The 124,511-nt window shown below is 45.6% G+C and overlaps 1 protein-coding gene across 1 annotated transcript; it reads left to right on the top strand.

Annotated features, from left to right (window-relative positions):
• The first annotated feature begins 6,921 nt into the window (after positions 1-6,921).
• On the top strand, positions 6,922-101,607 carry ST8SIA1 (ST8 alpha-N-acetyl-neuraminide alpha-2,8-sialyltransferase 1). Its single transcript, XM_054631814.2, has 5 exons — positions 6,922-7,752; positions 33,130-33,274; positions 61,130-61,239; positions 65,150-65,242; positions 100,178-101,607. The coding sequence occupies exons 1-5, from the start codon at positions 7,508-7,510 to the stop codon at positions 100,656-100,658; spliced, it is 1,074 nt and encodes a 357-aa protein (XP_054487789.2). The 5' UTR covers positions 6,922-7,507; the 3' UTR covers positions 100,659-101,607.
• The last annotated feature ends 22,904 nt before the right edge of the window (positions 101,608-124,511 follow it).

Raw genomic sequence — 124,511 nt, 5'->3', positions numbered from 1 at the left:
TGCCCCTGGTGGGACACAGTGCCAGCTCCAGCCTCCTGTCCCAGAGCCGTGGCACAGCTGGCACCAGAGCCTCCCTCACCCCTGGCACTGCCCAGCCCTGGGGTGTGGGCCCTGAGCTGCCCTCTCCAGGCACTGCCCACACCTGGCAGCAGCAGCTGTGCCCTGACCCAGCCTGGGGATCCACCCGTGATGTCTGCATTTCCACTTCCCCTCTGAGGACAGGCATGGATATCTCTTTCTGGAGCTTTCTTTCCCCTCAATTTGTGATTACAGTGACTAAAGCAATAACTTTTACCACAATTTACAGCTTTCTCATGTCCTGACAGGAAGGGGCTCAGTGGTTTCTTGTAGTTTGGTTGAGTGGCCTACATTCCAAAGCTGTTTCAAAGCACTGCATGGCACCTCACTATGCTTTTCCCCCAGCATTTCTTTTCATGTCTGTTTGAATCTTCAAGTCTGCAAAAGTCACCATGCTATGCAAGTAAGGACTTTATTCTAATAATTGATTTTTGAATGGCACTCAGTAATGTGTTACCTCAATTCAGACTGGTTATTTTACACAGCAATGTATATTTTGATCCCTCCAGTTTAGCAGAAATCATGGTAATGATGGTAGATTACACCAGCTACCAGGTGACTGATTATTTGCACATCAAAGATTTTGTTCTTTGCTCAATTGCTGATACACTGGCAATTTTCTGTCACCCTTTCAGAAGGTTATTCTTTGTGCAACACTGCTAAAATACTGTAATCTTATGATGCCATATTCCCCACAAAGTGACTAGGCAGTTTGAAAAGTGTGCTGAGTCTCCAAATAAAAGGCCTTTGTTGGTATTTATGTTATCTCTCAGGCTCTCTCCCACCAGCTGGCTGAACTAATGACTTGTGAAGCCTCCTGTCCTGCCTGACACGCCTGGCAGTGTGACATTCTGTGAGACAAAGCTATCCATCTCCTGGCTCTCTTCTCAAGAGAGAAAACTGTTATTTCCCTGCCCTTCAAATGGTTTACAGGACTAATCTCAAAACAGAGGCAAAGCACAGCCCCTCAGATCTTTCCAAAGGGACTCACATTTGAGTAAGTACCTTGAGAAAAATAAGAATGACGAAGCTCCACAGCTGAAGATGCCTGTGTGCCTGCAGTCCATGGTGGGATCACAGTATCTGACAGCTGGGAAAGAGCTGCTGTGGTCTGGGATGCAAAGTGTGGCTCAAGTTCAGCAGAGGAATGTGCAGGGGTCCCTGGTCCTGCTTTCCTGGGGTTTTTAGCCGTGGTGTGTGTGTGTGTGCAGCAACTGCAAATCCCTGTGGGAGGCTGCTTTCCCTTGGAAGCCACACTCAGGCCCAGGGTGCTTCCCTCTTCCTTCCCTTGCAGTTTTGTCACCCAGCATGAAAAACAATACTCAGCTGTTTCCAGTTTCATCTCAATTTCATTCAGGTTTCAGTTGTCCTTTGATGGACAATTCCTGTGTCGAGCCTTGCTTCCATCTTAATTATATTTGTGAAGAGACAGAATACATTTTCACTATTGTTTGCCCATTTACCAAACTCTAAATTTTCTGCCTGGGCCCCAATGAAGTGATGCTGCTTAAATTTGGAGGCCATAAAAAAAATCATGATGATCTTGAAGCACTTCACTAAGTGTCAGAACTAATAATCATTTGTGATAAAAGGGAAGATACAGCAACAACATTTAACAAGCTTTTTCCTCTCCTCTGCTTTTCTTCCACCCACTTCATCCTGTTCTAGAGGGATTACTTATTGTGAGACCAAATTTGTAATGTCCCCCTCTACATCAGACACAACCTTCTCACAGAGAGGATGCTTAACCAACACTGAGTGATGAATGATGGCTTCCTGACAGCAACTGCTCAAACTGAAACCTCAGCAAATGCCAGACATGAGGTCAGGATCTGTCTGAGCTCCCAAGGAAAAGGAACTGCACTTACAAGGGAAGAGCCTGTGTGCTCCAGAAATGTGTTTGTATCTCTGGGCCTGTGGGTGTGCATGTTCCATGTGCCTTTTATGTGCATTTTATTGCCTTCACAAATTGTGCATTGCACAGTAGGACCTTCCAGCCACAATCTTTGGCATGTCAGTTCTAATACACAAAGTCATAGAAAAGTTTGGGCTGGCAGAGCCTAAAGGATCATCCAGTTCCACTGTCCCAGGGCGCTCAGAGCCCCATCCAGCCTGGCCTGGAACTCCCAGGGATCCAGAGGCAGCCACAGCTGCTCTGGAACCCTGTGGCAGGGCCTGCCCACCCTCACAGGAAGGATTTCTTCTGTAAATCCAACCTAATTCTCCCCCTGTTTGAGTCTGAACCCATTCCCCCCTTTCCCACCACTACAGTTCCTAATGAAAGTCCCTCTCCACTTCCTCTTCAGCCTTTTCAGATGCAGGAAGGCTGCCATGAGGCCTTCATGCAACCTTCTGTTCTCTAGGCTGAAGAGAACTGAGCTGGTACTACCCCAGCAAGTCCCTTACCCTTCTGAGGAGCTGTTTCTGTGACTGATCTCATTAACTGCAGCACAGCTCACTCTGTTAGCAGTGAGCACAAACCCATGGAGCTGCACAGGCAGGAATTGCACCCAGAATTTCCCTGCACTTGCTTGTCTTCACCTTACTGGTGCTCCTGCCCACCCACATCTTACATGGGCATTTTCACCTGCATTAAAACTCGCTGAAGAGGCATCCTGAAGCCAGAGCTGTAGAACAGAAGGCTGGGGTTTATGCCTTACTTCAATAATGTACAGCAGTGATGGAAAGGTTGTAAAAATTGCCTGTGTAGAAACACATAAAAATCCATTTTCTGAGAAAGCCTTCTTTCCATGCAGAACCAAAAAGCAAAGCACCTGTGGCTAATGCCTTGACACATTCCTTGTCATTACTCCTGCATGTTTTCACTCATTCTTGTTCCACCTTTTAACCAGCCAGCACCACTGTTGGCATAAAAAGATGCTTTGAAAGTCCTTTCAATGCTGCTCGCAGAAGAGGTTCTGAGTCTTAGAGAATGAGCTCTGTCTTTCATCAGTAAGTGTTTTCACTCATTTTGTGCTTCACTCTTGTGCATTCTGGCTCCTGTGTGCAGCTGGAAGGGTGACTGCAGATGTTGTCACAGCAATGGTACTGTCACAGCACGACAGCTGAGGGGAAAACGTGGCAAAACTGGTGATGTTTTCTCAGAGAACTGGTACAACTGGTACAAGCCAGGTAAAAACTGATTAGCTTCTGGACACCAGGACTTGGCAAGAATTAATTTGATATTGTAGTTACAATTCTCCCCTTTGACAGGATTATATAAACTGTCTGTCAGATTAGGGGCTTGAAATGCTTTATCAGTGAGAACATACATTCATGGGTTCTTTCAACAGAGCTGCAGAGTCACTTCTGATAGGGAGAGGCATAGTGGGAATCTGCCAACAGGGCAGCTGTGCATCCCTTCATACAGTTCAGTGTTTGTGCTGTTCTTACAGAGGGAGATTGGGATGCCAGTTTCAGATCTGTGTGAGCAGAAGGAATCCAGAGAAATCAGCCTGTTCACAGGTGACACCACCCCAAAGCTGGCCTACAATGATAGTTCAGGCAGTGATGATTTCTGAACCTTTTTGTGTTGTACATTGGGTCAAAAAGAACCGTACCAGAGGAGCACTGGTTATTTGTGGCAGTGGGGAACAAGGGCTGGGGTTCCACAGAGTGCTTACTTTGCTTTCAGCTTCGTTTTCCCTTGAAAAATAACATCCAATTTTCATAGAGACTCTACTAACACAGCATGAAATACAGAGGGCACAGCAGAGCAAGGAATGTTAGCCAGGTGGTAACTGATGCATTGGGATGGTACTGGATCTGCCAGGAATAGGGCATGGTGACATTTTCGCCACTAAAAGGATGCCATCCCCTGAAAACTGATTGCAGTGCAACTCCTCTGCTAAATTCTGCAGAGCAGAAAGTGTGTGGGATGCTGCAGTGGAGGGAAATTCCCCGTTATTTTGGGAGTGAGGGAGCTGAGAGTGCAAAGACGAGGCTCAGGGGATGCCTGTGGGAGTGCACGGCGCTCGGAATGAAAGCCGGCAAAGCTGCATCTTCTGGAGGATGCGATTCCGAACCTCGCCAGTGCTCTGGGCTGGGAGCGAGGGCAGGAGGGAAAGCTGGGTTCTGCGGCTGGGGAAGGCGTCGGCAGAGCAGAGTGTCAGCTCCACCCGCAGGGCAGCCGAGGAACGCGGCAGGGAACGCAGGGATGCTCCTGCTGGTGCTGCTGCTGCATTTCGGGGGGAAACCGGGAGCACCTCTCTCTCTCTCTCTCTTTCTTTCTTTCTTTCTTTTTTTTCTGTAGTGGACAGACCCTGCCCCAGGATTACCTGGCCCTTCTGGCTGGGATCTTACCTGGAACCAAGTAATGGAGGTGAGTTTAAACTCACCACCAATTCTCACTCAAATTGAGTACAAAAGAGTGGAATCATGCCTGAATATCAACTTTCTGCTTCAGTTTCAAGAGGTGGATTGTTGATCACCACATCTCTGTATCCCCTCAGCAGTTGCCAGGTGTCTCTCAAGCATTTCAGGCTGTTTGCTTGTGAGCAGGGCTCCTTTTTGGCACTCATTCTTCCCGCCCGTTTCCCGCGGGCAGAGCGGAGCGCTGTGCTGCTGCTCAGGGGGCAAGGACAGAGGGACGAGGCTGCACAGAGCTCCAGGCCCGCTCTGGGCTCCCCTGGGGAGGCTGCAGTGCCCAGGCCTGCCCAGCTCCTTCCTGTGGCCCTGCAGGCAGCGCAGGGCGATGGAGCTCCGGGAGCAGCCTCCAGGGCCTCCTGCTGAAACGGGCTCACAAAACAGGGCAGGAAATGCTGAGGAATGTCTCACAGGAGCACCAATAAAAGATACCCCAAAGTCCTGTGTGTATTGGGTGTACTTTAACTTAACTCATTGCAAGCATTTGCACGCTGAAAGAGTAAGTCATTGCTGCTTTCTCTTGGTCTTTTCCACTTTCTCGTTTCCCAAGCAGCACAGAGTCTCCAGTCTGTCTCTTCTCAACCAAAGGTGAGCAAACAGTCAGGACCTAATTTGGGACACAGTTCTGTTCATCTCATTTTCAATCACTTTTTTTGTTTTACTTTTAATGCCTCTAGCTAACTATGTTTTGAATTAGTCTCCAGAGACTGAATGGTTCTGTTTGTTTTTAACAGATGTGACTGAACAGATTCTGGTTTATTCTGCTGTTGGTAAATAATTTCCTCACCAAAATGAAAATATTTACCTGGTTCTAAATATTTTTTTCCTAGAGGTTAACCAAAATGCCTTGCTCGGTTTCTTTTCCCATTTTTTATCATTAGAAAACACCTATAACACTCCAGACAACTGAAGCATATCAAATATGAATGAAAATAATATTTCTTCTGCAATTACACGTTTCTGGCATTTTGATGTTCATTAGACATCATGAAGTAAGTGTTCTGTTTGTCAGTGTATATTCTACACAGCAACACACTGTGAATGAGAATGTTATTCCTTCTCTCAAGCACCAAAAGTGCTTTGAGATGTCCAGGTTTATTTTTGCACTGAGAACTAAGCATGTTGGGATCTCTAGCTGAAAATACTGTTGAAACACCCAGCCAGTATTTATGGTATTGTATTGCTGCCTTAGGGCCAGGAGATACCAAACGAACTGTATCAAACTTTCTTCCCGATTTCCTTCCTTCACCCCATTACCCCCTAATTCCCTTAATTACTGCTCGGCCCTGAAAGCTGCCCCAGAACAGCCAAGGCTCCGTGTGCTGACAGTCTGGAAGCACTGGCTGCTCGCTCAGGCTCTGGGGCAGTCCGCAGCGTTTCCCAGGGGCTCTGGAAGGTGTGGCTGAGACGGTGAGCACAAATGGATGGGGCGGATCTGCCTTTTGTGCCAGGGACTGGAGAGTGGCTCTGAAGGTGGGATCTGCCCCTGAGACACTGAGAGGAGCTGAGCGTGCCTCCCTTGCTTCAGCCTGATTATCAGAGAGGGGCTTCCTACGGCTGGGGTCGCTCTGCTGGCATGAAACCATGGCACTGGGATTTAGGAGGGCTGAGGGCCGTGCATGGGGCACCCTCACCCTGGTGTGCAGAGGGATTCCCAGAGGGAAGCCCGAGCTGGGCACTGCCGCAGGTGTGCAAGGGTCACGCTGCTGCTCCCTGGTTTGTGGGTGGCTGCTCTCTCCGAGCACTGCAGCAGCAGCCCCAGAGGGCTGGGGCACCATCAGCCCCTCACCGCGCTCCCCTCACAGACCCAACCATCCTAGTGGGCACGGAAAATCAGAGACTATCCTGAAGTGGAAGAAACCCAAAAGGATCACCAAAATCCAACTCCTGCTCCTGCACAGGACAGCCCCAAGTACCCACGGTGAGCCGGAGAGTGCTCTCCAAACGCTTCTTGAGCTGTGCCGGGTTGATCCCATGAGCGCTTCCCCGGGGAGCCTCTGGCAGTGCCCAGCACCATCTGGGTGCTGACACAGACACGGACCCAGCTTCGTGTCCTTCCCTCGGGTCCTTCAGGGGCCACCGCGGGGATGAGAGCGGTGCTTGTCCCTGTGCTTCCCCTCACAGGGAGCTGCGAGGTGTCCCCCAGCCCCTCAGCTCCAGGCTGCAGAGGCCAAGCGCCCTCAGAGCTCCGTGCAGGAGCCGCTGAGGGACGGGCGCTGAGGGACGGGCGCTGAGGGACGGGCTCGCTCTGCCCAAGACTCTGCCGTGCCCCGCTTTGCTCCGTCCTCCCGGAGCCCCTGAACCCGCGGATGTTCCTGTGGGATGTCCTTCGTGCGGGACACGCTCTGACCGGGCGCTGATCGCGGTGATGGCGGCCCGGGGCTCTCAGCTGGGCCCGAGGCCGGGCCGGGGGCTGGGGGGGTCCCGGCGGGGGAGGGAGGCCGGGCCGGGGCGGGCGGGGGTCGGTGCCGCCGGGGCGCCTTGGAGAAGCTGCGGCCTCTGCCGGGGAAGGGAGCCAGGCGCCGGCAGGGAAGGAGAGAGGGGGAGAGCGGCCGGTGGGAGCCGGGCCGAGGCCGGAGCGGAGCTCCCTCCGTGGCCGGGTTCCCCCCTCGCTCGGCGCCCGCGGCGGGGCGAGGCGGGCGTGGCGCCGAGCGGAGCCCGCAGCACCGAGGTCTCCCTCCCTCCCTCCCTCCCTCCCTCCCTCCCTCCCTCCCTCCCTCCCCCGGCGGCTGCGGGCCGGGCAGCGAGGCCGGAGCCCCCCGCGGCCGGGGCGGGGTGGAAATTTACCGGGTCGGTGCTCAGCGAGGGGCTCGGCAGGAGGCGGAGGGAGGGCGGGGAGCGGCGGAGCATCATCTGGCGGGGAACGCGAGGGACCAAATGACTGTGAGCAAGGGCGGCAGCCGCCACCGCCGCCGAGAGAGCAGCGAGCCGCAGCGGCAGCAGCAGCCCCGCTCCCCCGCGGCGATGGCGGCGGGCGGCGGCGGGGCTGAGCGGAGCTGAGCCGGGCCGAGCCGGGCCGGGCCGGGCCGGGCCCCCGCCCGCGGCCCCGCATGGCGCGGGCCTGATGTCGGAGCGCGGCCCGGAGCCGCGGCGGCGCTGCGGGAGCAGGAGGAGGATGGCGGGGCTGGCGTGGAAGTGGCCGCGCACCCGCCTGCCCGTGGGCGCCAGCGCCCTGGGCGTCTTCGTGCTCTGCTGGCTCTACGTGTTCCCCGTGTACCGGCTGCCCGACGAGAAGGAGATCGTGCAGGGCGTGCTGCTGCAGCAGGGCAAGGCGTGGAGGAGGAACCAGACCGCGGTCGCCCGGTTCAGGTACCGCCGTGCGCGGCCCAAGGGCAGCGGGGACGGGCAGCGGGGACCGCCAGCCGCGCCCGCAGCCCGCCCGGCCGCTCCGAGCCCCAAACTTTATTCCTTCTGCCCCGACCCTTTGTTCTGTCACGGTGGGCGGGCAGGGCCCCTTCTGCCCCTCAAAACTTTTTGGGGTGGCTTCGCTGGCTGCGGAGGGGAAGGGGCTCGGAGCGGGGATGGAGGCTCGTCCCGCAGGGATGCGCTGCCAGCGGGGTGAGGGCTCCGAGGCTGCGGCGGCGCCCGCACAATGGGATGCTTCTCGCTTGGCGGATATCAGGCACCGAACAAAGCTCCGGGGCTGCTAACAAAGCCCCGGAGAGAGCCCGGCCCGTGCGGCTCCCGGGATGCGCAGGGATTGCTGTCTGTGCAGAGAACCCGGGATGCTCAGGGATGTCTGTGCAGAGAACCCGGGATGTGCAGGGATGGATGTGCAGAGAACCCGGGATGTGCAGGGATGTCTGTGCAGAGAACCCGGGATGCTCAGGGATGGATGTTTTTGCACAGACCCCGGGATGCTCAGGGAGGGTTTCCGCGGATGTGCACCCGAGCAGCCTCGGGAGGCTCCGCGCTGCTGCTGGGCTCTGTGCGGTTTCTTAGAGAAGCCACGTGAAAAGGCACCTTTTCCCTCTCCTCTCTGCTCCTGCCGTGGCTGGGACATGGCCATGATCCCTGGGGCCCGCTTCGCCTGCCCAGCTGCACGGGAGAGGGGCAAGCTGCAGCCGAGCTACCCCCGCTGCCAGCCGGGGAAACCCAGCGGGTCCCTGCGCTGGGCAGGAATCTTTAATCACTCTCCTTTAAAAGCGTCTGCAGCGGAGACCTGCATCCCCTCCAAAATTCCTCACGTGTTTGGGTGAAATACAGGCAATTGGAAGAGAGGCAGATTTCCCTCCCTTTCTTGGAGGAAAGCTGGATTTTTGTTCCTGTAGCAAGTAGCAAAGTAAAGATCAGAGTGAGTGGTAATCAGAATGCCCCCAGAAACACCCTCTTTAGTAAAATGAATCAGATCCAAAATTCAAGGGACTTATTTTCCTTTTTAAAAATATTTTTTGTTTGTTTTTAAGCGGCATACAGGTTTATTTTAAGCTCTTCAGTATTCTCTGAATGTATTTGCCTTTCTCATGAACTGGAGCTGATGTTAATATCAAGCTTTGACAACATCAACAGAATCCTTACAGTTCTTGAAACGCACATTTGTTGGGTAGCCCCCAGAGCCTGGAGGAAGTCTGAGCAGTGATGGGTGATGAGCAGGAATGTGCTGATTCTCTCTCATTAGGCAGGCCTGGAAAAAGCCCTGTCTTTAATACAGAACAGGCTATAAGTTCCAATAAGATGCAGGATCCCTCTCCTAAAGCACTTAACTAACCCTAGAAGCTACGTTAATCTTCTTGACTATTAGTTAATCTTGATCCTGTGCACCAAATTCCCCCATTTTTGGGGGCACATGAATCCAGCTTTTCAAAAAATTGCCCCATAGGTTATGTAGGAAAGAGTTTGGTCTATCAGTTGTCATGTTAGTAAACCAAATGTTTGAAGAGTGATAGTGCTGCTGCAGCTCCAGTTTACAAAACAGTTTCAGACCATTTCCACCACATGGTTTAGTAACAAACTCTGTGTGGCTTATCAGCTATTCCACTTGCCCACATGTTTTTCTACTCTCTAAGCACAGTGATTATCTCAGAGATGCTATTGAAGGGAGTCTCATGCAATAAAAGGAGCTGTTGTTTCTTGTCTGAGCCTCTTGATGAGTTCTTACAGCACTAAATACAATGAGCTTTAAATCAACCTGCTTTAAGAGTAGTTTTTAAGAGAAATTGTGTGCTGGAGATATGTAGTGAGTGGAGTAAACTGTATTATTCCAACACTTGTGAAGTAGAACTCTATTTTTGCTGCTTTAATTTGCTTCTCTTCATGATGGAAGATTTTGAAGTTGAAGCCCGTGTCAGGCAAGCTGCTGTGTATTTGAGGTTAACAGAAACTCTTTGCTCTGCTGCTGATGTCCCTAAGCAAGCCAGCTGTAAAAACTCCAAATTTAACTTTCTGCTGGAAAATTCCAGAGAAGGTCAGTCTCTGTTGGAATGGGAAAGGAGGGATAGAGCTTCACAGAAAACCTGCATGTGAACTTTCAAGTAATGGCTTTCCATAATAGTCTAATGTAAAGTATTCTTTATTATTAATCAAATATTGCTGAAGAGCACTGTTAATTGCTGTTCTCCCTAGCCCTCCTGCCACGTTCTGGTTAACAGGCAATTTTGGTTTCACTCCATTTGAAGCATAAGTTGGAATTAATCTGGGCTGAAAATCCAGTTCTGCTTTGTGTAATAGAGTGGCACTTGGGGGATTGCATAGCCAGGCTCTTGCTACCCAGAGCAAGCACCTGCTGGGTTTGGGGCTTTCTGCTCCCATGGACTCACTGGACTCCTATTGCTGAACTGGATCTTGGGTGATTAATTCAATGAAATAACATTTTCCAAACCTCAGAAAGACTATTCCCCTTTGCCTTCTGTACAAAGGAGAACTTCACTAAGTGACTTGGCAAGTTCAGGGAAACCATTGGGGCAATTTGGGGTAGTTTGGGTTGAACCCTGGCAGCCAAGTGGTGGTGGCCCCTCAGTCTCCACTGCTGCTTCCTTCTCCTCTCTGCACAGCCAGAAACCTTCAGGAAAGATCTGGCCCCTTTTGCAGGAACCCAGAGTGGCCTGGTTCTCGTGGAATGATTCAGTGGGGGTTTTGTGCTTGAATGCACTTCCAGAAAATACCTGCATAATTAGCCATGGATGCCTTTAAATTTCAAGAGACTAGAGGTTGAGGGTAGTCATACAGTGAAAGCATCTCCTGTCTGACAAATGTTGAATATTCTGTCAGTCAGATGGTAAAACTGCTCAATTTTGAGCTGCAAAGTGGTCAAAATAGGAGCAAGACCATCATTAGAGCCACTAATAGCTAATGTGTCTAATCTGCCTGCAGTATAATGGCTTGTCATCCTCTGAGGTGGTTAATGTTATTGAGCCCTAATTGTTTTTACAGATTGCTTAGGGGGTTTTTTAGGGCCTCGTGCTGCTGAGATTATTTAGGCAAAAATGGTTTTACTTGTTGTCTGCTATTTGCTGAAGTAAATTGCATACAGTAATACCTTTAGGATGATTCTGTTTAAAATACTGCAATTCATTAAAGGCAGAACTGGATCTTTTTATCTGCCTGACAAGCTCCATAGAGCCACATAGAATCCCAAGCACTGCGTGTTTATGTGACTCTGCCATTCATTTGTGGGGGATGGAGCTCCTCTGGGGAGTGGGAGCGCTGTGGGGCCAGTGGGTTTGGGCTGCCAGCAGCCCCCTGGAGGGGCTGCATGATGGGGAGAGCCTCAGAGGCTCTTCAGGAAGAGCTGGGGCAGTCCCTGCCAGACACCAGCAAGGCTTCTCTGGGATTCAGCCGTGTTCTTGCTTCTGCTGCTTCACTTTTGTGTGATGCTGAAAGGTCACCGGGGATTGTTCTGGGGGTGACTTGGCCAAACGGGTGGCAGATGTCCCCTGTGAACTCACTGCTCATGACCTGACTGCAGCCAGAGCATCTGCTACAGCTTGTCTGTGTGTCTTTGTGTCCTTGTGTCTTTGTGTCTTTGTGTCCTTGCTCCCCAGTGATGGCTCTGGCACTGCCAAACTGGCCCTGCTCCCCTTGGCTGGGGTGAGCTGCTCCTTCCCAGCAGATTTGTCCATTTGCCATGGCCATCACCCAGGGCACAGAATTCCCAGGCCCTGGTTTTGGCAGTGGGGATGTGCCCAGGCTGTGCAGCCTCCCCTGCTGCTGCCCTGCAGGAGCCCTGCTCTGCTCCCAGGTGCCAGAGGGGCTTTCCCCCCTGGAATGCCCCCTGCCAGCTGCTCCTGCCTGCACGGAGTGCAGCACAGCAAGGGTTTCCTTATTCACATGGGGTTTTTCCTTCTCTTTTTATGGCAGCACTGCAAATTACGTGAGTCTGGGGATCCTCACTGGGCTATTTCAAGGCAAATCTGAGATTAAGCTTTGCATTGCTCGGGTTGGCTTTAGATAAGACTTTGGCCCTTCTTAAACAGGTTCATCAGATACAGAGTTATCCCTGCTTTCCCTGGATGCATATGAAGGACAGAGCTAGGAATAGGTCTGGGAGATGCTGGATTAGGTTAGTTCTGCCTCTATGCCCTGAGAAGCCCTGCCCTGAAACTCATGGATATGCCCACGTGTTGAGCCAAATCCAGTTCATTTTTCTGTCCTTAGTGCTACTGCCTGGCTGTGTTTCCATCAACATTTTACTTGATTTTGTTGTTGTTGCTGTTGTATTTGCTTCATTGGTGGTAAATGGAGTATTTGCAATTTGTGGTTTCCAGCTGGGATGAGAAGTAGTTTTGGTGAAGAGGTACAGTTTTGAGGAGCAGGTTAAAGGTGAAAGAAATGTTCTAATTGCATGTTGTTATTTGGAGGCTGTGATGAAGAAAGCAAGCTGTAGAGAGGCTTGGCTCCATATCTTCAAGGAGGATACCTGAATGACATGGAAACAAGGAGAAATAGTTATCTGAGTTAGCTCTCAGTGCCTTTGCAGATGAGAGCTGTGCTGGCAGGATAGGAATTGATTTAAATTCCTGAGTTCCAGCTTCTGCTCTCTCCTTCCTTGACCCTAGCAGCATTTTCTTGCAGACTCTGGTTGGCAGTGCTGGTGAAACAGACTGCTGCGATCCCTGGTATCCTGCTCCGTGTTGGATTGCTGCTCTCCTCTGGATTTGTACAAGCCCCAGTCTGCCAGTGGATATGGGAGGATGTGGCCAGCTCCCTGAGGCTCCTTCCCTGTTAGCTGGGAGCAGCCAAGGGCCCACAGCCAGGCTCTGGGGACTCTGCTGCAATTCAGGTTACCCAGCTGGGGCCCCCAAAGTCTGCCAGGCACACACCAGGCACTGCTGCATGTATGGATGTTCCCATTTGGATTTTTAATTGTCTTTCACCCTTTAGAATTTGTCTTTGCCCAGTGTGGATCAACCTCCCTGAAATGAGGAAGCTGTTTGGACTGCAGCCTTCTGTTGTTCCAGTTTTCTGAGCACCAAAAAAATACTTAAATTTTAAGTCCCTGGGTATATGTTAATCTTTTTCTGTATGCTGCATGGGGTTCTCAGAATGCAAGGAAATTGCTCCTGATGCTAAAGCATTTTAACACAGCTGCACACAGTTAAATTCAGACTGAAGCACATTCATCCAAGCTCAGTAGTGTTTGTAAACCTCAGTGTGGATTCAGCTGTTGTCATGTCACAGTTTTTACATGCAGAAGACCGGAGGTTCTTCTCCCCGGTCTTGGAATTTAACCTGATTAGATAAACAGCAGATGGGGTGGGACAAGGCACTGGTAAGTCCCTGGACCCTGGCAAAGCATTTTTTTCTGTGAAGTGTTTGCTGCAGAAGCTCTGAGCTTCCTGAAGGTGTGCCCGCTGCCTTGACCTTAGTGGTATTTGAAATCTTTAACAAGGTGAATTATATTGTGGAGAATTAAATCCCAGCTTTCAGCAGGATTCTGGAGGTCACTTTCCCACTGCTCCATTCGGGATAAAGGTGACAGTTATGAAATTAGATTGTTATACAATATTTTATGGCTAGCAGAATGGTGTGGGCTTTTTGTTGTTATTGCATTACATCAACAGACTTTTATTTTGACTTTTTGTTCCGTTTGCTGGAAAATGCACTCCTTAATTTCTTGGTTTAGAGATGCTTTTTTCAAATGGAGATGTGGCTACAGTGGGGCTTTTAAAGCTGCTGGGAACAGCTGAATAGAAATGGTTAACACTTCTAATGTCTTTCATGTTTGCTGAAAGCATCGTGAACATTTCCTGAACAACTATTGTGTTGATATTTTCCCTCTATTTTCCCCTGCGCTTGTTCTTCAGTCTATTCCCATTCTCAAGCTGCTTGAGGCCCTCCTCAGCCTCAAGGGGAGCCCAGACTATTGGAGTGGCACCTTCTATAATTGTCCAATTAATGTTCACAGCAGTGATACAGAGAACTGGTGTGAAATTATTTACTCCTCTCTCTCCTTCCCCATCTGAGCTAGCAGTACCCTTGTCCAGAGTCCTGCAGCTCCCACTGATGATCAGGGCATCTGTTGTTTTGCATCCTTGATGCTCCAGCACTTCCAGGTCAATTGCAGACTGCCTTCACCTATTACAAGATAAAGCTTTACTTATCAGCTTGCCTCTGCTCCAAGGAAGCACCACCAGCTTTCATTTAACAGCTGCTATACAGATCCCCTGTACTTTAAGGACTGCTAGGAAAACAGATCATCAGCTATTTTCCTTGCTTTCTTGTGGGAAAAACTTGCTCTGCATATTTCTGGAATGCCAGGAGTGGCTGTTGCTGTAATAGAGAAACAACAGCTTTGTATTTCCTGTCAGAGATGGAGGACAAACAAACAAGACATTTTATTTTCTCCAATGAAAAGATTTTAATATTTTTCTATGTGGTCCATCTTGGCCAAATGTCAGTTCTGGGAATTCTGTTCCATCTGCCTCAGTGTTTGGAGGTTCCCTTGTTCTGCTGGTGCTGTGGTGGTGTCCCAGGGCAGGGTGATGAGGGATCCTCTGCTCTGGGCAGTGCTCAGAAATGCCAGGAGAGCTGAGGAAACCAGTCCAAAAGGCTGAAATGTGCAGTGAGTGGTGATGCTGAACCCCAAGCTCTCTGCCTTTCTCAGTGAGTCAGTCAGATTTAGGCCCAATGGCAAAATCTGGGATGAGGACTATTGGGGTTGCTCATCTGGGCTTCAGTGCTCCTGCTTTGAACTGCAGGGGACACTTTGGCTCCCCAGGGACTCCTGTACAGCAAAGGAAGCAGAGCTATAAAGGGAATTAGGAAACTCTGTACATGGCATGGTTATCTCTTGGAAGTGAACTTCAGGTCTAGGTCGCCGCTAGTGCTGGTTGGGAATGCTGTGAATAATCATCCTTGTCCAGAAATTATTATTTTTACAGTGCCATAAGCTTGCAGAGAGACATTCTGTGCTCAGAAGGATTTTCCTTCCAGGAATGTGTGTAGTGAGATCCTGGCTGTGCAGATGATGCATTGTGATGAATGGGGTGGGTTTCCCACGTGTTAGTGCAGTTTTTGATGGGAAGGAGCATTGCAGGCACAGAGTCAGGGGTGGCTGGGGTGGGGCTGTGCCCAATCAATCATCTCTCACTGGCCCCAGCCGTGCAGCACAGGTGAGCAGCATTGAGGGGCACTGCCCAGCCCCAGAGGGCACCCAGGGGCACAAAAGGCTGGGCTGGGGGACACTGCAGACCCTTGGAGCCTCCCTGGATGTTGGTTGTGGCTGCACTGCCGTGCCAAGGAGGGATTTCCCTGGTAAGTGCCAGGCTGTGTGGCTGTTCTGCAGGGTGCCCCAATAGCTGAGCTCAGGGTTTGGTCCCTGCTGCCACAACCTGCAGGGCTACCAGCTTGTGATGTGGGAAATGCATTTGTTTCAGTGTTTTTCTTCTTCCCATGACTTCTATTGAAGCATTTATCTACTTCAGAGCGAATAGAAGAGCTCTTTATTCCATGTGTAGCATTCACCAGGGATATGAATCCCTGTTCCTGGACAGTAGCTCACAGTTACTTACAGTATAAAGAATGAGTTGCCAGCTACTGGTGAATTTCAGATTTGCTGCTGCAGCTGTGAGTTCTGTCACAACTGAGCCAGCAGTAGTGAATGCTGCAGCAGACATTCCTAATTGGAATGCAGTCTGTAGATTATCCCTGCTCCTTGTGGGTCATTTACTGCCATCCACTCAGGCAATGTTACCTTCCTATTTGTCTGAGTGAGGTTCAGACCCTGCAGTCTCCTGAGTTGTGCTATTGAGTCCCTAATGGCAATGGAAAAAGCATGAGAATTAATTTCTCTAGGGTGTGGCTGTAACATGGGATAGAAAGGAGATGCAATATTCATGAGGCAGGAGCAGAGGAATGCTGTTGGATCAGATGAGAATGGGAATGATGAAGTGAATGCTGTCTTCAGCAAGTTTATATGCCTACCACAATTCCTCAGTTACCTGGGCAGGAGTTTGGGGTTTATCACTGTGGTGGTCAGCATTTAGGGTCATGAGGAGGGCAGCTTTGGCCAAGGACCAGGATCCCAGCTGTTTTCAGGCTCTGGAGCTCCGCAGGCCAGGGGATGCCCCTGCAGAATTTCCTCCCCCGGAGCAAAGCAGCAAAGGATGCTGAAGGGTTTGAGGCTGGGGGTACCCCTGTAACCTGGAGAATGCCCCCTTGCAAAGCTGTGCCAGCAGTCAGGCCCTTGTGACAGTCCTGCTTTCAGGGCATGGAAATGAAACCAAATGTTCAGCCCTCATACCTGCAGGGAAGTGCTGCAGATGTGAATGGTGGCTTGGCCCCCCCAAAGGCAAGTAAAAATCCAGTGTGGGTTGTTGTAATTCAGATGCCTCATTTCTGTGCTTAATCATCATTTTGGGGGCCTGACTCACAGTTTTTAAGTGCTAGGGATTGCTATAGTGAGAATTACATATCAGCCTATAATTAGATGCATTTTTTAATTAAGGAAACTGCAACAGTGAAGGGAATAAGAGAAACAAAACCAATCTGGGCATTCCTTCATAGGTCATATTATTGAACATTTTGTCTTGGCAGCCAGCAAGCATCCAGCACAAACACACTTGCTGAGCCTTATGGACAAATGCTGAACTTCTCCAGGTTTATGTGTGCCCAGCTGGATGAAGCAGTGAAAATGCACATGGGGCTGTTATCCTTCCTATCCTGTTCCAGCCGTTGCCTTTTGTGTATCCAGAAGGGAATGGCAGAGTGCTCTTGGAGCTTTCTGATCCACAAATGGCAACAACAGCAAAGAACTGAACCTATCAATAGAGAAATTGTGTGTTTTGATGGATCTGTTTAGACAACAGAACAAGTGGAAAACATTTATTTAATGTAGTTCAGTAACTGCTGATGGGTCCAGCAGCTGAGAACATGTTTATTTTTGCCTTGGGTCTTTGATGCTTTCTCTCATTTACAAACTGTTTCTCTCACAAACAAACTGTTTTGTGCTTCACTTGTCTAACAGGCCATTGCTACTGAGAGTCTTGTACTAAGAGGGTTGAGTTTGTTGTTGTTCCCCACCTAATCTGTGGGAAAATCTTGAGCTGATTTTACAAATGGAGTACAAATTCATTTTTCTCATGTGCTGCAGAGGAGCAGATCTGCATCAGGGAGAAAAGCCACGTTCCCTCTGCCATGGGGGGATGTGGGCTGCTCTCTGTGGCATGGCCAGGAGAGCATGGGCAGTGTCTGACACCTGAAATCAGGGCTCACCCTCGATGGGTTTGAGCTTCATCAGCTCTTTGCCAGAGAGCTTTCAGCTTCGTGGTTTGGTTTCAGGTGGTGTCCGAGTCTGCCTGGTGCCAATCTTGCTCCTTTCCTTTCAAGAGCAGTAACTTGTTTTGCCTTAGAGCAATTAAAAAGAAACCCCAGAGTCTTGAGAAGTTGTTTCCACTGGTGAATTGCTGCCAGTGTGGAGGTGTTTCACAAAAGCCTGGGTAACTGCTAGGAACAGACCAGCTTTAAGCCAGATTAAGGGAGAAATAGCCAGGCATTGTCACTTCATCGTCACCTCTTTGGGTCTAAAGCGAATGGGCTGAATGTATTGCAGAGGAAGATCTCCCAAAACACACTGGACAAGTGATTGAGCACCTAAACTTGATTTTAAAAGTATTTTAAAAACAACTCTCAGGCAATATGCCTGTCTTAAGCTGCTTCCTTGCAGGACTAAGTAGGTTGGATGATTTATTTAGTGGATTTTTACTTTCATCCTCATACTGAGTAGGTATGTTGGATAAATTTCCTGAAGGATGTTTAGGAATTTTGCTTGCTCTTTTTAGCAGCAGCTTTTAAATGTTAATACAGTAAAAGACCATAAACCTTCAGGAAGTTAACTCCCAGTGGAAAGCACTCTGAGTGCTCTGGGCTTGTGCTGTTCCTGAGCAAGCTGATGCAGCTCCTCTGGAAAGGGGAGAGGGGATTCACCCTTGGGAGGTTTCCCTGCTTTCCCTGGTGCTGCCCGAGGTGCTGGCTGTGCCTGCTGGCCCTTGGGGATGTACAGGTGACACCACAGGCATGCCAGCTCCAGAACAGCTTGTGCCCTGGTGTTCTGGAAAAGGATTGCCTCAATGCTTTGGATCCTTTCCAGAACCACCTCAGCTGTCACCAGCAGCTCTTCCCACTTGAAAGAGTAATATGTTCTATAAATAGTGGTGCAAATTGGGCTCTGTTTGTGTCCCAGATCCCTCAGCTTCTTCCATCCCTGGTGAGAGGCAGCAGGGGCTGGGCAGGGGCACAGGTCTGCCGGCCCTAGCCTTGTCCTTGTCCTGCTCTGCCGGCCCTAGCCTTGTCCTGCTGCTGGCTGCTCTCAGGGCAGGGTGCCTTCCTTCACCCATTCTTATTTAGAAGCTGAACTTTCTCCTGGGAGGAGTGTCAGAGCCCTCCTGTCAGCAGGAAGGAAAGGATTGTGGAAGGGATGCTCCAGAAGGAAGGAGAATGCTCTTGGAGGGCAGGAGGGAAGGTGGTGAGACGGAGAAGCCTTGGGAGGTTGGAAGGGAGGTGGAAGGTTGGCAGAGGGCTTCACACAGTAGAGACAAGGAGTTGGTAGCAGCAGGGGGCCTGAAGAAGAACACAAAGAGCAGAGAATAAAATAAAGAAACATTTATGTGAAGCAGAGTAGCAGAGAAAGAGCCTAGTTTGAAATTTGAGAACAACTGTGTGGCTAAATCAGAGCAGCAATCAAGTAAGGGTAAAACATTCAGTGAAGTGGACAATTTAAGGACTGCTCTGTTGGTTAAGCAAGGTTACCCAAGGAGGTAACAATTAATTAAAACAGCGTGAGGTAAATGATCATTTCAGTGAGGAAGCTGGAGTGTCAGATGGAAGCAGATCACTTGAGTAAATTGAGGGTCCAGCTTCAATGGCCAGAGGTATGAGAGAGGCTATGAAACCATAATAGGAGAGGGCATTTTCATGCCACAAGAGAGGAGAATAATTTTGCTCTAGAGATGACTGTTGAAGTGGTGAGGTTTGGAAGTGGAGTGATGAAATATGTGGAGTACAGCCCACTCACTGCAGCTATCTCTGGTACCTGTCCTACTTAAGAGCTGTGCTAGGGAAAATGTCCATATGGTTAGCAAAAAGACAGGAAAACAACATTCGCTGCTCGGTTTTTTTCATTCTCTGAGTGCATTTTGCCAACTAGACAGCCTTGGCATCCAGTCAACTTGGTTTGCTGAGGGTTAGCTTGTCCTTTGGGGCACCAGCAGCTCAGGCTGAGGGATGATGAGTTACAGCAAGCAATTCCTTGATTTCTGTCTCAAAGTGGGGTTGGTTGCTGTGGTTTTGGGGTGAGACTTGAGAACAAGGCATGCTTTGTTCTGGCTGGGTGCAGACACTGCATTTCTGATGAGGTGACTCCTCACTGTCTGCTCCAGCAGGACCAGGGACGCTGCAGGTATGGCATGGACACAGAATGTGTGTTCAGAAAGCTCCCAGCTTTGTGTTCTGGGGGTTTTCAGCTGCTGCAGAGCTCCTGGGCCATGTGCCCTTGGCCAGATTGGCTTCCAGCCTTTGGGGCACCTCTGGGGAGGTCAGGGCTCTGTGGGGCACATGGGGAGCTGCTGCTGCTGCAGCTCTGTGTGACATGCCAGCCTGTCCCCAGTGTGCCCTGGCTGGGCAGAGCAGGGACAGGGAGCCAGCCTGTCCCCAGAGTGCCCTGGCTGGGCAGAGCAGGGACAGGGAGCCAGCCTGTCCCCAGTGTGCCCTGGCTGGGCAGAGCAGGGACATGCTGGCTCTGGGTGCTGCTGTTCTCTCTCTTCTGCAGCATTTCCATCATGTGGCTCCTGCCCCAAAAGTGCCCACTCCCAATGGTTTGGGAAGCCTGGGGGGATCTGCAGATCTGTGAGAGGCGTGCAGCATAAATCTGCTGGTAGTGGACTTTTATTGCAGTGCCTAAAAACTCAGAAATGTCTTTAGCAGGACTAATTACTACATCAGGCCCTTTAAGTTCAGTTTCCTGTCTCTGTCAAGGCTTGGTACCAATGCTGCAGAAAAGTCCTGCAGTAAATGCAGTGGTAGCATGATGTCCCAAATAAACCAATGTCTCAGGTTCTGAGCATTTTGAGACTTCATTTTGCCTTCACTAACTTAGTTCAAAACCTTGTCCCAAATTACTGTTGTTTCTCACAACAGCCTTCCATGTTCTTGGAGCTTACATAAACAATCAATTCCTTCATTATGCTTAATTAAGGAAGTGCAGGTGTTCTTGGAATGGTTAGTTCTTAAATATATTTGTCTTATTCTTAGATTACTGCTTAATCAATTTAAAAAATGTGTTTCTTCTTTGGCTCATACACCCTTTTTGTACTAATTTGCTTTTTTAGCTGGTTGATTTTTAGATTTTGACATTGTACCAGAAAACAAAATGTCACCATGCTGTTGAAAACTAAATAGCTCATCTCGAACCCTGTAGTAAACAGTTTAATTGCTGTGGAAACTGAATTATTGCTCTCTAAAACTGTTTAGTTGTTGCTTCTGAACTGATCCTTTTTTTTTCCTAAATAATTCACTGCATAAGTTTCTTGAAATGAGTAGCATAGAGCAGCTGGTCATGATGCAGTAGAGCTCTGTAACTTGTCATGCATCCTTGAGCTGCAAGGTGGATGTTCAAGATGAATTTGAGACCTAAAGGGGTGCCAGTTGGACTGCCCAGCTGGAGGATGCTCTCGGATCAGCTGTGTCAGGCCTGGAGCTGAGGCTGGGTCCAAGGGAAAAGCATTTGGGGTTAACTTCTGTGCAGTGCACATCCTGTAGGTGAGAACGTGGGAGTGTGCTCATGCAGGTCAGGAGCTGACATTTATCTTCCTGATAGGGCACATTTTTATCTTTACTTGGCAGCAGGAAGGAAAAGCACAGGCTCAGTCAGTTCATTGTGGAACGAGTCCAGAGCTGCCCCAGGAAGCTGGGGACAAAGGGATCAGAAAGAGAGCGTGTCCTGCGTGGCCATGTCCTGGGGCTGGGGGGGTTCCTGTTCCCAGCACTGTTCCCACAGAGTTCCTGAAGGATTGGGCTTCCTCCAGTGCAAACTGATGAGTTCCAGATCAGTCACTGACCTGGAGAAGCTGCCTCCTCCCTTCCTCACTCCCCTGGGGATCCTGACTGCAGCGTTCCATGGGCCAGTGCTTTCATGGATGGTATCTCCCCAGTCAGGGCTCTCTGCTGGTGAGCAGTGGTTGAGCTGTCAGCTGGCCCATCAATAGCAGCACCAAAACTGATCCCTGGCACAGCCAGAGATCTGCCAGGCTGCTCACATCACTCTGTTAGCTGTAGGGGGATACACTATGGGTGAATGAAGGTGGTGTAGAATGTAATCTTGTCCCCTGAAGAGCTGCAGCTGAACCAATTACCAAAGATCAGGAGCAGGCCTGATGGTAACAGGCCACAGCTGCAGCCAATAAGAGCAGTGGTGTAAAAGAGTGGATTGGTGGGATCAGGAGTCAGAGGAGTTGGGTGGCTGCTGCAAGGATCAGGAACAGGCACAGGCAGTGCCAGAGGAGCTGCCTGCGGGAACCATCGAGGAGGCGCGAAACTCCTCGAGTCCTTGCACCATAATGATGATAGAACTCTCACTGCATAACACAACAGGTAACCTTCCTCAGGCTGCCAGGGAGAGAGATGCAAGTCTCCCAGGGGACCCTGAGTTTGTGATCCAGGGGTTTCCTGGAGTCCTCTGAAGGAGGTTTGTCCCCAGCGCTGTGCCTCATCCTTTGGGAATGGTGGGTGTGGGTTCCTGGGTGAATGCACCAGCCTGGGAGACTGCATGTGTGAGTTTTATGTCTCGTTGGAAAGAGCTGGTTTAGGAATTCCTCCCTCAGATCTTTTCAGAGCCTAGTTCAAGTATTTTTAATATTTAGATTTCTTTGGATTACGGGTAGTCTGTGAAATCTGGAGCATGGCAGCTAATTAAACTTAGGAATTCCAACAGTACTTCAACCCAAAATAGTTTCCTGTGGTATGTGTGGCTGTATATGTCAAACTCTTCAGGCTTGGCTTCAATTTAGAATTTCACAGTGTTTCAGTATATATAACTCTTGCAGGCATTCCAAGGTGGCATGCTTTGCTTTGTTGTAGTGTGCTTGGCAGCTCCCTGAGCAGCAGCACGTCTCCTGTTTACTACCTTTACTCCAATGGATGCTGTAACTGTGTTCTCCCTGAATAAAGAAGTCTGTAAAGGATGGGAAGCTCAGTCACAAAGAGGAGGGGAAGGTGAAACTCCAGACTTGATTTCTGCCAGGAGCATTTCCTGAAGCTGTTTCACTGCCCTTGGAAGCCCAGGGTTCCCCAGACCCTGGGGATCCCCCTGATGCTGGGGATGAGGGGAGATGTGATGGTTCAGCAGGAGAGCTGGATGGAAAACAAAACATCTTGGCAAGGTGGGTGGGAGTCATAGCATGCAGTCATCTCTGTGGTGCAGTTTGACAGGCTTTTAGGAATTCTCATCTCACATGGAGTGTGAGCTTGTTAAGGCCACCAGACGGGGCAGAGGAGGAAGTTGGATCAATTACATTTTCTGCCAGGACTTCAGGCCTATAAGAACTTAGTACATAAATCATGTTTGTCCCCTGAGAAGCTGTTTGATTGCTCTGGGTAATGGGGTTTGTGCATTCCTGGTTTACTCACAGCAAACTGGTCAGATTAGGACAGACCCAAATATGCTTCGTGTCTTGTGCTCACCTCTTCTTTTTCACTGCCAGCTCTCTGCTTTCCACCTCTGCTGCTGCCCCTGTGCCTGCACGGGAAACCTCCCCACGCCAGAACCACTAAAGCTCGTGGTGTGTGGTGACTCACTGCTTGCAGTGGGTGCTGCCAAGTGCCAGTGGCTGAATGACAGTGGCAGTGTGCAATGGCTTGGAAGCTGGGAATGTGTGATGACCTTGATGGCTGGAGCTCTTGGGCTTGTGTAATGTATGACATGTAAGGACTGCCTCCGAGCCTCACAAGCTGCAGTGGTGCCTCTGAACTCCTGGGTGCTTCGCTAGGGTGAGTTTTGGAAACCCTGCTTTCAGCACCACGTGAATGTTTGTAGTGAAAGCCAGGTTTATGCTCCTTGCTTACACTGGGAAATTCTTTCTTGTGGGCTGGGGGAAGTTCTGCCATCTCTTTTTGGGTCTGGAATAGCTCAGATGATAGGCCTCAGCGTGTCTTTGTTGAGTAACAGAAATGTGGATTAATGTTTGGATGCAGCAGGAGTGCTCAGATTCCCACTGCTTCAGTCCAAGCCAGGGAATTCCCAGTGTTGTGCAGCCCTGGAATCCAGGGGGGTGTTGGTGGTGAGCAGGGGCTGAGCTGTGGCTTATCAGGAGACTTGGCTTGGTCTGGGTGGCCAGTGAAGGAGCAGAGAGGCTCAGAAATGAGGGGAATGTGGGAGGAAACTCAGGAAATGTCTCCTGGGCCCTTCCCCACCTCCTGCCAGAGTCTGCTGGGGTTCCTTTGCCATCAGACAGAGAGGGGGTTTGAGGATGCTGTGAGTAATCACAAGAGCTGTTTTATAGTTGTTGGTAAGCTGGCAGCACTGTTGGACCAAATGGCAAAAGATTTCTTCTGCAGCAGGGTTTGTCCTTTCTAATGTGGGGCTAGCAGGAGTAAGGCAGTGTTTGTTACTCAGAAAAACAAATCCCTTTCCTGAGTGCAGAGCGGAGCTGTGACCATCTCAAATCAATTAATGCAGCACACAGCTGTCACTCAGCCCCTGGGAATGGGAGTGGGAGAGTAGCAAAAAGAAACTCTGTGTGACCCAGCATTTGCTTCTGCTTTTGTTTCATCATAACAGAGTCCCTGATGTCATCAATAAACTGGATTTTTGGGTTTCACTGGGCCTACAGGAGAGAAGGGTGTGAAGACAAACAGGGTGCGTGGCTCTTGCTCTTGGGACAGGTGTCAGGAGGGGATTTGTGAAAGCATCTCAGCTGATCTTCCCTGTAAGAACAGACTCCTTTCAACCCAGAGCTGGGGAGATCCCACCTCCTTTCAGTAGGTCTGCAAAGAGGCAAAAGAATCCAGCTATGGGGGAGTTCAATATGAGTGCAAGATGACTGCCATGGAACTTTTTCTGTGGCTTCACCAAAAGAGACTTAAAGGTTTGGAATTGGAGTTGCTGATAAAAAGAGATTCTGGTTTACATCTGTCTTTCCTTTATTTTAACCTACTCAGTGCCTTTAGCAAAGTGTTTGCATTTGTGACTTTATAGCACCCAGTGCTCAGGCAAGTTTAAAACACATTAGGAAAATTTCAAAAATCGATCTTTCAGCTGCAAACAGAGGAACTGCAGGTTCAAGGGGCGTTTGAGATGAAGGGCTCTGTTTTTATCTGATGACTTTACCGCTCTTGTTTGTCTGCTGGGAGCCATCTGCCAGCGCTCAGCAGGAGCCTGAGCTCAGCTCAGCAGAATCCCTGGGTGCCGGGCCAGCTGGGGCTCAGCTGCTGGCAGAGGTGGTGCTGGAGGTGCCAGCAGCCAGGCCTGGAAGTGGAGTCCAGTGTCAGTGCCTGGTGGTGCATTAAATCCTGGCTCTCACCCCAATCAGACCATTGCAGCTTGACTGGTGTGTAATTCTGGGTGCACAGAGGCAACAAAGAGCACACTGTTCTGGCAGTGTCCACCTCAAGGAGGCCAAAGCAAGGCATTATTTGGCATTTATGGATTATTTTTGCCTTTTCAGTCAGTAGGAAATGTGATAAAACTGAAATCTCAAATCATAACCCTGTCACTGTAAGACATTTCTCTCACTGGCAGATTTTATCCAAATTAAATAGAATAATAGAAGTCTTAAGGGTAGTGAGTTCCTACCAGTTTAATGAAAAACTGGATAAAAGAGAGAGGTCAAGCTGAAGGTTTCCTATTTTGTTTGGCTGATCAGCTCATCCTGCTGGCTGCTAGGCATCAGATGGATGCTTCCAACCAGGAAAAGCTCATTCCCCTCCTGAACAATTGAGAGTTATGGGATGTGGGAAGCAGTGTCTGAGAAATGAGAGGAACAAGCTTCCCTTCAGATCTGGGCTTCCTTCAGTCTGTTCCTTCAGATTTATTCATCCATCTTTGATGGGTTAAAACTGTTCTCCAGATGTGCACCTTCATATGCCTTTGAAGATGTATTGTATTTATTGTTTTTTCATGCCTTTTCCTGAGGTATTTGTGCATATTCTTGTCTCTGTCATGTGTGTAGGCAGTGGCTGCTGGGTCACACACAGGCTTTGCATCAAAAGCCACTTGGAGTGACAAGTGCAGGAGTTTTCCTTTCCCCTTCATTTCTGTTGCCTCAGCTTTTAGGAAATCAATGTAATGAAGGAATTTTTGTTTTCTTTCTGTTTTGTTCCCCTTTTTTATCAAGGGGCACGACTGAGCTGATCAGATCAGTGAAAAGCACTCGATGGAGTGTTTTGGCTTGGAGCACAGGGGCACTTTTGCAAGGAGCATTACTTACAGGGCTCTCATCTGGCTTGCAGGAGCAGGTGGGGAACTCACTGTGGTGTGATAATTGACTGCTTGGATCCAGGGGGGACCCATCAGCACTTGAGTGCAAGCTCAAATGTAAGATTAGAGCTGCTCAATTAATTTTTAGTGAATCTCCCTCTCCTGAAAGAAAACAGCCACCCTGTGCCCTTGTTGAGGCCAGATATTTCTTTGTGCTCGAGGTGGCCCAAAGCAAGCAGTGATTTCTTTGGAAGGAAGGGGGGAGAACAGCTGATTTTTGCCTCCTGAGGCAGCAGCTCCTGCAGTGCAACTTTGTGTCTCCATTGATGGTTCTGCTGTTTTGCAAGACAGCTGGTCATTAATTTCACCTCATATCTGTGAGAACTGCTCTCCTCCTGCCAGCTTCATAAGATTAAAAAAAAAAAAGGATAGCACATGTAGCAATTAATCTCCTCCCCTGCCCCGCTCACTTTGCCTCTGAATGCTCTGTGACAAAGTCTCCTGTCAGTGCAGCTGCTCCAGCTCATCTGCTGAGGGCTGTGTGGGCAGAGCTGGAACCCATCAGACGGGGCTGCAGCCCCTCCTCAGAGCTCACCTCTGCTGCAGGAGCCCCCTCTCACTCCCCAGCAGCTGGCCTGGCTCCGTGGGCTGGAATAGAGAGCAAAGCTGGAAGATGGGGGACCTGGGGCACTCCTGCCTTTGTGGCCATCAGAGGGCAGGCTGAGATGGAGCCCACCCTAAGGGTGGCCTTTGTGGCCATCAGAGGGCAGGCTGAGATGGAGCCCACCCTAAAAGCTGTGCTCTCTGTGGGGAGGGTTTGGAATGAGCTCAGTCTGCATTTCCAGTGCTGTGGCACAGCTGGAGCCCTGTGGCTGCTGTGGCACTGCTGTATTTGGGGCCTGCTGGTGCTGGCATCTTCACTATTGCTAGTCTCAATTTTTGGTGGTTTCCTTGTAATACAGCTCTTTGATACATCTGAAATTGAGAGTCTTCGAAAAACTTCATCTGACCAAGCCCTGGAATTCATAATCCAGAATTCATACCTTATAATTTGTATTTCAGAGCTTGCAAGCAGGCTTTGTGCAGAGGAATTTGAGGCGAGTTTGCATGAATCAAACTGTGTTTCTCTGGAAGGAAGTGAACAATTCTGTGTTGCAGTAGCTTTTCAGATCAAAGCTGCTCCATATTTAAGTTAAAGAATTGGCAGGAGGCAAGGTAAGCTGAAAGCTTGTCAGGTGATCTGGTAGGCTTTTATGGACTCAGTTACAGAGTCCTGGAATGGCCTGGGTTGGAGCAAACCTCAAAGATCCTCCCATTCCATCCCCTGCCATGGCAGGGACACCTCCCACTGTCCCAGGCGCTCCCAGCCCCAGTGTCCAGCCTGGCCTTGGGCACTGCCAGGGATCCAGGGGCAGCCACAGCTGCTCTGGGCACCTGTGCCAGGGCCTGCCACCATCACAGGGAGGAATTCCTGCCCAATATCCCATCCCAACCCCCTCTCTGTCAGTGTGAAGCCATTCCCCTTGTCCTTCACTCCAGGCCCTTGGAAATAGCCCCTCTCCATCATTCCTGTAGGCTTTCCACAGGCACCAGAATTAGGTCCCCCCAAAGCCTTCTCTTCTCCAGGTGGAGAAATCTCCATTCTCTCAGCTTTGTGTCCTGGTTTCTTCTAGTTCACAAACATTGGTCAATCAAAGAGGTAGTCCCTGGCAAATTTTAGCCTCATCTGTATTTCTCCAATCTAAATGTGCCTAAATGTACAATCAAAGTCAAGTCCCTCACTTTCTATAACACTTTGAATGTGCCTGGAAGAAAAATGTATCACTTTTATATTAAAAAAAAGTAGAGTTAACACAGTCAGAGATGAGGATGAGGCCCTGCAGTGACTGCCAGCTCAGATTTTGCCTTCTGGAAGGCAGCAGGGCTTGTTTGTTCACGGCCAAGGCAGCAAGGCTTGGTAGGGTAACCATACCCAGGCATGATAGGGGAACCATATCATCCCACAGGATGGAAAAACAGTTTTCTACTTCTTCTGCAGTCTGGGAAGCAGAACTGTGAATTCTACTGCGGGGGTGGCACCAGATCAGTGATTTTAAAATAGGTAATGAGAACCCAAATATTCTGTGGATAAACCAAAGTAGGTAGTGAAAATTATATTCTCAGGTTAAATAAAATACTTTGTTTCCCTTTTGGGCACCTCAAAAAAGCCTGGAAAAATTCTAAAAAGATACCAATGATGGAGAAAAGGTGCAAGTTCTTAATTTCATAGTTTCCTCCCCAACTATTAATTTGGCAATTTATGATTAATTTGTGGTTTAATTTCTTACTTTAAAAAGTCACAGCAGCTCTGTTGCTAAGGTAATGAAGATGTTTTTCATTAATTGTCCTTATTCTGTGGTCTCTGCAGCGCAGCCTCTTTCCTTTCATGCAGGTTGCAGTGCCAGGCATGATTTACTGCCTGCAGCCTTTCCGTTGTCCTGACAACTTTCCTCTCTTGAGGAAGCTGGGGAAATATTGCATGATCCTCGTAAAGTCCAGACTCCAGGAATTGCTGCAGGGGGCATTGGAATAGGCTGCAAGCTTCACACCAAGGAGCAATAGAACAGTAAATGTGAGGAGGAATACGGTCATGACTTCAGTCTTCATAAAATCTTCCCATATTGCAGAGACCTTGGCTGGGAGTAAAGCAGTTTATCTCTGCTCTGTGCTCTCCACTCTTCTCATGTTTCTTTTTTGTTGCATTTAGACCTATTCTCCAAGCGTAGGTAACCGGGTGTTTTCAGAAGTGAACCTCTGCACAGCAATGTATTCTTGATTTAGATGTTGGATTTGGCCAAGCTCTGAGTCTTAGCTGGAGCTCCAACTCTGCCTGTTGTCCCAAAATCCCAGTTTGGTGTGCTTTTGTGGGTATCCAGAGCACTTGCACTGGCCATTCTCTTATCCATTTGGTACTTTCCAACTGATCTTCCTTGGGGGGGGGGGGTTTCAGATCACATTCCCTAGCAGTTGTGCTGGGGATAATTTTCAATTTAATCTTGAGTGGGGTGGCATGCCTGGGGTAGTAAGGTGCTTTAAACACCATGAGAACCTCCAAGTCTCAGTGAATTCTTCAAACTAATCCCCAGTTGCAAGGATTGGGTTGAGCTTTTTAGGAAAAGAGAATTCTAGGAAAGACAAGTTCAGTGTATGTGACCAAACCCAGCAATATTTGCACAGAATCTTCAGAAGCCAAATGTCAGCTGCAGCTCCAAGCTCACTGACTGTAGTAGAACCAATTTTACTGTTATTGGATGGCTTTGTAGAATTTTGGAGTGCCATAAAATTCCCAGACTGCCAGCTTGGAGCAATAAATGGCCAGGAAAATGGTCATTATGTGGTGTTTGAGAGGGCTGTCTTAGAGCTGCAGGCATTGGCTGCTGCCTGCTCTGGGAGATGGGATATGAGCCCAGATTTTTGGTCTGGTGTGGGATGTGTGAGTAATGAGAGGTCAGTTTGTCCCTGGAGTTAGCAGGGGGTAGCTGCCCTAGAAATAATATTTCCAGGCTGTATTTAGAATGAAATATTTAGGGGTGGGTCTTGAAAAAGAGAGAATAGCCACAGGAATTATGGAAAGAGTAAAAAGCTTTGTTCACAGCAAGAAATGCAGCAAACTCCATCCTTTTTGCTCATCAGAGGGGAGGTTGAAATTTGAGCAGCCTCCTTTAAGGAACTCTTAAAGGAGGGAGGAAAAATAATTTATAAATCAGCCAAAAGCTGAATTGCCGAAAAACCAGACTCTGATCAGGGTTTCTAAAGACAAGACATTATTAAGCAGTGGTTTTGGTTTTTCCCCTGCCACCAAAACTTCTTGCAAAAACATGTGGATGTGTTATCCTTGTGGAAACATTACACCAAAGACATAATGAGGAGAATTCCAGGATTAGATTTTGAGGCAGGCTGTTAGAGGTGGTGAAGGCTGACGTGTTTCAGAGCCACTGTTGACTTTAGTCCCTGAAGTATTTCCATAGGGGATGCAGATGCTGGGAAACAGGATTGCAGGAGGGCCTTGGTGGTGTCCCTGCCTCTGCTGGGCTCTGTAGGTGGAGGCAATGATAAATTGCACTGAGAGGGATCTGTGCAACTCTTCCCCAGGTGCCTGCCTGTGCTCTGGACTCCAGCAGCTCCACAGAGCCCTGCTTGTGAGCCAAGGCCTGATGGCTCTGTCTTGGCACCAGACAAAACTCCAAAGCCAGATACTTTTTGGGTTTTTTTTTCCCCCGGGCTTTCATTTGATCCCAAAGCAGAGCAAGGGAAGTTGAGGCAGATGGGAGCTGCCATGTGAAGGGAAGGTTTGTGTCAGGCTGTGCTGCCACATCCTCATCCTGCTCTGTTCTGCAGTCACCAGATCAAGGTTAGCATGATGCCACCCAAATCCAGGCAGCTGAGCAGAGTCTGACTAAAGCAATTCACTTCAGAGATTATTTTTATCTCAGACTTGGATGTGAGCCTCAGTCATTATTTTAACGCTCCATTAAAGCCATACTGTAATGAAATATTAAGTCTCATGTTAACATTTTTGTGCAGTGGTTGAAACAGTGCCCTTGGTCAGTGAGGGCACTGCTGGCATTTGCTGGGACCAGCTTCAAGCTTTAGTCTCTCCTGTCCTCTCCCCATCCCTGTGCTCTGGACCATCCTTGTTTTCTGAACACTTCCAGGGGTGGTGACTCCCCCAGAAGTTCCCTCTGGAATCTGTGTGCAGGTGCCTTCCTTCTGCTGCTGCTGGCTCCCCATCGCTCTGCTCTTTCACATGAATGCAGCACAGCTCACGTGCAGGGATGTAGAAGGGAAAAGCTGAGAGGAGGAGCTTTGCTCCCCCTGCCTTGCACAGAGCTGGGGATGCTTCCATGCTCCGTGCAGGACAGCATCCCAGGGCAGCTGCAGAAATGGTGCCCAGATGGGGAGGCAGGACCCCCCCACTGCAGGGGAGCTGGGACCTCCTGGCTGCAGCCCATGCTGTGGAATTGCCCATTTTTTCTTTCAGCTGCTATATTTGCTGTGTTTGGGATGTTCAAAATAGCTCCTGTGTCATTGTTGACTGGGACTTGAGTCACACCGGGGTGCCATTAAGCATTAACTGTCTGCAGGCTGAAATCAGACTGCAGAGTTTGTTAGCTTAAGGTGGAGAATCAGTAGTTTGGGAGTTTTATGAAAGATTTGTGAGTGAATTCAGGTTTACAAACTCAGTGCTGAGGGTGCCTTTTGCTCAATGACCTGCCTGGTGCCCAATTAGAGCTGAAATCTGAGGGGCTTGAAGTGAGATTCTCCAAGGAACATTTCTCCTGCTTCTCTCACTAGCAGGGATTTGTCCCCCAAGTGCTCTTGAATCTGAGGGCCCTCAGTGCCTTTTCAATGCCAATATTAATTCCTCTCACAGACAGGTCTTCTGTGAACTGGAGAGAACTTTGAACCAGAAGCACATTATGTCCTGTGAGTGGAGGAATGATTGCAGTGTGTTGAGATTGCTGACTGAAAGCTGCTGCAGTTCTGCACATTCTGCAATAACATTTATGCTGTATGTTTTAATCAAGCTCAGCAAGCACCTCAGTCTCCCTGATCCTGCACAGTATCCTGCTATAGGTTTGGATTTGAATCTGTTCTGCTTTTCAATGAATATTTTCCTATGAAGCTTTTCTTGCTTTGTAACTTTGGGATTTACATCAGAAAGAGACTTTTGATAAATTGTTGTGCCCAAGATTGTTGTGCTCATGCACACAGCTTCATTCGTGAAGGAGTGGCCTGCCTGCTTGTGGCCCTTCCAGGAGACCCCTACTGCATTTTGTAATGGGTTTATTTATGAAGCATTCAATGGGCACTGGAAGGACGTGTTTGAGGGATGGGAAGGAGGAGGGATGCCTATCTCACCTAATAAATAGGGTGGGACTTGTACAAAGAGCTGTTCCTTAGCTCTTTAGTCTACCCTGGCTAAGAAAAGATTCATGAGTATAAAACACTCCCTAGATAATTTTCCACTAAGTTATTTGGGGGTTTCTTTGTGCTTTTTGCTCAGACCAGACTTCCAGAGGAGGCGTGAGTTACAGAATTTCACTGGAAAACTGTAATTGTGTTATACAGCCTTGTAACAAATGGTTCCAGCTGATCTTGGATTAATTTACGTTTTTTGAAAGAGTTGCTGTGGGGATAGAAAAATCTGCAGAATTGTTTTCTTTCCGCTTGAGAGGAGAGAGAAATAATTTTCCAAAATCTTCAAACTGGTATGTGGACAGCCAGAAAAATCTCCACTGTCAAATCTTGTGTTTAGAACAGTATTCCATGCCTGTTTTACACTGTCTTGCAAAGGTTATTCAGTGAGAGGTTTCAAATTGGCTGTAATTTGTTTTTCACGGTTCTGTGCTGAAGGCTTTATTGGGCAGCAGCAGGAGGGTGATGTGAAGGCTTTCCTTGGTGGGTGGGGATGAAGCCATGGGTGTTTTGGGATGGGAATTGCTGCTCTGGCTGGCCCAGAGCTGGGTCCTGCTCCCAGGGACAGAACCAGCTCCAGCACCCCACACCTGCTGGGCTGGGAAGGGCCTCAGGTGCTCCCCTGTCCCGGCCTTTGGGGGATCAGAGCCAGATGGGAATGTGCAGCAGCTTGTCCCCTTGTGGATCTGCAGCCTTCTGAGGGATGTTGTTGCTGGGCACTTATCGCTACTTCAGCTGAAGTGTGCCTGAAAAATAATACTCACACATTTGCAGAGAATCATGAACTTATAGCAAAATCAATTTTTGATAGGGGAAAAATAACCTATTTTTTCAAATGCCAATTTTTAGACATGAAAAGTATTGTTAAAACTTTAAACATTTTTTAAATTTAAATTTTTGTGGATGACTTTATTGTTTTGAATAAAATCTCCTCTTTTGCAGAGGAGTACAGCTATATCAAGCTTTTTAGTAGTCACTAATAGAGGTTTTTCTGCTTCCAGCTCCTGTGCAGCCAGTGGAAATGGTTCAGTCTCTTTGGGATTACCTTTTGAATAAATGAGGAATGTAGATGATAACAATATTCCAGTGTAGTGGTGGAATTCTGCAGAGTGTGTTTACATCCATCTCTGAATGTCACCCTGCCTAGGCCATGCAGGCTTTGGAAATACAGGATATTCTGGGCCTTTAGAGCTTTCCATCATTCTGTGGTTTAGGATTTTAATTGCTGAGCTTGCTGTGGTACAGAATTTTCAGGATAGCCTTCAACCCCCTCACCAGCTCTCCAGTTTCTGCTCAGGCTGAGAAGTATTTTTGGGCCATGAGGGAGTGAGAGGCTCTGGGGTTTCACAGGGCACGGGGGAGCACAGCCACTCTCTATAAATATCCATCACACTGGGTGGCTCTGACACTGCAGCACATGCAGAGGGGTGCCAGCACTGCCTTACCTAGCTCTGCAGCTGTGGGCCTTTAGGAGGCCTGCTCTTCATAAATAACCTTTGGTACTGACTATTTATGCACCTTGGATGGAGTTTTTGAAGGAGCTTGTCTGATTTCCGTATGTGCTGGAGACCAGTTTTTACCCATTACAATAGGCTGGGTATGGGATGGAGTTTCTTTTGCTGAATGTTGGTTTTGTTTGTGTGTCGGTTGGAATGAAAATTTAGGTTTATTTTTTTTCCCTGTTTCTAAGATGTTTGTGCAATAAGAGCAGGTTTTGTGGCTCTTGTGTAAGCAAAAAGGAGTGCCATGGTTCATCTGCTGGCTGGGAAGTGTGGCTTGGGAGCACCTGAGGGCAGCAGGAGCAGGGGCGTGGGGGGTGGTGATTAACAGAGGTGTGACAGGCCTCCAATTAATAGCCTTTACTCTTTTGTTCCCTGCTCTAGGAAGCTGCTGGAGGAATGCTGTGACCCTGGGCAGCTCTTTGCTATGACAAAGATGAATTCCCCCATGGGAAAGAACCTCTGGTTTGACGGGGAATTTTTATATTCTGTCACAATTGACAATGCAACTTACTCTCTCTTCCCACAGGTTAGTAACCATCTTTTATTTTCATTTAAAGTGTTAAAATGCTAAATGGTAACATGATTCAAATAATTATAAATATGCTAAGAAATTGTATCTTGATTTCTCAATACCAAACAGCATTTGATTTTTTACTTCCATATTGTGAAAATTTTGGTTATGTTAATGCTTCCCTGGCTGCTTCTTTGGAATGTATACAAGGGATGAAATTGGGTCACCTGTCTTGATTTCTGAAGAGTTTGGTTCTGGCTGTCTCAGGAGGGTGATTTCTGCATTTCAGTCAGGGGTTGCAGCCCCTGTGAGCCTGAGCCCTCCCCTGCAGTGGCTCCAGTTCACAGCTGTGCAGCCAGGAGGGGACAGAGCTTTGTGTGAAGGTGTCCCCAAGTACTCCCAAGCTCATGAAGTTCATTGGTGGCAAACAATGTAAGCCCAACAAGAGCCAGCAGCTGGGCTTTGCTGATTCTTGCTGTGATTTTTGAATGTTGGAAGGGGTTGGTTATTAATGTCTGTCAAAGGTGCTTTGGGTTAAGTGCAGGATTTTTGAGAGCTGGCAATTTGTAATACTGATGTAGGCTGCTTCTTGTATGTTTAATTAACACAGGAACTGATACTAAATAGTGAGTTTGTTATGTTTTGTATGTCGAATACAAATACTTTATGTGGCTACACGCTTAAAGAAAGCGGAACTTGTGGCTGTATGATTGATTTACCTGCTACTGTAACCTGTCCAATGCAAGGTCTAGGGATTTATTCAGCTTCCCGGAGTTGAGTCATTCACACGGGGCTTCTCATTGTTGCCGTTTCAGTTAAATGTGTGGCAGAGTTCTTCCTTGCTAACTTCATCCTGCAAATGAAACAAAGTTTTTGGCGGTTTTTAACAGTACCTTTTAGATCTCAAAGCCGGAGTTATTGCTTGGAATGAGTTTGGTTTGATGCAGGGGAGCGAGGGGAGCTGCAGGGTGGGGCGGGGAGATGATGGCAGCAGCCCCTGTCTGCGTTGACAGGATCCAGAGCAGCTCTGTAGCAGCTGAGCCTGCTCAGGGTGCCAGGGGCTCCCTCTGCTCGCTTGTGCCTGCTGCCCTGGGCTGGGAGAGGGAGCTCTGCGCCCTCAGCCTGCCCAGCTCAGCGGTCAGCAGCTGCTGGAGCCTGCCTGGCCGTGGGTTTGGGACTCCCTGCAGACTTCTGGGGCCCGATGGAGAGTTGATGTGCTGCAGAGCAGTGCCTGTGAGCTCTGTGTGTGATCACCAGTGTGATGTGCTGCTGCTCTGCTGCACTGTGCACTGGAGAGACCAGGGTCCTTGGCAGAGCTCTGCACCACAGGATGCTGGCAGCAGGCTCAGAGTGTGTGTCCTGCCCAAGGCTTCAGGGAAGCCCCACCTGGGCTGGCAGAGGGAGCTGACTGGTTTGTGGCAGATTGGGGAGTTCAGATTTGGGGGTTTTTATTAAATCCAAGCACTCTGGTTGGCCACAGAGGTGTCCTCACAGCACAGAGCAGCTTGCTGGATGGGCTCCTTCACAGAGGTCAGTGAGAAATCGTGGTCTGTGCAGCTCCACTGCTCCCCAGGGCCCTAAGACCTGTCCTAAAGCTTATCAGCAGAGATCAAGAGTGAATATGTGGGAAGTGCTGCAGAGAGAAGCTCCTGGGGGACAGCATGGGCTGAGCAGCTGGGCCTTGGTGTCCTGAGGTGTGTCAGGCTGAGGAGAGGGGCTGGGTGGGTGCTGCTGTGGGGTTGGGGGTGGAAAAGGGGAATTTGCATCATGCTCCCACCCCCAGGAATGCTGTCCCTGTGGTGAGGTGATGGGCAGTCTGTTTCTCCCAAGTGCTGCTCGTCCTTTCCTTGCAAGTACCACTGCCTCCAATTTGATGTGTTATTCCCATGCCCTTTGCCCAGAGGAATTTTGCAGGCCTTTATCAGACTAAATCCTGGTAGGCTTAAAAGCCAAGGGGGATTTATTTGCAGTTAATTTTTAAATGCATTTTTCTGCTTCTCTCTTGGTTTCAAGGGAAGCACTTGCCTGAGTTTTTCAGGCTCCTTCTTTGAAGAGTGGTGTCTATTATTAGCTTGCTTGCAAGCAATTTTCCTGAAGATGAATATTCCTTTCAAAAGTACCCAGAAGCTTAAAACAATTCAAAGATGTGGTTAATACTCTGAAATGCCGTGGGGATGTAGCAGGAATGTAAGGGGCCACAGCTATGTTGATATAATCATAAAATATTTCCTCTGGAATAAATAAAAATTGGTGATTGCAGATTTCTCAGTCCTGAACCAGTGACTAACTTAGAGAATAATGTAACTCAAAATTCAGTAGGGAACTTGCTGTATTTGATCTTATGAAAAAATAAATATGTCCAAAGTTAACATGTAAAATGTCACTTATTTCTAAATGTGAGCAATACAAAACAGCATAATTTTTCTTTTGAGCAGTCTGTAGATGAAGTTCTTACAGCTGGGTCAACATTTTCTGACAGAGTGCTTTTCCACTAGAAATGCTATTTCATGAAAATATAAATTCAGAATCACTTCATTAGGTTTTCAATTTTTCTTTGAAGTGAAAAGGTTGAAAGGTTTTGATGGAGTTAGGACATTTCATTTTAACTTTTTTTTAAATGTAATACTTCAGCTGTTGGAGTTTCTTTTTATCAGCTCTGTTGCTGCCTCCTTTTTCCTCAGACTTTGTGTGATTATATTACTCCTTTTCTTTTCTCGAGTTTTTGAACCACCAAGGGAGAAATTTGCAGAAGAGAAAAGCTTTTATGTGGCAATAGTCATGGAGTGCTGCATTTCAGTTTATGAGGACCAAATAGGACGTGGCAGGGTTTTGCATGAAGCAGCAGATGCTGGAAGCAGCTCCTCTCAGCCTGCCCTCTGTGTGCTTTTAGCCCTGGATGCTGAGAATGAGGTTTGGGGAGCAGGAATGGGCTCTGGCACCGAGTGCCCCATCCCTCCCTGCAGCAGGGAGCAGCCAGGAGCAGCCAGGCTGGCACTGCAGCTCCAGGGTGGCTTGGGAGGGACCTTGTCCCCACTGTGGATAGGGCAGGGCTGGGCTGGGTGCTGCTGAGAGCCCAGGCCTGCAGCCCCTGCTGGCACAGACAGACACACAGACAGACAGACCCTTCCCGCATCCTTGGCTCGCCATGGGCTGGGATGGTGGGAGCAGCCCCAGAGGTTCCTGCAGGGGTTTCCAGCTGCTCTGGGAGCAGGGTGTAACCCCACCATGGGCTGGGATGGTGGGAGCAGCCCCAGAGGCTCCTCTCAGCTGCTCTGGGAGCAGGGTGTAACCCCACCATGGGCTGGATGTAACACAAAACCACGTGAGGGATGTGTGAACCAGCACTCAGCTGCTTTGGGGTTAGAGAATAATGCACCAAGTCCCTGTTTCAAGTGGTTTTTTGAAATAATTTTTCACTCTGTGCTATTTTTGTCCTCCTTAGAGCTTCAAGACCAAATTTCACACTACCTCTAGCATTAGAGAGGAAAAAACTGCTCACCCCAATAGTTAGGTCTTTGTGCAAATATCTGATTTTTGGTGCTTGTTGGCAAAAGCCTATAGCAAGGAAGAACTGAGGTCAATCTCTGAGGTCACTTTTCTCCATCCCCAAGGGGTTAAAAACCCCAGTTAAACCAAATGTAACCTTTCACTCTGTTAGGTATTGTTTTGGAGGGTAGAGGGGTGAATACATTTCAAAAGACATTTCAGACTTTAACTTTTTAATCTGGCAAAATGAAATTATTCATTGAAAAAACTGTTCTGGTTTCATTGTATTTTACTTAAGCAGTTAGACACTTTTGGTACCAGTAAATGATTTTAAATTACTAAATTATGGTTCCTCAGCTGCTCAGATCCCTTGTAAAGTTTTGCTTGCAGAAGCTGTCAGTAACAAGAGTGGCTACTTGCACTGAGATCCTCATGAATAGTCATCACAAATAGTGCTAGAGAAATAAAAAAAAAACCTGCCAGTCACAAAAAAAAAACAACCTGGCAAGTGTGGCATCTGTTTCTGGATATGTTGTGATCAGGAGAAAGATGACATTTTCCAAATCACACATATAATACAAATATTTATTTGAAGTTTAAAATCCCGCCACTAATACAAAAGCAGAGAAAAAGTTGCTCTAATTGTGAATGTAAAATGGAGACATTCTCTGACACTTTCTGAATGGTGTGTTGGGTAGCAGTGACTTACTTGATGATTGGGCTGTGTGATTTGTGTTTTTCATTCAGGGTACCTGTTAAATTTTGGGAGCTTATTTGGTTTTTCCTGGATGCTCACAGCATCTTTTGTTTAGCCAGGGGTTTTGGGTTGTCCTGCTGCTGCTGTTTCCAGGCAAATTCTCTGCTCTTACAGTTACAGCCTGCAGCAGGTAGAACAATTTGTAAATATTTCAGGGGAAAAAAGGTCAGGTGTGGAAAGGGAGTTTGCTGTGGAGTCTGCAGCTTAGTTCCTTTTTGCGTTCTGGGAATACCAGGAAAGCCCAGCAATTGCTGCCCTGCTGTTGGTTTTGGATGTGCTCTGTTCTCAGTAATGCTCTGTAATTGAGAACTGCTTGGAGAAATACAGTGAAATATTGGCTGTCATTTGTGGTACTTTTCCTTGATGCCTTGGATGTGGACATAAATTTTAAGTCTACAGACATTCTTTTAAGCAGCTTTAACTTCTATTTCCATTAATTCTGTTGCCTAAATAGGTACCACCTTGTGTGCCTTTGAGTTGTATTTAGTTAGGATTTGGGGGAATTTCTTTCTGCTTTCCCTTTTGGTCCCTTTTTTTTTTTTCTTCCTTCATTTTTTTTCCTGCTCCCTATGCTTACATTAATATGCAAGCTCTGTTCTTGATTTGGGCTACATGTATTGATTCAAAATGAAAATGTGCTAAACATTAGCTATTGGAAATGTGGAAAATGTTGTATACTAAAAGGTGAAGAGGTATTTAAATATTGTGAAATATCAGTTGTGTTTTGGGAAAGTAACAAATGGATTTTTTTATTATTCAAGCAATTATTTTTTATTATTCTAATAAATAAACAATAAAATCTACTAATAGATTTTTTTCATTATTCAAGCAATTGTATTATACAGTGCTTTTCATAATCTGGGAGATGCAGTACTATCTGTAGAGACCTGACAAATTGTGCTCTTTTGGAGCCTGAGTCCTCCTTCTGGTGCCTTCAGAGGCTCCCTGGAGCAGAGGCTGGGCAGAGGTAAAGGATAAAGCAGGGATTTATTGAAAGGCCTCAAAGGATACACCTTGGGTAGTGCAAGAGCCTGGCCCTGGCTACACCCAGGATGGATGATGGGCCATGAGTTTTCACACTTTTATAAGTTTTGGTCCATTTCCATGTTGGGGTGAATTGTCCAGTTCCAGCTCCAGTTGATGCAGTCCCACCCTGTGTTTGCTCTCCTCCATTCTCTGCTGTTTGCCCTTTTTGGGCTGAAGCTGCAGTGGTGTCCTTGGTTCTGGGGCTGGAGAAGGATTGCTCTGTGTGCCTGAGCTGTGGGGAGAGCTGCTGACACTCCATAGGGAGCTCAGAATGCAGAAGAGAATCTGGATAACATGAAAGCTAAAATGTAAGGCATCACCTTCAGTCCTGGATAATCTTTAGCCATTGGTATCAGGGTGATCCAAACAAAAATGTGGTTTAATGTTTAGTTAAGAGAAACCCCTGCCTTCACTATGATTCCATCCTGACTAATGAAGAGCTGTGTAATTGGACCAGTTAGTGTGGTATGTTAGAAATGCTGTAATGGAGCATCCTCTGCCCTGGCTGCTCAGCTGAGCAAGAGCCAGAGTTTGTGAAACTGCTCCATGGAGACAAGGGGCAGCCACACCTGATGGTGAAAATCCAGTTTGTGCTGGAAAGCTTGAGCTGGAGTGTGTCTAGAGTGGAGTCATTACATGAAGGAAGAGCAGCGTGCCCTTGTGGGGCTGAGCTCAGTGGGAGCCAGGAGCTGCTGCCTGTCCCTGTTGGCTCAGTGGGAGCCAGGAGCTGCTGCCTGTCCCTGTTGGCTCAGTGGGAGCCAGGAGCTGCTGCCTGTCCCTGTTGGCTCAGTGGGAGCCAGGAGCTGCTGCCTGTCCCTGTTGGCTCAGTGGGAGCCAGGAGCTGCTGCCTGTCCCTGTTGGCTCAGTGGGAGCCAGGAGCTGCTGCCTGTCCCTGTTGGCTCAGTGGGAGCCAGGAGCTGCTGCCTGTCCCTGTTGGCTCAGTGGGACCAGGAGCTGCTGCCTGTCCCTGTTGGCTCAGTGGGACCAGAAGCTGCTGCCTGTCCCTGTTGGCTCAGTGGGAGCCAGGAGCTGCTGCCTGTCCCTGTTGGCTCAGTGGGAGCCAGGAGCTGCTGCCTGTCCCTGTTGGCTCAGTGGGACCAGGAGCTGCTGCCTGTCCCTGTTGGCTCAGTGGGAGCCAGGAGCTGCTGCCTGTCCCTGTTGAGGGGGACTTTGGGCAGCCTGGCTGCTGGGTGTCTCCTGGCCAGCAATGCAGGGCCAGGTCAGTGCAGACACACGAATAGATGCTGCTCTTTCCACATGTGGCAGAGACAGGGAGGGGCTGGGCCTGGCTGCAGTGTCACTTTGGCCTGCAGGCAGAGAGGAAGGGCTGCCCTGCCTCAGCCTCTGTGCCTCAGATCCACAGTGACTGAGCATCCATCACGCCCTTTCCTGGGTCACACAGGAGCTCACGTCTCCACCCACTGCCTGCACAACTGAAATGTCCTCCCTGGAGGATCATTTCTCCACTACCTGCTGGGCACAGCCACGGATGTTCTGCTGTGGGGTTGCCAAGCACAGAGCAAAAAGGCTGAGCTCCAAAAGGAAGTGGGAGTGCAAGCAGAGAGGGACAGAGAGGCCCTGGGAATTTTATGGGCTTTTTTGTCAGTGTTCATCTGCTTTATGAGGACATAAACTTGCTGCTTTAGAAGCAGGAGCTGTTGCAAGCAAAAGAATGATTAAAGCAAGTGGGCACAGATGAGAAGCTGCAGGGACACCAGACTTGTGATGGCTATGAGTGACTTCAGGGCATCCGAGCTGCCTGGCTGGGGGTGTAGAAATAGAAATAAGGGAGGGTTTGAGTCTGCCCAAGGGCAACACAGTTCTGTTTGCTTTGTTTGTTTTATTGTAGTTGTATATACCTGGTAAGATACTAAAAGGAGATTGTTCCTCCATGCAGAGGTTTTTCTGGCAGTGAACTTGTCTATATACTGAGACTTCCACCTATAGGTGCAGTGAAACCTTTGCTTCTTGAGAAAGCTTTATCTTTTATACGCTGTTCACCTCTTGGCCTTGATTTTATTTATGAAATTTGTTATTTAAATTCATATTGTTCAGTTTAAAGATCTTTTACTGTATATGTGACTATATATTTGAATTATTCAGTAATCAGCATATTACATTAATTTGCTCTCTGCAGTAGTTGCCTTTTTTGGTAAGATACTTCTTATAATAGGCTTAATACCTGTACTGGCTTATTTGAGGCTTAGGGTTGGGTCCATTTTGTACCCAGCTCTTTCTTACCACCTGGCAGAATTACGAGTATGAATTTATGGAATGCTACATACCTCTACATATAATGGGGTTTTTTTGGTGCTGGTATTTGATTTCTTGGTATGGGTGATGTAAATTTTGCTGGACTATAGCAGGATGCCAGGTTATGTTCAGAAGGTATTTATTGTGTAGCAGAGGTGCAGCCCCCCCTTCTCCCACATATTCCTAAACACAGATGGAAGTGTGGCTTAGTGGAGTCTGCAGGCCTGACAAAGTCAGGGAAGGTTATGCCACTGCTGAAGCTATTGAGAAGGGGTAGCAAAGTTACACACCTTGTAGGAAGGTTGTGTGGTGACTTTCAGGAATTTGTCTTCTTGCTTAGGGGGGAGTGTAAGCCCAGCTGTCCATGCAATGGGAGCTGCTGCATCACAGGTCAGAATGTGATTCAGTGTAGCCAGGCATTATTGATTTAGAGTCCTTATCACCTGATATGACAGGGAGGGCAAGGAAGGTGGTTCTCTCCTGGAGCTGCTTTTATCACCCAAAGGATTCCCATGCAGCAGGCAATGGCTTCCCAGTGGCATTTTGGGCACAGGGAAAATAAGGCAGTTGTGCCTTTCTTCCGTCAGGATGCACTGCATAAATCTTGCTCAGACCAAGAATCCAGCATGCTTTCTCCTTCTAGATCCACAAAGTCAATGCTCTTTTGGAGTCATTTAAGGAGAAATTTGGCAATTAAATCTGTGCTGTGAATTGGCCAGTCACTACCAGCCTGAGGTGGCTTTGGAGTGTGGTGGCCAAAGGGTTGGTCTGCAGTGGCAGGCAAAGGCAAGGAAACTGAAAGTACTGCTATGAACTGAGCCAACATTTGACATTTAATGGCCCAGCCAATTTGGACTTGTGTAATGTAACTGTGAATCCCAAGTGCAGAAAGAAATAGTTATTTTCAGTGCAGAAATGGTGTCTTTTTTCTTCTTCTTCTATAATTTCTTTTTCAAAGCCTGTCCTGGAGATTTCTGCCAGCCGTGGGCATTTGGGGCTGGGGGTGGTTGGCAGTGCCAGTCTGGGTGTGTTGTGGGGGAGAGCAATTTTCATAAAGACATACCTGGCTTTGCAGATGGCTTGAAGCCCAAGACCATGGCTTCAGCTCAGCTCATGAACCCTTCATTAATTTTTTTCTCTCCTTGCCCAGCTGTGGCAGGGGAGGGTGAGTGAATGGCTGCTGTGGGTGCCCGGTTTGGCCAGTGCCAAGCCCCAGGAACGAGGCAGGGATGCACCACAGCACAAGGCAGCTGCAGTTCATGGTGGAGCCTCAGTGGAACCTGTGCCAAGGCAGTGGCTGCAGGGGGTGCTGAGAGAGCTCTGCCAGCCCGTTATGGTTTGGGGTGAAGGGACCTTGACAATCATCTCATGTCCCATGGGCAGGGACACCTCCCACCAGACCTGGCTGCTCAGAGCCCATCCAGCCTGGCCCTGAGCACTGACAGGGACCCAGGGGCAGCCACAGCTGCTCTGGGCAGCCTCTGCCAGGATCCGTTTCTTCCAAGTCTCCCACCTAACCTAAGTCTCCCATCTTTTATGTTTTTCCATGAAGAAGCTGTAAAAATTATTAGATAAATATTTCTAATATTTTTTACAGCTTGTTCACGGAAATTCTACCACCCACCAGGCTGTCCAATCTAGTAGGTTGCTGCCCATATGCACATAATACATTTCCTGACATCTAAATTGAAATTCCCCTTGGCTGTAAGTTAAGAGATGTTTTTTTTCCCTTCTCTTTCCCACATATGACTGCTATCAAGTCTCCCCACAGTCTTTTTCTCTAGGCTGAACAACCACAAGTCTTTTACTCAAATAGCTGGGTTTTTTTTAAACTTCTGAATGTTTTTGTTTTTCTGATGGTCTGTAAGGAAAATATGTGCCAATTAACTGTGTGGTGCCCTCAGAAATATATTCTCGGATTTATCCTTTGGAATGGTACAACACATCAGCGCCAAATACTTCAAAGCAGAGCTTAATGTCACCTTTCTGCTTGAACAAGTGACATTATTAAATTAATGTAATATTTCAGTATTTAGTACTGCTGATTATTCTATGCACAGTGTGGCTTGGTACTGTGGAGCAGTGCTGCAAATTTAGGTGTTGGGACTGGGCTCAATAGGAGACAGTTGAGGTGAAGGAAGACAATAAAAGCAAAGGCTACAGAGATCTGTTCTCTGATTCTGCCAGTCAAAATGAGAGAGCCAAAGAGAAATAATTCTTGTATGAGTATGATGCCTTTGTAGCAATTCCCTCAGGCACCTCGTGGTCATTCCAATTCAGTGCATGGTGTTATTGCATACGTAAATCTATGCCTGAAGACCTCTGGAGAAAATTAAAATAAGGGTTTCTTCAGGTAGAGTCTGTGGGGAAGAAATGTTGCAAAATCCTTTTTTCCCCCCACAGTAAACAAATAGAGATGCTGGACCACTATTCATTTTCCTTCACACAAAGAACAAAAAAAAAAAAAGGAAGATACCTAGAGAGCCCCTGTGATACTCTGGCCAGTATATGAATACAGAAGGAGCTGTGGTGGCAAAATGAGTATTAAAATATGTGGTAAAATAGGGGAAGTGAAGCCTGGTTACTTCTCAGTCATCTGAAGTGTTCCAGCTGACTTCAGCACAGCCAGGACTTAGCCCTGTAACATTTTGCTGAGTGCAGTTCTGCTAAGGACTCATAATTTTGGTATTGTGGCTTCTTGCACAACAAATAATTACCTTCTTTTTCCTTTTCCCCAGTTTCTCAGCCTTGATTAGCCATTGTTTTTATGTAGTGAAGGAGTTCTCTTTGTCTAGTCTGACTGAAGGAGGATTCCTTCATGGCCATGGACCTGTTGGAGTGAGTGCAGAGGAGAAGCACCAGAGGTGATTACAGGGATGAGCAGCTCTGCTGGGAGGACAGCAGGGAGAATTGGGATTGTTCAGCCTTTGGGGTGACCTCCCTGTGGCCTTGCAGTGCCTGAAGGGAGCCTACAACAGAGAGGGGCAGAGAGACATTTTACAGGGAGAGACAGGACAGGGGAATGGCCTCACACTGACAGAGAGTGGGTGTGGATGGCATATTGAGCAAAGCTCCTTACCGTGAGGGAGGTGAGGTACTGAGACAGGGAAGTTCTGCATATCTCATCCCTGGAACTATTTAAAGATGGGGCTCTGAGCAACCTGGTCTAGTGGACAGTGTCCCTGCCCATGGCAGTGGGGTTGGAACTCAATCTTTAAGGTCCTTCCCCCCCAAACTGTTATCTGATTCTGTGTTATTTTCTGCAACATTCTCTTGAGATATGATCAGATACTGCCATGTTCAGGTGTGCATTTACACCAGATTGTTGTCATGGAGCCAAGGTAGTCCCTGTGTTTTGTGAATTTTATGTCAAATATCTGTTTGTTTGAGAACAGACCCTCTGAGAGACGAGGAAGTTGTAGAAAAACCCTATCTAGTGATAATTAGCAATGTTGGTTTCCCTCTCAAGTTTGATATGTGCTCCCACTGAGCACTTGTAAGGCTGAGTACTTTGCTGAAACCTGCTGTTATGTGAAGCCTACAAAATAAATAACGTTTGCAAGTAGACCAGAAACTTGCTTTTCGTGCTTTCAAAGGGTCTTTGTTCATCAGAGGTAAGAAATATAGAGGCAAAGTTAGAAAGTGTTCAGCATGGGTCTACTCTAATGTAAATTAGATCCTTCTTGCTTGCCTCATTATTAGCATTTTGATCCTGCAAGGAGCTCCTCATTCACAGTAATTAGCTATGCAGGCTATGGTACCTGGTTTTATTCTTTCAAACATTAGCTTTTGGCCCTTCTTTCTATTTTTCCTGTGCTCTGAAGTTTGATATGCCAGTTACCTCCATGCAATATTACCCTTGCTAACCATGTAAACTTGATTTTCACACTCATTTGGTTTGTAAGATGCATGTTAATAACTGTGTCCCTGCTATATTTTTTTCTTTCCCCTTCCTGTGAGCACTGCTGGCTCTCTGCTTTATGGAACAGTGCACTTGATTCCCTCTGCCAGCTCTGGTTGAGGGTGATATTTGCCCAGGGTAAGGTGACCTGAAAGGCCACTGGGCCTGGCAGGGACCTCGGTGTGGTGGCTGTGCCCACTCTGCACTGGTGGCTCTGAGGGGAGCTGCAGTGCAGGGCATCTGCTGGAGCAGCTCTGCCAAGCCATGGCAGGCACAGATGTTTACAGAAATGTGAGCTACCAAAAATGCTGCCCTTTTTATTCAGCAGGGATTCTTCTTTCATATCCCACTCTGGTTTTTTTTCCCCACTGATGAGCTATATTTGCATTCCTTCAGAGCATCTCCAGCTGCAGAAAAGCAGTTGGGCTGCAAGTTGCCCTGCTCCTAAGTAGTGTCACCAGCTTAATTGGGTTTTTGTCAGGCATTTGTCAGGGGCTAATGTTCTACATGACTCTGCTACCCTTACTTCTCCATGGAGATGACAGTATAAAAGACAGATCAAAATCAAGCCTGATTTGCCAAGACACCTCACAGAGAGGTCTTGATTACACAAGTTCTCAAAAGAGACACTTTGTCTTTAAGTGTGCAAGAGCAAAACTCTGGCCTGTCAGTTGGGACAGGATCTTTCAGTGCCTGGTATCTGACTGAGAGGGGAAAAAAATTGTAAAAAAGCAGTAAATACACCTTTTGTTGATAGCAACAGGGATTTTGGTAGTATAGAAGCAAGATGAACTAGCATGTATATTCTATTAAAAGTGTATTTGTGGTTAATTCTGTTATAGGTAAGAGGGTGAGAGGAAATCAGTATTTTTTCCAAAACACTCTCATTCCAGTGTACTTTTGTGCTGGCTTTTGTCATTGCTACCCTCAGTATTCCTTTGGATCATTGTCCCCTTCTCTAGTGGGGAATGATGACAGCTCCCAGGTCTGCTGCTTCAGTTCTTTATCCTTCTTTTCTCACCACACTTTTGTCTCTGCGTTCCCTCTTAGGTAGTCCCCTTGTCTCCCCACCTGCTGCTGCTGTTCTTTGGTGTTTATCTGTCTCTCTTTCCAGCTGCCTTTTACTCACGGTTCAGGGACCAGCTGACTCCCAGCAGTGCTTCCTGGGCTGCTGTCACCTGTGTGCAGTGCCTGCAGCTGAGCACACACCCCAGGGGCAGAGGCATTGCAGGGGGTGCAGGCAAGGAGCACAGATCCCATTTTGCTCCTGTTCCCCACACTGTAATGCTTCTGGCACCTCTGCTTTACCCTGCTGTGGGCACAGGAACCCTGCACAGAGACAGACAGCCTCCTTCCATGGGAGCACTGCTCCATTAGTCCAATAGCAGAGCCATCTGCACACCTGGAGTGAAATTCACAGGGTTCTAGAAAAGAACCCATTTTCATGGTCAGTTTCTGAACTGTAAAATCATTTGCTCGTCGTTGGTGTCAGGCAGGAGCTGCAGTTGCTTTGCTGCTGCCTGTTCTTTTGTTGTATAGATGGCTTTTTTCTCTCTGTAGTAACACTGTGAAATAATGTTCTCATGTTATTCTGATAGCTTTGTCATGGCTTTGAAGGTATAGGAACACAGATAAAACAAACATTGTCAGGAGAGGTAATATTTTTGATAAAAGCAAGGTGCTTTTATAAAAAATATATGCTTTTTATATGCTTGGTTCTTGCAGGGCACTCCTCTGCATATCCCATGAGACAGGTTTCACCTCTCTGCTGTGGTTGGGGTAGGTAGTGAGCAGTTACCTGAGGGATGAGCAGAATCTGAGTTTGCTTACTCTGCAGGTTCACTGGTGACACCAAGCTGGGAGGAGATCCCCAGCCCTTCAGAAGGACCCTGACAGGCTGGAGGGATGGACAGGGAACAATTGCCTGAAATTCAACAAAGGCAAATGCAGGTCCTGCACCTGGGGAGGAGCAGCCCCAGCACAGGCTGGGGATGGCCTGCTGGGAGCAGCTCTGCAGGGAAGGACCTGGGGGTCCTGGTGGGCCAAAGGCTGTCCAGGAGCTTGGAGGAGAAGACAGGCAATGGTGTCCTGGGGTGCATTGGAAGAGCAGGGGCAGCAGGTCAGGGAGTGATGCTGCCCCTCTGCTCAGTCCTGGTGAGGGTCACCTGCAGTGTCCAGCTCTGGGCTCCTCTGGACAGGAGCCATGGAGCTTCTGGGGAGCAGCAAAGATGATTTGGGGAGTGGAGCATGTCTCTGGTGGCGAGAGGCTGAGGGAGCTGGGGCTGCCCAGCCTGGGGAGGGGCCCTCAGCCTGTGTGTCCCTGTGTGCAGGGAGGGCAGAGCAGGGCCAGCAATGGGCAGGACCTGATGCCCAGGAATGTGAGAGCTTCTTCGCTGTGCAGTGATCAGGACTGTCCAGAGAGGCTGTGGAGATCCCAGAGCCATTGGGACAGCACCCTGTGCCCTGGGCTCTGGCTTACCCTGCCTGAGCAGGGAGGTGGGACCAGGTGACACTGCAGGGATTCTTATTCAGCCAGGCTGTGACTCTGTAACCTAGAGCAGAACCCCAGCTGGAACTAGGTTATAGGATGGGCATCATTTGTTTGCTTTGCCATAGCTGAAGGAAAAAGTGCACAGTTCTTTGGGGTTTTAAATGCCTGTATGAGGTTCTGGTATGTGCTGTATTTGCCTGATCTAAGCCACAGCTGCTTCTAGTCTTATCCAGTAAAATTCAGTGGTGAGAGGACCTCAGATGATGAGGAGGGTGCTGGAGTCACAGCCCTGGAGGTGTTCAAGAAACAGCTGGATGTGCCACTCAGTGCCCTGGGTTAGTTGACAAGCTGGTGATGGCTCAGAGGTTGCACTTGATGACCTTGGAGGTCTTTTCCATCCTAAAGTATTGTTATTATGTTTTCCTTTGCTCCCTCCATCTGTTTCTTTGTTTTCATCTTTTCTGACCACAGAAATACTCTGGTTCCATTTCTCAATCAGTATGTTGGGATGACATTTGTCTGTGGAGTTTTCAAGTCAATTTGATGTTATTTTAATGTTCTGCAGAGCAGAGTTTTGGAACCCTGGAAATTATTTTGTTAAATATCTCGTTAGCGGGTCAGGTGGGGTTCCTTTTTGAGATCTCCTTAAAACTTGAGTAAATATGGAAAACATAAGTTGTGCAGGATTCCTGACTTGGCAGCAATCCAAGTCACTTCATAGCCCTTTCCCCTGTAAATCTAGCAAGTTTCTCCTGGCAAATATGTTAACACCCTGTTGTGCTTTCAAAGAAGCTAAATGCAGTACACCTTGTAAAAATGTGAAAGATACGCATTTGGCTTTGATGAGTAGCCTTTCCACCAGAATTCATAGTCTTTCAAGAAGCATTTTCTCTGAAATGATGCTTTCAGAGTCTTCTTCCTTTCACTAACATAGGCCTAACTACCACTTAACTTGCAGTGAGTGCACTCCAAATTCCTGTCAGAAAGAGTAAATTTAAAAACCACAGGTTTTATTCCAAATTTGTCTTTTGATTGCCATGTCTTTGTTTTGCCTTCAGTGGATGTCTAGCTACTTATTCGAGGGATAAAAAAGCTGTCTCTGCAAAAATGATGAGCTGAGTGAAAATTATTTTTGTCTTTGCTGGTGTGTTAAGAGCAATTTATGCTGTACTTTAATATTCTTCCCACTCTTTTGGGACTTGCAGTAGTTTCATTTGGATGGAGGAGAGACACTTGGACTTGAGGGAAGGAACAGGAAACAAAGCAGATGCAATCAAGGCTGTGTTGCAGCCTGTGGGTTCTCTGGGGTTTGGAATTCTGTGCTTAGAGTGCCATGGAAAGGTTGCTGGGAGATCAGATCCCAGGCCAAACCCTGGAAAGCTGTGAACAGTCAAAACAGAAACTACTCATACCACACATCCAGATTGCAATCAGAGTCCTGAGAAATGCTAGCCCAAGTTATCCTCAATTTGCAATTCATACGTAGAATATCTCTAATTTAAAATTCACTGTAGAAATTACAGATTTTTATGGCGAAAATAATTTTAATTTCTATCCTCACAGCTGCTTGGGCTGTTAATTGAATGACTGAGCTTTACCCTTGTGCTTTAGGTTCTTTAAGGCACTGCTGTGGCTGTGAAAATGGATATAAATTACAACAGTGTTCAGAGAAAATGAGTTCATGCTTGTCCAATCAGCTGTGCAGGCAATTACCTCATCTGCTGGGTCAGCTCTTCTCATAAATTTGTTATAAAATCATGGCAGTATTTTTTTCATTCATGTTTGGAGTTTGTTGTTTTCTCTGTTTATTGCTTATTCCCAGATGTTATGGTGTCTAATTGCATTTTTGTTGCTGTGGCCTCTCTTTGTAGATCTCTGTGTGTGATACATAGGAAAATACTATTACATCATTCAGCATTTTGGAAGTAACTGAAAATATTCTATCTACCAAGGAATTCTCTGTGTAAAACTCTCCATGTTAGGGGTTGATATTTCTTCATATGAACACATGCTTCATGTTAAGAACTGCAGGGGGGTTTTATCTGACTATGGTGTGAGCTTTTGCCTTAGAGGTCTGTCCTTCAGAGCAACCTGTTCTGCCACAGGCAGCCAGACAAAAACCCCTTTCTTTTGTCTGCCTGCCTGTGTGCCTTCATCCTTGGAATAGGTTGTGTGTGGCAGCTGGGAGAAGGGAGAAACCTTGCGTGCTCCTATGCAATGCTCTTGGAAAGGGGATTTTTTCACCTTTTATACCAAACTGTGAGGAGCTGTTCCCTGGTCCGTGCCCTGGGGTGAGTGGCATTCAGTGTCTGAGGCTGGAGAGGGAAATTGCTGAGGGAATGTTTAATTTGCACCCCTGGCTGACTGACAGAGTGGAGCCCCTGTCTGAAACACGTGGGGTTTGTACTTGTTCTGTGGGGAGTCCTGGTGCTCAGGAATTACTGCAAGTTCACTGGAGCTCTTGCTGAGATTGCTTTGCTGTATTGAGTTTGGATGTCTGAATTTTAAGTAGGAGTGGGAGAAGTGATTTAAACAAAACAGTGTAGCCTGTGACCCACCACTTTGCCAAACGTGCTGTGAAAGACTTGCCCATTTTGAATTCTGATGTAGAATCATTGCTAATTTATCTTTAGCAAAGTGCTGTAAAACAACCTCCTCTTCACTGGAATATTTGGAGTGCAGAGTCTGCCAGTCAGTTGTGTCTACAAGTGTCCTCTTCAGGCTTAATGAAACCTTGAAAATTCTCACTGCTTAAGTGGAGGCTTTGCCACTAAACTATTTCATGAATGAAAAATGCAGGCCATTAATTTATTAATATACATACACTTTTCAGTTGAATCTGGATTTGATTTATGAAAGATTACAAGTTTCACAGGCCTCCAAGATTTTCATACAAAAGCTCAATGAAACCCAGTAGTTCTGGTAAGGTTTCTCTTTGGGATTTAACTGTGACATGAAACACCCAAATGTGCCATTGCTTTGCTGACAAAAAGGAGGAGCTGAATGAAAAAGAAGATAGGTAGGCTCTGGCAGTCCAAGAGTCACATTTGTTTGTGGTGAAAAGAGTACAGATCTATGTTGAAAGGCAGGAAAATGTAAGTAACACTATAAGGGGGATGCTGTTAAAAGGAATCTGTTTATTCTGCATATTCTAGAGTCACTGAAATCTTATTTACTGGGGAAAAAAAGGGCACAATATTGTTGCTAACTTGGTTGTTAGCAGTGGGGTGGTCTAATATCTGCTGTTTCCAGGTGTCATGAATGGCATTGTCAGAGGACCAAGACAAAAATGAAAGGTCTAGGTGGTCCACTTGTGTAGAATATTTACTAGTGATGCAAAACAGAAAGAGCCTAATCTGACTTGCTAGTTACAGGTCATATTATAAGAGATTCTATGCCTAGGGGAGAAACATTTTCCCGAAGTGTGACTTTTTTGGCTGGATGAAATTGAGAAAGAATATATTGTACAGCATTCAGAAAGTCATTTTGCAATCATTTTTGCCTGCCCATTAAAAGCTATCTAGACATGTGTGGAGAGCAGCAACACTTGAATATATCTCTTTAATTGACTTAGAGAACTCTAAAAAAATTATTAGAGATGCTGTGGGAAGATGAAACCAGAGGGAAGAGTTACATGTAGTGACAGGCCAGGAGGGAATGGCTTCCTACTAACAGAGAGTAGGTTTACACTGGATATTAGGAAGAAGGTCTTCACCCTGAGGGTGCTGAGGCCCTGGCAGAGGCTGCCCAGAGAAGCTGTGGATGCCCCATCCCTGGAAGAGTTCAAAGCCAGGTTGGATGGGGCTCTGAGAACCTGGGAGAGTGGAAGGTGTTGAAACAATGACCTTTTAAGGTCTCTTCCAGCCCAGGCCATTCTATGACTTTATACATCCCTTATCAAAAGCCACCAACCAACCTGTGGTGTTTTCCATGAGATCCATCATGTGAATAAAGAAAGCTAAAGGAAAATTCAGAAGCTTAATTTTAAGGAGTATCAAAGTCAAACAACTCAGTTTTCAAAGGGTGAAAGAGGATGACAATTCTTGTGTGACATATCTTGGTAACAGGATGAAACGTAAAGCAGCAGAGTGAGTATAAGAGGCAGAATGGAGTAACTTTCTCAGCCACAGAAATAAGTCTGGCCTAAGGATGTCTTTGGAAATGCTGCAGAGGAGCTGCAGCCGTGGTGTTTGAGTGTTACTGTTAAATGTTAGCAGGTACTGAGAGTGGGTTCAGCATGAGCCTAATTAACAGCCTCCCATCCCTGCTGGGGATCAGGTACTCCTGCTGGTACACTCCAAGCTGTTTGCTCCTTTACCCCATCCTCTTCCAGCTCACAAGGCTCAAATGTTTGCAGATAGGAAGCTGTCCCTCCTCAGCCTGGCCATTAAACTGGGGCTGAAGCAGGCCCCAAAAACAAAGTGGAGGGAAAGGCTCTAGGCTTAGGTAGCTTGCTCTTGGGTAGTGCTTATTACTCAGGGAGTATTCAGTCCATTCCCGTGGTGTTAACAGCTTCCTGCTGCTCTGGATGCTTATTAAATTGCCCTGGATTTGCAGCAGGTTTGGGAATTGCTTTAAGTGAAAAACTGGTTTTAGCTTGATAGGAAGCTCAAAACCTACTTGCTGGGTCTGACAATACCTTAAAAATAACAAAATAATATGGTGTCCTATCAGCTACTGTGATTTCACAGAACCATAGAATCATTAAGGTTGGAAAAGACTTCCAAAGTCATCAAGTCCAACCTTTGACCAATCACCCCCTTGTCAGTTAAAGCTTAGCACTGAGTCATTCCGTAACACCTCCAGGGATGGTGACTCCACCACCTCCCTGGGCAGTCCATGCCAATGCTTAGCCACCTTTCTCTGGAGAAATTCCATCTGGAACTTCATTTCCATGGCTGTTTGTTCAGCTGGCAGGAGGGAGTTGCACTTTATTGAAGCTGTTTGTTGTGTTCTCCAGGTTACAGCCTGGAGCAGAGGGTTTGTTTCAGGCCCTTTGTTCAGGGATGCGGCCCCGCCTGGCTGAGGGCTCTTTGCTGAGGGACGCAGTCACCCCGGCTGAGGGCGGGCCGGGCCCGGCGGATCCCGGCGCTGTCCAGGGTCAGGGCGGGCCGGGCCCGCAGGATCCCAACGCTGTCCAGGGTCCTGCACACACGGGGAGACCCGGCTGTGGCAGGAGGTGCCCCGAGTTCTCTGAATTCTCTGATGCTGAAAGCAAGGGAAACACCGAGTCAGTGAGGAAAGCCCTTTGTCTGAGGTCAGATTTCAGACCCTATGTGCAATTGTGCTGTCTTGGTTTGGGTTGGGCCCCTCAGGCCTGGCCTCTCTGTTTGGCGCACTCTCAGTAGGGGAGTGAGTCCCCAAGTACTTCCACAGAATCACAGGGCCGTTTAGCTTGGACAAGGCCTCCAGGAGCCTTGATTCCAATCTTTGAATGATTTCCACCTTGTCCACTAGACCTGAGTACTGAGGTGTTTCCTGAGCACTCCCCAGGATGGTGATTGCCCCACCTGCCTGGGCAGCCCATTCCATGGAGAATTCCATGAATTTCTCCAGTCCTTCAGTGGAGAAATTCATCCTGACTCCAACCTGAAGCCTCCCTGGCACAGCTTGAGGCCATCTCCTCTTGTGCTGTAGCTCCTCACCTGGGAGCAGAGCCTGACCCCCACCTGGCTGCATCCTGCTTGCTGGTGCTTGTGGAGAGTGAGAAGGTTCCCCCTGAGCCTCCTTTTCTCCACGCTAAGCACCCCCAGCTCCCTCAGCTGCTCCCCACAGGCCTTGTGCTCCAGACCCTTCCCCAGCTCCATTGCTCTTCTCTGGACAAGGCTTCATGTAAGCTTGCAAAAAAATCACACTTTCTGATTATTTTTTAGGGAAGCAATATCCTTAATCCTTCCCCACTTAATCTTATGCTGCTAAGTGCTTTATTATTGATGTAAAAGTGACTGCTGTTCATTCAAATCAGTCATGATAAGCTATTCATTAATTATTCTCATGCCTTTTATGTGATAATACATTTTAAGGAGTTCTGTTTTCATTACCAGAAAGATAAATAGCTAATGGAAACTTCATTGGTTCTGTAATTTCAGTAGTTATTCTCCTTTACCTCCTTGGCCTTCTAAACTTGTTTTCATAACCTTTAGACATGACATTACATGGTACTGCGCTTCCCTCTAATTGCTTCCTTATTTGGTAAACACAGCTTTTTAAGCACGTTGGTAGGCACTCATTATGTGTGAATCCTTTGATGCTGCTGACCTTCTTTCTGGCTTTCCAGCAAGGGCTTTTAACCTTGGCTCTACTTCTCTGCAGAAAGACTGGCTTGAAGAAAGAGTTGTAAATGCAGACCTGCACCACTGCCTGATGTGCAGTCCTTGAAGGTCTCTGTGTTGTTCTCTTGTGTGCTGCTCTTTGCTTTTCAGGCCTTTGTGTCAGCTTTTCGTGTCTGGCCACTTAGATCATCCGGATCATGTGCTTCTGCATGAGGGCTAGAATAAAGGTGTAAGATGCAGGCTGATACATTGTTAAATAACCTCCATATCTGTTGTAAAATTTGGAGTTTTCAAGGTCTGAAATTTGTCTTAAAAGTTAGGTTTTGCCTCCTTATCAATAAGGTAAGTGAAACTTTCTTAAGAGGCTTAAGTTTTCTCATTAATAGAGGAGAAAAAAATGGAAGTGTGCAAGTATTAACATCAGCAGTCTTTCCATGCTGCTGAGAATCTCTGTGTTTAAACTCTGCTTGAATGTCCTGGACAGCTCCATCCTTGCTACTTGTCTTTTTAACCAGTGAATCTCAAAAGATGTCAGTGATTCATCTGAACTGTTCAGAGGTAACAGAAAGGCAAGGGTCACTTGTTGATGAGAGGATCTTTTCCTTGTAGAGGTTCATTGTCTGAGTTTCTGTCAAAATGGAAGTGTGTTGCTACTTTGATACCTCCCATGATATCTAAATCCATATTTTGATGCCTCTGGAAGTTGACTAATTACCTTTGCTGTATCTGCATATTCATATCAGTGGGATCAGGAATTCAGAGATGGATTTCTGTAAGTGTTATTGTCCTTTCTGCAATTAGGATTGGAAATTTTTTATGAGCTGAAACTAGCTTTATTTATTGCAGATACTGTGTCTTGCTGATAAGATTTTGAGGAACATGAGATTGTTGACAAACCCTTAGTAAAACTGGGAAAAGTAAACAGTGCTCCTTCCTGAGCAATAGTTGGTCTTGCAAAATCTGCAGGTATCTTCCTTGCTGGCTGTGTGCTGTCCCACTCTGCCACAGGAGAACAGTTCATTGTTCTTTACTCATTCCTACACCAGACATAAGTAAGCAGATACCCTGCAATTTCCCTGTTCCCTTCTGGTTTCTGCTTGCTGCTCAAACTGTGCACCTTGAAATCACTGGGGGAGAATGTGCAGGCAAGAGTTGGAGGACTTTGTCATTTGGCAGTCACATTATTTGATTTTATCTTCGTTTCTCTGCCTGGAATGTAACAGTTATTTACTTTAACAAAGGCTTTTGTGCATGAGAGTTAGTGTGTGCCTGCAGAGAGAAGCTTCCTCAGCCAGGATATTGTGCACTGGGAGGCAGGAGATTAACTGCCTTGAAGTTTATACTGCATTTTCCCAGACCTGCAGGAAAACTCATTAAACCATCATAAGATAACTACTTGTGTTGTTTAGTAGATGTACATGACATTACAAAAGTAGTTTTCCCAGAAGGGGTGATTTGTGTTCATTCTGGTTTCCATGCAACACACAGCCACAACTTGAAAAGGTTTGGGTGCATTTTTTTGGCTTAGGCTTAGAGCACTTTGTTCATGCAGCCCTGGTGTTTACGGGTTGCTACACAGCTTTTTATCCCCTGCTCAGACTTGGAGCAGATTCAGCAGCAGGGGAGAAAGAGCTGGAATGGCTGCTGTGCCTTTGTGCCACCTGGTGCCAGTGCCAACCTGGGCAGTGCCTGCATCAATCCAAGGAGGCACCCAAGGGTAAGGGAAGCCAGCAGAGGCAGCTGTTTATGGCTTCTGGTCATGCTGTTCCTCGAGGAGTTTGTATGCTGTTTTTGCTTTTTCTGCCATTTACATGGGGCTGGGTGACTCCACAGAACATTTAAATGCAGCTATTTAGGAGGCAACATGAGTTCTTCTTGAGGCTTCCCAATTGTGGAAATGTTGGAAACTGTAACATCTCCTGGAATAAGAGAAACCCTCCCCACCCCCACAGTATCACCAAATGATAATTTCTTTTTATAATTTTTAATTAAATTTTGGGGTCCTAATGCATTGCAGGTTGTAAGGTTTGGATCCAGAAATCTTGCAGATCTTTGGAATTTCTCACCTATTTATTATTTTTGCCTTGTCAGGGAGGATACCCTTGGCATTGCCAGAGCATTCATTATTTAAAATGCTGTCTATGATATGCAGTCAGTAGTCTGTTCCCATCTACAGACGTGCTTTTTTTGGCATATTTTTTCCATAATCCCCACACTGTGCTGTCCTGGCTGTATGGAGGCTGACTCTATTGAATTAAATGTCACATCAGCAATGTGAAACGTTCTTTTAATTCCAAGCAAGTGCTCCCTTGCAGTGACATCATGCTGGGTAGAAAGCTGTTAAAGATCACACCATTTTGAAGTTCCTACTTAAAGTGCAGCTGGAACTCCAAGTGCCTGCCAGCTTAGTCACTGCTGCTCCGTGCTTTCTGTGAATAATGTTGCAAAGTGTTCTCTCTGTCTTTAGCGTGTGGCTGCTCTCAGTTCATGGATCCCTTGGAGTAGCAGAGCCTTTCCTGCAGCAGCATGGCACTGCATTTAGCCTTCCTAGTGCTCCCTGTGTAGATAGCTCCTGAGCTTCTAACCTTGTGAAGAACAGTGCTGCCTAAAGCAGATGTTTGTGGAGAGCACAAAGCTTGCAGAAGCTTGAATGTGGATCCCACCTGAGGGCTGAATAAAGACACTGCTGTCGTGGCTGAGACATGGGCACCTGCAGAGGAGCTTGTCCCACCTGGGCAGCTCCTCCTTGGTGCAAACACCGAGCTTCAGGTTTCAGCACGTACCAGCTGGCAGTGCCAAAATCAGCTGGAGAAGGTAGCTGGAGGTCCATGTGGGATCTCTATCTTCTTTCATGGTCACTGCCACCATTTCTTCTTGTAATAATCACATTTTAGTCAGAGTCCCACCTGTTCCAGTGAGGGAGAGTAGGTGTAGCCTAGATATGTGGAATTTGGGATTTATTCCTGTGAGGGCGGTGAGGCAGGCTGCCCAGGGGAGTTGTGAGTGCCCTGTCCCTGGAAGTGTTTAAGGCCAGGGAGGCTTGGATGGGGCTCTGGACAGCCTGGTCTGCTGGAAGGTGTTCCTGCCCAGAGGAGCTGGAGCACGGTGATCTCAGAGGTCCCTCCAGGCCAAACCAGCCTGTGATTGATGCTGTGCCCGTTCCCTTGCTGTCCCTGGGTCACTCCCTGCTCTGGGCTCCTGCACCTGGCTGGAGGGGAGGAAACGGGAGAGCCAGAGCCCCCGTTTCCCTGCTGGGACACACCTTCCCTGGCACTGACGTGTTCTGTGCCCGAGCTGCCGTGTCCCACAGCTCTGTGGGTGGCATCACCAGCCCAAACGTGACCTGCAGACAATGGAGAAGGAGCCACTGCCACCCTGCAGCTCCTGGCAGCTGCAGAGGCACTGGCACTCTCAGGGTTCAGCTGGCTCCTTAGGGAATTCCCTACAGCCTCACCCTCCTCATCATGGTGCTGCCTGCTCCAAAGGGACAGCAAAATCACAGCATCTTTCCAGTTCAAAAGGCTTATTTAAAAGATAAATTATTCTCATTTATGTCCTCAGCGTTTTCAATGATTTTTGTATCTTCAGCATTAAAGCAGAGGCTGATACTGTAGTTTTTCCTGTTTTTCCAGTAAGAACCTGGTTTCTGATTAAAGTCTTTGGCAGTGAGTGGGCAAAAAATTAGTGCATTGACAACCTAACAATGAAATCCAAGTGATTTAGAGTAGCATTATCTAAAATTATTTTTTGTTAGTATGTGTAATGTTCTTTTAACTGATGACAATGATTTATTTCTGCTTAGATGGATGATGAAACTAATCAGTGCATTGCTTGAGAGATGCTTTGTTAAATTACTCCCATATTCAATTGGGAGTCTTTAATCCATTACTCTTTGTGCTTATTTGTCATTGAATTTGCAGGGGTATGTGCAGGTTCTTCTTTTGTGTACGTGAGTATGAACTAGAATGCCTTCACTGATTGCCAGTAGAGTTTCATTGTTTAAAAAGGGGAAAATGAGACATGGGGCCTTCCTGGCTCTGGTTTTGTTGGTAGACACCTTTTTAAAAAATTCCTCGTGCAATTCATTTAATAAAGTGCTCGACTTATGTTCACAAGGGAACTCCTCCTGCTTGTTTCCAATATGCAAGGGGTTACTATTTAAAAGTATTTGTAAATTCTATGGTAATTATTGTTCAATAATGGGGATAAGTTGATGGGTTTCTGGTGCATTTTTTCTATCATACTAAATAAACTGAGGCTGTTTTTTTCCAGTCCACCCACTAGACTGTGGCCATTCATAAAAATTTTATGAATGAAGCAAAGAACATGTGTTGACAATGAAAATAACAGTTTCAGGAAGCTAATATTAGTGGAGATGCTTTTGTTACAACTCTGCTGCCTAAAGCCTGCATTTGTTAGGCTGGCTTAGAATTTTGAGGAGGAAAACAGCTGAGGTTTTTGTGATCATTTAGCATAAATGGCAGCTGCATCCCTTTATTGTGAGAATTTACACACTGCCACCTATGAACTGATAATTTGCCTAGCAAAGTGTTGTGATGTGGAAGGTAAAGAGGGAAAGCATTGGAAGGTTTTGTGGAGAGAGGAAAAAAAGCCATATATTTTATAGTTGCTTATGGGCAGCACTTAAGTCTAGGACTTGTATCAGTTTTGTGTGAGCAGAGAGTTTTGTGTTTGTTTGGCTAAAGGGCTCCTGGAATGTCTCTGCAGTCTCAGCAATAACACAGATCTGTGAGCTGAATGTCTGAAGCAAAGACAGATGCCAAATGCAGGCTTCTCCCTGGTCATCCTAAGGAATTGCTGTTCTCTGAGCCCAGAGCACCTGAAATGACACCAGGGGCAGAGGCAGCTGAGCCTTTGGGCTTTGCACCCCTGCATGCTGGTAATGGCACTGGAGCCGTGCCTTTGCTTAATGCCTGGAGCAAGATTAAAGGGTGGGCTTGTGGAAAAGAGGCCGCTGATCATTTTAAAGGGGGGTGTGGGGGCTCCAATGTCTGTGCCATGTCCCAGATCTTCAGCTCTGTGCTGGGGGAGGCACAGGTGTCTGTGGGCATGGTGGCTTTCACCAGAGCTGTGTCCAGCCTGCTTTTCCTCCCTGTGCATACAGCAAGTGGATCTTCACAGGTTAGGCAGAGGGACACCCACCATGAGGATACAATCTGCCCTTTGTGCTTTCCTTTGGCTCCTTCACATCACCCTGTCAGCCCTGAGCTGCTTCTTTTGCCTCAGACTTGCTGAAGTGATACCTAGTCCAAGATGTGATCCAAACTTGGGAATTATTTTGTTGTTAATCAGTAGCTATACCTTCGGCAGGTGTGATTGAGTAGTTGCATTGTGAAACTTGTGGGAATTTATAGGCTTGGCCAATCCTTTGTTTTAAGGGAAAGGGAGTGCTGTTCTGAAATGAATAGGCTGCTTGGACAAGAGCCACTAGGAGTGAAGTCAACTGGACTAAGCAGCAGTAAATGAGGGGAAGAAGAATTAGAATGATAAGCAAGAGATATAGATAGTAAATTAGGGTTTGGTTAATGAAAAATGAGTGTAATCTGGAACCAATGTGTGTCGATGCCGTTGTTTGTTAAAATATAGAAATTGTGCCTATTTACACAAAGTTTGGGTTCCCACCAAGCTCCCTACTTTGCACAAACTAAAATAAAAAATAGAACTACCTCACCTTGGTGTGGGAATTTTCTGTACACACCAGGTAGCAAAGCTGTGCTCAGGATAAAAAAAAGAGGACAAGAGTTTCAAAACTTCATCAGCTTCTGGAAACCAAAGTGTGTATGCAAATGAGAACTGGTATTATCATCCCTGAGCAGAACAGGAACTAAGCCTCCCTTGAAGGACAGCAAGTCACCTCAAGCACTATTAAAGGCTGTTAGCAACTCACCGAATTTGGAAGCATTTAACAACTGCTAAATGTCTGTTTGGGGGTCTAAAGGCACAGAATTTTTGTGCCAGCGCCCACTACCCTTAAAAGCAAGAGTTAATGTCTGCTGCCTTTGTGGTTTGGCACAGCCTTTGTGTAACCAGCTGTCTTGAAGGGAGCTTTGATGTATCCTTAGGAAAGGTACTGTTATTTATAGCACACATCTAGTCTGCATTTCCTCTGCTTCCCACCCCCGTGCCTTTACAGAGAATGTGAGCTCTCATTTGATCAGGGTCATCTCAGAGATGAGATGTCTTTGAATCTCAAGATATGCTTCAGTAACTGTTAAGTTAAAAAATCTTCTTGAGAAGGCAGATGCAGGATAAGAAAGCAGCTGCATATCCAGTATTTCTGTGCTGTGCTATCATGACTGGCTCTCAGGACACTAAAATTCTGCTTAAGCATATCTTAAGCCAGAGTTAGTTTTTTCAGTAAAAAGCAAGTTGTTACTTTATGCAAGCTGAACAGAGTCTAGTTTGCAGAGAAAGGTAGATGAAGCAAGTAAATCTAGGAAGAAGAGAGATAAGGCAGCAGGAATAAGTTGTAACCAATGCAGAGTGTGTGCTGTAATCCTGGCCCTGCTTTCTGGACCGTGTTTGCTCTGTGTGTCAGTGCCTGGTGAAGCTGTGAGCACTGGCAGATGCTGCTCTGTCCATGCCAGTGAGGCCACCCAGAGACAGCTGCTCTGTGCTACTGCAGCCTCGCTCTCTGAGGCCTGTGCACGAACTCCTGTCCCTGCTGCACAGTCAGGCTTTGGCAGGTCTGATAAATAAAAACCCCTGCACAATTGTTTTTGCTTGAGGAGAAGATTAACTCTTGTATTGTCGACAAATCACAATCTGTAACTAAATCACACTGCTTTAAATTCACCTGTCTCTTCACCACCTTTTTTTATGTGCTGGGCTGCTCTGAATGCTGTGTGCTGCTTACATGGCTGCCCCAAGCTCACAGGAGGCTTCTGGCAGACAGGAACATGTCCCATCCATAGTCTGAGATCCTCTGGAAGGAGGACGATGCACATCTAATATCTTACTGTGTTTGGTGCACGGGATCCCATGACCATTTGACTTTGCACTGTCATGCCCTGTTCAGCAGCTACAAGAGCTCCTCAGCTAAAATGGTCCCATTCTAATTTTAATTTATGCTGATACTAATTTGTAATGTGTCTGGGCAACTGGCTGTTTGAGAAGCTGCTGTCAAGCTCCAAATATCTTTGCCTAAGGCTCTGGATTGACCTGTCCCAGCAACACAGCCATGGAGAGAGCCAGGGTGACTCCAGATTCCCAGTACACTTCTGTTATCACAGCATTCCCTGTTCCTTCCTTCCTTTCTTCCTCAGAGGTGTCTTTTGTGTATCAGCTCAGGAGGATCACTCTCATGGGTTGTTTGTTGTGTTTTCCTGGTTGTCTTGTTTCCCCTGTGTCCTTGCAGCTTGCCTGGAAGGTTTGTGAGCTGCCTGATTTTGGCCAGCTCTGCCTCAGGACCAGGCAGTTTTGGTTTTGCAGAAAATCATCTTCTGTATCAGGTTTGTTGCATCCTGGCTTGGGGAGTGGGGACCAGACTGGTTCTACGTGTACTTACCAGCTCATTTCTGTGCTTTTTTTTTCTTTCTTCACTCCTAATTCTCCCTTTTTCCTTCTGTCACGTGTAGCCCTAACACCTCCCTGAGCTCTCAGGTGTGGCTGCTACAAAGATGTTTTTCTCCTGTGTAAAACTGGTCCTGTTTTGTGTTGCTAGGCTACTCCCTTCCAGCTGCCACTGAAGAAGTGCTCCGTGGTGGGCAACGGCGGGATCCTGAAGAAGAGCGGCTGCGGCAAACAAATAGATCAAGCAGATTTTGTCATGCGGTAAGACAGACACCTCCATGGCACGTTATCCCCCCTTCCACTGCTCAGCCTCAGCCTTGCCAGAGCTGCGCCCTTGGCACTAACCCCTGGTCACTTGCCTTGGTGCCCTGCCTTTGCAGGATGCTTCACACAAGCAATTCGGGTCAAAGTGTGAGGAGAGGCAAAAAAGGAGTTTGGGCTTGGTTCTGCAGGGGGATGTGGGGTGAGGGGACAGGTGCTGCTCACTGACGTTGTGAGGGCTTGTGCAGGGTCCCAGGGAGGTGCTGAGGAGCTGCTCTGCTCATCATTTATGCACTGGTGGCCAGGCTGCTTCATCCTGCTCTGTGCTCTGAAACTAAATGCCATCTGTGCAACCCAGGGAACTCAGAATGAGTAGGGGCTGGTTTAGGGGGCAGGGCTGGAGCTGCTGCAAGCCAAAATCTTCCTTTGTTTTCCTTCCCTCAAGACTGAACTGTGGCTGTCTGAGGAAAGGCCAAAGTTCTTCCCTTGAGGTTTTTGTGATTCTTCACATTTCCTTTCCCTCCAGCCTTCCTCAATTTACAAGAATCTGTCAGGAGGGATGTTGAACCAGCTCCTGCTTTTGTGATTAAATTTGGCACTTTCTAGGTCTGTGATCCTTAAGGAAGAAAGACAGAAATTAGTTCCTCCCTGATAAACATGAACAAGAGAAATGTTGTGGGGGAGAAACTGGAGGAATGCTCCAAAAGAGATGAGAACTGGAGTTTCTTTGGGTTTCTGATGGATGCATAATGAGCATCCACTAGAACAAGTCTCCTTATTACATCCTGATGGCTTATTATAAAACTATACAAATTTGCTCTAAACCATTCCTGTAATTTCTGGTCTGCAAAGACCAAAAATGTCTTCATTAATAAATGCCTGTTAATGCAAAGAAACAGAACAAATTCAAGGCAAACATACACTTGGAGCACTTAGGGAAGAGAAGATGTAAAGCACAGGGGGATAGCAGCACTCTGAGTGCCATTACTGCAGAACTCCTGAGGTGTTCCATGGACTAAATACCAGAGACTGCAGTGTGTATGCAGTTTCTTGCATTCTGTGTTTTCTAGAAATTAAAATGCTATAGGAGCAACCAGTTACAGAAACAACAGAAGTTTTTTTTTAAAAAAAAGCCAACAAAACAGCAGCTATTTTAGCTTGATCATAAAACCCTCCTTCTCTGCAGGGAGGATAAAGCAACCATTATATGTTTTGATTTAGAAATAAGTGATGGGGAGAATCCTGCTAGAATCCCATTTGCTGCCTGCAGGCTCTGCTGTATGAGTGATATGAAATCATTTTTATGGAAAATTTACTTGATCTTTTCTAAATCTCATTTCTATAATCTGAGAACTGAGAGAGAAAGAGCACAATAGTGACTTCCATAACACTTTTCATTTTTTAAAAGAAATTTGTGTGATGTCTTCAAAGCGTTTCTGCAGTCTGAAATGTCCTGCTAGGTTTTGCCCTTGTTTGTTAATTCATTTCATGTGAATTTTTATTTCACTTATGTATATTTCCATAAGCTTTGGCCTGTGAGAGAAGATGGCTGCACTCATATGTTGTAATTGCTAAGGTTATTTAATGAGTTTAGACTCATCTGGTCGCTGAGCATCTTCTACCAACACAGTTGTTCCAACACAGGGATGAAAAGAACAGCAGTTTTCAGCCCCTCAGGCATAGCAAGCTGCCTATGCAATGAGAGAGGTGCATGTGGTCTCCATGTTTAGGTACTGTGGTTGTAATGGGCTCTTCTTCTGATTTTCAAGTTTCTATTTCTTATTTCTAAGAAAAAAACAGTTTTCCCCCACTCCCTACCTGCTAATGCTTGTTTTGAGAGAAAAGTGTTGGTTAGTAGTCCTAAGCCATGTCTTTAACTCTATTTTTTGTGTACTTACTTCTCAGTAAGTTTATTTCTCTTACTTTTCAGTACCAGATAGAACAGTAAGAGAAATAAAAATAAAATTTCTTAGTATGAGTTTTGTGCTTCAGTGTGTTCCTCACCTGCAGAACACTCAGCACTCTGCTGACCAACCCAAGAAAATAATTGGGAAGGTCAGGTAACAGATTTCCTGCAGTTTCCTGTGGATACTCAGCCCATTGCCTAATGTTTCCTGCACTGTAAGGGGGGAATCAGACTTACAGATGAAGTGTTGGAATAATACTTCTGTGACTGGCTTATGAATGAATTGTCATGATCTAGATGCTGAGATGATAAAAGCTGGGGTGAGCTCTTAGTCCTCCATAGTGCTTTTAAATTGAACCAAAAATGGTTTTTAAAAGCGTGCCCTATGAGCTTGTGTTTATTCAAAGCAAGGAGCATTAAATTGTGATCTGCCAGAGGTATTGTGCCACCTCCCTACCCTAGGCAAATCAGCTATAAATCTTCCTTCACAAATATTTGTTTGACTTTTATTTTACTTTTTCTTGTTAAGATTTTATAGTTTATGTTTGAGAATTAAAATTTCCCTTAGCTTCTGGCCTTTCCCTTTCCCATTCTCCTTCTCATCAATGACTGCAGTTTCTGAAGCCTCTTATTTTGATTGCTTTTTCTGTCTTCTTTTGAATTTCTCTACCTTCTCTTATTTTGTGGTACAGTGAACTAGAAACTGTTTCCTGGCTGAAATCTCAATACATTGTGCACATCTTAACAAGTTGTATATATTTTCATGACTGTAACAAGTCTTACAGGCATGAAAATGAGAACATGTTCCTGGAAATTCTGTGTTTCTCGGTGAATGTGATTTAATTCATTATGTTTCATGTAGTTAGGACATGGCTGTCCCTTTCCTTGGCATTGCTTGATGATGAGAATTGAAGGGTTTGAGAGCTGGCATTTGCATGCAGAGAGAGGCCGATAGAGCACCACTGTGGTTTTGGTTGGGGTTGTTTTGTTGTTGGTTGCCTGGTTTTGGGTTGGTTTGTTGGGTTTCTTCCGACTTAACAAAAACTGCAGAGAGAAAACCCCAACAACACCTAAAACACCTAAAAACATTCCTCTGAAAAAAAATCCAAATTCTGCTTGTCTTTGAGAATCATGATTTCATTTTTGCCTTTTAAGCATTCCAAATACTCTTTATGTCTTTGTTTTAAAGCAGAAATCTGAAATTAACAATGTTTGGAAACCAGTTTTTAGTGCAATTTTTATGTATTGAGTAGATTTCTCCTGACTAATTTTTGGGGCAGTGCACAGGCTTGGATACTGTTTGAATGTATCTTCATTTTTATCTCCTGCATCTTCCTCCTTCTCCTAGGTCTTTACAAAGGAGTTTTTAGGACTGTTCACTGTGTGGATGTTTGCCTCTACTTCTGGTTTATTGAGTCTTGATTCTCTGCCTCCCAAAGTAAATTTGCTCAATTGCTTTGGCTTTATTCCATCATCACCCTGCCCACCAGAACAAGATTGTGAGCAGAGCTGAGATACACGTGTCTAAAAAACCAGCTGATTTTTTAATTCTGTGTTTTCTCAGTAAATTCTATAAGATGATGGTACCCCAGAGTGCAATATTAAAAGTGCCAGTTTTAGATAAGGCCTGCAGTACCACAGAGTGGTAATATCAATCTGAAGCCTGATACTGGTAAACAAGACAAAACAGTGGGAAAAACCAGAACTTTTAAAGAGTTGGGAATTTTAAAAAAAGTTCTTCTATAGGTAGTAACAGGCTCTTCCACAGCCTTTCAGCCTCTCAGAAATGTCAAGTGCATGCATGTTTTCCTTAGCAGCTACACAGATTTCATCTCTGCAAAAGGTTTTATGTCTCTATTTCCTCACAATCTGGTACAAAAATGCTTCTAGGTGTGGTACAGTAGGGAGCAATTGGAGCTTGGTCCAGTAATTCATCGTTTTTGCATTTTCTGAAGCCTATCAGTCCTGAATGTCATCTAAAATCTTGGCTGTCTTTGTGTGCAGGTGCAACCTTCCTCCTCTATCCAGTGAATACAGCAAGGATGTTGGATCCAAAACCCAACTGGTGACTGCAAACCCCAGTATAATTCAAAAAAGGTAGAGAGCAGATTTTTCCTTTTCTGGTTGGGGTAGGCAAAAAGAAAAATGCTTCGTCAGTGTTATAGAAACTAGTGCATCAGAGTTGTGTTCCTAATAATGTGATCCTGGAAGGGGATATGGGAAAGGTGCAGCAGGCAATGGTTTGGTGTCAGGGGAGATAATGAAAGCTGAACCCCTCAGAGGCTTTCAGTGTCAGCAGGGAGCTAAGGCAGGGCTGTGGTGGTGGGTGCCCCACACTGCTCTGCTGGCCAGGCCAGCTCCTGCTGCATCCCACAGTCCATGAGATGCTGGTTTGGGTTGCTCTTGGTTCCAGCACAGATCACCTCTGAGTCTCACTGCCCTTGCATCATTTGTTTGATGCTGACTTACAGAAGGGGTAAGGATGGAGCTGCTTGGCAGGGTATGATCATACAAGCTTTGCTTTCTTGGGAAACTGGGACAAATTTGTGTTGTTTATTAGAGTTGGTTGAAATTTTCCAAATGTCAAGCGCTGATGAGAGTGGGGAAGAGCGAGTGGGGAAAAAAATGTCAGTGCTATCTCTCTGATTTTGTCTTCCTGAATTTTAATTGCCATGTTCTTTGTTTATCCTCTGGAATGAGGTAGGTTGTTCTCAGGCAGAACAAGATCTGGTAGTAACCTGCCATGTTCACTGAAAAACACAAGAGAGAAAATATGAGCCAAGGGGATGAGCAGGAAATGATTAAGCACAAAGAAATGTATAATGTGAGTACTGGCAGGTGAAGGATTGTGAAAGGAAGCAAAGCAGGGCAATTAAATGCATGGTAGAAAGCCAGGTGTTTTAAAAAGAAAGGCACTGGCTTGGAAATGGATGTTTGATGGTATTTGAATGTAATATTTTTCCTGTCTTTCAGGCATTGGAGGGGTCTGTAGTTGAGTGTGTGGAAGAGATGACAGTCTTTGACAGAGTAGAACACAGAGGACAAGCAAGAGGGAGATGGAATAATAATAATAACAATGAGCTTCAAGAGCTGATTGCAGGCAGAGAGTGCTTGAGTAGGGGAAGGCACAGAAATGCTTGTGGGATGAGATCAAAAAACCAAGCAGAACTGGCAGGGGATGGCACCAGGTGCCAGGCAAAACCAGGGAGTTACCCAGGGCAGTGGATCTGAAGACAGGGAATCTGAAAGTGCTGGGGTATGTAGATGGCTAAGTGATTGCAGAAGTGGAATGAAATGGCCAGAACATCCCATCAAGGAAAGATCAGTTTGGCCATGGCATTTGGGATGAAATGAAGAGGAGCAGGGTGAAACACAGCCTTTCAGAGGGCTTTGCAGTTTGCAGGACGGGATTATTTAACTCAGGCGTGTTTGTTTGACACCCTCCCCTCTATCTAGGTCTGGAGTAGGAAGCTGACTGTAGTTACTATTTTTGAACAGAAAAGGGAAGAGTGTTAGTGATGCTTGGAGGAGACTGTGGAGCCACACTGGAGAGACCACAGAGTGCTCCAGCAAGGGGGAAGGATGGAATGAGGAGAGGGTTGAGGAAGCAGATGGAGAGAGTGAGATGCTGCTTTGTGAGGGGTGGATAGCTCAAGGAGGAGTGGAGGGGGGTGGGAAATGGGAAAAAAGAGAGCAAGGAAACAAGATTGTGATTAATGTCAGTTTTCAAAGTGAGTGGACAGTTACTGTGATGCAAGACCCTGGATGAGAGAGCATTGTGGAATGTATGTGCACGTGCATTGATTAGGGGGAGATAGACACCCAGTAACTGAGAATAACACAGAGAACAAATTCAGAGCACTGAAAATTGGCAGGAGCCTCCTTTGAGGCTTTTCTTCCTCTGCCTGGTCAGGAAGAAACATTTTAATTTTTTTAAAATAATTGACTCATGTTTCCTGTGTGCTGCCCAAAGTAATTATTTTATCTCCTGTGTGTTAAGTTAGAGTGGGGAAAGAAAAGTTATATCTTGAAAGTTAAAATGGAAAAAAAAAAACCTACAACTCTGTCATCACTCCTATGGAAAGAAGCTTTTTTAGGAGTTAAGGTTACTTATACTTTTGATGAAATTCAAAGACATTCATATTTGTGACTGATGAATCTGTTTCTAAGCTGAGTGTTATCTCTAGTGTCACATAAGGGGATTATTCATTGCCATTCTTCCCCTCTCCTCTTGTCCTTACTTGAAGTATGTTGATATTGATGAGGCCTGACATCTCCATTATCTCTCAAATGTCTTAGGGCAGGTTTAGTGAATTGGCCCTGCAGCACCATTCATGGCTTCTAAAGGATTTACCCTTACCAGATAATTTATGGTGATGCATGTTGAGTGGGGCAAAGTTTTCATACCAGGGATGTGGAAGCAATTTTCTGTGAGCTTCTAAAACCAGAATTAGTGCCTTTAAAAAATAATTGTTGGCAGCAGTTATTGCAGAGATGGCACCATTTCCCTATTGATTTAGCACCTTAGGATGGAAGAGTCACAATTTTAATTTAGGAGTACCTAACTTTAAAATAAAGTAACTTCTAAACATTGCTTTTTGCAAAACTTAGAGATGAAGTTCTGTGTCTGTTTTCAGCAGGAAATGAGACCCTGCAGGTGTTGTAGGCACAGAGTGTGTGGTGATTGGGCTGGGGCTGTGCCCAATCATCCCCAATTGGCTCCAGCTGTGCAGCACAGGTGAGCAGCATTGAAGGGAACGAGCCATGGAGGGCACAGGGCACACAGGGGCACTGCAGCAGCAGCAGCAGGAGGGCACAAGAGGCTGGGCTGAGGGACAGAACAGAGCTGCTGCTTGGGGCCTTTGGGGTGTTGGTTGTGGCTCCACCGTCCTTCTGAAAGGTAGTACGGTTTCCACTTGTGAAATATTCTGCTCTATTCTCATTTGGGTTTGAGTGTCCTACCCTAACTTCAGTTAGTGTAATACAGGAGAACTGACAACAGATGTACTGTGGCAGAAATTTTCCAGTGTAAGAGGATGCGTGTTCACTGTCCCAGTTTCTTTTTTTGTCTAAAATTTTTCAGTTTTCAGATGTCTCTCTTCAGTTAATACTGGAACTCACAGTCCTTCCCTCCTGTGTGAAACACCTTTTCCCACTTTGCATTCAAAGCATAACCTTTCTGTCAAAGCCTGTGTTAGGGTTGGAGTTGGGACTGAAATGTTGCATAAAGGTGCTCCTGGGGCCAAGGTGACCTCTCCCACCCTCTAGCCCTGAGTGTTGCTGTGGGACTGCAATCCCACATCTTTGATGTTTCTAGTTCATTCCCCTACCATCCTACTCAGCTTGTAGGCAGAGGATTATTTTGTATATTATTTATTTTCTTTCCAAGTCTAGCTGCTCTAAGTCCCTCCTAAGAAAGAGGCAGTGCAGTAGCAGTAGCGGTGATGTGCCTACAGCCATTCTTAAGACTCTGGGAAAATTGGCAAGGTTATGTCACTTAGAGAGGTTGTTTCCATATTCTGAACCCTTGTCTACACCTGTGGAGAGGGATGAGTCAGTGAACATAAAATGTTCAAGAGGCAGTGCTGATTTTTGATCAATGGCATAAGAATTTTAACTAGGAAACACAAAGAGTTCGAGGATGTGGATTGTTATCTGTTTCTAAAGTCACTGGATCTGGGCTGTTTAGGAGAAGCCAATTTTATGAATTTATCTTCAACAGCTCTTGCAAATGTCATACAATAATAATTTCTCTGAGCTCCTAATTAAATCTGCAGTCAGATGCTGTTTGCAGCAGTGTTCCTTTCTAGTGCCTTGTCTGCTTGTCTGCCTAACCTATGCACATTTATATAATCAATTACAGGGATATAGTACTCCAAACAGATGTTTCCCAGCATTCAGAGAGTTTCAGACCAGCTGATGATTTTTAGGGAATATTTTATCTATGAGCTGTGTGTCCATGGCCTCTGTGGAAGTTTGAACTTCCACCACTGAATGGGAGTGCTTTCCTTTCAGTAAATTAATTCACCTTTTTGATCTCTGTGATATTTGACAAGTTTTTGCTGCATCCAGTGTCTTGCATTAAACCATGATGAAGGAATGAGACTAAAGACTAACAAATGCAATGATTCTGCCTCTCAGCTTGGAAATGCCAGTTAAATATCACTGCTGTTTATTAGGTTCCCATGGATTTTGAGTGGGCTTAAATTTGCTTTCCAGTGTCCCCTGCATTTTAGAGGCAGCTAATAATCTTTCCTGGATTCAGTCCTGAAGACATCTCTGAATCCAACTGACTTAGACTATTAGGAATAAAAAGCTGGAATTGAAGCAATAATTTACTTTGCTAAAAGCTTCCTTCATCTTTGATCAAACAAATGTACAGTACTATGCCTGTTGCTTACACTCGTGAAAATGTTTCATGAAAGTTCCTCTTCAGTGTGCCTCCATGTAAAAATGCCATATTCTGTTCCTAGGTAGTTACATTATTTTTTGGTAATTGCAAAAGATCAGAAGAAGAAAGGTAGAAACCACCCATAAAATATGTTCTTGAAGGAAAACCCTTTGTGCTTATCTTGTCCTTTCTATACAAGTCAAGTGATGGGAAGATATTTCTCTGTCAAGTCAATTAGTCACCAGATTTTAAACACTTCATAGAGAGGTCCTTTTTTCATTCCTGGTACCTAAATTTATCTCAGATGGTTGAATTGATGAGAAGTCCAAAGTCATCTACAAGAGTCTCTGAACACCTGTGCCAACAGCAAGGGGATAATATTTCTGGGAAGTACTGCTTAGGAGGCAAGACTGTGATAAACTTCTGGACATGGAGGTTGCTTGAAGCCCTATTTGGTGGTAATCAGTTTTTTCCCTCCTCTAATACAAAGTTTCTTTAAAAATCTTTACATTTATAAATTTTGCCTTATTTTCTCTTTGTGTGGAGCATCTATTTTTGTCCTTGTTTGAACAGAAAAAGAAGCAAAGCTCTGGGGATGGAGGGGACTGGCTCACCAGGACAAAGGCAGAGCCAGGAAAGAAAAATCCCAGAATTTCTGGTTTGTTTTTGTGTTTCTTAGCTGATGAGCAGAAATACCTGGAGTTGGAAAAAAGTCCTGCTGTGATTGGAACAGTTTGTTGCTGTTACAGCCATGCTTTGACCCCACTGAAATCAGGGGCTTTTACTCTCTTAACCTTGAGAAAGAGCAGTGAGCAGGAAGGAGATCCAGGAGCCCTCAGCCTAAGGAAAGGACTGGTGGGTCTAGAGGTGTCTCAAAATGCACCTTTGGCTCCAAAGAGAAAGGTCAGCTGCTGTTGCAATGGGTTAGGGAAACGGGAACTTGGAGGAAAAGTTATTTAGACTGGGAGAGGAAAGACTGAGGAGAGAAGGGAGAGTTTTCCACTTAGGGATGGTACCCCATAGTGAAAGCAAGTGCCAGGTGTTAGGAAGAACCTCCCAGAGAACCCACAGAACTCTCCATCTTACAGTAATTTAAAGGGCAAAGTGATGTGGAGATGAAATGGGAAATTATAAATGCGATCTCATGAAATCATGGTTTGATGCTTTTTCTTGAAAACAAACGTTTTATTAATAGTTGTAGTAAAGTAGAGATAGACGATACCAGGTTTAAAAGAATCCATTTGAATTTGTGATTGAAATGGCCTCAAATTTCAATTCTACTGTGTATTTGTTGTAGGATTGGAGAGGAATAGGAGGCATTACTTTACACATGCATTTGGAAGTTTCTTGTCTGGGATTTTGATGATAATCATCGTTATCTCCATTGTGGATGACATTTTAGTTGCAAAATCTTTGCCTTACCAAAATCACCAGTGCTTGCTCATCTGTGGGGATATTCATTAACACATGGTCTCACACATTTTTATTTTCTTGGCAAGCTGTGGCAGGAAGACTGTTCCTTTCATTCCTCCCCCCTCTCCCACCTCCTGGTGCCTTCTTCAGACCACTGTATCCAAGAGTCTGCCAGCAGTACCAAACAGAGACAGCCAGCTGTCTGATTTTCCAATATTAGCTCTGTGAAATGGGAAAGCTATATATGTCCCTGAGCAAATAATGCTTTTAATAGCGTGAGGTTTTTTTCATCCTTACATTCCTGCAGTAGGACTTGATATGGGAGCTTCTAAATCCTACTACCAACATGTGGAATAGTTAATCAAGGGCCTTGTATTTAAGTATGTGACTAGTATCTCCAAAGCCATTGGAATACTTTGGTGTCTTGTATGGACAACCCAGGTTTGTTCAGAGTAACTTCTCCAAAGATTAAGTGCCTAATCCATGTTTAGGTAACCAGTCTTTCTTTACAGTCTTTAATGTTAACCTAGATTTTTTTAGCATTATTGCCTCTCTTGGATATTTTCAGATACTGATTGGAAAGCAAATGTACATGTTTTCTTTTAAATGGAGATACAAGGCATCCTGCAATCTGAATGAGTGCAGATAATGAGAATACAGAAGATGGCCATTTCCCTGTAATCTGCCGGTTGTGACATTCCCACTTTCTCTTTTGTTCCTGTCTCTGAATAATTCCCACAGTTTGCAGCATCTGCAGCCATGTGATTCCATAAACTTCCAAGAAAACCTGCAAATTCAGGAGATGGGCACAGGAGTGTAGAAGTTATCCCTATGGATAGCAGGCCAAAAGCTTTAGGTTAAAGCATAGATGTCAGAGGGATTAATTAGGGTCTGTTTTCTCATTAAACAGCTGGGGATGGCTGAGAATGAGATAAGCACCTGAGAAGGCTGAATGAATTTTAAGTAGCACTTGGAATAGATGCTGAAGGAAAGGATGAATGGAGAGAGAAACCCTCACGTGGAGTCCTTTAGGGGAATAGACTCTGCAGCATAAATCACTGTAGTGCTTCACAAACTGCAGGGAGTTTTAGGTAAACCAGAAGGCAGATGGATCTTGAGAAATGTTTTTTTAGGAGTATATTTATAAACAGCCAGAGCAATATCAGAACCACTTAGGAAGAATTTTTGGGACTTTTTTCCACATGTTCTTAGGACATGGCAAAAAAAGCAAAGTAGTGCCTTAGGAGAGGCTTAGATTAGATACTAGGGAAGATTTTTTTCGCTGAAAGGGTTTTAAAACATTGGAACAGATAGTCATGGTGAGTCACCATCCCTGAAAGTGTCAAAAATGTGTGGATATGGCACTTGAGGACATGGTTTAATGGTGGAAATGGTGGTGCTTGATGGCTGGATTTGATTATCTGAGAGGTCTTTTCAAACCTTAAGGATTCTGTGATTCTGTCAGGGGGTGGGGGATTCAAGGGCAGAAGAAATTAGTTGATCTGACTTAGTTTGGTCCTCAGAAAGAGAGTGGAAGTGGTTAAATATTGAAGAAATATCTCCAAAGGTCCTTCCCAGGAGGTAACAAAGAAGTTAAATGGCACCATCATTCAGGGACAGGTATTGTCAGGGATTAAAACCTATTTTCAAAGCCAGGGTGTGCAAGATATGAAAGCCAAATTTCCAAGTCTGTCTCAGAAACCTGAGCTGCTGGTCCTGATTGATTTATGTTCCATAAGAATCCTTGTTCTGACCATTCTAGAATGTGCTTTTAAACTTAGAGGCAGGCAAGTGGGAGAAGAAAGTGCTGAGCAGCTCTACCCACAGGCTCATTACTGCTCATTAAGAGGTCTCTGGAGGAAATGTTCTCATTTTATTGTCTGGATGTCTGTTTCACTTGCGTGCAGGCTGGCAGAATGAACAATTAGGTCGCTGCGTAAATGCAGAATGGGTGGAATATTTATGGGAGCCAACGTTTCAAAATGGCACAACAGGGAGAAAAAGACAAACAAGTTTTGGAGGTTTTTTACCCAAAGTCTTTGCTTTTCTCTTCTGAGTTAGTTGAATTTCTGAAGGTGGTCTCTGAGCAGCCAGAACAGAGAGTTGTGATTGCAGAGTGTTGCTCTCATGGTTTCCCTGGGGCTCAGGAGGGATTTTGGAGGCTCTTGGGATTATTTGTAAACAAGGAAGACTCTTATTTCAATTTCTGGTTCTGTTTTCTGACTAAGAATAACCACAAAGCCTTCCCATGAATTCCACACAGGACATTTCAAGGGATGATGTGTTGATTTGAGCTTTACCTCCTGTCAGTTTTGTCACCCCTGTGAGACTGAAAGTTCTCAGTGCATTTACTTGCATTCATTAAGGCCTCAATGTCTGAGGAATAATCATAAAATAAGCTCAGGTTTCCATGGGTTTAAATTTGAAACATTAGAATACAAAGCTAGATCAGAGTGTGTAGACAGCTTGTAATGTTGAAGTGTGTTATTAACAGCTAATAAGAGATGGAGCTGTAAAGTGGGACTAGAAAATATCTCCAATAGAGTAATTTTAACGCTCTCCCTCGGGTGTGTGGAGATAGAGCTGTAAGATTTGGCATTGCTGATTTTGGCAGCTGTCTGTGCACTTGGATCACTTGTGCCCTTCTCACTGAGGCAGGGTGGGTGCTACAACCAGACCATTAAGGCTCTGACTCTCTAAGTCAAATTGCACACTAAAATTAAGGGTCTATGTCACATGAGTTTTGAAGTAAAACACAAGGGATTTCTCAAGTGTCTTGAAATAAGAAATTTTAGCTACTTTAGGAGACTTTTGTACAGGAAATCTTACTATTGTTTTTAACTCTGTTTGTGCCAGCTAGGGGGTATGGATACTTTGTATTTAGAAGGAAAAAAATTCATTTCTCAGACTGGAGTGTTCCACTGTGACTGTCCTACCTTTTTTTTGCTTTTTCTACAAGGATAGCAAACAATGTGCAAAATGTCAGCCTGGTCTAGTGGAAGGATCCCTGCCCATTGCAGTGGGGCTGGAAACAGATGACCTTCAAGGTCCCTTCCAACCCAAACCATTCTATGATTCTCTAAAAATACGTGTATTACTACATTTCTAATTAATTTATTCTGTTATGTTGTGGGAGGGTGTTGATTCTCGTGTGGTAATTATTACTTCTGCTACTATTGGCAGGCCTTCCTTACAAACAGGAGAGTGTTTGCCTGGGTTTATGCCCAGAGCAGCATTCCTAATTAGTAGCCATGCTGAATTTGTACTCAGGATACTCTGAGCTGAATTTTTCAGTGCCCTGCCTGTTTCATACAGCAGGTTGGCACTGAGCAGCACTGATATGAGGCACAGTGGGGAACAGAGAGCTGAGCCTGTCACTGTTTCCATGGCAAAAGTTCATCCTGGGGTTTAAAAGATTGTGGCTCATTAAAACTTCAGTCAAGGTTTCCTTCCTCATTCTGATCTCTTATCAGCTTCAGTCTCTGCTCTCCTGTACTATCCAGTAATGAAGTACTGTAAACCAGTAATGTAGACTTACACCAGATGGTTGTGTTTACTATCCAGCCAAGAAGGACTCATCTAATGTCACCTTTTCCAACCCCATTCCAGGCAGAGACTGGCTAAACACGGTAGGCAGACTTTTAAATCCCCACATCTAAGCACGTAATTTGTAAAATTCATCTTACTCTCTGGAGACTTGATTGCTGAGATGCCTTGCCCAAGTCTTGGCAGTGCTGCAGATACACAATGAAAGCAGCTGCAACCTTGGCAGGTTTGGGTTGAAATATCTTTGAAAAGCTAGGCTTGAGGAGGATTCACAAAATCATGGAATGGCATGAATTGTGGGGGACCCCTGGAGATGAGCCTCTGCTCAAGCAAGGCCACCCAGTCCTGGCAGCCCCTGTACTGCTTCAGCAGTTTTTAGAAAAAACTTGAAATCTGGTCTGTAGGCATATACTCATAGCACTTTTCTATTCACTCCCAATGACAACAGTAAAGACTTTCAAAAAGAATAAAAGACAAAACGGGGTAATTGGATAAAATGATGAAACGTGACTCAGTTATCTTTTCTTTTTGTAAAGGTCTGCTCAGTAACTAAAAGATGTACTTACACTCTGAGGTAAAAGGGTGTGATTCTTAGATTCATCAGGCTAATTAAACTTGCTCCTGACATGGTAGAGAGTTGCTTTTCAGATATTTCTGACCAATCTGTGCGACCTTCCATTTTGGTTATGCCAGACTGGTGTTTGGGCAAGAAGGCAATCCAAGAAGTAGCCAGATGTGTATCCTGACAGTGGCTTGTTGAGCAGTAGCAATGGGAAGCAAGCAATAAGAGTTAAGCTTCATTTTTTAAGAAAGCAACTGACTTACAAAAGAAATCTTTAAAAAGCCCTGCAACCAAACACACCATTCTTTTATAGCAGTTGCAGTGATCAGTTTTGTGAGACCTGGGCTTTGTAACACAAGACACAAACTCACTCAGATATCAGAGGCTGCCAGTTAAATACAGTGAAGACCTGACATCAGTGTTCCTGTTATTTGTGGAAGTTAGGAAGGATGAATAGCCAGGGTGTAAATCTGAGTGCAAGGTGGAGTTTCTGTGCTGGTCAGAATGGGAACGTGCTGCAGGTACAGATCTGAGTGCTCTCAGGCATGTGAAGCACAGCTGTGTGTGCCAGCAGAGCTCATTGGTCTCTGGAGGGCTCATTCCAGCAGAGGGGCAGCTTATCCTCTGCTCAGGCTCTTCCCAGCAGCCCTGCAAGGGCCGGGTGAGCTCAGTTTACTCTGGGGTGCCCAGCTGCAGCTTTAGCAGATGGCTGTCCCAGCTGTGTTCTGTCCTCAGGTCGTCCCTGTGGGATGCAGGCAGGGACCAGCAGGTGCTTGGAAGTAGAACAGCTCTAAATCCAGGTGTTCCTATTGGCACAAAGGGGCCTGGATACTGCTGAGCAAACCAGAGGCACCTCAGAAATGCAGCTCCTCCCCAGCTGTCCACTCCTGTCCTGTGCCAGCCAGCCCCCCAGGGAATGACTGAATCTCACCCTTCTGTGTCAGGCAGGAAGGAATCCTCAGAAAAGCTGTGGAGCTTTGGGGGTGAAGGCATGTGTGACAGCAGGGGCAAGGTTTGAGCTGGCCTTTGGTGCTGGTTCTGTAGTGGAGAGCAGTGAGCAAAAGGTTCATTTGTGGGGCATGATTTAAAGAGCTGATCTCCCACTCTAGAAGGTGCATTTTTGGTAAGTTGTAAATCAAGCTGCTGTTTGCAGGCTGTGCAGAGATGTGTTTAGGAAGGTGGATGAAATATTCCTGTCCCTTGTTTTCAGACAGGATAACAGAAACATGAGGGAGCTGTCACAGTCCAGCAGCGAGCCAGTGAAGCCCAGAGCAGTGTATCCCTGGTTTTTTGCCCAGTCTTTGATCAGAGGTGTTTGCTGAGTTACCTCATGTGAGGGAGACTTCATGTTCTTGGCTTCTCACAGAGTTTCTTTCATGAGTATTAAATCTGCATAAAGAGATTAATGAGACCTGCCAGAAAATCTGTTTCTGTCCACAGAGTTGCTAATTGCTGTTCACACACTGTCAGGATAGTGCAGTGTTTGCCTCTCATCTCTGATGCTTCTTCCTCAGGTGCACATCAAGTGACAAACTTACTGTCCAAGACATTTTCCTCTGGCATGGGGTGGCAGGACCCTGAGCACGCTGCCTTCCTAGGAGCCAGTGATGCCATCAGGGCTGGGTCTCTTTCTGTTGGTTTTCCTCAGTCACCGAGGAGCCACAGCAGAGAAGCACCTCCAACATCCTCCTTTGATGTTTGTCAGTGTTCCTGGATGTTGCTGGGTCAGCTAAGTTCCACAGAACTGTTTGCCCTTCCTCTCATTCTGCCCTTTGCAGCCTTGCATGAAAATAGGCCTCTGTGATGTGAGGCCTTAAATAACCACCATTAGCAACAGTCCTGGGATCCCAAGGAACAAAGAAAGTAAATTAATAGCGATGGTGATTAATTATTTAAAATTATTTACTTGGAATAAAGTGGGTGTGAGATATCAGTGGAGTTTTTTTCCCCCTGTGTGTGCTTAGCAGTTGCAAAGGAAGATTTTGGCCTGTAGAGTGAACTGCCTTTTAAGGGACTGATTCCTTCTTCACACAAAGGGAATTCATGTTTGACAGGTTCCAAATTCTGTTTTGCTGTCTTCAGGTGGCTCTACTGAGGCTCTGCTGGCAATGTTTAGATAACAGAAGTATGAGAGCTGAAGCCCTGAACCATAATTTGCCATATAAATTTTATTTCTCTTGCAGTATTCGTAGAGGCTTCTCATTCCCTGAAGGACAGTCAGTGTTTGTAGTGGCAGCAGCATTCCAGTGGTCAAGAGCAGAAACTGGCAAGCAAGGTTTATGTTGTGTGCTAATGTTCAGATTCAGTGCAGATCTTCTGCTTTAGATCATTTGTTTGAGAAATTGGCCATAATGCTACTGGCAAAGAAGGGGTTGGTTCTTAGAGTAAATATGCAGTTCCTGATGACCTTGGCTAGAACTCAAATTACATCTTCTACTTAGAACTGAAGTGAGACTGGTTTTGCCTTTGTAGACAGGTTCCTAAGTTGAGCTGGAATATTAGGTAATCCTTCTCCCATTTTCTGGTTTATGCTTCATTCAGCTGTTTATTCTGGCTTTCAGTGTAAAGTAACATTGTCTGACTGAGGGTGTGCGTGGGGGCTGAGTCCAGCCTTTGGAACCTTCTGTCCAGTCTCATTCTCCCTGGAGGAGGTGGGGGATAGCTGGTCCCAGAGAGTGAAAATTGCTGCTGCTGGAGCCAGTGGTGTGCACTGGCAGGCACAGACCAGGTGCAGGAAGAGCTGGGGATGGGGCTGCTGGCAGATGAGAAAGATTTAAACCCCATATCTGCTTCTCCTCTTTCTTGCATTGTGTTTTCCCCTTTCCCCACTTAGGATGCAGCACCAGATCTGAGTGGAGGGCAGCCAAACTCTGTCAGTGCTGCAGGATAGCTGGCCAGGATATTGTGTGGGGCTGGGCTGGGGCTGATGTGTGCCCGTAGGAAGGCACCTGCTCCCTCTGTCCTCAGACTGACCATAGACAGGCTCCTGCAGCCCTTGGCAAGGATGGCTGGCAATGGCTCAAAGGTGCTGCCGTGCCTTTTGCTTTGGTGCTCTGTGCCAGGAGTTGTGAGCTGTGCAGTGACACAGGGGCTGCATGCATGGGCTGTGATCAGTAAATGCTGCTCAGGCAGCAGCAGCAGCAGCCTCAGGAAAGAGGACAGGATGGAGGGACAGCTTTCAGAAGGGTGGCTCGCTAACAGAGCCAGGTGTATGTTGTCACTGGTTTGCTGTGCATATCCTTCCACTTGGTGAGAAATGCTGCTTCCAACCTTGATTTTCCCTCCCTTTGTACACTTGCTCACAAGAAATTAGAAGATTTCTTTTAAAAATATTTGCTGTAAGTTTGCCATGAATTTTAAGGTAAATTAAGGAGAAGGGGGAAAAGAGTGGCTGAATAAAGGTCTAAGTGAGTAAGTGGCTGAATAAGAGTAAACTGTTTATAAAGATAGGAATTCACAAACTATCTCCCATCTTGCAGCAGCTGTGGACTTTGAATGAGAACAGCTTGAATGTGGAGTGTTCAGTGCTCAGAACAAACTGCTTTCAAATTGCACAACATGGGTCATTTCAACAATTAAATAATTCCAATGACTTTTTGATGTGCACGTGGATCACTCAGTGGGCTTTGGATCACTTAGTAGCCCTCCTAATAACTCTGATCTTGTTTATTTGCTCTGCCATATTCACTTAGCTCTGAGTTGTGATGCAGAAATTATCTAGGAGTCTCTTGTTGATAAATGATATGATATTAAGCAGCATGCTTCATGCCATGTAAGCCTTGCCTCAGATCTGGCTGGATGAGCCATGCAGGCACAGCTGGAGTTGCAGATAATGGATAACATCCTCAGCTGCTGCATTATGGCCATATCACTGCAGGGAAGCCAAGGGAGCCACGCTGATGCTCAGCATCTGAACAGCACAGTGCCTGCAATTGCTCTCTGTCTCTCAGCTGCCCCAGCTCGGTCTGTGCCTCTGTGCTTGCCCAGCAGAACTCTGTGAAATCCCTGGTGCCCGAGCGGGGCAGAGTGCCCCACAGACAGCAGGCTCTGTGTGTGGGATGATGAGTGAGTGTGCTGTTGGGAGCTGCCCTTGCCCGTCCTCAGAGCTGAGGCGTGTGCAGCGCTTGTGCAGGAGCAGATTCACCTCACTTGGGAGCTGCTTGTACCTTGTACTGCACCCTTCTTTTGTGATGGAGCCAGCACTGAACTGAGGCTGGTGATTTAAACTAGCAGCTCATAAGCCCATTTCATACCAGAGCCCTTAATTAGAGACAGATTCCCCATTTCCTTTAGCATTTAAATTATCTGCACTTGTGTCTGCTTTCCAGCTGTCCACAGTCAAATATAGCCAAATACAAATTATTACAGAAATCTATTGCATAAACAGGCCTGTACTTCTTACAAATGCAGGTCAATAGTTTCTGAGTATTTTCCAGAAAAATGGGTGTCACTGGGAAAATTTTTATTACAAAAATCCTACGCTCCAGCATTATTTGTATTTTTGGCCAAATGTATTAAAAGGAGTAGTTTGAACTGTCTTAGCCCTCCTCCCAAACTAATCCTCTGCAGTCTCTCAAAGACAGGAGAAGCTGTTTTACCTGGTGCACAATGTTTGCAGCTGCTGCATTGCACTTCAGAGAGCATCTTTGCTAACTGTACATGCAGCTCAAGGTTTGGAATGGAAGGGCCCATGAAAAATATTGCCTAATTCCCATCAGTTAAGGTCAGCAAGCAGGAAAACTCTGACTCAAACTCTTAGTAGCCTTTTATTCTCGTTGCAGTGTTCTATCTCCCAAATCAGTTACTCTGGATTTGCAATTATGTAATTAAAGGCAGAAATTGGATTTGTTTTGTAGGAAAACTGGATTTATTAGGAACCAGAAGCTACTGGTTATTACCTGAAATTGTAATTTCTTGTTTTTATTCAATGATGAACTACAGAATGACCAAGGCAGCCCTTCTGGCAGTGATTAACATTGATAGAAACCTTGGTGTTTCCAAAAGCCTCTCACTTGCTGTATATTTTCCAATGCCTATAAATTCATGTGATTTCTTTAGAGAGTGCGATGGGATATTTTTATGGTGGATAGCAGGGAGGGCTGCCTCGTATTTCATAACCTGACATTATGAGACTCCCCATAAAGCAGCAATGTGCTTTTGGCCACCAGAACACCCACATTCCTTCCTTGAGGAATCAGCCAGTCAGTAACGTGCGTGGCAGCACAGTGTATTACAGGAAAAGGACTCTGCTATCCCACTCTTGATTTCCTGCTGCTTCATTCTGCCCTTGCCAGGGGACACTTGGAGCAGTCTGAGTATGGGGAAAAGCTCCTTGACCTTTCCTTGGATGTAAATGTCCAGCATGGGTGCAGTCTCACAGCTTCACTGCTGGTGAGAACAGTTTTACCTGGTCAAAATGCGAGGGGAAATACAAATCTTAGCTGAGCTCTGAGAACTGAAAGCAGCACCTGGCCGCTGTTGCTCAGACAGAGCACAGGTGTGAAGCCCAAGAGCTGGTGGCTGAGCTGGACAGACAGCTCATGGTGGCAGCAGTGCCCACCTCCTCTTTCACCCTGTCCTAGCAGAAGTGAAAGAAGAATTTATATCCTCCCTGCAGGACATTAGGAGATCCTAATCTCCACCAGCTGGTTACTCAGTTCTGCTCTGAAATAAGGAAATACTTTTTCATCTTTATTTACTGTTCTAATGATTTAAAATTGAACTAATAAGTAAAGTTTTACATCTTTAACTTTTGATGTTTAAAAAAATTCTGATTAAAAGATAATCAACTAATTTAGGGGTGATTAATCATTTTCTGAGGAAAAGTATTTTTATACTAGTTGATGAAATCTCTCAGAATGATTATTCTTCAGGCAACCTTTGAATTTCTGGCCCCTTTCCATAGACACACTCATGCCTTATGCCTTACATGTGTATTTACCCAGTGCTGTACAGGGATTGAAGTGCCTCATTGCTAGCTGCTTGCTACTGATTTGAGATAGGATTTGTGGAGTTTGGTGCATGTTCCATAGCTCAATTAATCTCCAGGTGTGGCTTTAGCAAAGTTGCAGAGCTTTGGGTTGAACCAGCCTTCCCAAGTTTCATTTTCCTGGTTTTCCTTGGAGTCTGTAACCCCTAGCATGAGGTGAGAACAAGCACTTGGGAGAGCAGGTCATTACATTTTGAATCATCTTACAATGGCTGTGAGTCAGAGCCTCCAGCCATCCTGAAAATCCCTGCAGCTGTTTCTGTTTGGCTTTCTCCTGTGAACTGCAGCCCCTTTCACAGGGACATCCTTTGGTCTTGTCCTTGCAGTCACACATCAGACCTGGCAGGGTTGTTCTCGTGGAGCTCTGATGTCTGCAGCACCAGAACCCCTGGGTTTTACAAGGAGCCACCCCTGAGGTGCATTTAAAGGTGAAGAGTCAGGGGTGATTTGTGGGACAAAGCCCCAGAGGTGCAGGGAATGGGGAGCTGTCCAGGGAGGGACAGATGGACTGGGCCATGCTGTGACATTTGGAGGGAACATTGCAGCCCACAGCTGTGAATGCTGCTCAGAGAGGAGAAGGCTCTCAGTCAAGTGGCATCAGCCTGTTTGCCTCAGCACTGCAGGAGCTCAGATGATCTTTGGGAGAGTTCCCTGGCGTGGAATGAGAGGGAGAGCTTACAGTAAAGCTTTTTTTAAATCAGCAAAAAGGGGGGAAGCTGATCCCTGAATTACACAACAGCCATGCCAGCTAAAAATGGATCGGAAAAAGCTGTCTTCAATATCGAGAGCTTTCTCTCCAAAAACGTTCTCATTCACAAAACAAGAAAAGGTTATTTTTTTATTGCCCTGATAACTGGGACAAACACCTGGTTCAGTGTGCTCCAGGACTGAAACAAGGCTCAAGATGCTTTTTTATCTCCCTCTCTGTTACAAGCAGCCTTTTCTTCCCCCAGCCCTAGGCCAGAGTAAGAAGTCTGGTACATTTAGCAGAGTCACACAGAAAGGGATGGTGTGCCTGCCTTGCTTCTGGTGCAGATCTACAGCCAGGAAAGAAATATTTTATGTGACATTTCAGTGATGAGGGTGAAGAGCATTAGAACTGCTTGGCCTTTACATGCTGTTGTGCACTCACTGCTCCTTGGTCTCTGTGAGGATTAAATGAAAGAAGGTCAGTAAATGAGTGCTCAAGAGATCTGAGAGTGAAAGCTATGGTTTGAAATCCCAGAGATGCTCGAGGCTTATTTCCTCATGGAGTGTGGACTCTGTTCCAACAGCAAGTTTTAGTTCCTGCCAGGCATGGCTTCCAGGGAAGCAAAGGTAGGAATACCCTTGGCACCACAGGGAATGGGCAGCTCCTTGTTGTTCATTGAGGTCTTGTTTCCAGCCAGGCAGCAAAATCACTTGATGCAAACACTGTGCATGTTGCTGTGCATCATTTTTGTGGTAAAAGCCATCTGTGCATTACTCTGCAGTGGAGGATGTCAAAAAATAAAAAAAGGAAGTCTAGGAAAATGGTCTTGTGGTGACATCTGAGAGTTCATGTGACTGTTGGGAAGGGAGGAGGGAGGGAGGAATGCTGTGCAGTGCAGACTCTTGTGTTGTGGTTTGGCCCTGGCCCAAGGCCAGGCACCCACGGAAGTCGCTTGCTCAGCCTCCCCTGCCACAGCTGGGCAGAGCAGGGGAAGATTTAATGAAGGGTTCATGAGCTGATAAGGACTGGGAGAAAACACTCCAAGGGCAAAACAGGCTCAACTTAGAGATACAAAGGTGAATTTGTTACTAACAAAGTCCGAGGAGGATAATGAGAAGTAAAATAAGCCCCTAAAACCACCTTTTCTTCCCCCAGCTCCTCCCTCCTTCCCAGTGGCAGCACAAGGGACAGGGCTTGGGGGTTTGGCCAGTTCAGCACCCAAATTCCTCTTTGATTGTTCAGGGAGAGGAAGAGGAGTCCTTCCCCTGTGGGGCCATGGGGTCCCTTCCCATGGAGACAGTTCTGCCTGAACTTCTCCAGTGTGGCTCCAATCTCAGGAGCAGCAGTGCTCCCAAAACTGCTGTGCATGGGGTGGATTCCTCACAGGACAGGCTGCTCCAGCCTGGGAGCAGGGCCCCCTCTCTCCCCTGGGACTCCCACTGGATCACAGCCCCCTCCAGGCATCCCCTGCTCTGGCATGGGCACCTCTGAAATGGGCTGTTCATGGATCTCTGCATCCCCCCTGGATCCCCAGGGCTGCAGGGCACAGCTGCCTCACCGTGATCTCACCACAGCTGCAGAGGAATCTCGGCTCTGGCCCCTGGAGCACCTCCTGCCCCTCCTTCTCCACTGGCCTTTGTGTCTCCAGGTTGTTTCCTTCACATGTTCTCACCTCCTCCTCTTCTTTGGTGAGGAAAAAAGGCTGTGCCCCACTTTTTGATGTTCTTCTTCAATCTGTTACCACAGTGGCGTTACCATCATCCCTGGCTGGCCCAGCCTTGGCCAGCAGCAGGTCTGTGCTCAGAACCATAGGGACTGGCTCTGCTGGACGTGCTGGAAGCTCCCAGCAGCTTCTCACAGCAGCCACCTCCGTGGCCCCCCTGCTGCCAAATACCAGGCTCTGCAAAACCAACACAACTTGCTACAAAATAATTTATCAGGAAACATGATGAGATTTTACTTTCTGCTGTAAGTCAATTGACAAGGGTGCTTTGGAGAGGTTTGTGGGGAAGGAAGCACGTTACTGAGCTGCCTCCCTCTAATTACTACTTTGCTAGTGTTCCCATAAGCAAAATAAATGCTCTTGCTGTCATAGTTGCAACTTCCATTTACCACTGAATGAAATGTGAGAAATTAAATCAGTATGCATTTATGTATTTATAAATCTGAGTCTTGCAGAATTAGGCATCTGAGGTAATGGCTAGGCTTGCCTTTTCTTCCCTGGAGCTTTCCTCTGCAATGGATGTTCCAGAATTTTAAACCTCTGCAAGCCCCATCATCTGTTTGAACATGGATGCAGGTGTGAGTTTCAGCACTCTGCAGATTAATCTAAAAGATTTGAAAGGGGAAATGGGAGCAGCCCATCTGTAACCATTAAACCACATTATCACAGCAGGTACTCAAACACATCAGATCCACACCTGGGCTAAAACTGTCCTGCTACACAGCTGACCTGTTGGAGAAGCTCTGGTATAAAAAGCTCTTTGCAAAGTTTCCTAAAAATGTGGTTTTTCACGTGTCTCTGCAGTTGTAGCATTTTAGACGGTTTAGAGTGTAGCCACTCCCTTGGGTTTTGTTTTTGCTGGGTCATAAAAGAGCATAAAAACACCTGAGCTGCCTCATATGCTCTGAGGCTTTAGTTACAGTGTGTGGGGTATGTTTCTTGGATATTATTTGGTGTCTCAACAGTGTTTATCAGTTTGCTTTGTTTTCCTTCCTGAGCTGTAACCTTTCCCTTGCAGAGCCCGTATTGGGGCCATACCATGCCAACCATTTCAAGCACCTTTACTGAGCATGGTAATAGTGATAGAACTGGAAAACAAGGAGTGCCATCATTTGCCATGAACCATTTCATGGAAATACAGGCACCAGAGGATCTTTCCCTTAAGAAAGCTCTCAGCTGAGTGGCCCTGAGCTCCTGGAAACAGGAGGCAGGTGCATGGATGGATGGAGCTGACTGTGCCATGTTGGGTCAGCCCTTGGCTGGCAGGGACAGTGGTGACCTCTGCGGTCTAGATTAATGCTCATGAAGAAAAGAGAGAAAGGATTGTGCTAACAAATGTTAGAAAAGCATGAAAACCCTGTTCCTTTGGGAAGGAATCATGGCCTGGAGAAGGGAATGGAGAGATTTTTGAAAGGTGTTTATATTTCTATATAAACCTGTGTCACTTTAGGTCACCTTTGTCTTTGTCACCCTCTCATAAACTCAACTCAGTCTGTGACTCCCTTGTGGTTTGCACAGTGCTAGCTTTAAACATTTCTTTCCACATAATTGTTTTTAAATGTTTTATTGGGAGTTTTCTCCCTCTGTTTTCAGGCTGCACCTCTCAAAGCATCCTTCTATGGCTTTGACCTCATCCTTTTCCGGGGTGATCTGTGTAGCCTTTGCATCATTTTTGTCTCTGACTTTTGTTTGTCTTGTCTTGCACCGTCAGCTTTGCAAGGAGGGCATGATGAGCAGTGTGAGTGGTTAGCATCTGCTGGCTGATGTGAGGCCATGCAGCCACCTCATTTCTGGGCTTTCTCAAAGTACTCCAAGGTAAGGATGATTTTACACAGTGCAGTTTTCTTGCAGAGTGAGGGAAGTTAAACAGCTCAAGAAATGCGTTAACTATGAAAAGGCCAAAGGCTGGGCCATCTGCTAGGCAAGACATTGCCTTGGGGAGTTAAAAATGGTCAGACACGCTTACTCCTGGTGTTTGGCCATCTGCACTCGTGCTGCACAGGCAGACTTTGAGGCTGTGCTGATGGGGCTTTGTGTTTATCCACAACTGCAGCTGCACTGTTTTCCCTGAACTGCGGGGAAATTGTTTCATCGTTCCATTTTCTTCATGCATGACAGACATCTCCACACATGTCCTTTCATTATTTATTTACAGGCCAGAGCATGTAAAGGCCAAGGAAGGTTTTTGAGTGGTCGTCCTTCAGGGACTGTGGCTGGTTTCTTGCACAGGTTTAGCTGAGGCTGCTGCACTGTTGTTGACTCCAAAAGGCTTGAAAAAAGTCCCTCTTCCTTTCCTTTCCTCCTTCCCCTGCACATTTCCAAATGCTGCTGCTGGGGTAATTGTGCCCTAATTGAGGGAAGTCCTGGAGTGACTCCACTGGAGTCAGACATGACATCAGCAGCGTTGCCCAGGCAGCAGCTCCCATCCTTTGTTCCTGTGCCACACACCCTGCCCCAGCCCCAGATGGGGCTGTAACCACATCCAGTGAGCACCATCCTGCAGCAGGAGGTGCAGCCTCAGCACTGGGGGCACATTTGGATGTGGTCAGTGTTTGCAGTTGCAGAAACAAAGCAGACTTCCTTGTTGTCAATGATTTTGTTGTCCCAGCAGCACGTTCAGTGTAAGATCCTGGCATTAGAGAAGGGATTATTCCTTGCTTGTAAGCAGATTACTTGTCATAACGTGTTCAGGGTGCACTGCTGGTGCCTAACAGACCCATCTGTCATCCCTGAATTTACAAGGATGAATGCCGTGCCTCAGGCTAAGGTGATATATATCATCTCAAAAGTGCATCTGGGATCTGTGTCAGGGTGATACTGAATTCATCTTTGTTAGATTTAGATAGCTTCATCCCAGTGAGTTTCTTGCTATGATAATGATGCAGCTGGGAAAGTGCTCTTTCATCAAATAACAGCTTCCCTTGCAGAAAGTTCATATCCTATTTGATTTGTGCTGTGTGTTGCTGTATGCTGAAGCCAACAGGAGCTTCTTTTGTTGCTGTGTGTGGGATCAGACCGTGTTGTTTGAAAGAAGTCTGTTCTCTTTGGTGGCATCTGTTTCTAGACTACTGTGGCATTTTCCACGTTTCACCATCCCTGAGCTGTTTATGTCTACTTGCATCTTAACAACTGCTTCTGGCTGTTTTCCCTTGCTCCCATGAGAGCTCCTTTGGCTCTCCAGTTGAGCTGATGAGACAGGGAGCTGGTGCAGTGTTGTTTCACTCGGTCTCGCTGCAAATGCAGCTCTGGCTGTGTGTGCCCTGTCAGAGCCAGCACGGGTGGGCCCCATCTGGGCTCAGCAGAGCAGGGGCTACCAGGACTGCTGCGTGCTCATTAACATTCCCTGCTGGTTCACTGATCGTCACAGACGTGCCTGCACTCTGCCCCAGTATTAGTACAGCTGCATCCACTTTTAAAGGTGGTTTCAGTCTTGGGGTACATCTTTCAGAAGAATAATTTATTCATTGAAAAATAAAATTTACAATTTTTCTGTTTTCAAAAGAAGTTCTTCTCAGGATAGTATTTTTTTCAATTGAAAAAGTTAGTTGATTTTTACTTTTTCTAAATGGTCTGCAGTGGTGATAACTGAAAGTCCAGAAGCAAATATAAAATGAGTCCAAGTATAAACACAAAAATAAGTATGTCAGATCCCAGGTCAGCAAGTGATTTTATGTTTTATTGTAGAACATGATAAGAGCCCTCTCTGGGATGTAGTTTTTGGTGAAAAGTCGAATGACTGAAATTAGTTCTGGCTAGTTTATTTGGGTATCAGAGTAAATGGCACAGACCTCTTTCCTGTTAGTTTCAGCCACTCTCTTCTTGAGGAAATTTGTTTTAATCAGTTTTTCATGGCAGGTTTCTGCCATCAGGTCTGGAATATACTACAGGCAAGAATTAGTTAATTAAATCATAAATATGCCACTTTAATACTTAATTTCTATTCCCTGTCTCCTTTTTTGGGGGGGGAGGTTGCCTCTGGCAATGATGCTTTTTCAACTTCTGATTTGAAAGAGTAAGTGGTGCAAGGACAGTGGTTTCCAAGATATGAGGAGCAATTTGGTAGGTTAAAGCTGATCCACTGGAGTTCTTCATTTTGGTGTAATCCTTAGCCCACAATAGCTTGTTTGCTGGGAGAGGAAACAGAAAGCTGCCAAAAGCTGTCATTGTGCTGAAAGAGAACCAAATGGTGCTGCTGAAAGATAAAGCAGGATGGGGCAAACCAAGCTGTCAGGAGTGCAATTCAGCAGGGCAGAGAACAACGTGGCTCTCTTAGCAGAAAAATTGCCCTAGAAAGAATAAAAAGTAGGACCTGAATCTCTGCATCTTCTTTTAGCAGCAATGTAAAAATTATAATTGTTTCAAGGAACTTTGAGAATAGATGAAGATGGAAAAATAGATTGGAGAGGTTTTATTTACTTCTGTAGCCAGTTCCTGGCACGTGGGTCACACAGAGAATTTTCCTAGGAGAAAAGCCCTTAGCAAAATTCTCTCTTTGGCTTTTGTTATTTTTTAGCAAACGTGTACTTCAGTAAGGACAGTCACCAACTTTTCATCAAACATGCAAACAGCAGTAAAGATGCTTACAAGTTCCATGGCACTGAAACAGGAGGATTTGTGGAAGGAAAATGAGGCAGTAACTTCTTCCATTATGGGTGTAATAAGCTATTCTTGCATACTGCATTTCTTGTTAAGCTATGGCTTAGCTGTGAATGCTCAGGGATAATGTTAAAGAAATGTAAATAGGGAACTTTTTATTGTAATTTTTTTTTTAAGTTATTTTGGAACTTTTTTTAAAATATCGCTGTATATTTAGAAATGTTGAACTGGTAACATAATTTTTTTCAATGTGGGTTTGAATATTGTGATCCTAGAATTTTATTCTTTATCATCATTGGTTTTCAAACATGGCAATGATGTTTTTTAATGGGGTGTTTCTGTGGAGGGAATGGGCTGCTAATTATATCTGAAAATATAACGTGCTCTCAAGTGTCAGAATGTTGCAGAAGAAAGTTGAGGGCTTTTTTCCCAATTCAGGACGGTAAATCAGAAGGTGGCTACTTGAATCCTGGAGCTTTCCCAAAGGAAATAAAACCTGGGAGGATGACAAGCAGGATATTTTAAGTGGGAACTTGTACACATGTGGAAGTTGAAAGCATGTGAAAGCCTATAGCGCTGTAGTCAGCATAAATGTAAAAATAAAGTGGAAAACTGTGGGCAGTGCACAGATTGTGCTGTAGAAAGTATTATATGAGTCTGCATTCCCTCCTGCGAGTGTGAGGAGTGCTTGGCTGGGACCCTTCAAGGGGGGCACTGATTGCTGCCCTCCCTGGGCTGACAGCTCAGCCCTGGCTCCTTTCCTGCAGGCAGGATCTGCAATCCAGCTGGAATCCAGCTCTTCTGCTGCCTTCCAGGGCCTTCTGGATGGAAAGGGGACGCTCAGTTTCTCACAGTACCGCAGCACTGTGGCCCCAGCTGTTACACAGGAGGGCTGTACAAAACCATTGTCCTGAAAAGGGGAACCTGCACAAGTTCTTGCTGTTCTCTCAGGAAGAATTTTTAGAACAAGGTTTAGAGTGAAGATGCTGTGGCTGCACTCAGACTCAAGTCTGTACACTTGACTTTGAAAGAAAAATGCTCTCTGCCTCTGGGCTGAGCAAGAAGTTTTTCTCCATGTCAAGAGTGTGATTTATGAGTCTACTCATAGATTTGACAGTATAGTCAGAGACAGCTGCCTATCATCTGTGAGCTTTTTATATAGCAAATATCATCATAGTTCAGAGGCAAGAGACACTGGTGATATCCCTGATTTGTCCCGCTCATTTTGTTTACTTTTTTTTTCAGCATCTGACAGCCTAGCATTTGATTTTTTTATCCCAGATTTTGTGGTACTTACAGGGCATTACAAAGCATTTCAGGACTGCTGGAAGCTCATTAAGAGCCTTCTGAAGTCAGCATCTCCTACAGTGCTGACGCTGCAGGATTTCCAAGGAGCTTTTTGCATCTTCTCTGTCCCTGTTTGGGTTCCCTTGCAGCACCTCAGCTCTGCCAGAGCATCTGGGCCAGCCCTGGCAGAACCCCTAAACCCAGGTGATGCTTTGTTCCCTGGCTGGTGGGGAAATCTGTAGGTGGTGCTACCTGCCAGCGAGCTGTGCTGTTCCCAAGCAATTGGAGTTAGGTTGTGCTGGGAAAGACCCAGCTGCTGGGCTTACCCAGGGCCTTGCCTCGGGTTTGTGCAGCTGCACTGGGTCACCCCTGCCCCTGGCTGCCCGGGAGTGCAGAGGTGGCACTGCCTAGATCCGGCCAGGAATGGGATGGTGTGTGCTGGCTGATGCTGTGGAGCGCTTCTGCAGCCTGGCTTTGGCAAAGGAAATCCCTTAGGCACACCAGCAGGCTCTCCTGCAAATTGTTGTGCTTTTCACTGCCTGCTCCTAGGCCCATTAAGCTCGCAGTGGGACTGGGAATGGCTTCTGGAAGCAGCACACAGGACAGATTTTGCCAGAGATCCTGCTCTGTTTATTTTCCACACTTCATGCTCCAGCACAGTCGCTGCCATCCCTCATTTTCCCCAGTACATTAAACCTGGGTCAGGAATGCAAATGATTGTGCTGGGTGAATCATCTCTGTGGGCTTGTGCATCCAGATGATGTCATTGTCTCTGCTGTGTGTTCACAGGGTGCTTCTGGAATAATGCAGTGTGCTGGTGGTCCCTGAAACTTTCAGTATCTGGCGTGTGGGATCATCAGGACTGAGCTATATCCAAACTTGATGGAAGTTGGTGTAAATCCACTGATATCCACCGGGAGAATGGTGTCAGTTTAAAGACTCCAGGCAGGATCTTCAAGATTGCATTTTTACTCCATGTCAAAGTATATTCCAAGGAAAGGATTTGTCATATTTGACAGCACTTCTTAGGGTGGTCATTTTTAACATAAAAATGAAGATGTGGGAGAAAGGAGAAAAAACTGTCTGATGTTTAGAACAAGTAGGACTAGTTACTACTAGTACCTAGTTAAGACTAGTTACTACTACTGCAGAGTAGTTGGCATTGCAAGCCAAGTGCTGGATTTACTGGAGTGTGTGAGGTACTGCCGAGCCTGGTGAAGCAGAGCAGTGCTGTGCCCTGGGCCTTAATCTGCTGCAGCAGCAGATTAGGGAACGGAATTCTGGCCCTGAGGCAAATTCAGATAAAGATATGTCACTGGTCAAAAACTGTATTTGTTTTCCAAATCATTATCTGGGTAAAGCCTGTGGATATAAACCTCAGCAAGAGCTTCCCAGTGTTGCACATCACCAGACAAATTATTCTGGCCCTGGTGTGTGAAAACATGGGGCTGGATTTCACCACTTGGGCTGTTTGAGTTGCTGTTTTAGGAGTATGTGTGCTGAGCTGCTGGGATATAAAGGTCTGCCAGGCATCATCCTGAATGATCATTCCAGTGTCTGGAAGTCGGCTGGGACTGCTCCATGATTCATGGCCAGGCTCAGGTTCTTTGGAGCTGCTGACAGACAGCTGCTGACATTTATTTACATTCACACCTACAGTTTGGCCTCATCTGAAAAGTATTTGGCATTCTCTAACAGGTGCCCTTAGGGTACTCTCTTTTCCTGTGTCTGAGCTGTGCTGTGGACACCAGGCCAGACCTCCCTCCTCCCTCAAAAGCCTGGCTTTTAGGTCCACATCCACGTTTTTTTAAGGTAACAAGTTACTGCTGCTTCAGGGAGCCAAGGCACTAATGGTAGCTTTTGTTCCTGTTTGACTAGTCAGAAATACTTCAAAATAGTGGCTTAATCTGTGTTTGTATCTTTGGTGTTTATTGTAGTCACATACAGCTTGTGGGACTTATTTAGTATTAATATGATTGTCTGAAGTCCTTTGACCGAATTGCTGCTGTAATTCAGGATTAAATGCCCTGAGCATTAAAGAAAATGAGCTTATTTTTGTGCTGCCTGAATCTGAAAGAAGTGCCAGTCCAGTTCTGACCATTCATTGGGATGACCATTCCCTGAGGTAGAGAGCAAAACGGGGAAAGGTATTTTTGCATGGGATTTCAGACTGGGGGCCACATCTGAGTTATGCACATTATATAAAAAAGAAGAGCTATAGCACCTTTAGATGTGTGACAGGGAAACCACCAACCACAATTATCAATTTGCTCCTAAATAATGTAAACATTTCTGCCCTTGAATATTCATTGGCATTTGGAAACTAAGAGACATGGGGAATTAAATGTTGGGCTCCATTTTCCTCAGGCAATGCATAGAGGGCTCTATGGTACTCAATGGCTTTCAAAAGCATCATTTTGTCCTAGCAAATAGCAGCTCTTTCCTGCTACCTTAGGAAAAAAGTTTGGTCTTTACTTCTTTTACACTGTGTCTCCTTTAAAGGAAGTTAGTGAAGGGTAAAAAGGTATAGGAACTAGAACTTGCACAGATATCAAAATAGTTGAAGATATTAGAAAAAGCTCCAGCATATTTCAGCTGTCTGTACTTTGATTCTGTTCTATTATTTTGGTCAAAATTGTCGTAGCTCCAGCAATTTAAATTGAGTGCAGGCTGCCCTAAGAGTTGAGGGGAAACCTTGGCAGTTTGATCGTGTTGAAAAGAAGTTTAAGTGGCATTCTCAGCCTTAAGCACCAAGGAGCATCTTAGAAAATTCATCTGGATGATCTACCCAAAATAATGGACTCTCCTAAGGGTATCATACAGGACAAAGTTCCAGAAGCATCTGTTAAGCCTTGGGAAAAGGTAACAGGAAGTTACAAAAGACATCACTAAAGGTCAGAGAAAAAGGAGATTAATGGAAACAGAGAAACATCCTACCAAAAGCTGGAGTTGTTTCCAAAGGAAATTGCATCTGTAATAAACTCTGGCTGATTAAATATTTTACCTATGTGGTAGAAAAAGGTAGAAAAAGGTTCCAAGAGCAATCAGAGGGGTGAAAGCCCAGTGCTGCAGCCTCTTTCCAGCACCCACATGAGCCAAAAAGGAGCAGAAAACACCCAGCCCCACCTGCTCTGTGTGTGTGTGGTTAGTTCTTGGCCAGCTATAATAAACAGGTATAAAAGGGAGGCTCTATGAATTATTTGCATCTTTCCTCACTGTGGAAGACACTGAGATCATTCCCTGTGCCCATGGGAGGCCCATCAGGCTGAGACTGAGATAACTGTAAGTGAATTTAAGGTATAATCCAGGGTGGATATGAATCTATAGGCAGGACTGGGCTCAGCCATGCAAGAAGAGCAGTGTGAGTACTTCCTCACCAAAAGCTGCCTTGGTACTCGAAGGCTGGAGGGTGCTAGAAATGGGATCAGAGGTTACAAACAGTCCAAATGAAAAATAGCTCAAGTGTATCTGCAGGCCTGACGTTCTTCCAGCTGGTGTGGTGGAGACTACAGTGAAAGGCAGTATTAGTGAACACCTGGATACATGTACGTGCTCTTGCAAAATTCTGGGAGTTCTTGGAATAGGTGCATGTGGATATCCAGTAGATAGAGTATATTTGAATTTTTAAACAGCTTTGGACAAAGGCATTGAGGCAATCATGGAGTAAAAAAAGTATTGGTAAACTAATTGGTTAGGAGGATGCAGAGGATAACAGATGAGGCAAATATTTGGAAGTAAGATTTACTGGGGTTACTTCATTGACAAACTACAGCAATATCAGGAAATCTGTGCTGAAAATACTTGGATGTGCAGTTGAAAATGTATTGGTTTTGTTTCTAGTCTTCCTTAAGGCTCTGTGTGTGAGTTGCAGAAGGCAAAGAAAGCTCTTTCAAAGATCCAGTGTGCAGCAATCAACGTGCCTTGGACCCTGCTGGAAGCCTGGAGGAGCATCTGATGCTTCCAGCATGACTGAAGAGCCCCAGGATGGCTGGAAATGGGCATCAGATGGCAGGAAAGCCTTTTTGTTCTGCAGGTCTACAGCTGCAGTCCTTGGGCTGGTTTCAATTCCCCTGGCTTGTTGCCAGGAGTTTTACAAATGGCTTGAGCTTTTGTGTGCCAAGGACTGGAAGGAACTTCCTTGTCTGTCTGTTTCTCTCTTTTCTCTATAATTTCAGCCTCATGTTTGGATCCAGAGCAGTTTGTCACCTCCTCTGTTCATACTCAGGTGGCCACCAGTTGATTGCTCAGTTGCAATGCTTGTCCCTTTAGGAGTGCGGGGGAGGGTGCCCAGTGGGAGCAGCTAACAGAAAAAATACAGAGATCTTCTTTTATGTATTTTACAGTTGTGTGAATTTATTTTACCCCATTTCAAGTATTTTAGATTCACCACATATTCCTATGGGCTCTGAACTTCTGATTTTCTCACCAAGCTTCTAGTTGACAGTTTTTAAGAGGGATTTGTGCTGCAGCTGTGGCATGGTCTCAGAGAGCACCAGTGATTCATGTACTAAAGTTTAAAAAGGGTGCTTACATACTCAAAAGAGAGCACATCCTAGTTACAGGTCTTCCATAATCCCTGTTGAAGCATTTACTGTTTTAAATAACTTCCTTCAGTCTGTAATTTTTGTAGCAGAGAGCACCTTTAAGAACAATACTCATTCAAACATTGCTGTTTTCCTCTCTCTTTCCAGTTTGTTTTTTGAGAGAGCTCCAGGAGTTTGAAGAGAGGATGTAGCTGAATGTCACCTTCACTGCTATTTGCAAATTATTAATGTGTGAAGGATGTCATGACGTTCAAGAGAGAACTCCAAGACTCAGCAAAAGTGTTCTCAGCTATGAATAGGTCTTTTGTAACTGCAATCATTTGGTAGGTTTTATGTTTGGGTGACAAAGCACGGGAGGCCAGCACAGTCAGGAAGGTGTGATGCTGTTAGCCTTGTTTCTGCAGTGATCCACAGGGACCTGGGCCTGGAACTGAGTATTTGAGTGAAGGATCCAGGCGATGAATCTGTGTTGGTGCTGTCCCAAAGACACAGCAGTCTTAGGGACACTCTCTTAATGCAAAGCAAATCTCCCAAAGTCTCTGTGTGGCTTAGTTGTGATTCTTTTTCCATTAAAACCTGAAGAAATGTGTGATCTGGTTATGTTTCTGCTCAGTTTTTTCTGGCATGCAGCCAAAGATATCAGACTTAGATTTGTGCTGTTTGGGGTTTTTCCTAGCTGATTTCATTGCTTCTCCTACTTTCCCACCTTCCTGACTTCCAGCTGCAAGAGTTTGGAAGTATTCAGGAGACTTAGAAACACCAGGCAGCAGCAATTTTAACAATACAAGTAATTTGCATCCCCGCTGTTCTGCCTGTCCTTTTTTATTATTTCCACTTGTGTATGACTACAGCAGCCACAATTTTCCAAGTGTCAGACTGAGATGAGCAGTTCCTCTTCTGGAAGCTAAGATCCAAGCTGTCAGATAACAGAAAGGATTGATGTTTACCTCTGCTGGTTTTGGAAAGAGTAGCTATTTAAAGCACATTTTAATTTGAGGTGGCAGAATCAGGATCACACACAGTCCCAAAATACCAGTGAACACTGATTTTAATGTTTCCTTGTTTTGCTGTACAGGATAGCTGGCTCTGTGTTCCATTGGAAAAGTCATCTTTCCCTTGGCACTATATCCAGTATTTCTAGAGCCACAGAGGAGTAGGTGGAGGTTTTTCAAAAGCTCCAATTAATGCTTAATTCAGTCAGAAAAGGAGCCTGCTTCTTCATGAGGATTAAAACATACCTCTGCCATGTCTCACTGGACCTTCTGAATGCATCAAATTATTCTGAAGGTCACATGCTAAGGACAGTGCCTCATAAAGAAACAGATTAGCCCAGAAAGTCACTGGAAAGAGTGTTTTCCCCTGCTTCTGGCCATTTAAAGATGATGGTGGAAGCACCCAGAATCCCTGCACTGGAAAACACCATTCCAAAGGTTTATGAGAAGGAGAATGAGGCGAATTTGTCTTTAATTCTGGGTATCAGAGAGGACAGAGAGGAACAGGCTCCAGGAGGCTGGGAGCCCCTGTCCATGAGAACAGCAGTGTGGGGTCTCAGCAGGAAGGGATGAGCTGCAGTGAGTCTGGGGGTCAGTGAACATAAACATGTTGTTTATGTCCATAAACAGCCAGCAGGGAAGGAGGGCAAAGGGGAAGGAGAATATGGGAACAGCATCACCCCACTCATGCCACGAGCTCTCAGAGTGAGAACAGGGGAGAATCCCTCCTGCTGACGGTGGCTGGAATGAGGTCAGACTGACCACTGGGATCAGAGCTGGTCTTGCCATTGACCTTAGTGGGATTACAATTGATCCTTAAGCCAGGTAGCTATCCTTAAGGTGAGTAAACAGTGGCTTGTGTTGTGGGAAAGCTGGGGTAGAATAAAATGGGGTCCATTTATAGGGCTGGAAGTGCTCAGTTCTGGCTCCCTGTGTGGACAAGTAGGAAGTTTGCCTTGCGCCTATAGCGTGCCACAGGTGGAATGAGCACACAGAAACAATTGGCTAATTGGGACACAGCCTGTGTGTCAGCAAGATTGTCTGCTCCAGCCCCAGAGGGGCAGATGCTCAGGAAGAGCTGGATGTGAGTGGGAGCACAGGGCACGAAGGAGGGCACTGCTGTTGGAATGGCACTCTGAGGAGTGAGTGCAGTACAGCCCCTCTGTCACAGCACAGCAGGCTCACACGTGTGTGCAGGCTGACTTCTGGTGACCCAGCTGTGAGCAGAGTCCAACAGCTGCAGCAGATTGCTAAATCATTCTTGGCTAATGCTGACATCAAATTACCTAAATAGTTTTTGTGGGGTTATTGTTTGTCATAGGGACATAGCAGAAAAGTCTTTATGCCTTCTGCTCTATTCCCTTGAGCTCTCTGTCATAATTTTAAAATGTGCTGTTTCTTTGGCATCTGAGCTGTTCCCCTCGTTACATAATTTTATTTTTCCCCTCTGATAAGTCAACTCCCAGTTACTCCAGAATGCTGAACCTGTGACTTTGCAGATGCCAGCAGAGTCAGTGCCTGGGATATCGTCACAGGCATGAGATAGCGACTCTCTGGGGAGATCAAAAAGAAACCAAGATGCAAGGGAGTGCTGCCATAATTATCTGCAAGAAGGTCAGCTCAATGTCACTGCAGCAAATTCCCTGTGGTTACTGAGAACTGTCTCTCAGTACCAGGGAGCAGCACAGTCCCTGAGTATCTGCTAAAGAACATTAAAAACAGATTAAAAGCAAAACCCAAAGCACTTACTACTCTTAAGTCTTCGGTGGTTCTGTTGTGACAGTGTGCCATGGCAGTTTTCTCTTGGATGAATATTTCTCTCTGGAAAAGTAGAGCAGAGCACTTGAGGGGATTCTCCAGCTGCTAACAAGGAAACCATTTCTCTGATATCTGTGCAGCTCTGCCTCCTCATGCTGCTGGAAGTTGCTGGGTTTGAGTTGATCTCTCCTAGGAAGCTGACAGAAACATGTGGTGCTGATGGTCTGAGCTGTTCACTGTCCCCTGATGAGAGCAGTGGAAATAGAAGTGCCTGCATGGGCTGGAGCTGCTGTGATCTGTTATTGCCAGGGTTCACAGCCACTCGTGCCTCTCTGGGAGCTGCTGCTGGAACGCATCATGGCCAATTCCCAAGCTGCTTGTGGAGTCTCCAGGTGCTGCTCAGGGCTTGGACGATTCCAGCTCCAGTTCTACCCAGATGCTGGCAGCTCACCACAGGTTTGTGTGAGCTTGCCTGCAGAGGGTTGGGGCAGGACCCTGAGAGCAGCTCAGCCATTTCTTGCCCTAAGCTGCACTGGGGAGATAACGGCACCTGAGATGCACTCCTGTGCAGAGCTCTAGATGATTTGATGCATTTCTCTGGAAGCTGTGTGTGTGCTGGAGCTGCACAGCTCGTGGGCTGGGAGCTCAGACGAGGCCAGCAGTACCCAGGAAGCAGCAGCTCCTCGTTCTGGGTGAGGATTGGCACGAGGGAAGGCATTTGTGCCCATGTGGATCCAGGGCTGTGCCAGGACACGTAGGAGACAAACACCTTGGTGCTCCCGTGGGCACCACAAAGCCTCCAGGGAAAAGCCTTCCTGGTCTCTCTGTCAAGTGTGGAGCAGCCTTCTGGCTGGCATGGATGTGCTGTGGTACCTTCAAAGCCTGCAGGATTCCTTGTCTGGACTGGGAGGTAAAGGAAAGCACACCTGAGCTTCCAGCACCTGCTCGAGGAACTTGCTTATGCACAGCATTTGTTCCCAGATTTTTCGGCTTCCATCTGGCCTGTGAAGTGTCAGGATGCTGGAGAGTGCTCCCATTTTTACAAATAGGTAACAGAAATTTTCATTTGTTTCTAATATGTCCCGTCATGAGGTGCTCAAGATGGGCAGCAGCTTTTTGGCTCTCAGACTGTCAGCCCAGCCACAGCCAGCATGTTTTATGTTTCTCCATGGGCTCCTGGCCACCTGGGTGATGCCCACGTGCTGAACTGGCAGGATGCCCATGGCACTGCCATCCAGACTGCTGGAATGAGGCAAGGGTTTGCAGGAGGTGATGATGCTCCTAAAGGACAGTTTAGGGGCAGCAGGGTGACAAATGCTGCTGTCCCTTGTGCATAGACCCTCCCATGCACCGGTCTCATGGCACTGCTGCTTACTTCCTGTTACTTTAAAGCTTTTGGGGGATTTAGCCAGAAGAATTGCAAATGTTGTGGCAGTGATAGCAAATGAATAGTCAGAGACAGTCTCTGGCCCTCTGAGGCTGAGGAGTTTTAATGTGTCCATCCTGAGCTGCGTGGGGCTTTTATAAGAATGGTAAATTTGCTAGAAAATGCAGGTTAGGAATAACCACAGCTATTTGCCCTCTGCAGTAAAATTTGTGGAGTGGTTCTAAGTGGGAAAGGACATGGGGCTTCAGGAGACACAGTGGCCGTGCCTCTGGCCCCTCCTCAGCCAAGGTGTTTGTTCACCACTCCTTACTGTGGAAGAAGTTTGAGCCTGCAATGCCCAGTGACTGAACAGGGACCTTTCCAAAGTGATTAGGAATATTAGGACAGTGTTTGGGTACTGGGAGTCTGACCACTTAGGTGAATATTGGAAGCATTAAGCTTGAAGTTTCTTTTTTGTTTTTAACCCTTTAGTGAGAGTGTCCTGATGGAAACAAAATAAGCTTGGTAGGATGGAGCCAACTCATGCACCCGGTAATCTGCAGGTTGTCCTGCTACTCCTTGGGAAGAGAGGCTGGTAAAGCTGATTTTGGGGAACAGTCATAGGTCTGGTAGTGATGGAGGGAGAGGCCCACGTGGAGAGCAGACAGTGAATTTCTGCCAAGGCACCTTGGTCTTGGCCAGCCTTCTACACTAAGCTGTGTCTTGGCTGGTTCCACAGAAAAGAATGCCAAATTATGCCATATAACTTCTGCAATAAGTTATGAAATTACCGGGGTTTTTTTGTAGGTTGGGGTTGAATTGATGTCTTGCTTGGAAGCCAGTGGCTCTGTCTCCATTAGCAAATAGCACCATGCAGTAGGAGCAGGTCTGCAGAGAAGCAGTGAGAGCCACACAGATTTCAGATTCCAAACCAGCTTCATTCTAATACCATGTGCAGGAAGTTCTGCAAGAACCTTGTAGCAAATCAAGAGACCAAATATTCAATATTAAAAATGTCAACAAAACCTTTCCATTTATCAAGAATATTTCAAGGGGTATTTTTTTGTCAAAACAGACTACAAAAAGACCTGGCATATATTATGAGACATTCCAATGCTGTTGAAGCTGTTTGGGTTTTTTTGTTTCCAGTCATTTCAGCTGAAGTTTTGTTTAATTCTTCTTGAGGTCATCTGGCATTCTATTTAAACCTGTGTCATTGTTATTATAGTTTCAAAGAGGTTTATACATAAAATTTATCTCTTTATAATCATTTAAAAACATATTATTATACCCATTTCTGCCTGCACAAGAGAAAGGAAAAAAAATCCAGTGCTGCTGGCTTAACGTTCTTGTTCTGACTCTTGTGGTGTGTGGCTGGGGAATTAGTCATGACACATCTGCCCTGGCTGCAGGAAACAGGGAGAGGAGGCAGCAACACAGGCATTTGGAGCTGCAGGAAAATGGGATCACATGCAGGGGAGCAGCCTGGCTGCAGTGAAAGGAGCTTGTGAGGCTTGGGCAAAAGGGGTTTTTAGTGTAGTAAGCTTTGCACTCTGAAGGCTTTGGACATTGTCAAGTGATCGAGGTGGGGAGCAAACCCCACCTTTGGGGTATGGCTAGGAAAGTTTATAGTCCATGATAATGGTTGTGGAGCAGTTTGTCAGGAATAAAACATCCATCAGCAAATAGCTATTGACAATTAAACACATTGTAATGTGCTGTTTTGCTATCAAAGAAATAATCTGTACATATACCTTGCTCTCCTAATCTAACTTGGTTTATTTTAGTCTGCCTTTAAGAACAAGAACAGCACAGAATTGAAAATTTCTTTTATAGACTGCCATACTTGAAAAATCAGAATTTTCAGACAGATGAAAAATGCTGCTAAGAAGGATTGAGTCTTACAGAATGTTGTCAGTGTTCATTTGTTTTTTTTAAAGAAGGTGAAATCAGAAATGTTTTGGAGTTAGCAGGATACCAGATAGTTTTCAACTCTCTATTCAGCTGTCTGTTTCCAAAGAGAGGCAGTGTCAGTTTGTCTGGACTTTGTCTGGGCTCGAGAAAGGTGTGCAGTGAATTGTAAATATGGGTATGAGGAGCAGCCCTTAGGCGGATTATGAAGCATCTGGGAAAAGCCATGTGTGACCTGCTGATTCTCCCTTGTGCCGTTCCAGGTTCCAGAACCTGTTGTGGTCCCGGAAAGCCTTTGTGGACAGCGTGAAGGTCTACAACCACAGCTACATCTACATGCCAGCCTTCTCCATGAGGACGGGCACGGGACCCTCCCTGCGCGTCTACTACACGCTGCAGGATTTCGGCGCCCGGCAGTCCGTGCTGTTTGCCAACCCCGCCTTCCTGCGGGACATCGGCCGCTTCTGGAAGGGCAAGGGCATCCACGCCAAGCGCCTCTCCACGGGGCTCTTCCTGGTCAGCGCTGCCCTGGGGCTGTGCGAGGAGGTCACCATCTACGGCTTCTGGCCCTTCTCGGTGGACCTGCGCGGGAGCTTCATCAGCCACCACTACTACGACAACGTGCTGCCCGACTCGGGCTTCCACGCCATGCCCGAGGAGTTCCTGCAGCTCTGGTTCCTGCACAAGAGCGGCGTGCTCAGGATGCAGCTGGAACCTTGTCAGGAACCTCAGCCTTTAGCCTGAGGGTCGCTCTGGGACACCAAGAGTTTTTAATGTCCACGCTCTCCGACAGAGAGCTCTGGTTTATGTTGGTTGTTTCTAAAGGGATCTGCATGGACCATAAAAACGCTTCTTGAAGGCCAAATGGAATATGTCCTTCTTGTTTAGTGCTTTATGGAACTGGGAGAGGATGAATGTATCTCTCCATCAAGTCCATTCAGCAGCCGTGGGAGAAACATGTCAGGAGCAGCACAGCTGAACTTTCCAGGGACGTTTTTAAGTGACAAGTGTACAAAGGGCATTAAGGCTCAGAGAGTCACCGGGCCGCTCATAAGCTTTTGCTGACAGTGCCAAATATGACTATCTCTTCCAAACTCCATTTCATTCCAGATCAGCACCCTGTAGAACTTTCCTTTTTCCTTGCTTTTCCCCTCTGTTTGGGGGGGTGTGTGTGTGTGTAGGACAGCATGTGTGTGTCATTGACTCTTTGTTTCTTTTCCTTTTATTCCTTTTATTTTTGATGTGTCGCTCCCTCCCCCGAGGAAGGAAAAGGAAGGGCTTAAAAGCCCCAGGAGCTGAGCACCATCAGCTCCTCTGAAGACTCTTGGGAGAGTGAAGGTGCTAAGAATCTGGTTAGAATGTCCTAGGAATGCCTTGCTACTGGGGACAGATAGACCTGTGTGTTGTGGGTACTATCAGGATGGTCCAGGTCACTGCATTACAGCTGTGCCAGTGCTGTGCTGTGGGCAAGGGCTGGTTAAGGCAAAGTGCTCTGAAAAGGAAGCATGTTACAAAACCAGCAGGGAAGTGCAGCCTGGCTCCAGTGACCCGCTGTAAGATTTCCGCAGTGACTCTCATAGCAGGGATGGTCCTGACCTGATTTTCTGTCCAGCCTTAGGGATTAATTCTGTATTCATTTGGACTCCAGATGTTCATGGACTGTTGAGGGTATTGGAGGGGTTCAGTGGAATGTAGAATGTAGAATGAGGTCTTCATGTGCTTACAGCAGGAAAATTGCAGAAATGAATGTAAGTGTCATTTAAAATTAGTCGAAGCTTTGAAAATCGTTTCTCTGCGTGTGACTTTTCTTCTGCTTGGATTGTAACGTTAGCCTTAAAGACTTGTACTTCTCACACGAGATTGTCTCTGCTTAAAGAGAGTCTGGGAAATAAAACAGCCTTTGGGAGCAGCGAAAAGCTGCACAGCCAGCAAGAAAAGGTAAAAAAGAGAAGGGCATGCCTGATGCAAGGCGGCCCTGCTGGCAGTGGTGAATCCTGTCAGTGTGCACAGTGCCTGAAGGACTGTTTTATTTTGGGTTGTTGCTTGGGCAGCAGATGGTCCTCTCACTGTGGAAATGAGAAATCCTTTTGTTTGTTTGCTTTGGTTTAGCACTGGAGGACAAGAGGAGAATCCCAGCTCCGTCTGCAGTGCAATTTAAGCTGCAAGATGTTGCCACCATTAACTTGAAAAATCCAGATCAGTGTTCTCTTTCTTAATATCTTATTACTGAAAACCTAGCCAAGGTGTTGGAACAACAGAACTGTCATCAACTTTCCACAACAACTTCCTGTGCTGTTCTAGCCCCAAAGTTCTAGTATTTTGGGGGATGTCTCTTCTCAAGTGTTGATAAGGTCTCTCCTTGTAGACTACCAGCTGCAGGTTATATAGATATAAATAATTTTTCTAAAAAGTGAAATCCATGGCTCCTCTTTAAATATGAATAGTTCAACACTCTGTGTAAGAAAATGGGGAAAAAATAGTCATGTTTTTCTTTTTAAACCTATGTTTCATAATAAAATTTTCTTTTGGAATATGGATATTCCAAGCATGAAGTGGGCACTGAATGTTTTGTAGGATTACAGGGCAATGCTAAAGGGTAATGTGGAGATTTTGGGGTGTTCTAGCTATTGGTCTGATAGAATCTGAATGTACCTCATAGCCCATGATACCTTTGTCCATGCCTTCATTAAAAGTACAGTCAGCACACTGATGGAACACCACCTGATAATTCATTCTGATTCATTAGTGCATTATCCATGATGTGGGGACTCGGTGAGGAAGGATTTGAAAGTAAAATATTTTCCTTTCTGCTTGTTATGGCAGAATTTGACTGAGCTGCCTTTCTTGGAGATGAAGAGGTGCCTGTATGGTTCTTATTGGGTGCATCAGGTTTGCCCTTTTGAGTGCTTTATAGATGGTGTTATCTGTGAAAACAACAGTTGGAATACAATGTGCTACAAATGGCTCATCAGCAGGGTGCCAGCATTTCCTTCAGAGCAGGAGGGAATGGGGAGAGTGAGGGGGAGCTGCCTCTTTGCTGGTCATCTTGTGGTGGTTTTACAGTACTTAGGAATTCACTTCTGAACCTCTCTGACAGCTCTCCAACCCCTTGGTAAGGATTTGTTCTGTGTGTTGGGAAAATAATTGGATCAGAAGAACAAGTGTTTATGCAGCAAAGCTCTGCTGAGTGTTTGGTCATGTCAGGCTGTTGGTGCTCAGACAATGCCCTGGAAATCTGGAAGTGTTGTATTCCCCACCTCTGCAGGGCTGAACCTGAGGCCTCTGTGAGTCCCTACTGGTGTCTGCAATCCTGATGTTTGCTAGGAGATGGCTTCCAAGGACTTGTGGGGGCAGGAGGCACCCGGGCTGTGAGTGATGTGCAGCTGATACTGGAGGCATCTCTGGTTCTGGCTCTGTTCACATCTGCATACAGTGAGTGTGGCTGGCACACACAGCACAAGGCACCCATGTGTGGTGAGCAAGTAAGGGTTCAAGGGTAAACAATTTTCTGTAACTTCCAGGACACTGGCAGTTGAGAAGAGGAGAGAAACAGAATTAAATGCCACTTTTGAGGGGCAAAATCTGGTTCAGCTTGTCAGTCCATGGAAACGCTGGCCAGCAGTCAGCCTTTTGCCCAGCAGGTACAAAGGGATGCAGGAGAGCACTGCAAGTGTTGTGTTGAAAGAGCAGTGCAAAGGGCAAAAGCAGGTAGCTGGGAAGGTAGGAGTGGCTGTGACCTGAGAGAGATGCTGGAGTGAAGGCTCATCCCAGGGGAGTGTGGAGCTTGCCTTGGGGGTGTCCCAGAGGAGGGCAGTCCATGTGTGGGAACACTGATATCGAATATGGCATTGCATGGAAGGGCCTGAGAATTCATCCATCTTCAGGAGGGAGGTCCTTGCTTGTGTTGCTGCATTTTTAGTGAAGTCTTTTCAAATCTTAGTATTTGTTAGTGAAATTCCCTCCTGCAGCACCTCCATTTCCACTGCCAGTCCCTGAGTTTCCCTGATAGTGTAGCTGAAGCTGCACGAATCTGCCAGGTTGAAAGCCACTGCAGTTCATCTTCAATAAAATCTGTTTCAGGCTGGCCAGATGATTTGTTAAGATTCATAGTTATTAACTTTATGATAGAGCTGAGAAGGGGCAGAAGTGCTGGAATATTGCTCTGCCTGCAGAGCAATCATTGTCCCATGTTTGTAAGGAGAATAAATTAAATACCTTTACAAGAAAGGTATGCACTGAAATCCCTCTTGATACAGTCTTTTTGGGGCTGTATATGTTCTTGAGGAAGTCAAGACCTATTTTTGAACTTGTGACAAAACCATGTGTAACTTTCCCTCTTTGTTGATTAGGAAGCCTCTTGGAGCTCTTTCTGGATCAGACAAGCAAAACAGAAACCAGCAAAGCAAAATCCTAGAGAAGGGAGTGGGAGGTGTGCCCATGAGAATAAAACATCTCTAATTTTGGCACAGACTTTGTTACAGTGCTAAGACCTCTTGCTCATGAATGTTGTATTTTTATATATTTGCTGGAATGAAGATAACAAGTTTGGTGTGAGGCAGCTACTAAAATCAAAGGTCTAAGCCTCTGTTACAGCGGAAGTTTTACAGAATATGGAAATATTGGCTGGTTTTTTGACTTGACTACTTTCCTCTTTTTGTTATTTTTCTCAAAATTAATGTTGTTTTCTAGGCAGCTGAGTTAGCACCTCTGTGAAAGCTGAAACTATGCAAAGTATCTGCTTTTTGACACTTAGTGTCCTGAAATGTGTTAGCTATAGCAAACCTCTCCTGGAAACAGCTTCATGAATACTAACCGGGTATCCAGCTCACCCTGGCCTGTGATTAAGGTGCAAGGGAACTTTTTATGGAGAAGTGAGGAAAATTAAGGAGGTGACAGCAATCTCACCATTTGCTGCCTCTCTGACTCTTCTTCAGCTTAATAGATGAGTAAGCATTGGAAGAAGTCCAGGTTATAGGAAGGACAAGCTGTTTTCTCCTGCCACTCCCATCAAACACAGATATAAAATGGACTGACCAGCTGCTGTCCTGAATCCTGGCCTCCTTCAGAAGCTCACATGGTGGAGTTTCCATTAGCTGATTCGTCCAGGTAAGCAAAATTCACCAGGCTTTGCCCAGAAATGCCTGTTCCCCATGTCCATGACCGTTTGAGGAGTATCCTGGGTGCTGCAGCTGTCCTAGGTGCAGTGACCTCCCTTAATGTGGACTCCTGTTTCTGCCCCAAACCATCATCCTGAAGGATCTCTCTTCCCTGTCCTTCCAGATGACCATTCCCTTTGGGGATTGAAGTGTGATTTTAAATTCCTGCCATAAGGCGGCCAATATGTTTCGTAGTTTGAACAAGTTTTTCTTTTAAACTGTTGACAAATCCACCAAGAGCTCAAAATAGCTCCAAATAAAAAATATGGCTTCAGCCAGGTGTTGGTAATTCCCTCACTGGAGAAGAGAAAGAGGATAGGTGATAGAAGGATGGGTTTTTCAACTGTTGTAAAATAATACCTGTTACCTTGAATTCCCATATTTTATCTCTTGGAATCTATCATATGTTTGACTTTTTTGTAGTTTCTGAACAGAATAATTAGTAAAGACTTAGAGTTCTTTTTGTTAAATATTAACAAACTCGTTTCCCTAAGTGGAGTGCAAAGAGCCAACAGGAGGCTTGGCCTATCCTCCCTGGCTAATACTTTTTGGCAGCAGTGAGACCTTAAACAGCTACTCATTCCCCTCTGATTGTTCATTTTCATCAGTTTTTATTGCAGCAGGCTGAGCCCTGGTGTATTCAGCCTCTTCATCTTCCAAGTTAAACTCTTTTTTTTTCCCCTTTTCTCCTGGATTTAACTCCTGTGAGTGACTCCAGAGTGAGTTTAAGAAAGCAGCACCACTAGTACTTGTTCTCTGGGTTTATGAAAAAGATGGTATTCAGTAAAACACTGGAGTACCTTTTGGACAGTTCCTTCTGATTTCTAATTGTATATTCAATGAATTGTTTCAGTCAGATGGGACCCATAGCAGAGATGAGATGCCTTATTTTCTGTTAATTGGAAGGAAACAATTACAGAACTTAATTATCAACAACTTAGGGAATCTTCCTTCTGCGGGAAGCTTTATTATTGGTGATTATCTTGATAGTAAATGAAAATTCTTCACTGAAAATAAAAGCCTGATCTGGAGTACTGAGACACCAATTGGAGTCTCTACTCAGGTATCTCCAACAAAGATTTTGGTGTTCTGCAAAAGTGCCATAATCACAACTTATTTTTTCTTCTGTGCATGTGTTCTTATAGGAAATGCTTGAATTTTTTTTTAATAAGCCCTCCATGTGCTGAAAACAAACACTCCTTCGTGAGGAGCAGGAGTTTCTTTTCAGGTACCCATGGTATGCAGAGTGAAACTGCCAGGAGATGTCCAGTTTTCAGGAAAATGCTGGTTTGGAGTAGTCTGGCAGGACTCCTTGGAGCACGTGAGTTGGCTGCTGCCTCCTGAGCTGTAGAGTTTGGGCAGATGATGCACACTGTGCTGCACTGACAGGAAAAAAAAAAAAACAAAAAACAACAATATTTTAGCCATTTTAGCTCTGCCTGCTTGATGTGTGCCACTGTGGAGTGATGTTTGTTCATTCTGTGGGGCCTTCAAGGACTCTGATCCTACAGATCAGTCGTGTGTTGGCTGTTAAAGGCCTGGGCTTTGTACTGAAAGCTGCAAGCAGCATGGACATGCCTGGGAATTGTGTCCTTTAGTGTGTTATCGTTTGGGCACTGCAGGGTTTGGCCTGTTACAAAACATATACATAAAAATCATTTTGTCTGGGTACCCAAAAGCCATCTTACCTGAGTTATAGATATAGCCCACAGGTAGGAGGAGGTCACTGCAAGGTCACTGCCTGATGCTGCAGTGCAGAAACCACTGTGGTTTTATTTCTGTCAATAATGAAATCCCCACTGAGCTGATATTGGATTAGGTCAGCTTTCCGTGCTCTTGAAACTCCCACTCCATAAGCATTTCCAATAATTGTTCCATGCAAAGGCAGAAACAGGAGATTTTTTACTTGCTCACACATGTCACCTTGCACTGAAAATGGAACAAAAAGTCAGTCAGAACTCTTATCCCTTTCAGAGGGCTGTGAGGACTCCCTAAGTAATAGATAGGCACACAGCTACATAAATATAAACAAAATAGCCTGAAGTCCATAGCTCAGATGCTGGATAGTGTCTTTCTTGAATAATTACTTCCAAATCATTTAGAGGGAAGAAAAATTGCAAAATATTTACATGTGAAAAGTATCCCCCCTTTCTTTTTCCTCCTAAAATGTACTAATAACTGAAGAAACCATGTTAAATGACACAGGAATTTTCCCTGGTTTCCAGCTTAGTCTGCACTTCAAGCTTTGTATTCAAGTCCATACTTCTGTAAAGCTTCCAATTCTAGATTGTCCCATGTGGTGTCCGTAGATTAAAAAAAATATAATTAAAGAAACAAAAAAACCCCTAAGAAACAACAAAAAAGTTATATTCCAAATTAGTCAAAAAAAGAAAAAAGAAAAAAAGCAAGCCCAGGACAAGTTCAGCTCTTCTGAAAGCTCTGACTGTTTATGTGCTGCTATTTAGTAGTGGTGGCCAAAGAAGTAGGCAAAGGTCAGAAAGGAGATGAATGCACAAAAGGACACAATATTTCTGGTAAAGATAAAGGGGTGGAAGTTTAGGTTTAAATGCTTGGAACCCAAAGTTGTTAATTGGTGTTAAGTCTTTATTCTTTTGCTTCTCCTTCTGCTGGTTCTTGTTGTACTGGGGTGAAACTTGCCCTGTTCTCAAGTTCAAAATTTTCTCTGCCCTACACTGAACTTTCCTCTGGCCCTAAACCTAAAAATTACCAGAGAGGCAAAAACCACTTCAGGTTTATCAATATTTGTATGCAGCATTTTACATCTTCCTAGTACTAATGACTCTATTAACTCACCATTAAATGAAGTAGGGGAAACTCCTGCTTATCCCAGAGTTTTGAAGTCTTTCTTCCTGTGGTGATTTCTCTGTTAGGTGAATGGAGATGACTTTTAGCTCAGGTGTAGTGAGAATTAATTAACTCATGCTTGGGAATTCAAGTGAAAAAACCCCAGAAATGTTATTAAGCTTATCTGTTTAGAACAATGCAAACAAGCAAATGAACCACCCTTTTTATCTGAGTGAATTTATGCTTTTGTGTGCAAATCCTCTGCCATTGTTAGGAAGTACAATAGGAACGTTATGTTCAGGGCACCCCTGGATTGCAGGGAGGGAAAAGCTGTGCATTTATGAAGAGAAAAGGTTTAAGGTTTTCTCCTCTCAGCCACACCCTTCAATCTATAAACCAGATTCTCTGCTCTCTTTCATTGTTCTGACTCAATCAAATCAATAGAATTGCCTGGATTTTAACTAGTTGAGTGTTCTCAAACCTGAGGGAATTCATCCTATGAAAGTTTGAAGTTATTTTAAAGCACTGTCAGATTATGATACTTAGTCAAAGTATCATAATTGTGTAATCTGACATTTCTTTTTTCCCCACAAGTTTAGACCGTGAGCAGTGTTTGCTGTTTGTTGGTTGCTTCTGTCAGGCAAACATGTCCCTGCATTTCAGGCTTGGGCCACACGAAGGCATCGCAGGCTGCAATGCAGTCGTGCTCCGTGTCCTTGTCTCAGGGAAGCGATCCATCAGCTGCTCCATTTGTCAGGGGCATTGTTTGAGCCAAGTGAAAATGAAAAAAGGATTTTTCAACTCTGGCAAGCTTCACCATTCACTGGCTGTAACTGTAACCTCAATTTATTATTCTTGATGGATCTGATGTCTGTGTGAGTGTTTCCTCTCAGCAAATAATTTTGTTGGATTTTATTGATGGAATGGGATGATCTTTTCCCCCTGCTTTTTGACTGCAATTCTTCTTTTCTGATAGTGTTTGCAAGGAAGAAATACTTCTTTCTTCTCTCTTGTTTTCTAAAATGACAATTTATATCTAAGGCATTATTCTAATCTCAAATGCTGGTTTTCTTAAAAGAGTTGGTCTCATGCTTTTTTTCCGTGTTGGGCACATTATTTTCTTTTCATAACAGTACTGATGTTTTCAGTGATGAAATCTCAACAAATTATCTTCCTCTTTAAAAACTGGAAGATTTTCTGGCTTTCATAAACCCCAGTTCGTGAAACTGTCACGTGTCTTTGGGTTTTATCCTAATAGTTACATTTTGAATCTTTGGTATATCTTAGTACACTCATATTCAGTCAGGTGTCAATAAAATAGGAATTGATTTCCAGAATAGCTTTCAACTTCACTTAAGAACAAGGAGTTTTCCCCTTAACAAGGGCCTGTAACTGCCATGGTGATACTGATGCCTTAAAGAACCTAGAAAGAAAACAATACAGTTAGGAGATAATAATGTTAGTACAGGTATTATAAAGGCTGGTCTTCACTGGAGCCTCCAGGGGCAGACATGGAAAATGTCCTCAGAATGCCCACACCCCCCCACAGGCTGAATAGAGTTTTGTAAGTTTAGCAAGTTAGCATAATTGACAAAAATCACCCATTAGAGACAGAAGTGGTGAGACAATTTCCCCCTGTTCAACCCTCTCTGAATCCTGCTCCCCTCCCCTTAGATGGGAACTAAGTTTTGATTATAGAAATACATCTCAGAGAGCAGAGATGTCTCAGCCTTGGTTCCTGGGGAGAGCCAAGACAGCATGGGGATCTTGGAATGGGCTTTGTCTTTCTGTCAGGGCAGGGAAATGTACTGGGGAAACTAGAATCCAGTAATAGGCTGCAAACTACAAATAGCTGTGTAAAGAATACAGAGAATTGATATAAAAGGAAAGAGGTAAAAATCAATTTGGCATCATTCCCCTGTTTTTAGAGACTAACAGACCCCTGTACCATACAGCCAGCCATTATTTAAAGAATAACTGCAGATATAAGTAGTATGAACAGTTCCTCTTATCCAGGCCCGGTTCCATAACCATGAGGTAAGAATGTCAAAGATATATTCAAAGTTCAATGGGCCTTTTGAAAGCCACCTGATGTAGAATTTGAGTTTGCTTTCAAATTTCAACCAAATCCTTAATAATTCATTCTCCCTGATGTACATAAGAACAACAACCAGTGTTAATGATTTTGCAGCTAGTACAAAATGTAGAGTCATTCTGTTCTGTTAAACTGTACCAGACAAATCATGGACTTCTTGTGGGGCTGAAACTGCATCTGAAATTTGCTTTTCAATATGTTCAATAGCCCTTACTGTGATCAAAGATTATGTTTGGAATTGCAGCCCCATGGGCAAGGCCCGATCTTTATCTGGGGGTAAAACTTAGCAGACTGAATTTTCACATATTCAGTACCACCCTGGCAAGTTGTTCTTATGAAGAGCTTTTGGATACATTTTGGACTAAAGCTGCATGCGAATTTTGGGACCAAATCTGCACTGTGGTTACCAATTGTGCATATAGCATGCACAGAAGAACCATTCAAATAACACAGGCCTGATTTGTATCAGTCTCTGTTTTCCACTTGTTTCAGGAGAGAGGGCCCTTAACTTTGGAGCAGTGAATCCAGGGTTCCCTGCCAGCAGCCCTGGCTTGAGTGGGAGCAGTCAGGGCTTTGAATGTTCCTCTCCACTTGGTTTGGAGGGTCCTGTCCCACCATTTCACACAGAGCCAGCCTCCAGACTGGAGCAGGGCACATGAGTCCAGTCCTGCTGGACAGGGTAACATGAAAAATCTCTGGACCTTCTCAAAGAGGAACTTACAGCCAACCCTAGCCCCAAATAATAAAAACACTCTGCACCGATACAAGCATTTTTTATTTTCATTTTATGTCTCATGGAAGTTAGAAGGACTTGTAAACTTTTTTGGTTTTACACATACCAGACACTTGGCTTTAACCTGTGTTAATGCTGTTTCCATCTGGCTGTTTCTGAAAGCTCCAGCGAGAAGCAAGCAAACAAAGACACCAAGGAAATGAAAGGTGCCTTGCTGTGATGTTCTCTAGAGCAGTGCATTGCTCTGATAATGAACTGTGAAATGTAGCATGTGGATGATGATGAATGTAAACACTTGCATGTCTTTTTATGTGAATGTTGTCTCCCTGAGATGGGTTGTTAGTATGAGCTCTGTAGTGTAAAAATACTGAAAAGAGAAAGTGGAAAGAAGATAGTTCTAGTGGGTTTTGCAGTGAACCACATCCCCTTTTGGCTGCTTTTCCTTCTCACATGGGGTAACATGGCCCTTACCATTGGGACAGTAATAAACACACTGCTCTGTTCCTGAAGCTAACTCTGCTTCTGTCCGGCCCTGGGAGGGACGATCTGTTTGCATTTCCAGCCCATCTGATCTGTCCCCAGGCGTGGGGCTGCCCTGGCTGGATCAGTCAGGCCCAGTGGTGATGCCACAGCACGTGTGTGCTGCCCTCAGCCCCCATCTGCACCCCCAGCCTGTGCCTGTGCCAGGGTGACCCGCTGGGGTTTGGTACAGTTTGCCCTTATGGCTAGAAGCTGCAGTGCCAAGTAAACCTCTGAGAATTCCCTTCCATTTCATGCAGGCACAGCCACCTGAGAAGGAACCCGGGGCAACTTGGGGAAGTTTTGTGCTCAACCAGAACAGAAATGGGCCGGGCAAAGGTTTGTTGAACCTGTTAATTTAGCATTTACCTCACAGAGGTATTGAGGAGAAGTTAGTGATTTCAGAGGGCACCAGTATGTGTTGGAATTGCAGCCATCCTGAACGTGTGCCCTGCCAGGGGAGCAGGGAATGTCACTGGGTTATCCCAAATCCCTGCTGTTTGACCTTGGGAACAGGCTGTGCTATCTGCAGGCGAGCAGCCCAGGGAGCACTTCTGGAAGCTCCTGCTGGCTCCTCCCCGAGACTGCGAGGTGCTGTCACCTTCCCTGAGCTACAGGGACATCTCAGCCCTGCTGCTCTGAGCTGGCTTGGGCTGTGGGCAGGGGCACTGCTCGGGGATGGCCTGCTTGGATCCATGGTGCCACCAGAACCTCTGTGGGTGCTGGCAAGGAGCTCAGTGTTGGGGCAAAACCAGCTGGTTTGGGGTCACTCTGTGCCCCACAGGAGGCTGCCGTGCAGAGCCCTGGCAGGACAGACTCCAGGTTTCTCCTGGCTCTTTAGGGACAGGACACGGTTGCCATTTTTGCTCTCTCACACAATATTCCCAAAGGAGCCATGTGATGTGGGATGTCAGTGTTAGCTGTTAAATTCTAGTACTTTTATTTGCATTCCTCCTTCTCTTGCCCAGTTTATTGGAAAAATGTGATGGTAAGTGGTAGTTTGATGTCTTGAGGTGATTTTAAAGTAGATAAGCAAACCATGATGCCCCTGAGATTGCATAACGCCATGGATTTGTTTTGCCTCCAGTGCCCAGCACGCAATGTTTATTGTCTCATTTCTGGTGTGTGCAAGCTTTACAGGCTGGATGTCATGTCAAATGGCAGGAGCACTTGGGTGAACATCTCAAACCATTGGTTTTTGGCATGCTCAGGGGCAGAGGTGCTTGTGTGGAGTGTGTTAAACATCCCAAGTGTGGTGTTGTTCTGAGTCTTGTGATTAGGGCTTCGATCTAATTCACTCTCCAATGTAGCAAATGTTTGCTGTCAGCCAACGCCATTCAAGGACTAAGGGAATCTCTTTCTTTGCCCTGCAATAATGTATTTTCTATGATTTTGTCAGTAGAATTTGTTCATTTTTCAAGTACTGTGCAGTGCTTCTTTGAAGAATGTCCCTTTTTCAGGTGGATTCATGGTGACTGTACCCAAAATGTCTAGATGTCTCTTAATTGCAAAAATTGCTTTGTTATTGAATGTATTATTTATTAACAGTATCTTGTCTTTTTCTAGTTGCATTTTACAAAATGTGCCACAAGCATCTTCTGTGATTTTTTATAATGAAAGTCTTATTTATAATGTTTGTGCAAGTGGATGGAAACAAATAATGATTTTATAGTAGCCCATGCCTTTTTTCATAGCTGCAGAGTCTTAATGATCATGATCAGAAGGGACAGGCTCATTGTTTCATTTAATTTTGATGAAGTTTTTCAGAGTTAACTATTATGTTACTCCTTATTTGAAATTCATTATCCTAACAAATAAATATCACCATTTTAAGAAATGAAAAGAGTATTTGCAGGGCTCCTTTTTCTTCTCTGTTCCTCGCTCTCTAACCCCGAGTGTCCAAACAATCAAGGTAATTTCCTGTTCCTCTGGACCTGTTAAACCTCCCCACCTCAGCCCCCTTTAGAAACAATGGGGATCAAGGGGCAGGTGGTGCTGGCCACTGCAGGGACAGCTGGAGCAGGATTCCTCAGCTGCTGGGTACCCAAAAGCAAGCATCTCTCTTTCCATTTATTGGAAGGATTATCCGTAGCAGAGGTGGCCTCTTCTGAGGTACGAGAGGAAGGCAGACACTTTCCTTTAGCTGTGATGGTTCTTTTTCAAAAACCCATGTTTCAAGATGAGGTAGAGTCCATTTAACTTCCAGTTTATTCAGGTGTGGGCAGATATAAATTGCTGAAGCCAGTCAAGGGTAATATCCCAGTGATGATGTTTATGCTAGGAATCCTCAGGTTATGCCTCAGCTTTCCTGGCTCTGTCACATATTCATTTCCTTTCTCTAAATGCATGTTCCTACACAGTGATTAAATGAGGGTTCCTCATTCTCCTCTGTTACTAGTTCTCTTTTTTTAAAATACCATTTCTATCAAGGTGACTCTCTAGATTACTTCCTGTTGCAAGGAGGGTCAAATGGCAGTGAGGGCTCAGGAAATGAGAACTCCCTGCCTCTGCCACCTCCTGCCAGGGGAGCTCTCCATGCTGGAGACTTGTGTGCAGGATCTCTCAGTGGGTGCTTCCTTATGGAGGCAGAATGGCCTTGGAATGTGGGAAACCCAGTAAAATACCCAAGTCCTTGAAGGTATGTTGCACTCGGAGCAGGTCAAGTGCTGCTTGAAAGTGGTGTCTTGCAGTTTTTATTCCTTCTGGACAGGAATCCTTCCTTAGCTGCACCCCTGATCCCAGGTACTTCGTTTAGCTGTGTGCCTCTTTTCCTAACCCTTTACCCTTGGTACACTGATATTTCTTCCTTGTAGGAAAATATGCTGTGAAAAGGCAAAATGCTGTCAGTAGCAGGGCCTTAGAACTCCTTCTGCCTGGCTTAGACAGGAGATGCTTCAATGTCATAGGGAAGGACAAGAGAAGCACATCCAGTGCAGAAAATGCTCCAGGTATCTCACTTCGAATCCTCTCCCACCCACATTTCCAGCACACAGTGACATCCCCAGCTTGGACAGCCTGGTGTGGCTGGTACTTTTTGGCTCCTAAGGATCTGTTTCACTGACGTGCTTCTTTAGTTCATCCCTTCATGGCATTTTAGCAGAAGTGCTGCACATTTCCCATGGTTTGATCTGGCTGTCTGGTAGAAAATGCCAAGGTTCAGCTGCAGTGGTGTTGATGAGGGTGACATCCCCATCTGGTGCAATTTTGCCTAACTCTTGAGAGGCTTTGTGGAGTTGATGCCTCAGGCACACCAGGATCCATATCTGGCATTTTGCTTGGGCCTGTTCAGCCACAGTGAGGTTTCAGCCTCCATCAGGCAGCACCTGCTGTCCTCCACTGAGCACAGAAATCTGTGTTACATGAGTAACAACTTCAAGAAGATTTTCCAGAAAAGACATGTGGGACTTGGGATAAAAGCCTTAATTTGTGATTTTCTGCTGCAGATTTCCTCCTCACCCCCTCAAAATGGTTGACCCATTTATGTCAAGTTGCTGCTGTTTGTCGACAAGGACCCATTCTTTGCAATCTCAAATATTAAGGTAAAATATTCTTAAGGAACTTCAGAAATTGTGGCAGGGAGAGTTGGAGACTGGAAAGAACCAAGCTGCCCTGCCCAAAGTCCCTCCAGGTGAACACTGCTCCCTGGCCACCGTGACACCTTGTGCTGCCACATCTGCTCAGAGAATATTCCCAGTGTGCCACAGCCATGAGGTACTGCCTATGTCCATCTCAATTAACCTGCTACTTCACCAATATCCTCCTGTACTGTCCTGCCAGGTGGGTCATTGACCTTCCCACCATGTAGTGTGGCTTTTCCTCCCTCTGTCAACGCCAAGGCCCTGCATCCCCTCCAGACAGATTCCCCATTTCCTTACTGCTGAGATGAAAGCCATCCAGCAGCTGTGCTTATTTATTGTCCCTGTTGCTCTTCCCTGCACTCATTTCTGGTCCTTCCTCTTTCTTTTTGAGATAAAAGGCTTAGAATTTCATGGAATCTCAATTACAAGGCTCCTTTTCACTGTTTTCAGTGGCTGTCAAATCAGGCCCTTACTCATCTCCAGCTTTTAGCCTCTTTTCCCTGAGAACCTCAAGATCTGCAAATCTGGTGAGCTAAGCAGCTGAAATTAAAATTTAAAAGTAGAACGATTTTGTATTTTCTTTAATCTAATTGTTCTATTTAATTTCTGTATACATATATATGTGTGAGTATATATGTACACGTATATACCCTGGGGCTGGGTGGGAAGGCTTCAGATATCTGAAGTAGACTTCTTACTAAAGAGGGATTTAAATGCAACCCCTTTGGGTATCTGGATATTTTTAAAAAAGAATGTTAGGACTCAATTACTTTCCATTAAAAGGTCTGCATGGGCCCCTTTTGTAAAGAACAAAAAGAACTAATTGAATTCTCAAAAGATAATGGGAGGTGGAATCATTTGCTCTGGTCCACTCTGCTACAGACTCCTTTTATTTTGTAGGCATTTAACAGGGGTAAGATTGTAATGTGGTTTAGACCCTGTCCTTGTCTCAAAAAAAATTTCATCCAGTTCTCAAAAAGATCACTGTAGTATTTTCAGTATTTTTATTTTGGTTCATCCGCTTTGTATTTTTCCTATATTATGTACCCATAACTGGGAAAAAAACAGGGTTTTTTAACCAGTACCAGCAATGCATAGATCCTACAAAATGGTTAAAAAAATCAAGTACCTGTATATACTGCCAAAGAAAAAGCCAATGCAATTAAAAAAAAGAGAGATTCTAGAAAATTTTCAGGCAGGGTTTATGCATCAATTTCTTAGAGCTTTGTATTCAGTCTTTAGGATTACAAGTGGTGATACTTGCAGATCTACCAGTTGAAATTAATCTATACCCATGTTATTATGCAAAAATATTTCATAAGACACAGAGTACTTTCCCAAAAAGGGAATGATTTTTTTACTGTGTTATGCAGGCTTACTACCAAAACTACTATAGATGATGAGGAAAAGCTATTCAGAATCCCTGTTATAAAACTTATCTGCCATGATACTAAAAATAAAATACAACTGTGTATGCTGAATTACCATCAGGCTCTGTGTGGTGTTTAAATTTAAAAAGTATTCTAAAACAAAGTACTTGAAAATCAAGCTAGTGTAAGATTTTCCAGTAAGGACATGAAACTGAGAATATGCATGTGAGAGAGAAGACGAAGTTCAAAATAGTTCAGCTGCATTCTCTCGTAACAACCCTGTGCCATAATGGAATGTTTCTATCTTAATATGTTTTTCAGAGTCCCTTTTAGAAAAGTCTCCCAGAAGTTGTTCCACTCAAGTTATTGAAATGAAGATTTGGTTTGAAGGCTTCAGCAGTTCAGAAAAGCAACGTAACAAACTTGATAACCCATCCATGTGGATCAGGTGCTTTGCCTTTCTCACATGCCCATCTCCAAACCCCTCACTGCCCTTGGGACACCACTGGCTGCTAACAATTGCTAGGTGACACAAACCAGCCTTGGTGGCACAAACCAGCCTTGGTGACACAAACCAGCCTTGGTGGCACACCAGACCCAGCAGGGGATGGGGAAGTGTGACAAAAACGTGACAGCAGAAGGAAACCGCGAGTGACAGCGCTGTGGCCTTAGGTGCATTACATGGCACCACGGCTGGGGCTCAGGCTGCACGGGGCCTGCCAGCTGTGGTTTGGCTCCTGGACCATCAGCTGCTGGGGTGGATAATTGTTGGAGTTACCAGGTGTCCTCAGAGCTCGTGTCTAACAGGGAAATGGCAAGGGCAGCAGTGGTTATGAGGGACAGGAGGGTTTGGGAGGGCAGCAAACCAGGTGTCAAGTCAGTAATACAGACCTGCCATGGCCAGGGACCATGTGGTGTGTCCAGGGAATCTTCCCTATGCAATTGAGTGATGGAATCAGTGTCTGGAATGCTGCATCTTGTAGGCACAGAGTGTGTGGTGGTTGGGCTGGGCTGTGCCAAATCATCCCTCACTGGCTCCAGCTGTGCAGCACAGGTGAGCAGCATTGAAGGGCACAGGGGCACTGCAGCAGCAGCAGGGCACAAGAGGCTGGGCTGGAGCACCATACAGAGCTGCTGCTTGGAGCCTTCTGGGTGTCAGCTGTGCCTCTGCTGTCCACATCTGATGGTGGGGTTGGGCCAAATGGCCTTTAAAGGTCCTTCCCACTGAAATGAAGATTCTCCAAACTGTGAGTACTTCCTTTGATCCCACTGCCCTGCCAGCTTGGCAACAAGTTCCAGGTGAGACTGCTGCTGTTTCCTCACTGGGGCTGTTGAGCAGCCCAAGGGCCTCCCTGCTGGCTTTTCCAGGCACCAGTGTGCTGGGTGACAGGGAAGCAGGCAGGTGAGGGGGTGTGTGTCCCCAGCTGGTGGCACAGTGGGAGGGTGGCTGAAAATGGGAACTGGAGCATCTCCCTGGGTGTTTCTGTGGGACTGGGGCATGGTTAGGGTTAGGGCTGGTTTCCCTCTGCCTCCCAGCTCCCTTCCTGCTCCCACCCACTCTGGCCAAGCCCTCAGAATTACCACCTTCCCCAATTTTTTGAGTACTTTGCATTTCTTCTTTCCCTTCATTTCATCTCCTACCTTTTGCTCCTTTCCTAGTCCCTGGAGTTCTGCTTCCCTTTAGGGCCCTGCTGTTTGTGGTGTTCCCTGCCCACTGCCCCACTCTGAGGGATCCTCTAAGCCCTTGCTCCCACTCAGATCCCAGAGGCATTGCTAACGCTGCTGCTCCACATTAAAGACCTTGGACAGACTGAGGTAGATGCTGTAGGGAGGAATTCCACAAAAGTAGCCTGAGGGAAGCAAATATTTTTTCATCTGTGCATATTTTGATGGTCTGAACTCTAGAAAGCTCATGGCAACCACACTGAATATAAAATGTGTATAAATAACTATTTATTCAGTGTAAAAAGAAGAGATTCCTGTCTGGCAAGAACAAAAAGTTTAAAAGAGGAAAAGGAGTACAGAAAACCAATGCTACTGAAAAAGCACTTTTGAGGATGATGCCAACATCATCCTTCTGACAAATACTGGTCCCCATCCATAACTCAGATGGGTATCACCTACTTCCTGCAATTCTGAGTTCATAGATCCCCATGGCTTATTCTGCCAACCCTGCTGGCACCAGGCAGGGCTCAGAACAGATGGACCCAGAAAATGGAAACAAATATTGTGCAAGCTCTTCCATAAGTACCTGGCACAGGCTGGCCATGTTGAGGGGTCACTGGTAGCAGCACAAACCTGTGGAGCAGGGTGGGATTGCTGATCTAAAATCTCTGGGCACAAGAAGAAGCCTTGTAAATTACAATTACTGTTGTTTGGTATCACAGGTGATGTCTGTGACCTGTCAAAGATCACCTGGTCCAGTCTTTTCTGTAAAGGCACAGCCTAGACAGGATGGCCCAGCCCCTGTCCTGGTGAATCTTACACGTGTTCAGTGTTGGTGAATCCATCACGTCCCTGGGGACGTCACTCCAATGGCTGACTGACCCAACTGTGAAAAGGTTTCCACTTTCTAGTAGGGATCTCCATACATGCAGCTTGTCCTCACTGCCCCTCATCTTTTCCATGTAACCCTTGTAAAAAGGGAGGCTCCACCTTCCTTGTAGCCATCCCTTAAATACCGGAATGTGGTCCTAAGCTCTCCCCCAAGCATTCTTATCTCAAATCCATTTCTCTCAGCCTTTCCTCACACAGCAGCTTCCCAGCCCTTTGGTATCTTTGTGCCCTGCTCTGGACCCATTTCTGTGCAGAGGGAACCAAAACTGGGCATGGTGTTCTAGGCACGGCCTGGCAAACGCCGAGTGGGACGGTGCCTTCTGTATCTCTGCTGCTTGATGCAGCTTAGCATCCTGCTGGCTTTGTTTGCTTGTTTTCCACCAGGCTTCAGTGTACAATTGATAGTGGGATATATTTACTGTGTAGGTAACATTTGACAAGGGATCTGCACTGCAGGGAACTGAGTCAGAGGGGGTGCAAATAGAAAAGAGTTCTGCAAGTCCAGTAGCTAAAGCTGGTTGACTTTTTGGGTCTATTTTTTGTTGGTTTTGGGGTGGGTTTTTTGTTTTGTTTTCAGTTTTTTGTTGTTGTTTTTGGTTTTTGGTTGTCTTTGGTCTCAGCTGGCTGGTTTTGTGGATTATAGAATACTCTGTGTTTGGTTCAAGTTCAAACTAGGTAATAGTTTGTTTTTCAGCTGTTGAATAACTGAGTAACCAGAGATGGGGCTTGCTTGGACAGGTTCCTGTCACTGGTCCATGCCACAGAGCAAGAGCCTTGTCTGGGCATTGCATCAGCACTGCTCGCCAGGAGGGAAACAATTCAGGCAAGATCTTTAGATCCAGGTTTCTTTTTTTCTTTTTGTTTCCTTTTTATCTTTTTTTTTTTCTTTAATATCTTCTCAAAGCTGCCTGCTATATGTGGATGTGCACATCTATTTTTCCTTAATAATGGACTAATGTAGGACTCACTATGTTGGTGGAAATGTTCCTCACATGAAGGAATAGGTTACACTTTTTCCAGTTTGATTACAGAGCAGGGCCTTTACTATTTCACAACTTGCCAGAAAATATTTTCTCTTCCCTTCTGCTTCTCATTAAGAAATGATTGTTGAAGTCTGTCTCAAGATATAATGTGATTACAAGGAATGTGTTCATGTTTTAATCCATTTTCAATAGTTCATAAGTCTTTTGCCAGGCAATTAATGAAACAGAATAGGAACCAGACTTTTCTGATTTCAGATGGATGTGTAAGGGGAAAAGTTCAATTCTGTATTAAAAACTTGTGGGCAGATGATGTGAATTTAAAAGAAGAGTAGCAGGATTTCCGGAACAATTACACAGGATTAATAAAAATGTAAGATGAGTTCAAGCTCAGTTCACTAAAAATCTCAAGAAGAAGGAATTAGAAACTCTATTTCAGTTTGACTTGAGAAGAGCAGAAATCAAACTGCCTTGAAATAAATATTGAACACTCTTGCTAGTGGTATACATTTCTGTTAAAATTGTTGGGAATTATCAACATCCCTACAAGTCCTTAAAATTCCTGTCACACTCAGATCATTGTTCACAAAGGGTTAATATATATTCACCCATGCAAAGGCAGACTTCCAGAGGAAGATTAAATGGTAGTAGAGTTCCACCAGAGCAGAGAGGCACATCTGAAATGGAAATCCTTGGGAGAGTTTAGAGCTGGAAGTTAGTGATACTCTCTAGACATCTCCTTTATCAGATGTGAGAATCTGAATGCTAAATATCTAATCTTGACTTCTTGTTATCACCAAAAGATTGCAGTCTGGAATTTCAAACGCAATTCAGCTAAATTCTGGAAGTCCCCAAATTCAGCCTGTGGCATTTCTGGGTCCTGGCTTTCAGCAGCTGTCTGCTTTACACTTTTTAAGAACAAAGCTGTTCTTGGACAGGCTCTCAGACTTGCAAAAATTGATCCTTGCAAACTTACTAAAAATTACAGCTGGCTCTGGAGATGACCTTTTGTTTTGATTTGCTGAAAGAAGCAAACATCCCTTGCAGAGCTCTCCTGTCGTTCTGCAGGAGATGGGTAAACCAGCAAACACAGGGGCCTAGGAGGGCAAATCCCATGGAAGTGGTTAATGGAACCATCATTCACAGCTCTGGGTCCATGTGGTGAAAGAAGGTCTTGGAAATGGATCATACATGTTGCTTTGCAAATCTCAAGGAACTCGTTGTCACTAGCTATGGTAGACAAAAGTGAACCAAAAGCATCTGCAAAGCTCTCATAGTCCTCTGGATCTGGACTTGGGAACAGGGCCATGTATAAAATGAGGTGAAGTAGTTTTGGGTCTCTGTGGGAGGAATAAGCAATAGATTGGTTGGAGTTTTCTTATTTTTGGTTGGAGTTTTCTTATATTTAGTTTCTAACATCCCCATGATAAGATGTGGAACATGACAATTGTCAGCCATGAGGGCTGACTCAGGATTTGCACAGGTGGAAACCCAGACTCCCAAGCATGAGCTTCTCATGGCTTGTGGACTTTCTCCTTCTCAAAGATGAAGAATATCTCTTTATATCTTCTACCTCAAATCAAAAACCATTGGTACTATGGGTGGGGCCATGAGAAATCTGGCTTTGAGTTGTGATAAAGAGTAGGCTAAAGATAAGGCTGAATAGGCTAAAGCCATTGATGAAAAGAAGAGATGGAGTAAAATGGTTGTATTTTTAATATTAGCAGCTACAGGATTCCAGAGAAGACTACTGTGTGCACTCATTGCTATTCTGAAGCCACCTGAGCCTCATAGGAAGGTCCCTGGATCTCCCTGTGTCTCCCTGCCAGGCTGAAGAAAGCTGTCCTTGCACTTGTATTCCTCCCCACAGGTATCTGTGAGTAGACCTGCGGTCATCGTGCCCTTGCTGCCTCGCTACATTTAAATGTAAGCTCCTCAAGACAGTCTGCAGAGTGTTTGTAATACTTTAACAACTCCTAGATTGCTCTTCTCAGTCTTCTGCTTTTCCACTTTCTTGAAATGTGGGCAGCAAAGCAGCTTGTAATATTCCCAAAGCATTTGTACCAGTATTCATGCAGAATTAGTAGAGTAGGAAAAATCACTGTTTGCATTTTATGCTGACAGAAGGCTAGAATTTAATTACATCAATTCAGGAAGAAGTGGGGTTTTTTTCCTTCTTCATATGGTTTATAATTATTTTTTATATGGTGATAGCCTAATATTCTTACAGATTTCATATGTCAGATCAGCTGTAATGGGTACGTTTGGAGTGCAGCATTTATCACAGATTAAGCCTAGACTTAAACGTTCATCAAGGTACTAAGCAAAAATACAGATCATTGCTCTGGGCAGGTTTATTTTTCACTTTAAATTTAGATTTGTGAGGCCACAGTGGTTGCACATTCCAAAGCAGCACAAGCAGTTCTGTATGCTTTTTTATTGGACATTCTGCCCCAGATTTTCTAGGCTCACACAACAGAGTCAAGGTATATTTGTATAATCAGCGGTGAAACAAAAGGACACATTTTGACTTAGTTCCTTTGATTGTCCCCACGGGGAACACTTGGCTATTACCTTTTGGCTAATCAAGCTCTATTCAATGCTCCCTCTTTTCCAGGCAGTGTGAACCTTCATGGAAAACCCAACATTTATGGAGCAATTAGTCAGCTGGGCAAGACTGACTAGAGGGAAAATTAAAAAGCAGGGAACTTTTTCAGCTGTCAAACCATTGACAGCAATTGTATAAATGGGTAAATTACAATTCTTTTGGTAATTCATGTTAGTTTGGCCTGGAGCAATGCAGATGTTTTGCTGTTGTGCTAAGCAAACACAAAAAAGATGTGAACAGGCACAAATTAATTGTCTTTTCAAGTGGAAAACATTCTTGGGAAACATATCAAACATTTAACTAATCCCACTCAACAAACTTGCAATTCCCCATGCTGGTGTTATTCCCACTGCATATATACTAATTCTAATAAAATGTTGTTTTTCTGAATCTCATTTTCCAAATCAGAAAATGCTTGTGAAAGCTCTCCTTTAGGGAGAGAGTAGCATCAGCATTTGATGAATTCCATGTCAGGGGAAACATACAGGACTGAAGGAAAATAGACCTGTTGGCTCAGAGGATTTCAGCTCAGCTGATTCAGGAGACAACCTCCAGCCAATCTGTCTCTGTTTTCATGGACAGATATAAATTCATCAAGAATTAACCACTGGTGATTTTGCTATTGCAAACAAAACTGAAGGTCTGGTGATCGGGGGGAAACGGCAGGTGACTGCCGTCAGAAGTCTGCCCATCTCTGGTAGCTGAATGTTTTGGGCAGATGAAATGTGCACCTGCTGCAGTGCTGTTAGACACAGGTGTGCCAGAGTGGGCTGGCATGGACCACGAGGAATCCAGAACACTTCAGTGGCAAATAACAGGCGACCTGAGCCAGGGGATAGAAATATAAACTTCTGACATGGTTTTCAGTGTAAAAAATTAGGAAAAAACCCTGTCTATGACCACTTCCCCATTGCTTTTTCTCTTTTCTGTGCATGGTGAGATCTTGCACCACCTCTTTATATTTCCCTCCAAAAACCTTGTGAAGGAGTTCCCTCACACACCTTCCCCTTCAAAGACACATTTGATGCTCTTTGGTATCGCTTCTCCTGAGTTTTTGTGCTCCTAAAAGACAATTTCAGCCCAGCAGTGCTTCTTCCTGTTCATGTTACTCAGCTTGTATGGAGCCCTGCTCTCCTGGGGATGGCAGAACCCCTGCCTGCCCATGGGAAGTAGTGAGTGAATTCCTTGGTTTGTTTTCCTTCTGTGCACAGCTTTTGCTTCACCCATTAAACTGCCTTTATCTCAGCCCCTATGTTTTCTCACTTTTACTCTTCCAACTCTGTCCCTGACCCCACCGATGGGGGAATGAGCACGCAGCTCTGTGGGGTGTAGTTGCCACTTGGGATGAAACCTAAACCATGGCACAAGAGCTGAGATAATTTCCTCTTTCTTTAGGAACTGGGAATTTACTGTTATAAAAATATGACTGATGGGGTTTTTTTTCGCCCTCATCTCCTGTTCCTGTCTATATGGACCTCATTTAGAGCCCCAGCAAGCTTTTGTGGTGGAACAGTTCACTGTTCATTTGGCCACAGCTGAAACCAAGCTGTGGTAGGACCGGCGTGCCAAATTCATTTTTACTGGGAGACCTGGTGCATTTTCAGTGCTGCTGGGGCCTCTTGGTGCCCAAAGGACAAGGACCAGGTGAGGTGACACGTGATGAAGTACAGATGAAATAGCAGGAGGTGGGGTCCGTGTGTTGCTGATGTGTCCTCGGTGTAGAGGCAGAGCTGCAGTGGGATATGGAATTAGCAAGTAAAAATAACCCCCTGGATAGACACTGTGCCACCCTTGTGATCAGTGTGTTCCTTTGCAAGAACTGGCTTTTGCTGAAATAGAAGGAATGATTCAATTACTCTGACACCAAAATATGAGTTGTCTCCTAAACCAAATTAAAACAAGGGAAGAGAGATGTCTAATTATTAAGCATATAAATCTTGCTTTCAGCGGCCCAGATTTGCCTCACAGTGCATTACAGGCTCTAAGCTGTAGGTCCAATTTAGTGATAGAACAAACTACTTAAAAAGAAAAAAAATTACAGAACAGATGAATCATTCTCATCACAGGAAAGTATACTTAATGTTATAGTGAAATTATTGCTTTATCATAATTTTAATTATTTTGATTTAACTTAAGAAAAAGAATCTTCCTTGTTACATTATGAAAGTTGAAGCAATAGGTATTTGAGCTGATATGA

The sequence above is a fragment of the Agelaius phoeniceus genome, chromosome 5, assembly GCF_051311805.1.
Source record: "Agelaius phoeniceus isolate bAgePho1 chromosome 5, bAgePho1.hap1, whole genome shotgun sequence".
Taxonomy (NCBI): Eukaryota; Metazoa; Chordata; class Aves; order Passeriformes; family Icteridae; genus Agelaius; species Agelaius phoeniceus.
Note: the sequence above shows the minus strand (reverse complement) of the source record. Positions and strands in the feature narration are given on the sequence as shown.

Bases quoted from the DNA above. Each gene is read 5' to 3' on its own strand.
- ST8SIA1 (XM_054631814.2), top strand. From the start codon at position 7,508: ATGTCGGAGCGCGGCCCGGAGCCGCGGCGGCGCTGCGGGAGCAGGAGG. The intron at 33,275-61,129 runs GTTAGTAACCAT...TTGTGTTGCTAG, and splicing joins CTTACTCTCTCTTCCCACAG to GCTACTCCCTTCCAGCTGCC. The intron at 61,240-65,149 runs GTAAGACAGACA...CTTTGTGTGCAG, and splicing joins CAAGCAGATTTTGTCATGCG to GTGCAACCTTCCTCCTCTAT.